Source organism: Schistocerca nitens, chromosome 3 (assembly GCF_023898315.1).
Source record: "Schistocerca nitens isolate TAMUIC-IGC-003100 chromosome 3, iqSchNite1.1, whole genome shotgun sequence".
NCBI lineage: Eukaryota > Metazoa > Arthropoda > Insecta > Orthoptera > Acrididae > Schistocerca > Schistocerca nitens.
The window spans coordinates 989,738,044-989,882,222 of NC_064616.1; the positions used below are offsets into that span (position 1 = coordinate 989,738,044).

At 41.0% G+C, this 144,179-nt stretch overlaps 1 pseudogene; it reads right to left on the reverse strand.

The window, feature by feature from the left end:
• Positions 1–131,119: 131,119 nt before the first annotated feature.
• On the reverse strand, positions 131,120–131,237 carry LOC126250181 (5S ribosomal RNA; annotated as a pseudogene).
• Between the last annotated feature and the right edge of the window lie 12,942 nt (positions 131,238–144,179).

Genomic DNA, 144,179 nt, shown 5'->3' on the forward strand with positions numbered 1-144,179 from the left:
TCCTCTAACGCAGATGCAAGTAAGTTTAGAGGTGAATGATTCTCTGTCTTCCTGAAAAGCATCAAATACAGTAGTCAACTGCTCGTTAAAGGAACTAGTTAAAAAAACGTGATAAACAGCGGTAAACACTGTATAGAGACCGCAATATTAACGGAGTATAATCAGTAACATCACTGTACTAATTATTCATGAAGTATTATTTGCTCACATGTTTGAACTACAAATGACATGACGAAATTTTTTGTGCTGGATCTGGACAGAAACCCAGTAGACGTAGCCACTACTTACTAAAATACCCTACGCACCTCCATGGGACTTGATCAAGGCAACGATCATCAATGCTGACTAGCCGTTAAGAGACGTGAAATGTAAAGGTTTTCACCAGTATTAGTTAACACATATGAACTTGAAACGATATGACGAATTTATTTCAACTACATCAAAACCTTTATCGCCCTGTTAACTAACCACGAAACACGTTTGATATACTCTCCTTCAAAAGTAACCAAGTATGCATGTGCTGAAATTTGGAATGCTATGATTTAAAATGTTGTGACGGGATTTTCTACCCAACACGTTATCGGATTGTTAACTAAGTAAATTCAGATGTTACAAATCGAATTTATTTACCAGCAGCGTGCTGTATCAATATGAGATGAGGGTACAATCTATTTTGCTTGCCCAGGAATCGAAATGCGCATACTGTCGCTGTTTCACATCCATAAATAGACGTGGAGTATCAACTGCTTGCTGACCAGTAGTGAGATGCTCGCATGTTTCACTAGAAATAACAGTACCGATCGTTATTGTTGACTATTCATGAGCAGATATTAAATGTGCAAATTATTTTTCGGTGGTAGGTCAGTGTGCACATGCTAGGGCGTAAAATGAAATTATGAATATGTTTGAACTGGACTATGATTGCCACCCAGATACGTTCCATTCGTAGAGATCCGAATTCGAATTCCAGTTGAGGACCAAAAATTGCAACGTCTCAAGTTCAAATCAAATATGAAAACTGTGAACGAAATAACCATTCTTAAACAAACTTTTTAGTGATAGTTTGCTGGCGACAGAGTTTGTGCCTTTGGCGGCTGCTGCCTTTGTTATGGAGCCATTTGAACAGGTTCTGGCGCTGTTGGTAGTGAAGGGATTCTGTGTTTAATGCGGATTCTGAACCACTGTGCGACCTAACATTCTGGACTTGGCGTTACCATAGGTGAATTAGGTCTTTTCGTGAATGCTAAAAATTGACCCAATGAGAGGAGATCGAACCTCTACTGGAAAACTATCGAACTACGATCAATCCAACAGACCATTGCCACACACGAATATCAGCGCCCTGATTGTGTTGATGTGTCCGACGAAGCGCCTAGAAGCTGTGAAAAAATCGGGCTCTCACGATTACCTGTTTAATTACCTGCAAGTTTCTAATGCAGGTACTATTCTAATCTCATGACTGCGTGATATAAGGACCATTCTAGTCTGCATACCTCTTGTTTGATACCAATATGAAATTTTTTCACTGACAACTAATGTTTTAGTTTGAGAAATACAATTCCAGCGTGTGAAGTTACCAGATAATTTGATGATTACTGCCATGGTTGCTGTTATTATCTTCATTAGGCTGGTACTAGGAATGTGACTGAAGTAAAGTTATATGCTCTTTGATCATTTTAAGAACCATCTGCCCAAATATTGTAGTTATGTAGTTCCTTCCACGTACAGGGAATACTTTTCGATTTAATGTCGGAAATCTCCAATTCTTCGTTGATCACATTAAAATTAAATTAATTGCTGAAACTTTATTTGAGAGCAGAAATCGTGATGCTTTTCTTTATTTATTTGCGCTTTACAACGATGCTTGTAAATTGCGAAATCTGGATGTAAAACACTATTCAAAATGCAGGGATGTTAATGTCTGCCGTTAAATGTTAGGTGTATGCTTTACAGATGACTTGGTCAGACTGTTGTGAATCATATAGGAGTTACATTGCTGCTGATTAATATCTCCTTGATTTTTGTTTGTCGTGTTTCATAAACTACAGAAAAGACCGTATGCAGTATGCAATATAGTAATAAGAGTTGATTACAACTTATCATGATAACGGTACCAAAAAGTCTACTTTCTTAAGGCAAAATACTCCAAATCATTACGAATTAGCAAGAGAAAGTTAAAAAATCATGGAGTGGCCTACTTAAGTCAATATTATTGACTAAAACAGAATAAAAGGGATTAACATGTCTGCAATTCTGTAAATGTTGTGTCTATACATCCACGGACTAGAGAATAGAGGTAGCGATATAATGGCAGAGAGGTTTTCATTCGATGTCTTTACTGATTGTTGATCTGCCTTCGAGATTCCATTTTGCAGAGGAGGAAAAGGTGTTGTGGCTCCCAGTATGTGAACCGACAGCAAGCAGAATTTGCAATTTTATGTCCGAACAATTTACCCTTACGCTAGCAGCCATCAGCACCGAACCTTGCCTACTTGTCACGTCAGTCGTAGAATCGTCAGCTAAACAGCGACGTAAATAGCGAAACCAGCTGCAGTTTCTGTTGAAACGAGCTTCCTGGAATCAAAATTATTCGTTTGATACCTACTATATCATCCTCTAAGGGAGAATAATTGAGGATATTTAATGAGAATGGTAAGATATTTGTGAGTAAATTTAGAAGGAAACTTTTGCACCAGTCCAGGAAGTAATTCGAAGGCCACGTTGCTGCCAAATGTATGCTGCAATGTTGCCAATTCTCCATTAGACTGGTGACGGGCAGAATACGCCTGCTAACGCGAAAAGTCTCTTCAACTGGTAACCATAGGACGAGCTCGCGCAACACAGACGTGGCAGGGCCGGCGTTGGCGCTAGCACCGGTGGCTACCACTTTGATGGGGACCTGAATTAACAAACGGAAAGGCCAATTACCTACCGATTGCAACTTGAACATCAGATATAAATATCGAGGGAATAATTTACGGGGCCCTCCTTTTAAGTAGCTGTCTTAGCAATTTTTGTTATTATTTCTTATAAGAACTGTAAACTAAAAGAAATTATTCTCCAGAAGCGATTAGGTTCTGTAGTATCACCTGACGCCGTAACAGAATGAGTAAATAATATTCAATTTGCTATTAAATATGTGAAAATAATTTTTATTGCGTAGGATTTCTTTGGCAGAACTGGTGACACATAATACAACAGATGAAACCATAACATGGCACTGTTTACAAAACGCGAACATCAACAAAGACATTTCTGTAAACTGCGAATTACACATTGTATCATCTACATGTCACAAGCCGCGTTAAGGTGTGTGACATAGGGCACTTTCTACATCACGATGAGTTCTCCAATTGTTTGCTCCATTCACGAATGTTTCGTGGGGAGCACAATTGCTGGTAAGCATCTATGTGCATTGTAATGTCTCAAATTGTATCTTCACGGTCTTGCTGCGAGATATAAGTAGGAAGAAGCAAATTGTTGTCCGACTATTCAAGGTACCTACGGTCTACGTATTAAACAGTTGACCAAACCACCGTGGAGGCTGCCTCTTTTGCAGCGTTTTCACATGGAATTGAAAGAGCAGTTCTCTGACGCTTTTATGATTACTAAATAATCCAGTAACTAAAGGATTACTTGGATCTTCTCTATTTTGGCTATTCTACCTGGTACGGATCTCAGAACGATGAGCAGTATTTAAGTATTGGTCAAACGATTGTAAGAAGTCAAGATTGTAAGAAGTCAAGGAACAGTGCATCTACCTGTGTCTACTGTTTTTTGGAATCTCGTGGGTGGGCGAACAGAGCGTTCTGAGTTGCACACGTTCCTTGTTTATGGATATCGTGTTGATTCTTATTGAGTAGATTTTGAAACTTCGAACTTGTTTAATGTTCGAGCGTAACATATTACGAAGTTCTACAACAAACCGACGTCAGAAATGTAGACCTATAGTTTTGTGCATCTTTCCGACGACCCTTCCTGAAAATGAGAATAATCTGTGCTTTTTTCCAATCATTAGGATGGCCCATCAGGACATTTACGCTAAAATGGTGTTAGGAAAGGAGCAAGTTCTTTCGCATACTTCGTGTGTAATCCAGTTGGTATACTTGCAGATGCAGTGCCCATTCTCCTGATGAGTGGTTTCTGTAGCTTTAGTATCCCGTGGTCACGTAGTTCTATATCTATTTTGTCGTTCATGCGACGACCTAAAGGAGGGACGATGTTTCGTTTACAGAAGTAACTAAAGTTCATATTTAGTATGCACTATACTCAGAAAAATGAAATACAACTTATCACGATAAAGGTACAAAAAAACGTCTGTCTGATTTATTCTAAGTACCCCAAGTCGTTACGGATTATCAACAGGTCATGTAAATTCGGCCGTGAAATGCTCTTTGTCTATGTTCAGTCCACAGTCATACAGCAGCGTCACAGAACTACCACAAACGTTTGGAATTTAGCAGTGTGTGCAGATACATAAAGTAATAAAGTACAAGTAAAGGATTAAATCCGAAATTTTTGATTTTTAATGATATGGCACGGAAAAATTCATTTTCTTTACCATTTGTTATCCATCTGCCTGTCTTTCTGTCTGCTAAGACATCTTGTTTTCAGGACATGTAAAGATATGAAGCAGAAATTTGTGCCACGTGCTAAGGTCTACGGTCCCGTGGCTGTGTGAATAAATTTATGCTCCTAAGTTACTTCTATCGAAAGATACAGCCTGGTGTGTCAAACATTCTGATACTCGCAGTTTAATCCATAAAAGCTACAGACGTATATTGGTCCGAATTATTGGGCCTGCGGGTTTAGCGGTATAGTGCGTGCCTCCGATTAGAAAAGTCTCAGGATCGAATCTCGTTTATACTATGGACTTTTCATTCTTCATTTTAACCTAATGTTCACCTCTCAATGATGTAACGATTTCCGGCCGCGGTGGTCTCGCGGTTCTAGGCGCGCAGTCCGGAACCGTGCGACTGCTACGGTCGCAGGTTCGAATCCTGCCTCGGGCATGGATGTGTGTGATGTCCTTAGGTTAGTTAGGTTTAAGTAGTTCTAAGTTCTAGGGGACTGATGACCACAGCAGTTGAGTCCCATAGTGCTCAGAGCCATTTGAACCATTTTTTGATGTTACGATTGTCGAGAAACATCGCGTGTTTCGGTTTACCCATTTAACTGCACTTCGCTTCTCATCGCTTGGATGACTTGGGTAGTTTAGGGACACACAAGTCACCGAAGTGGTCTCCAATACAAAAACTAGCACCTGGGCACTAAGCAAAAGGAATTACTGTTATCTAAGTACGTAATTGTGTTTGTACAGAACTCACATAGTGCGAGTCATACTCGCACTTTTCTGTATGGTGTTTTGCACTCAGTATTAAACAAAAATAATCTCTCTTTTATGCTTCCGTCGGTACTGAAGTCCTGCCTGCACAAATAACTCAAAGTAATATGCCTTCTCATTGACGTCAAACAAAATTAATTCTTTCACTTTGTTTGCCTCATCGGATTTGATGGCATTTGCCATGTGAAAAAAACAAATTGTTCCCATAGTCGTCTTGATCTTCTTGATCAATGATCACAAAATAATTTAAAATCAATAGTCCTTTGAATGACTGAAAAAGAGGGAAATAGACTAATTGAGTTATGTGTATATTGTGGTCTTCTTCTTTCAATTAAATGTCTTAGCTGGTGATGATCTGTCGTTTTCGATTTAGTTATATTACACCTTCATTTGAAAAATGTTTAAGGCAAACACATTTTCCTTTTGTTCATAGTAACGTAAATGCTCAATAAGAGTAATCGAACGGTGAACAAAACGTTCTTTTGTCATAAAATTTCCTCCCTAATAACACAATGGATTTAGTCTCCTCCTCTACAACAGCATTTAGCCGCCGGGGAACAGAGGCAACAAGTTTCCGGATGAATCTGTTATTCTGCGTCAGCTCTTCCCATGAATCATGAACTGCTTCGGACAGCGATGCCTTGGTTGTTGGTGTAGGTCTTCTACACCTAATAATTTTCTCCATCTCTGCCCATACGTGCTCTACAGGATTGAGGTCAGCACCTTTTGGAGCCCAGTCCCGGAGATCGATGTCTCCATTCATTTGAATCCATTGTCTTACACAATTTGCTGAATGGACTGGGGAACGGTCATGTTGGAATATTATACTGCCTCCCGAAAACCTCTGACGAATAGAAGGAACCATTATGTTCTCTAATATGTGGCAGTATTAATGACTTGCAAGCGGGCAGTCCAGTTCCCACAAAACGCCACAGCCATCTGCTGATATCCATCCCCAAACAGTGACGGAAGTTCGGCCACAACTTTGCCTCCGATTGACACAGTTTCTGTCAAATCTCGCTCCACATGGACGATATACATAGACAGAACTGAAACTTCCTGGCAGATTAAAACTGTGTGCCGGACCGAGACTCGAACTCGGGACCTTTGGCTTTCGAGGGCAATTGCTCTACCATCTGAGCTACCCAAGCACGACTCACGCCCCGCCCTCACAGCTTTACTTCTGCCAGTACCTCGTCTCCTATCATCCAAACTTTACAGAAGCCCAGTCGGTCCGGCTCACAGTTTTAATCTGCCAGGAAGTTTCATTTCAGCGCACACTCCGCTGCAAAGTGAAAATCTTATTCTAGAGGGACAGAACTACTTGGCGCAGTAGAAAACACCTTCTCGTCCGTAAATATAACTTGCTCCCAGTTTGAAAGTGACTTATTACTGTACTCCAGAGCGAAGTTTAACGTGGCAGCCCTACGTTGCTCTCCAACATTTCCATAACCGCGGATTTTCGTCCATACCTTCCCTTCTAGTTGAGACTTCGCCGTACTGTCGAACTGCTCACGCTTAGCTGAAGGATTTTCCTTATTTCCGTGCTGGTCCTGAATGGATCGTCATCACTGCGTTGGAGAGTACTATTGTCTTGATACTCCGTGGTAGTCCGTGGACGCCCATCCGCCCATCCGCCATCCTCTTTACCCAGAGATGAATCGTAGATCTGCTGTATCCTAGGACACGGGAAATGGAGCTGTTACAGTATCCATCTTCATAAAGCGCAAGAATGCGACCTTTATCGAATTCCTTGAGCTGAGACATCGCAGGTAAGAATCTAGTGACAAGGCAAGAGGAAACGAAGTGCCATACAAGCGGTACGGCACTTTCTTCGCCTCAGAAGTCACATTCATTCCCGTCTACATGCTACAAAAAGTATTTCATAAATAAGTTCCTCTTAAGTATTATTTTGAGTATCATGGCAATTATTTTGTCTCTAATCTTCGTTCATAGTAATAATGAAATCGTTTCCAGAGATTTAAAGCAACAATTAGATTCATGTAGTGATTTTCAGGTCATGGTGCTCTCGCTAAAGCCCGCCATACACGTCTGTAACAACACATTCGGCCAGTGGCGGGTTAGCGTAGTGGCTAAAGCGCTGGTTTTGAAAACTCTTGGAGTGAGGTACGAATCCTGTCATTACAATTATTTTTGAATCTGATGTAAACAACGAGTAAAAGTTTAGATGGGCAATGCTACTTTTATCGTTTACATTATTTGTAGTATTGTCTGTATTCGCCTTCGAATGCTTTGTGGAGGAAATCAAGAACATTTAATCTCCGTTAGCTGCCGTATTATAAATACGCCTCAGTTTCAAGATGAACGCAGCCTTCAGTATATAATATTTCTGTATTTCTAGCAGTACCATACCTACAGGTGCTAGACTCTGCTTCAGATAGATTTCTACAGCTATACGAACACAGTTTGTGATGCCTCTTATGATAAGTACTCACGCAGTGTTGTCAGACGAAGAGATATACCTGCCCCAGGCTTTGGGGACTTTGATTTAAAACTCTTCCTACCTCGACAATGAGCAATTCATTTTTTTGAAATCAGAGAACGTTGTTGCTTAAGACGTTTTAAGAGGAAACTAAAGTCCTTCACCTGCAACAACATTAAAATAGAGGGCTGTAGATCTATTACAGGCCGTATTTTGTCACATTTCGCTGTTAGGAAGGAAAAGAGCTGATCAATATGAAAACAAATCTCCCAGCAGGAATGGAGGAACGAAATAAAACCTCTCGTGTTGGGAGGTTATGTGATTTTATTTCAGTGATTACAGAATCAACTGAAAATTACAATGCAGGTGGCATCACGAGCAGACTGCTGGTGTATGATGCTGCACTACCTCAACCGGAATTGATGCAGAGCCTTATTCTTAAATTCTGCAATCGGTATGTATCCACTGCACATGAAATTACTGTTACGGTATAGTTACGGATCCTAGTTTGATAACTGCGTGGTGTGGGTTCGATTCTCACATAGGTCGTTCATTTTTAACACTCACTAGCGGATCTACTGCATCTCTGGTAACGCCAACTGAAGAATATTATGTCACGCCATAGTTCAGAATCCGCATAAACACCCTATCTCTTCGCCAGCAACAGGGTCAGAGACGGTTTCAATTGCGCCAAAAGAAAGGCGGTAGTCCCAGAAGACAGAAATTCTGTTCGGGTAAACATGCACTAAATTTTTTTTCATAAATGACCCAATGGGCATTACGTTCACAGGGCTGATATTTAATGTAAATTTGAGACGTAGAGAATTTTGATGATGGAGTGGAGTTCGAATTCGGTTCTCTATGAATGGAACATAACTGGATTGGAATCATGCTCCAGTGCAAATATATTAAAAATTCCCTTGTATAATTTTCATTTTTAATGTCCTCTTCATGAATTGTCAACAATAACGTTAGCTGCCATTATTTCTAGTCAAATATGTGAGCATCTTATTACTGGTGAGCCAGCAGTTAATAGTTTATATTGTTTATGGATGGATAAGGGCGACAGTGGGCGCTGGGTTCGTTTCCTGGGCAGAAAATGAGTGTACCGTTATTACATATTGATAAATCTCGCTGCTGGTGGATTCGATATTTAGTATTTGATTTTTCTTAGTTACCCATCGAATAACGTGCTGGGTACCAAACCCCGTCACAAAATTTTACATCACACCATTCCAGTTTTCAACACGTGCTCACGTGGTTACGTGTGAAGGAAAGTACATTAAACGTCTTTCGTGGTTAGTTAGCAGGGAGATAAGGATCATGATTTAGCACTAAAATATCGTCATTTAGTTTCAAGTTCAGATGTGCTAACTAACAGCTTACAAATCAATCGTTTGCCAAATACTTGAAAGCTACTCATCATTCTAAAAGCCAAACAAGGGCAACACCGTCAGTTACACGGTTATTTAGTAAGCACGAAAGCTTCAGAGCGATGCTTAATCACATTTAGTTGCAGACGGAGCTACAGAGGGGTCCCACATGTAGGTATGCACAACTACATGGAAGGAACTACATAACTACTATATTTGGGCAGATGGTTCTAAAAATGATCAAAGAGCATATAACTTTACTTCAGTCACATGCCTAGTACCAGCCTAATGAAGATTATAACAGCAACCATGGCAGTAATCATCAAATTATCTGGTAACTTCACACGCTGGAATTGTATTTCTCAAACTAAAACATTAGTTGTCAGTGAAAAAATTTCATATTGGCATCAAATTAGAGGTATGCAGACTAGAATGGTCCTTATATCACGCAGTCATGAGATTAGAATAGTACCTGCATTAGAAACTTGCAGGTAATTAAACAGGTAATCGTGAGAGCCCGATTTTTTCACAGCTTCTGGCGCTTCGTCGGACACATCAACACAATCAGGGCGCTGATATTCGTGTGTGGCAATGGTCTGTTGGATTGATCGTAGTTCGATAGTTTCCCAGTAGAGGTTCGATCTCCTCTCATTGGGTCAATTTTTAGCATTCACGAAAAGATCTAATTCACCTATGGTAACGCCAAGTCCAGAATGTTAGGTCGCACAGTGGTTCAGAATCCGCATTAAACACAGAATCCCTTCACTACCAACAGCGCCAGAACCTGTTTAAATGGCTCCATAACGAAGGCAGCAGCCGCCAAAGGCACAAACTCTGTCGCCAGCAAACTATCACTAAAAAGTTTGTTTAAGAATGGTTATTTCGTTCACAGTTTTCATATTTGATTTGAACTTGAGACGTTGCAATTTTTGGTCCTCAACTGGAATTCGAATTCGGATCTCTACGAATGGAACGTATCTGGGTGGCAATCATAGTCCAGTTCAAACATATTCATAAATTCATTTTACGCCCTAGCATGTGCACACTGACCTACCACCGAAAAATAATTTGCACATTTAATATCTGCTCATGAATAGTCAACAATAACGATCGGTACTGTTATTTCTAGTGAAACATGCGAGCATCTCACTACTGGTCAGCAAGCAGTTGATACTCAACGTCTATTTATGGATGTGAAACAGCGACAGTACGCGCATTTCGATTCCTGGGCAAGCAAAATAAATTGTACCCTCATCTCATATTGATACAGCTCGCTGCTGGTAAATAAATTCGATTTGTAACATCTCATTTTACTTAGTTAACAATCCGATAACGTGCTGGGTAGAAAATCCAGTCATAACATTTTAAATCATAGCATTTCAAATTTCAGCACATACATACTTGGTTACTTGTGAAGGAGAGTATATTAAACGTGTTTCGTGGTTAGTTGACAGGGCGATAATGGTTTTGAAGTAGTTGAAATAATTTCGTTATTTCGTTTCAAGTTCAGATGTGTTAACTAATACTGGTGAAAACCTTTACATTTCACGTCTCGTAACGGCTAGTCAGCATTGATGATCGTTGCCTTGATCAAGTCCAGGGCAGGTGCGAAAGTGTATTTTAGTTAGTGGAAGATTTCTGTCCAGATCCAGAACAAAAAATTTCGTCATGTCATTTACAGTTCAAACATGTGAGCAAATAATACTTCATGAATAATTAGTACCGTGACGTTACTGATTATATTCCATTAATATTGCGGTTTCTATAGAGCGTTTACCTCTGTTTATTGGGTTTCCTTTAACTAGTTCCCTTAACGACCAGTTTATGCCAGAACCTATCGTCACTGGGACATTTAGCAGGTGCGGAAAACCTTATACAGAGGACAAATACTTCAAACTGTCATAGACCTTTATTAGTCCAGACATTGTCTCAGAATATTTTGTTCATGCAAACATTTACTTTGTGTAAGGATTGCTACGTAGTTTATGTGCCATAGTTAGTTGTTTCAGATTGTAATGCGATTGTAACGCTTTTGAAAAGAATTGTAACCTGTCCAAGCGTTAGGGATTATCTCATCTCTAATTACGTGTTTTTTCTAGTTTTTGCAGTATCATGGTGTGATGTTACATCTCACTGATTGCCTTACAAAACAGTGTTAACTAGTGGTCTCTTGTGGTATCCATTTCGTATCTACATTTACATCTACATCCATACTCCGCATGCCACCTGACGGTGTGTGGCTGAGGGTACTTTGAGTACCTCTATCAGTTCTCCCTTCTATTCCAGTCTCGTATTGTTCGTGGAAAGAAAGATTGTCGGTACGCCTCTGTGTAGGCTCTAATCTCTCTGCTTTTATCCTCATGGTCTCTCCGCGAGATATATGTAGGAGGGAGCAATATACTGCTTAACTCCTCGGTGAAGGTATGTTCTCGAAACTTCAACAAAAGCCCATACCGAGCTACTGAGCGTCTCTCCTGCAGAGTCTTCCACTGGACTTTATCTATCATCTCCGTAACGCTTTCGCGATTACTGAATGATCCTGTAAGGAAACGCGATGCTCCTCGTTGGATCTTCTCTATCTCTTCTAACAACCCTATCTGGTACGGATCCCACACTGGTGAGCAATATTCAAGCAGTGGGCGAACAAGTGTACTGTAACCTACTTCCTTTGTTTTCGGATTGCATTTCCTTAGGATTCTTCCAGTGAATCTCAGTCTGGCATCCGCTTTACCGACGATCAACTTCATATGATCATTCAATTTTAAATCACTCCTAATACCTACTCATAGATAATTCACAGAATTAACTGCTTCCAGTTGCTGACCTGCTATTTTGTAGCTAAATGATAAGGGAACTATCTTTTATGTATTCGCAGCACATTACGCTTGTCTACACTGAGATTCAATTCCCATTCCCTGCACCATGCGTCAATTCGTTGCAGATCCTCCTGCATTTCCGTACAATTTTCCATTGTTACAACCTCTCGATATACCACAGCGTCATCAGCAAAAAGCCTCAGTGAACTTCCGATGTCATCCACAAGGTCATTTATGTATATTGTGAATAGCAACGGTTCTACGACACTCACCTGCGGCACACCTGAAATCACTCTTACTTCGGAAAACTTCTCTCCATTTAGAATGACATGTTGCGTTCTGTTATCTAGGAACTCTTCAATCCAATCACACAATTGGGCTGATAGACCATATGCTTTTACTATGTTCATTAAATGACTGTGGGGAACTCTATCGAACGCCTTGCGGATGTCAAGAAACACGGCATCTACATGGGAACCCGTGTCTATTGGCCTCTGAGTATCGTGGACGAATAGCGCGAGCTGTGTTTCACACGATCGTCTTTTTCGAAACCCATGCTGATTCCTACAGAGTATATTTCTAGTCTCCAGAAAAGTCAATATACTCGAACATAATACGTGTTCCAAAATTCTACAAGTGATCGACGTTAGAGATATAGGTCTATAGTTCTGCACATTTGTTCGACGTCCCTTCTTGAAAACGGGGATGACCTGTGCCCGCTGCAAGAAGGTGGGCAAGTTCCTTCGCGTACTCTGTGTAAAATCTAACTGGTATCCCATCAGGTCCAGCGGCCTTTCCTCTTTTGAGCGATTTTAATTGTTTCTCTATACCTCTGTCGTCTATTTCGATATCTACCATTTTATCATTTGTGCGACAATCTAGAGAGGGAACTACAGTGCAGTCTTCCTCAGTGAAACAGCGTTGGAATAAGTCATTTAGTATTTCGGCCTTTAGTCCGTCATCCTCTGTTTCAGTACCATTTTGGTCACAGAGCGCGTGGACATTTTGTTTTGATCCACCAACCGCTTTGACATATGACCAAAATTTCTTAGGATTTTCTGCCAAGCCATTATATAGAACTTTACTTTCGAATTCATTGAACGCCTCTCGCATAACGCTTCTCACACTACATTTCGCTTCGCGTAATTTTTGTTTGTCTGCAAGGCTTTGGCTATGTTTATGTTTGCTGTGAAGTTCTCTTTGCTTCGGTAGCAGTTTTCTAACTCGGTTATTGTACCACAGTGGCTCTTTTACATCTCTTACGATCTTGCTTGGCACATACTCATCTAATGCATATTGTACGATGGTTTTGAACTTTTTCCACTGTTCCTCAACACTATCTGTACTTGAGACCAAATTTTGTGTTGAACCGTCAAGGCGCTGCAGTCATGGACTGTGCGGCTGGTCCCGGCGGAGGTTCGAGACCTCTCTCGGGTGTGGATGTGTGTGTAAGCTTAGTGACTGATGACCTTAGCAAGCCGGCCGAAGTGGCAGTGCGGTTAAAGGCGCTGCAGTCTGGAACCGCAAGACCGCTACGGTCGCAGGTTCGAATCCTGCCTCGGGCGTGGATGTTTGTGATGTCCTTAGGTTAGTTAGGTTTAACTAGTTCTAAGTTCTAGGGGACTAATGACCTCAGCAGTTGAGTCCCATAGTGCTCAGAGCCATTTGAACCATTTTTTTGACCTTAGCAGTTGTTGTGTACATAGTTCCGCGTAGTCAGCGCGTACACAACTTTCCCACTAGAGCGCGCCCCGCTAAGCACAATAGCGCAGACGCAGCGTTCGTCCGTCTCCGCACTACGAGATGGCGCTGCCATAGACATGGACCAAATTCTGCTTCCGCCGATCCGCATATTAATATGTAACGCAGCCAATGAGATTGCTGCTAACGTAGAACCTTTTCTCCTAGCGGATCACACTCGCGCAGTGATACATGAACATGTGAGGTATTATAACGAGTGTACAGACCTCCGATTACCAGTCTGCATTTGTCTGCACCAGTCTGTACGAGTTCTACATTTGTCTGCACCTGTCTATAGTCAAGTTTCAGTCTGCCCCTAATAAGATTACCATATTCCTGTACATAGCCATGAAGATTAATGTATAGACACTTTTGTCAAGTATCAGAGATATGTGGGAGAATGAGATTAACGTACCAATACCAAAGGAACTTCAGATTGTCAATTGTAAATAGCATCCAGAACCAAGTTAACTAACTTTTATGCTTGTTATTATTTTAATAAATGTGTGTGAAAATTAATCAAGTTGCGTTTAAAGTTGGTCACCGTCAATCTGCTACTCTAACCGTGCAAGTGGCATTTCTATCATCTCACCGAACGGCAGAAAATAAACATGCCACGATAAGACCTCGAGACATATTGCTGACACTCGCCTACTTCGTTAGAGCGACAAGTCAAATAATCTGATGGTGTGTGTACTGAAGGTCTTACAGTACGCACACCACAGCAGTTAAGTCCCATAAGATTTCACACACATTTGAACATTTTTGAGCCATCAAGTACTCTGAAATTTGCTTTTTATCACTTTTGCTAAACAGAAAAATCTTCCTACCTTTTTTAATATTTCTATTTACGGCTGAAATCATCAATGCAGTAACCGCTTTATGATCGCTGATTCCCTGTTCTGCGTTAACTGTTTGAAATAGTTTGGGTCTGTTTGTCATCAGAAGGTCTAATATGTTATCGCCACGAGTCGGTTTGAAATAGTTTGGGTCTGTTTGTCAACAGAAGGTCTAATATGTTATCGCCACGAGTCGGTTCTCTGTTTAACTGCACATGGTAGTTTTCAGATAATGCACTTAAAAAAAATTCACTAGATACTTTGTCCCTGCCTTCCATTATAAACTTTGAGTCTCCCAGTCTGTATCCGGCAAATTAAAATCTCCACCCAGAACTATAACATGGTCGGGAAATCTACTCGAAATATTTTCCAAATTTCCCCATCAGGTGCTCTGCCACAACAGTTGCTGAGCCAGGGGGCTTATAGAGACATCCAGTTACCATGTTTGTGCCTGCTGTAACTGTGACTATCACCCAAATTATTTCACATTTCGTACCTACGTCAATTTCCTTCGATACTATTGCACTTTTTATCGCTATAAACACGCCTCCCCCTTCACTGTCCAGCCTGTCTGTGCGGTATACATTCCTATCTGAGTTTAGAATTTCATTACTGTTTACATCTGGTTTCAGCCAACTTTCCGTCCCTAGTACTATGTGGGCATTGTGACCGTTTATTAATGAGAGCAGTTCTGGGACCTTTCTATAGACGCTCCTGCAGTTTACTATTACCACATTAACATTGTCATTCCCTGTTGCATTTTGCCTACTGCTACCTTGTCGCTTCTCAGGGGGCGTCTTGTCGGGCCTAGGGACGGAATTCTCTAACCTAAGAAACCCACATGTGCACTCCACACGTACTCCACTACCCTTGTAGCCGCTTCCTGCGTGTTGTGCATGCCTGACCTATTCAGGGGGACCCTAAATTTCTCCACCCGATAGCGGAGGTCGAGAAATTTGCACCCAAGATCTCCGCAGAATCGTCTGAGCCTCTGGATTAAGCCTTCCACTCGACTCCAAACCAGAGGACCGCGATCGCGTCTGGGAACGATACTACAAATAGTTAGCTCAGATTCCACCCCGCGAGCTAGGCTTTCCGACTTCACCGACTCCGCCAACCGCCTGTATGAACTGAGGATGACCTCTGAACCCAGACGGCAGGAGTCATTGGTGCCGACATGACCAACAATTTTCAGTCGGGTGCACCCAGTGCTCTCTATCGCCGCCGGCAGCGCCTCCTCCACATCTCGGATGAGGACCCCGGAATGCAGACAGAGTGAACACTGGCCTTCTTCCCCGACCTTACCGCTATTTCCCTAAGGGGCTGCCGGCCGGTGTGGCCGAGCGGTTCTAGGCGCTTCAGTCTGGACCCGCGTGACCGCTACGATCGCAGGTTCGAATCCTGCCTCGGGCATGGATGTGTGTGATGTCCTTAGGTTAGTTAGGTTTAAGTAGTTCTGTTCTAGGGACTGATGGCCACAGATGTTAAGTCCCATGGTACTCAGAGCCATTTGAACCATTTGAACCTAAGGGGCTCCATCACCCGTCTAACGTTGGAGCTCCGAATCACTAATATACCCTTCCCCCCTTGTGCCTTCTCGGACCATGCTGAAGGAGCGGCCCCATGTCCATTCACAGGCAGAGCTGGCGATGCCACACGGCCAGCCTCCACATTGACCCTCCGCCTCGTGCGTCGCGAACGCCGCTGAACCCACCACTCTCCTTGGGGAGAGGGTGGCCCAACCGCGCCCGGTACCCGCGAAGATGTCTCGACAACAGGGACCGTGGGTGAAGCATGTAACACCTGGGGTGTACCATGCGACGGACCAGACTCCCCACTGCCGCTACACTCCGAGGCAGCAGCCTGAAGACGGCTGACTCTCAACTGTTCACGAACAGTAGCCAGCTCCTCCTGCGTCCTTACACAGCAGTCACACATCCTATCCAAACTAAGAAATAAATTTACTGTAGAGAGTTAATCAACTTTTAACTAGACTGCTAATTCACTAAAGGCCGATAGCTTACTATACTGTGGTTACTAGACACTTCTTTTTGAAACCAATTAAAATAAGCACTACCTGTCTCTGGACTGTATTCAAAACAAACCCTAGCACTAAGGCACCACACCTGATTAAAGGGACTCTCTCTGACTGTATTCAAAACAAACACGAAATCTACGGAACACTATTACTAGTAATCGAAAATTAAAGCTTCGTAAAAGCAAAAACAAACGGAAGAAGAAGTGACAAGTAAGGAAAATACTGTTAATACTTAAATTAACGTAGCTCGCACAGCAGATGTGAAGCAGACGGCAGTTACGACGACACTGTAGAGCCGACGACTGTACTGCAAAGCGATTAGAGGACCCACAAGACACCTACGTTATGTTGGTTACATGCAAATCAGGCGGATCACAATTCAGATCGTTCGGATACTTTTGCACATGGTAGTACCTCAGAACCGCTAGTGTAAATTTCATCTTTTCGTATACTCCATAAGCACTGTCGCAACAAGAAGTCATGAGTGAACTAGGAAGCTCTAAACGGGTGTACCTTTATCTGCCAGTTTATATAGGTTCCTTTTCATACATGACGACGTCCTTAATTTTTGGGTCTTCTTCATTATAGTAAGTGCTATAAAATGAATTTTCTGACTACATTTTCCTCTGCTTGTAGCACAGGACCTCCCACAAACTGCAGTTCCTTCTGGTTCTCCACTCTTTCAAAACTTGTCACAAATCCGAACTCCGATCGAATAAACCTAAAAAAATATGTAATTTATAAATTTATTTTTTAGTATCTCATATGTTACCTATTTTTTCACTTCATTTACCAGGTGTATCATCAATTCTTGATGCAGTAAACTTCATTACAACAGCAATTAATATACGATCAGAAAGTATAACTTTAGATCAGACACCCTTATTTGTTTGGTCTGTAGCTATTACAGCCCTTCTTCTCCTTCTTTCACTTCCAGTTTTATCAGGAGCTATTACCATATTATTAACAGACCGAAACCTAAATACATTATTCTTTGAACATTGATGGTCAAAACTGCGAACACGACAGAGACAATAGACTAATGTTCCGCAGTGAAACTATAAAGTATCCGGACACCCTACGTATCATGAGAGGGGTACCCAAAAACATATCTCTATAGAAGGAGGCAGGCATTATTGTGTTGTCTCTAGAGAAGCAGTGTAAGTAGGCTGTTTAGGTTTTTTTATTGGTAACGCCACCTCAGTATGAAAATCACTGGCTGTGCCGTGTGCAGTCTGTGGCTGCTTTGCATTGTTGTAATACTCGCCATTGTAGTGTTAGGCAGCTGGCTGCGAACAGCGCGTAGCGTTGCGCAGTTGGAGGTGAGCCGCCAGCAGTGGTGGATGTGGGGAGAGAGATGGCGAAGTTTTGTAATTTGTCATGAACTGCTATATATATGATGATATCAAGGTAAATACATTCTTTGTTCTCTATTAATATCTTTCATTTGCTAACTATCCCTATCAGTAGTTAGTGCCTTCCATAGTTTGAATCTTTTATTTAGCTGGCTGTATTGCAGTAGCTTGAGCAGCGAAGATTTTTGTGAGGTAAGTGATTTGTGAAAGGTATAGTTTAATGTTAGTCAGGGCCATTCTTTTGTAGGGAATTTTGAAAGTCAGATTGCGTTGCGCTAAAAGTATTGTGTGTCAGGTTAAGCACAGTCGTGTACTATTATTGAAAGGGGACGTTTCAGCAGTAACAGGTAAACAGGTCGGTTAGGCGATATCAGTAACATCGAGAGTTCCAAAGTGCTACCAGCAGTCAGTCATCATTGCCAATCTCCATTTTATATCCTCTCTACTTATGCCAACATCAATTATTTTACTGCTTAAATAGCGAAATTCATTAAAGAGTTTCCGTTTGAGTGAATTGCTGCAGCGTATATGCAGCCCAGCGTGACTGCGATGCGGGTATATGGGTATATAAGCACCGACATGTAGATAAGTGTGTAGATAATATTAATGTGACCTTCGAACGGAAACTTTATTTCGCCCCTTATACCATTTTTAATATCTCATTTCCTAATCTAATTCCGTTAGCGTCGCCTGATTTAACTTGACTACAATCCATTATTATTGCTTTGATTTTGTTAATGTTCAACTGATATATTCCTTTCAAAACCGTCCGTTCCGTTCGACTGCTGCTGCCAGTTCTTTGCTGTCTCTGACTGGATTACAGTGTCTCAGCTTCTCTGTATGGAAATTCTTGTCCTAACTGGAGCTGTTTATGCAAATAACCCAGAATAACACCGACTGCATTCTTCCTGATGGTCCCGATGGGGCACCCCATCCGCCACGTGTTACCCTTCCTGGAAATAGCGACGTCCTGCTATCAGCGTGCGACTCAGAAATGATAAATGTTCTCGCCGCTATGTAGAGGCCCCTACGTCCCAGCACAAAGGATGCCTTGCGAATGAATGGAGCATTCTGATCGACTCTTACTGAATTTACCCGCCAAATTACTGATGCTGCCAATGTGGAAGCACTGTCCGACTTTTTCTTCCTTTCTGCAGGTGAGACTTTCTGTGGTAAAACTGCTTTGCACAGATCGCCATATTGCACTGACAGTTAAACCCTGAAAAAGAGGCCTACAGGTCGTCAAATACCGAAACACACTTGCACAATTACACTGCTCTGCTACTGAGAATCGAAGCTTGAATATTAGTGCGTGAAAACAATTTCCAACCTGTTAATATATTACCACGTACCATGTTGATGTAGTAAATATACAATTCGTATCCTGTCCATACAAATCGCCCCTTTTGCATCATTCATATAGCTATCGACCGCCAGACACTCGTACATATACCGCGAAACAGACAGCATAAGCACATGTACCGTAGGTATATTCCTTATTGCACCAGATATTTCCCAAGAGGTCAGGCAGTCATCCACTGCACCCAACAGTCACAAGTCATCCGCTCTCGATGCATGACCAGAGCACCCTCAGCGGACCAAAGTCACACTCAGAACTGTTGTACAAAGGCTGGGTGAGTTCCCCTCCGCACAAAGACGTCACCGTTTCTGTTCCCGACCTGCTTGCTTGCTTGTTTTCTACACCAATCTCCAGACTCTGGGATTACAACAACACATGTATTTTCACATGTTTTGCCATATTATACCGTTCATGCGATACTTCTCAATACAAAGCATATAGCTATATGGCTTGCATAGCAGTATCGTTCATGAAACAAAATTCTGAAGATATAAACAGGAAATTATGTCTCTAGAAACTCGAAACTTTAGCGAGGTGGAGCGTGCTGTAAACCACTGAGTAACTAGTAATTCATCCCATCTGTGAAGTCCTTTATGTGAAAACTCGAATAAATAGAGGAAACTGATATTTCCACTCACGAATACCGATTTTGAAAATGTAACGGATTCCAAGTCATCCCTAAAATTTACAAAGTCAACTAAGGTGCTTCTCATGTCTAGAGAACCAGCAAATATCTTCCACCCGTGATTCACCTGCTAGATGCGCTCACCACAATCGATGTTCTCTCAACTAAATACAGATGGGCAATGTGAAGAAGCAGTCAGACAATTTATATGGGAGGGAATAATGATTCAGTGTAAACACATGTCCATATTGAATCTTCTCAAATTTGCACACGATCACGAAAGCTGTCCAACACATACTGAGTATTAGTGTGCTATTCGGCCGTCTAGTGGACGACACGGTTGAGTCAGCTACATTCTTGCATCCCAACAGGAGTCTCCATTCGGACAGCTCCTACTGCTGGCCAGAAATGTGAATCATTCCCGCCACAGGCCACCGCCAGTGCGCCATGCACACACAGATAGAATCATCCTAGGAAACTGGCCACATATATATTTTATCATTGTACTTACAATTAAATATTACGATCGTTGTGTAAGGTGTCAGGCAAATCCAACACCTTCCATGAAAACCCTGACATGATAAGCAAATCCAGTAGTATGTCACATAGCTCCGAATAAATCGTGACATTAAATTGACCAAAGTAATACAAGTAACGGGTGAGCAAATTGAATACCACAGACTAACACAAGAATGCCTAAACGCATGTCGTACCTTCCCACCGTGAGACAGACGCAATTCCGAGGGGAGAAACGAGAACAGAAGCCGAGAGCAGAACCGTGTTAAGCTGGAAGGCCCTACGATAAGGGACGGACGGACACCCACGTCGCCAGCTAACCGCTAGGTCCATACCACCCGCAAGTTTTAGCGTGAGACTTTTTCGCGTCTCTGTTACGTTGCAAACTTTAAAAACATTGCCCCACCACGAAAAGTATAACGTTTCTCATTGGATACACAGAATTTTTGTAGGCGGAGCTTAAGGTTAACATTGAGACCCTGATTGGACAGATGAAAACACAGCCAGATAGTTTTTTTTTAACCAACTTCGGTAAATTGTAGTAAGGAGAAGTTAGGGGAGAGTTCCTTCCGAGACGGCGAGGTGAGCGGAGCTGTGCTGTCCGCCGCCCCCTGACGAACAACGACAAGGTAATGAACGCACTCGATGCCGCATTTTTGAGCGCATAAGGCTTCACTCAGAACTGCAGAAGTCTCATCTGTTACATCCCCTTTTTTCGTAATACTAGTGTCGATCGTCAATTAAAGCTCATGGTGTTCACATTTACCACTTGAAGTAAAAATCTGAAACGTGACGATTTTTCTGTTATATAGTTATTGAGAAGCCACATCAGCCACTGTAATTTACGACAAGTTAGATAAGTAATTAAAGATAATTGAGGGTCACTGTAGACCATTTTGATAGTTGTGAAACTTAAATTAAACCTAGATTATAGATGTGATATGGCATAGGTCATCCTTCGATCCATTGTAGAACTTGGAAACCCATTCAGGGAATATTCGTTCACATTTTTGTTGAACGCAGTCGGTTTTTACCATCGTCTATTAAAACATTTCCTTTTATCAATAGTGCAATTTATAAACGATGCTTTGTGAGTAGAATAAAATTTCCAATTGTAAACTTAACTGCTTTTTCGACGTTATTTTACCAGCTAACTAAAAATAGGAAAGCCTTGAACCTCTTCCACTAAATTTAGTTAGTATTAAGATTCTTTTACAGGGAGTGCAGTGGAGCTGACGCTGAGATCATTAAGTATTTGGTTATATCATCGCTAGTGTCACTGAACTCTTCTGAATTCTACATATCATGTATGGTCTGACGTCTCCTTACCAGCAACAGTTCCCAGGTTCAAACTAGTCAATTCCCTAAAAAACACGTTCAGAGCGTCGTTGCGCGAAAGTGGTAGGGAGACACGATATAGAACAAACAGACGCCACGCAGAATGTTTAGAGTTGTCTCAATTGGATGACATTCAACAATGAGTGAAGTATCGGAAATACACCCTGCTGACGGCTGTGTCTCTGGAAATAGTAATATCTGTACCATTCTAATGACTTGACATACTTTCCCCTTTGCTATCACAGTATTCCACGTCAAATCCATACCTTTCTTATGACTGGACATAGTTATTGCCTTTGCACATGTTGGAACACACACAAACACACATACTTTATAAACCTGATGCTCAAGGCGAACCTATCACCTATCCCCTACTACTAAGTATAATACTCCGTCAATAACTGATTGCTGGCGACAGGAAATAATACTGACCGAAAATCAGCGATGGGTATACATGTCTCATAGGTTTTTCTTGCGGGTGGTACCACTGTGTCTCAGAAAGAGAGCCGTATTCATCTTACAGACGGCCATATGTTATAAAAACAGGATCCCAACGTGCATATTATTATCATAATCGGTCTTCGTTCTACAGGTGTGCACAAGTATCCATGTTAAAAGCTATATTGGCTTTATAAGTCGAGGTATGATATTACCTCTGAATGGAGTGGCTTTTCCAAACAAATATCGCGACAAGCAGTGCACTTACACATCGCCGACGATGCAACCTCGGGATAAAATCACCGAATTTGGAAAGTGATACAGCTAAGAAACCTTGTATGCAATCGGTATTTACAGCGCCCCCACGCCGTCGGTAGATGTTTCTCCAGTATTTGTAACGCATTCTCTCTCAATGCCATGTCAGAGGTTCTGCGATATATCCACTGGGTATAGGTGAAGATTGATTGAGAAGGATCACCAATGGTAGATGGTGTGCTGATTGAGGTTGTAAGAAATGTACACAGGTTTTTTCAGATCCCTAGTGTTATGTCATCCAGTAGAAATGCTGTCTTGGATTTGGAATCAAGCCTTTCCATCCAACCACATACCTGTGTTGGATCCTATGGAGAAGTCCTTTAGTGATTACAGCCACTAGTGAATCATATTTCTGGAACTCTCATATCTCGAAATGAGTCACCTTTCTCGAACCTATCTGCTACAGTAAAATTCCGACGTGGTTTTAGGTAGTCCCTATGCATTTTGCAACTACCCCTCAGACTCTGCACTACCATCCCTGTAGCTTTGCGCATGTGATCGTTCCAATTTAAGTCAGAACTGAGTAGAAGTCAGAGAAAGCTATATCTACCACTTTCTGCAACCCATGTAGAAACAAGCTAAGCTGACTTACTATGACGGATCTATGTTCAAATGGTTCAAATGGCTCTGAGCACTATGGGACTCAACTGCTGAGGTCATTAGTCCCCTAGAACTTAGAACCAGTTAAACCTAACTAACCTAAGGACATCACAAACATCCATGCCCGAGGCAGGATTCGAACCTGCGACCGTAGCGGTCTTGCGGTTCCAGACTGCAGCGCCTTTAACCGCACGACCACTTCGGCCGGCTGACGGATCTATGTATTGATCATTCAATGGAAATGTGAACATGTTGTCATAGCTCCACTAACTGTGCATGATGTGTAAGGTCAGCTCCAAATAAAGCCCTCTCCTGCTACACAAGGTAGTATAATACACACCATGGGGATTGGTAGAAGGATGAGGATTTTGCTACTGCATTGTGGTGCAGCACTCTGAAGCAGATTGGCGTCCCTCAGGACCCATTGGCGTCTATCACCCCAACATTCTATCATCGTTATTCTGTACCATCCAGCAGTGAAAAGTTACGATTATGAAAGCTCCACTAACTTCATCCGATAGAGAACTCTCCTCCCATATATCGAAAACAAATACTGTATGCATGCTGGCCCCGAGCACATGTGGCGATCCTATTAAATATACAGGTATTGATCCACTGCACAGACCACTTTAAAGTTTCATCACCTGTACTGCAGGAGAATGACCGTATCCCACAGACTATACTGTAAGTCGCAAGAGACGCTCCCTGTGACCCTGTGTCGTTGTTTGAAACATTGCTTTTTTGTTTCTACTGTAACATGCTTTGTGCACTGCCATACATTTTGTTTTTGTGCCACGACTTCAAGGTCTGTGTCAGATTCTAAACTGATATTAACACGTTCTAATCCAGTGCCTCTAGTAGAAAACCAGACATCGCACGGTGTAAAACATGTTGTTACTGCTGCTACCATAACACACCACACACACCGGATGATTTGAAATAAAAGACAGTTACATCACAAGGAAACTGGAAGAGTTTTGCGGTGTTGTGGACCGTTTCCAAACTGCTATCCAAAGGTGACTGACGACCTTTACACTGAAACTCATCTGTCCCAGTGATGGAATAGCTGATGGCTCTGCGTTCCACTTCGACTGATTTCTCATATTGTAGTCATATACACGATCACTGTTTTGGTGCTAGCCATCCCCAGAATATGTTGCCCCTCCACCAAAACTCTTTCCCCATCTGAAACAAACGATGTCAATCAATCATTATGTGATAACCAACAGCGTACCTTTGGACACATGGGATGGAAAAGACACCATTAATTTACAGGAATAATGAACTTCACAGTTGATAGTGTGAAGAATTTTATCAATATTACAGTAATTTCAACACTCACCAATGGTGCGACAGAATGTTTCCCAATTTCATCATCATCGCTAAACCACCCATTCTCTATTTTTAGAGTTCAATAGCGAATGTAGATAGATGACTGTTCAGTACTTCCATTCACTGTTGCGATTTTCAGGAAGGGCTACATGTGACGTATGGGGTGACTCGTTAGGACCAACAGGAATAATGCAGTCGGTGTTATTCTGGGCTATTTTCGTAAACAGCTCCTGTTAGGACAAGAATTTCCATACAGACAAGCTGAGACATCACGAGAGCTCCTACAAAAGCGACCGCTAACTATTTCTGCAGCACTTCACTATTTCTGGGAATTAGACTTGGATTTTATTTACGCCGACATGTGGCGTCAGTATAACATTGAAAACCTTTTAGCTGCGTCTGCGCAGGTGAACCGCTATGCAGACATCTCTCGCTTGATCCTGGAATTGCAGGTCACGTCAGTCACAGTAAACACGTGTGTGGCCAGAGGCATCTCGCATATCCTGTTAGGATCGACAGGAGCAATGCACACTGTGCTGTACTAGGAAGCATTGCAACAGATTCCTTTAGCGCGACCTGTGACATCAGTATAGCATTGAGAACCCTTCAGCTGCTTCTGCGAGCATGAGTCGCTAGGCAATTAGGTCTTCGCTGGACTGCAGGTACAGAGGCATCGCGCCAGCAACAGTAAACACGTGCAGAGGGTGACTTGGCTCTTACTTACATAGACATGTTACGTCTATATAACACTCGAAGAATTCTAACTGTATACCCGAAAATAGACGCGACTTTCTCCTACTGGCTGTATGCGGTAGTAGCCTGAAAGGAATAGCTCGCGGCCTTGCATTTGTCTGTCAGGCAGTGGCTTGCGGCTGCTTCAGCGCGTGCTTGTGTTGGAGCCTCTGACACATTGTGGTAGACGATAGTTCGAAAGCGTTTGTTACATGCAATGACTATTTGTGCAGTGCATTATTTTCGGCTGTTTAAGCCTTGTCAGCATGTTTGTGGAGCCTCTTACATGCATTATTTTTTGACAATTGCCACGTGGAGTGGCCCCGCAGTTTCAGGTGCCAGGTGATGGATTGCGTAGCCCTTCCCGCCAGTGGAACGATTCCTCCATCAGGCATGGATGTGTGTGTGTTGTTCTTAGTATAAGTTAGTTTAAATTAGTTTAAATAATGTGTAAGTCTAGGGACCGATGACCTCAGCAGTTTGGTACCTCAGGAATTCACACACATTTGAACATTTTGAGGCCGGCCGCTGTGGCCGTGCGGTTCTAGGCGCTTCAGTTTGGAACTGCGTGACCGCTACGGTCGCAGGTTCGAATCCTGCCTCGGGCATGGATGTGTGTGATGTCCTTAGGTTAGTTAGGTTTAAGTAGTTCTAAGTTCTAGGGGACTGATGACCACAGATGTTAAGCCCCATAGTGCTCAGAGCCATTTTGAACATTTTGACAATTTACGAATTCTTTACATGTATTTACATCAGTGTACTGCATTATTTCGGTAATTTACAAGTAGTTTGCACATCTGTAGGCTATGTACTGCGTTATTTCGACTGTTTGCAATTAGTAAGCGTGTCTGCAGAGCGTTTCACATGTATCATTTTGACAATTTTCGAGTTGTTTTCATGTCTGTAGACTGTGCAACGCATTATTTCTACAGTGAGCGTGTCTGCAGAGCGTTTTACATGCATTATTCCGATCTACTAGTAGTTTGCAGCTCTGTAAGGTGTGAAATACGTTAATCCGGTAATTTATGAGTTTTTTGCGTGTCTGTAAATCAGTGTACCGCATTATTTCGATAATTTACGAGTGGCTGGTAGCCCAAGTGAACTTTTTTCCACCAAAATTTGAACTTCCCGCCATTTTCTGGGGGAAGGGAGGGGGGAGGGGAGTGGAGGATATTAGGTTAGTGGTGGTTGCCCAATTGACCTATTTTCCCAGCAAAGTTTTAACTTCCTGGCATTATGTCACTATGACAAAATGTTCAAATGTGTGTGAAATCTTATGGGACTTAACTGCTAAGGTCATCAGTCCCTAAGCTTACACACTACTTAACCTAAATTATCCTAAGGACAAACACAAACACCCATGCCCGAGGGAGGACTCGAACCTCCGCCAGGACCGGCCGCACAGTCCACGATGTCATTGCGACATTGCCATATCTATTGCTACCATCTTGGATCCACCATCTTGAATAAATTTGGCAACAATGCAGAGTGTGGTCACATGAACTTTTGTCCCACTACTAATGGCTGCTCGAAACATCCAGCACTCCAGGTAGGAAGCCAGTGGCAGCAGTATTATATTATGGGGGCATTCACCTGGGTTTTCATAAGACCTGCGTAGTAATTGGAGGCACCATGACAGCTGTGGACTACGTGACCCTTATTAGGGACCACCTGTAACCACTTGTCCTTGATGTCTTCCTCAATAGGCATGGCATCTTCCAGCAGGATAACCGTCTGCGTCACAAGGCCAGAACCTTGATGAAATGATTTGAGGAACATGATATTGAGCTCACGTTCATGTGTTGGCTATCAGATTCCACTTATCTGTATCCGATGAAACCCATTTGGAACGCTATCATGCGCCAGCTCCACACCCACGTACCAACCACCCGTAATTTACCGGAAGTGTGTGACATGTGCTTAGGCATCTGGTACTACCAAACTCTGGGAACCTATCAAGTATTTGTCGAATTCATGACTCGCAGAATTACTGCTAAGTTACGTTCCAGAAATGGACCAGCATGCTTTTAGTAGGTAATCACAATGTTTTGGCTCATCAGTCTACAATGCATGCATGGAGGCTAGTAATTGCCACTATAAACAGTTCCTATTACCTTGAGATGCTGATATAGTAACTAAGTTCTTTATGTCAGTAAGGAACTAAGTATTCCCATCGGATCACTAGTATTCAGTTTAGGAAACTCTACCATTTGTAAAATTTCAACAGTAAAAGCTTGGGACAGTCCGCATTTCTTTCGAGTTCAGAGAACAAGTCTTTGTTTGGTCATTTTGCATGTTTTTTGGTCATTTGGAAATCCGTTGGCCTTTTGTCCAAGCTATACTTTATTTTATTTCGACAATATTGTTTTTCAAAGTCAATGTGTTGAAAAATTAGGGCCTTGCTTCAGATCAGACAGATATCCTGCAAAGTAAGAGGTAATATCTATCCACAAGAAAATTTACAAATTCTCGAAAGTACGCTACGTGGGCCCTTTCAAGCTGTTCAGATCTGAAGTGGATTTCAATCATCCCTAAACCCATATCCAGCAAATAATTCTAAAGAGATTGACAGAGCAATGGTAGGTAGACATCTTACTCGCTCTACAAATGAAGTACAATTAGTTAGTTAACGGAATACAATGTTTCACTAATTACTGAATATATTGAAATCAGTGAAAACGAACACGCATTCCAAAATAGGTCAAAGGACTCTGTTGCCCTGTAATTGCGTTCTACAACACAGATTCAAAATAAACGCAGAATAAAGCTCTACTTGTAGGTATTTAAACCATAAGGGTCAGTTATGGAAGTCTAACTTCGGTTTGATACTGTTACATATGATTAATTGAAAAAATACCCTACAGGACTAACATGCAAAAGCGTAATAAGTATAGTAATGTAATGTAGAAACACTCTGTTCCTTTGACCTACTAGTATTTACATATAAACAAACACTTCACAGGACGTTGGTGGAACATCCGATTTGGCATTCAGCTGACGCTCTGTGTGTATTCGTGCTGATAACTTTGGTGCTGTACCTACTTCGAACAGCATTGTTTAGTACCGAATTAATACATATTTCTTGTAAAACATGAGTGTGCAGGTGACAATTCTTGCAGCAATAAAAACAATAACGTTAGCTTATATTTCACGGGTAATACAATAATGTTAGCTTGTGTATCATCGGTAACAGCGCTGTGTGCTACGAAGTGGATAGTGCCCTCTCGCTTTCTTGTTGGATGCACAATTCTAGACACGTGACCTCTCATTCGAAACGACTCACCTTATGTGAGAGTCAGATAATTTTCACTCCCTTTTTTCCATTTAATTAAGTTTATTTTGTAAATCGAGAGCTTTTGAAAATCTACACCTGTAAAGATACAAGTGTTGGTGAAGAGGGAGAAAGGCCCCTTCTGGAAATTTAACGAAAAATGGAGAACGCATTTCTGCAGTATATATCATTTAATACCGTGTAATTCCACCCCTGGATTTGATAGCCTCATGGTTGTACTGGTACGTCACATCCATGTTAATCCACTACACGAGAATTTGATCGCGCAATACCACCAAATGCGGGGATGCCCAAGTTAGCGTTTTACCCGTTGTTCCAACACGTTCCACAGAATTTTTATGGGTTTTAAGTCACATGATTTCGCCGGCCATTCGAGATAAAACAGGGTGGGGGAGTTTTCAGAAAATGATTCACATATTCTTCCTGCTGGATTAACTTTGCTATTGTCTTCTTTATGTGCATGTGTGAGCAAGGGCCTCTTGCTCCGTGATCGGCTCTAGATGATCATTGCATGCTGTTCCCGTCGTAATGTTCTCTCCCTAACAGTTGGCCATGGACCCTCATTCACTGCCAAGTAGCAATCCCTGTCAGGTTTGGAAGTGATTTTGATTTACAAGCCGTGAAACGCGTCTCCGATCCCTCCGATCAAAATTCTGACGTCGTGTTTCGTGGCCAGGTGTGTTACACTACTGCCTGTGGGGACGTTGAGCAGTCCACCGTGAAACACCAACAAATGTAGCACCTTACATATCGTATAGCCACGGGCAAAGCCGAACATGATTGCCCCTTTTTCCCACTCTTTCACGTCCTTACATTTACCCATGTTTACAAATCGTATCCACTTGAAACCTAAATGTCTCACTGATTACTCCTGCCTTAGGCTCATGTAGAAGCAGTGCAGGATCAGTTTAGCACGTGACTCGATCGCTACATTATCTGTAAAGGCTTAACACCTCATCTGTGCGTGCACACTGGGGTGATTACTCATTTTCTGTAAGCTTATCTAGCAAGACGGAATAAACTATTAATAATTTAGAAATTTTTGTGAGTGTAGCCGAGTTGTCATTTTATGTTTACACGATTCTTCTACAGCATCCTAAGTTTCGTTTTCCATGTGTCAAGAGCAGATTTCGCCGCTCACTATTTGGACTCCATGTGAACGGGACACGCTGCGCTCTGCTGTAGGGATTGTTTCTTGGCTCTGCTATTCAGTAAAACACCCAAAAGAAATTCAAAACTGTTAAGTGGCTACTGTTCATTTAATGGCTCTGAGCACTATGGGACTCAAATTCTGAGGTCATCAGTCCCCTAGAACTTAGAACTACTTAAACCTAACTAACCTAACGACATCACACACCTCCATGCCCGAGGCAGGATTCGAACCCGCGACCGTAGCGGTCTCGCGGCTCCAGACTGTAGCGCCTAGAACCTCACGGCCACTCCGGCCGGCACTGCTCATTTAGCAAGTGCTGATAGTGGAATTGTATTTGCTCCTTAAGCATGAAGACAGTATTCTGCGACTGGTGTTTATTAATAGCCATAATTTGAAATTGTATTAGTTTTCTACCTTCGCTTGTTCTATATCCAACATCACATTTACTGTCATGAGAATGACATTTTTTTCTCACTATCAGACAGCATGCTTTTTGTTCTTCATTCCCCAGATGCACTGAATCCTTCCTTGCTTCTGCCACTTCCCCTTTTCCACTTCATCACTTTCACCAGTAATTTTGTCGGTATAGACTAGTATAGTAGCTGTTCCAGTACGCACATGGCCTACTGTTTTAGCCTTATATTCTTATATTTTTAATCTTTGAATTTAAGATTTATTTGTTCATACCTTCTTCATATCTTCACTTCTTGACAACTGCTAAGGAACAGAGATATCATTCAATAGGAATAATCACAGGCAGTGATGGACGGCATGAAATACAGTACATACGTAACAGAGGTGGAGTGATATATTTACAACGAAAAGAGGTACAGATTTCACCACATGATAAACAGGACAACATACATAAATAACTTTCATGTTTGAAATAGGTCAGATTCCCAACAGGTCGTTATCGGCCTCCCAGTAAGGAATATGCCCTCCTCGGACACTAATGCACATTTTGCAACTATTCTCATGCTCGCTACCAAACTGGTGAGGAGTTCTTAGGGGATATTGCCCCATTCCTCTCTCAAGGCGGTTTTCAGTTCTTGCACGTTTCGGAGAGTGGCTGTTAGGTGAGAAAAACGTCTACCAAGAGCATCCTGCCATCCTCTACAGGGCTTAGGTCCGGGGAGTAGGCAGGCCATTGCACACACTCACTATCTTCACTTTGCAGTGTGCCCGACACCTCAGCGATCTTGTATGGGTGGACATGGTCCATATACGAAACGTCGGGACGTACCGCAAACCTAAACAGCCGGACGTGATCCAGGATAATCTCCCTGCAATACTCCTGTACTTTAAGGGTTCCCTTACACATGAGCGCTGTTCGGCCATTGTGCCTAATACCGGCGCACACCATTACGCCTAGGCCATACCGACGACCTTCATGATCGTTTTTGTATGTGTAACGTGTTCCCCTCTCTCTCCACACCAATTGGTGACCAGAATCACTTGCCGCAGGGAAGCGAGATTCCTCGGAGAATATCATTATAGGCCTCTGCTGCTGATCCCAGCCAGCATGGCCCCTACACCTATTAACTCTTTCTCGGCGATGTCGTGGTTGAAGTGGGATGCACTTAACAGGATCCTGAGGGCACAAACCAGCCTGATTTAATCGCCACGAAATAGTTCTATCAGAAACAAGTGTACCGGTAGACTTGCAAGGTCTGCAACTATCTGCCTAGGAGTGATCTGTCTGTTCCTTTTCGCCACCAGGGCTACGTATCGACCCTGCTGCGGAGTGGTGATCCTTCTACGGACACCGGCATCCTTCCACATAGCATTTCCAGCTTCAGCATTCTCTTTTAGTTGTGAGATGACACTTTTGGACACACTCATTACTGTAGCCACAGTTGTGATACTTTCACCGCTTTCGAGCTGTCCAACAGCTTGTAAGCACTCAAATGTCGTTCTGCAGACATGATGCCGCACCGCACGGAATGTCGCACTAATCGGTTCCACAACAACCTTCGTCAAACGCCGTACTGCATGAACTGTAGTGTACATAAAGAGCGTTCGTGCTAGGGCTTCGTTGTAGTTAACACGTATCGCCCTGTGTATTTCCTTTAACAATCATTGGTCTGGTGTTTCATATCAATTGTCGGTTGCCCCCTAGCAACTGGAAGTTGATCTTTAGTAAATTTCAGTTGTTCCTCAGAAAATGTCAAGCAGAGTGCGTATTAAGCTTATCAGTACGCTTAATGCCAGTCTATCAGTTTGTATGTGATACAGACATCGTAAGCAATACGTGTATAGCTTTTCCGGTACAATACAGAAAGCGCTCCTTCCGGAACTTGGAGGTGCGCCGGCCACAGATCTAATCCGGCCGGTAGATTAACGATAACGGTCAGTGTGCTGGTCAGCCAGGATGTGGCTTTAGGCGGTTTCTCACATACTACTACAAGAATACCGGACTGGTACCCCATCCCTGCCTCAGTTACACGATTCGGAAAATGTTTAGAGAAGTTTCGCTCAATTTTCCTTGATTAGCACTACACGCAGACATTTGGGTTGCACATATTCCTAACTGGGAGGTAACAGGGCGGCGACAGGAAAGGCGTCCGGCCACCCCTTAAATTAACCATGCCAAACCCATTAATAACCATGCTAAATCTGCGCTGATGCGGGACAAAAGCATATGAAAAACGGAGAGTACAATACACTATCAGATCAAATGTGTCCAGACACTCAATGCAATGTGAAATTGACCATTGGATGTCACGAAAGGTATAACCGTAAATATAAAAGGAGGTAGGGAGTTCAGTCCAGAAGCACTGAGAGCAGAAAGCGTCAGTCAGAAGAACTCAGTGACATTTTGATTGATTTATTGATTTCTTCATTAATCCATGTAACAATTTACATTGTGTGGATTTCGTCAGCAAAATCATATACAATACAATATATCTACAATTTATACACACAAAATTAATATTTACACACATTTTTAAAGTGTCTTACATTAGTTTTATATCCTTATGTAATTTTCTTATAGTACTGAACAATTCTGGATTACATATTATAATTAATTCCTCATGTATTACAACGCAGGCTACTTTAATTAACTACATGTTTTAATTCAGATAGTCCATTACTGCATAATAACTTTTAATTAATAAAAAAAAATTTAGTTTTGTTTTGAACTGTCCAATTGTGTCAATATCTTTTATATTTTGGGGTGATTTATTATATAATTTAACTGCATTGTACAACAAGCTCTGCATAGTTTTAACTTTATTTTTCCTCTCCAGATGCAGATTGTATAGGTTTGTAGTTTCATAGCTGTGTACTAAAAAAATTTTTAACATAGTCAATATTTTCTTTTTTTACATACATAATACTTTGAAAAATGTATTCACAGGGGAAAGTTAGTATTTCCAGCTTTTGGAAATGTTCAAGGCAGTGAGGCCTACTGCCACTCTTGGTTATAATCGAATTCCTCTTTTCTGTAATTTGAGAACTATTTGAATATATTTACTGTTGACTCCCCAAAATATTATTCCATAGGTAATAACAGAGTGGATATAAGAAAAATATACAGATATGACACATGTAGTATCACACACAGCAGTCAGAATTCTAAGAGCATAGCATGCTGTAGCGATTCTGTTACTAAGTATTTTAATATGTTCTTCCCACTTTAACTGACTGTCAACATGCATACCAAGAAATTTTGTGTAGTCTACACATTCTATAGTGTCATCGTTTAACTTAAAGTTGTTATAGTGTGGTTTTTTGCAGACATAGAAGTTAACAGCATTTGTTTTTTTTAAATTTAGTATTAGCTTATTATTGGATGCCCACTCACGTACACTGTTTAGTGTTTGTTCAGCTTTTTTTTCAGTGCATCTGGTGATTTGTCACTGATTAGAACATTTGAGTCATCTGCAAATAATATTGTTTGTCCATGCTTGATGCTCTGTGGGAAGTCATTTACGTAAGTGAGGAATAGTATTGGGCCAAGGACACTATCCTGTGGGGCACCTATATTTACATAATTTGAGTCTGAAGTATGCTTTAAAATATAGTTTGAGCAACTTGAAATATGTGAGATTTCAGATATCTGCCTTCAGTTTTTTAGATATCGAACATGGACTAGTAATTGGATGTCACCTGAGGGTCATAGTATCAGTGACATTCATCCAGAGATTGAAGATCTTATGTCGGTGTTTGCTCACAAATAAATATGTTTCCACCTTGATCAAACTCAATTTTTTCTTCTTTTACATACACATGTTTCACTGATGTTACAGAATTATCAGTTTTCATGTTAAATAACACGGAAATTGTGTTTTTATCTGTAATTAACGCAGGAAACAGGGAAGAAATAACTCGAAGATGCTCGTTATCTGCGAAAACAAATCGGCGACCGCTCGTTTCGAAGACTCCAGACACCGGTAGGGGACTGGCGATCTGGATGCAACGCCAAGCCTTCGCTGTTAATAAGAAGAGAACTGCACCTTTCAACTCCGGTGGCCGAGAAGATTCCAACTGTGGGGTGGGTTGTAAAAAATACTCCCTAAGTAGTTAGCAACAGGGGACCCGAATTTGACGAGTCCCATCATTATGTAATGTCGTGTTAGCAAAAACGTTTAAAAAACGATCACATTTTTGGGTGGTTTCTGAACAGATACAGTACGGCCATACCGTTTTATCCACATTATCGTATGCATCTCTGATTGTGGAAAATACGTTGCGTCCTGATAGACACCGGATGGAAAACGTCCGCCGCCATGCCGCAGATCAGGAGGTGTTCGTCCGTGTCGTCCACAATGCACTTCCGGCAGAGGGTGTGTGTCGGCCAGGACGGTGGCAAGGAGTCTGTGTCGATTCGGGAATTTACCGATCACATGGATGTAACAAGGGGGCGCTCATTTCCGTGGTGAAGTGTGGTTGAAGAACTGCGCGCCCCATCACCAGCCACCTAACGTCTGGGTGATGTCCTTCGGCTGCGATGTAGGGGTGGGTCCGCATTAAGAGGCGACAAACATCCCACATAGTTTGAGCCCTAGTGCGAGAACATAACGGCATTCACGAAGAAAGAGCTTGATATGTGACAACGCTGGTGCACTGTGGATTTGGGCGACTGGCAGTTGACATGAACTAGGTGCAAGTTCATCGACCAGAAGTCCAGTGATACCGTTTAGGTTGAAATTTCACAACTACAAGATTGTATGTACATAAGGAGCCGTAGTGCGCACATAGACATTGACCAGAGATAGATCCCCTCTTCGCTTAGAGAGTGTGAGGATGTCATACTTGACCTTATACGTGTGACCAGTACTGACAAAATAACTGAAGGCTGCTTGGATCTGACATGCCATCACTGTAGAGAGAGGTAAACTTCGTGCAAAGAGTGTTACACACGATGCTATTTGAATGTTAATGAACTGCACCTTTTGCAACTCGTCCATTGCTCGCAACAACTGACCTCGAACGCCCGTCCTGATGTCCTGAAGGAGACGCCGAAAGCTGATCGCCGCAGTGCGACGGATGTCTCGAGCAACAGGTATTCCTAGACAGCGTAAAGTCTCCGGCACCCTGAACGAAGCCACACTTTCACCTGTATTCCAGTGCTTATTGTGCAGGATTTGGCGTCTTTCGTATCGCTGCCCACTCCTCTCCCGTATTGCTTCACCCCCCATGTTGCCTCTTGAACATTCTCGCTGGTGCATACTATGAAGACGTACGTCGTCTGTATAGGAATGACACGTGAATGGGTGGCCCTACAGGTTAGTCACTGATAAAGGACGATGCAGGCTGCAGAGAAGTAATTCTAGTGCTATGGTGTACATGATGACTGAAAGGGGACAACCCTGACTGAACGGGTGATCGATATTGGTTTCTTCCTCCGTCCATTGACCAACACACTTTACGAAGCATCACGTAATAGGCGTTTGATTATGAGAACGAAGGCAAGTGGACAAATCATCCGTTCCACCACCTTCGTGAGGAAGGTATGACTCACACGATCGAATGACGACGAAAATTGTGGCTCCCTGGAGTCTACAGACAGTTCCATAGGCGATAAGGTCACTGTAATTATGTAGCGGAGATTGTATGTTAGTATCTCCATCCAGAGATATCTCTGCGAGGGACAGGACTTGGATAGGACTCGTGTGAGACGCATTGCGAGTAGGCGAGTAAAAATCTTAAAATCTGGGATGAGTAAAGTAATTGGCCAATTTCTCAAGCTGCATGCCTCCACATGGTTTGGGCATCGGAATAATTAGACCTTCCAGATAGTCGGGGGTGGATGCGTCCTAAGGGTGCGGGCTTTTGAATGTAAATGTGACCCTCAACTAAGTACCCTCAGACTCAGAGTTAAAATATTAAAAGTTTTGGCTGGTTTCGTTGTCTAGGGGCTGGGATACGTAGTTGCCACATTACAAGCCAAATACTGCTGAGTCAAAAGTATACAAAATGAATATACACATGAATAGAATGGTCGAAGGTACCTATCACTCGGCAGTTGCAAATAATGAATGTAACATACAAATTTATTAATGAAAGATTGAAATTAATTAAAAATTGCAGTTACCATATTTACGACGTTAAATGATGAGTACGATAGCAGAAGTACCTTTAAGAATACCATTTATTACTGTAAAACACTTATTGGTGTCGATGGTCCAGCAATTAAATAAAATATAAGTTTAATAACAGGGAAACAATAGATTCCTACTTCACGTAATTAGTTATGAACAACAACATAGCTCCCGAGATATTCACTTCTAAACGAATTCTACGTCTTCCCTGAGGAAATCTCACAAGTGCATAAGTCGGCACAACAAAATATTTCTATCTCCTGCGACCACATGCAAACTGCTCAACACTCTCCGAGTCTTTCCCGCGACCGTCCGTCGCGCCGTGCTGTTCAGCACTCCCCCGTGTCGTGTGCGACCCGATGCTGCTCCCCTACTTCCATACAGTGTCTCCATTAACTTCGGTAGTCGCCTACCATAGTAACGAGGGCTGTGATTGGCTAGAGCGCTCCCGCCATGTCTCCAAGACAACGCACACTCACAAACATATTGAAACACACAGGAAACACTGAATTTACATTTTAAAAACTATTCCTAAGGCTGGACCATAGACACGCTTCAACACACATTATTAAATACATAAACAAATTAAATAAACAAAAATTTGACCAGTTTGTTCATGAATAGTATATATCGGATATAAACAAAGACATAGACAAATAAATATATATTTATAAGCATGCTGCTACCGATTTTTTCGCGTAACTGTGGAGTACTTATAGCATGACGTGATCTGTGGTAATTGGCCACTTTGACCTCCAATAACTCATGTACTATTCAAGTTACATGTCTGTAATTCATTCCAATTTACGTTTAGACTAATAGATTTGTAAAGACACGTCGATCGACAAAATCGTATGAATCGTTTAGATTTTGGAAATTCGTTGCTGTGTGCTGCTTGTATAATTTACAGTCAGATACTAAACTTCAAACTGATAAAGATATTGAAAATCTGATTACACCATGAGAATTGTCGTTCAAATAATGGTAATGTACATGTTTCCTTTTGAGGTATCATTATTCGTCTGGCTACTATTATTTTCTACATGAACTGTGAAATCTCTGCCATGACTGTTTCACAATGTCCGCCATCTTTGGCACTCCCGGCATACAAATATCCTTCATCGACACAAAACCCATTCCTTGACAGAGCGTCAGCATGGAATTCCCAGCCACGCGGGGGGCCTGGACCACGTGCTGGGGCTACCCCTCTTGCTCTGGCTAATGTTCGACACTACGCAGTTGCTGACGAGCCTCGGCTTGCCGAGCGACCTGTGCGGCCACGCCAACTTCGAACTTAGAATATTTTCAGGGCGCTACAACTCGCCCTTTACCTCACAAGGGACAGTAGCTCCTGGTTCATTTGTCTTCATTGCAGCAGCATGAAATCTTTAAAGGTGGCATACAGTTCTAACGGCAGTCTGTCTGGCTCTAGCTATTGGTTAAGAGCCCCCTTGGCGAGCGCATTAGTAATGTCTTCAGTGGAGATGTTTATTAAAAGAGAGTCCATCCTCTGTCCATCAAGGATACAATGAATAATCTGTGGTATGTCAGTAAGTGCCGCAGTGTTGGTCTTGCTCACACTAGTAATGATGATAGCGAGCTTCATAGGCTGTTGTGATGTCCCCCTGTGATACGAGCCGTCGGTCGTCAGGTAAATGTAAAGAACGAATCAGCACTTCTTGATGGTATCTGAGATCTGCGACGACATGTTGCATCAAGAAAACTATGTCTTCCAGTCGGCGTGTCAGTGCCATACTGACCAGTACATGGCGTAAGAATGGCTTTGCAAATTGTACCCACCACAGAAGTATGAACGAGTATTGTGTGATGTATTTTTCAGAGGATTCTCATGTGTTTGTGACCATTCGTCGCCATCTACTTCCTGTAAATAGGCAACGTTAAGTTTCCACTGACCTCAACTGCTACATGTTGTTAGACGTTGGATGCTGATCTGGGAAGACCGAATGCCAGCTTTCTGCATTTAGGACGTCCAAAGAGAGAGGGAAGTCAAATACATGCGATCCAGTCGCCTGGAAGAGGGGCTCGTGACGATTGCCGACAATCGCCATGCACCACATCGCAGGTGTATACAAGACTGTGTCATTGTACTCTGTAATGTGGCTATGGACAGATGGTGAAATTAGGATACTGGTCCATCATCGCAAGAACGTAGTGGAAATCTCCACCGACAATGATGTGCTCATATTATACTGGGAAAAGGGCGTGATTGTTTCGGAACTGTGAGCACTCTCATCGTTGCTCCATGATGGATGGATCTTAGAGATTCACTTGTCTCATCACGTGTACCGCTAGTGATAGCCCTTGCGCTGACTGCAAGTAAGTGACGTCTTCAACAGCAATGACATCACGCACGATAAGCGATGCTCTACTACTCCATCGGCGGCTGGGGTGACATATCCAGTACAATCATAAAAATCAGGGCAAGTATCCATCCATATCTCTTGTAATAAGGCAATGTCAACTTCCGCTGCTCATAATGTCTCACTTAAATACTGAAGCTTAACATAGGAGCCAACCACATTTAAAGAGACCGTGAAAAATCCGTTCGCCTGCATCGACAGCGCGTTGCTGTCGCACTCGTATCGACGAGAGTGAATGAGCAGTCAGATCCGATCCATGCTGATGCAGGAAGAGTCACTGTCGTCAGGGTGTCCACGCTGGTGGCGCGAGAAACATCGCTGTCGAGGTCTTCAGCACATTACTGTGTTCCAGAGTCACTCTGGTGGGTGTGTAACAGATTCATCCTGGTGAACTCTGTTTATGGGGATGTGCTTCCGAGACATACGATGGAATGGAGTCGCGACATTCAGGAACAAAGGCGGCTGCAGCAAAACCATAACATCGAGAACCATATCACCTTCATGTCTGTCGATACCTTTATCTGGCACTGGAATACGTTATAATGATCTTTGATATGCACACTCTCATTGGTCAATGATTGTGTAAAGTTTGGCTGAAATAAAGGAGCTTGAAGAATTTATATGTAGTTGGAGTTCTACCGGCAAAGTATCTTCTAAAAATCAACTTCTTTATCAGCTTATTTCAGGCTCAAATTCATTATTTTCTTTACATTATTCCATTTTAAAATTGGATAACAAATGTGAACAACTGATGAATGTGATTTTGATCAACAAAATTAAAAACAAGGATGGAGAAAATTATATCTAAAGTAAAGTATATTCCCACATTAAAGTAAATGGAACTTACTTCAGTGCCATTTGTTGACAGAAGTTAGAGTCTAGTTAGTCCACACTAGCAAACATGGATGTCTATACTGTTCTGAAAGTACAGCTTCAAACATATAAAATGCCACAAACCCAATTTTTTGTTATAAAATGCAAAAAACCACATTTTTTCTTCAAATATGTTCGTGCAGAAACTACAGTAGGCCATATCAAAATAACATAATAAACAAAAAAGTCGATTTTCATGATTCAGCACTTTTTGACTTTAGATTAAGCGACGATTTCTCAGCCAAATATTAGCCCATTTTAAAAATTCAAAATGCAACATAACCTACATTAAAGGAGCTATCCAGAAAGAATATAATGAATAAAATCAGAAATCATTTAATAAGTAAGAGAGTAAAATTTTCAGTTTTTATTTTTTCTATCTTTCTTAAAATGTTTCAGAAATGTGTATAAGCATCAAGTTAACACTTTCATAATTTTTTTTAGTTTTTCATTCATTTATAGTGAAACAAATATGAATAATCGAAAATTTTCAGTAAGTAATCTACATTGTGCATCATATTTAAGATTATTTTTACCATACATAATCACATAAGCAAGTGTATCATTTGAAATTGTATCATTAAAAGTTGCACAAAGATTCATAGTAGTTTTCTGTGTAGTTACAACATTTTTTCTACATGTCATGTTGATCACATAAATTGGGTAATTACTTACAAAACTAAATGGATTAATATCAATATCTGATTTTAGTAAATTAATTATTTTAAAATCTAGAAATGCGTCATATAGTTTAAGAAAATTATTTGCTGGATTAATATTCCACATTTCGTGAGGAAAAACTTCATTTCTACCTTTTTTTAAATAAATATTCAGTAGTTTAACATGATCAAATAATGACGAATCAACTGACTGATAATTTGTATGGTTTGTTTGAAATGTAACAAATATGAAGTATGGCATATCAAATTCCGTAGAGTTATAGTAATTTGTGGTACGTAGTTCAAAACTGTTTTTACCGGATAATCCAGCAACTACTTCTGTTTGAAGTTCATAAAAAGAAATAGATATTTTTGGATTTTTAGGAATGTTTTCAGATTGTTTAATTTCATAATTTGATTAATATTTAACAACAGGAACACGAATTTCCATAGATTCTATAACTATTTTACCTTCTTTTGGAAGTGTATCTTTTATTTTAACACCAGCATCATTTGTATCAGACCAAATTTGAATTACATCTCCAGAAGACGAACTACATGTAAAAATTATTTTTCTTTATAATCTGTAAAAAATCCACCAAGCATTGACACTGGATAAAGTACTTCATTTCTTTTACTATTTATTTTTCCTGTATTAAGAATATGTGCTTCTAAACCTATTTTATCAGTTACAGATAAAGTTAGATGTACTAAAACTGATGAAGAAATAAAAGGATGCTCAATTCTAGATCAAATATTATATCCTTTCTTTATCGTTATATAATCTAACAGTTTTGCTACATAATTATCAATTAATTTTTTATTTGATTTTCCATCATAACTTGGATACTCTGTACCATCATTTCCAATAATACTAAACTTCATGTATAATTTGCATGCTTTGGATGACGCCATTCATCACCAATATTTATTTTAATTTCTGTATCTTTCTTAGGAACATTTAAATTAATTGTAGTTTTCTCATTCACAGGGTATGAGTAAAACTGATAACTTTCAATTTTATTCACGATTGTTTTAGCAATTTTTTATTTATTAAGGAACAATTTTATTAAGATATTTCTAAACCAAATGTTACAGTAGCACAATTAAAGTCAATTAAATAATCATTTTCATCAGTTATAGTAACTTATAAAACTTGAATTGTATCAAAAATAGGAACGTTTACAGGATATTTTGGGTCATAAATTGTTGGTCCACGAAACTCTGCATTATGTTTAGTTTCCTTATGAGAATCATCATTATGTTTTACATACATTCCATCAGCAAGATTAAAATTTATATTTATTAATTCAGAAGGACTTATTTTAGGAACATTTTTAGTTATAGCTTTTCCATTACCTTCAACAACTTAATTACTAAAACCAAGTAAATATCCAATACTATCTTTTATATCCATATATAATTTTACATCACTTCCTTTTTAAATTTCATCTGCTTTAATATGTATATTAGGCTTTTTCAATGAATAAATGTTTTTAAATTTATAAAACTATATTGACCTACAGGAATTTCTATCGTTTCTCCATCACAATAAGGTTTATTATTTTGTGTTGTAATATTTGGAGTTAAAAAAGTTGAATAAAACCAACTAATGAGATGTTAGTATAAATGTCATGTATTGGAACAGTTAATCCTTTTTTGAGAACTGATGACTTATCACTAAGTTGAAATAATCTACTTATTTACATCTAAAATAATTATTAAATAAATGAACAAAACAGATTGGGAACCAAAAGTAAGAATTCCAAAAAATAAGTCTAAACGCAAACATGGTAAATTTTTACCAAATTCTATTAGATGTGCAATAATTGGACAAAGTGATTGTGGTAAAACAACATTAATGATTGATAATTATATTTTAGCTCCATGATGGTTAAATTTGAACAAAGTTAAACATTTATATATATTAATTACATAAGTTTAGAACAAATAAATTATCAAGAATTTATAAAATAATGTAATAAATTGAAGACAAAATTAATTAAAACATTGTTAGTTTTATTGAAAATAATGAATAAATTATTCCATTTAATGAATGTTAAGAAAATTCAGTTGTTGTACTTGACGATTTATTCCATAAAATCAAGACATTTTAAGAGAATATTTTACTAGAGGAAGACATAAAGGAATAGATTGTTTTTATTTAGCTCAAACTTATTCAAAAATACCAAAACAGTTAGTCAGAGTCAACTTAAATTTCTTAAATATTTTTAGACAACATGATACAAATTAAAATCATTTTTACCATGAGTTTGTTGGTGGAGATTTAAAGTTCGTTAATTTTAAAAAATTGTAGTAAATGTTAAAATGATGAGTTTGGATTTTTCACAACAGATATGTCTAGAAAATCAAACAAAGGTAAGTTTAGAACTAAAATACAACTTTTTTTAAAAACATAAACATAAAAGTTAAACATTAAACATAAACATAAATGTAAATGTAAACATAAATGTTAACTATACTCATAAACTCAAAACATAACAAATGTTTTTTCCTCCTTAATAAATGTTTGCAAAGTATGATGAAGCAGTAGTTAAATGTCCATCACCACAAACACGATAAAAACTTGAAGAAATGCTGAAAAATGTAGAAGAAAAGGAGAAATTAAAAAAAAAGATTTTACCTCAAATGACATATATTGGTCCAACAATAACAAAGTATATTCCTTTATAAATGATAAAGTTTTAGGATTACGGTTTCAAAATGGCAAACACTATATAGGAGACTCTGAAGTTAAATTTAACAATGACAACATCTTAATCAATGGAAAAAATTATAAAGTAACTAATGACTTAATGATACTCTTGGTTCAAATGGTTCAAATTGCTCTGAGCACTATGCGACTTAACTTCTGAGGTTATCAGTCGCCTAGAACTTAGAACTAATTAAACCAAACTAACCTAAGCACATCACACACATCCATGCCCAAGGCAGGATTCGAACCTGCGACCGTAGTGGTCGCTCGGCTCCAGAATGTAGCGCCTAGAACTGCACGGCCATTCCAAATGATACTCTTGGTTGACAGTTATGATGAAAATGAATATGAAGAAGATGCATTAAACCACTATGAAAACATCTTAATTTGGACAAATGCTATATATCAAATTAATGGTCCAGTTCTAACAAACCCAAATCAAGTAAAAGTGAGAAATATACATTAATCAAACCAATATGGGAGAAAATTAAAAATCGAATCCTAGGAAAATGGATCAACAGTTAGTTAAAAAATCAATTGAATATGTTTGGATGAATGATGTTAAACAGTTAATTGATAGATTAGCAATAATTCATGGTGAAGAAATAGTAGGAAATAGAAATTATCATAATGAAAAAGTAAGTATGTAACAAATAAATTTAGAAATTTGATAATTGATAATCCAAAAGAAATTCCATATTTAATTAGTTTTTAAATCATCTTCCACATACATTTTAGAAAACTGATAAATATGGAAATGGATTAGTAAATACTTTAATTAACAAATTACCATTTGAAATGCATCTTCCAGGTTATAATTATTGTCTTCCAGGTAGAGGAGATCAAGCTATAAATCCATTAGATAAAGCTTGTAAAATACATGATATTGCTTAAAGTGATAATAAAGATTTAGAAAAGAATAGCTGATAAAGAACTTCAATTAGCTGCAAAAGAAAGAATGTATGCAAATGAAGCTTCATTTGGCTGCAGCAAGAGCTGTTAGAGGAATAATGGATGGAAAACGAAAATTAGGAATGGGAATTGATGTTGATGAAAATGGTTGGGGATTATAAATATCATTAAACTATATAAAAAAATCTTTATTAAAATCTTAACTATATAAATGAATAACTTTACAATTGATTATACTTTTCTACCTAGTCGCAGAAAAAAACCAATCAATTAAATTAAAGTTAGATAATGAAAAATTAAATAGAATTGAAGCATTTTAGCAGATGTTCAGAGAAGGAAAATGAAAAGCAGGTTGGTGGAAATTTATTTGTTACATTAGGTATTCCTGTTGTTAAAAAATTATTGAATATCTAACAAAAAAGAAAGAAGTTAAAGGACTAACACAACATGAATGAGGATTTCTTATATTATTATTATATGCTAAACCCTATTTAGCAATTATTGGTTCACTAGCTGGTGGATAAGCAGCAATTGCATAAACAGTTATAAATGAGAAGAAAGCTGATAAAGAATTAGAAGAACAAATAAGACATAATCTAGAAATGGAGAAAAAGGCAGCAACTGGAATAAGGAAAACAAAAAAAATCAAAAGTAAATGATAAATATCCAATGCATTAAGTAATTTTGATATGGAAGAACTTACTAAACAATTGAAAATTAAAAACTTTCGTGGTGTGTATATGATTGATGATTTAGAATTGAAGGTGGTATAGTAAATTTAGATACATCTAATAATCCTGGTACTTTTGGATTTGTTATAATAAAAATAAAAAAGTTGTTTTTGTTTCTTTCGTGGTAATATACCAAAACAATTAGTTAATTATTTAGGAAAAGTTTAATTATATAACAATACAGTAAGAATAATAAATTTTAATGAAATAATATGTGGCCTTTATGTTTATTTGTTTTAAAACTGCTTTGTGAAAATTATAATTTGAACGATATTTTAGATTTAATTAATGGACATTTTTGGAAATAAGATACATTTATTTAAACAAAATGGACTAGTAGTTAGTACATCTACATTCGATCTAGAAAACATTGAAAATTTGATTAAAAATATGATCCAAAGATAATTAATGCAATTAAAAAATTTCCAAAAGAATTTAATGCTATTTTTAAAGTAACTAAATATTATGTTGGGTTTAAAGGTAGAAGACTTTCTAATGTAAATGATCCAATTGATGCAAAAGGTGTAGTTAAGAAACAATACTTAGAAAAAGAATATGTTACAAAACCACAATACACAAGCATTTTAACTCAATTTAATTACTATGTTACCAAAAAAGGAAGAGAAAAAACTTTTCCAGAATATTTTTCAAAAACAGATTTAATACAATACTTAGAACAGTTACGTTACCGTAAAGAAAAATTATATGATAAACAAATAATTTAATTTTTCTTTTTCAACAGCTGATAATCTACAAATGTTCAATTTTGAAGATATTTTCATACTTCAAAGGATTATTGTTGTTGCTAAACACACAAACGGATAGAAAAACTTTAATGATTTTGATATATCAGTAGGTGCTGGTAGTGGGACATATTAACAAATAAATAATATTAATCAATCAAGTCCAGTACACACATCAAGCGTTTTTTTGTACAATTAAAAGATTCTGTTAAAAGTTTTCCAGTTGATGTAAAGTTAATTATATTTGGTGAAATAATTTAAAATTTAATTAATTTTTAATCTTCATGAAATATTACTTCACATGAGTATCTCACTTATCGTTCAAAGTGTAAATAGTTTACTGATACACAGTCCACATAGACTGACAACTAAAAATGGAAGACAAGAATTAAAGGCCTTTGTACAATATGTAAAAGTGAAAAGATTAAATTTGTTTAAAAAATTTTGTAAATGGTGAAGGTCCAAATAAAAATCAAATTCGTGAAAATATAATTAATGAACTACATAAACCAATTAGAAAGAATTTTAAAAGAAGAAATGTTTTCTTTTAGTATAGATTATTTATGGCAAGCTGATCTAGTAGAAATGGATTTTAGTAAATTAAAAGGAATTTAAAAAATAAATAATGGTTATAAATCATTATTAACAGTTAGTGACGTTATCTCAAAATTTGCTTGGGCTGTTCCTATTAAAGATATTACAAGTAGGATTGTATTTGACGCTTTTAAAAAAATTTTATAGATAGAAAGCCAAATAATTTACAAACAGGTAATGGTAAAGAATTCTATAACAAAGCATTTAAAGAATTAATGAAGATACATAACACTAAACATTATTCAACTTTTTCAGAATTAAAAACATCTGTTGTTGAACAAATAGAACACTTAAAGAAAAGATGTGGAAGAAATTTGCTTTACAAGGAAATTACAAATGGATCGACCTAGTGAGTGATCTAATTGATGAATATAATAATACAAAAATTTTACAATAACAATGAAACCAATAGAACTAAATGAAAAATTTAAAAATTATTAATATTGTATCTAATGAGCAGGCTAAATTTAAACAAGGAGATAAAGTTAGAATTAGTAAACTTAAAAAGTCTTTTTGAAAAATTGTACACGACTAAATGGTCAACAGAAATATTTGAAATTGATGGTGTTATTTATTCTAATCCAATTACATATAAATTGAAAGATATAAAAGGAAATTTTTATGAACAAGAACTACAGAAATTAAAATATTCAGATGTATACTTACTTGAAAAATTTTTAAAAAAGAAAGATAACAAGGTTTATGTTAAATAGTTAGGATTTGATAATTCACACTATAGTAGGGTAAATAAAGATAAAGAGATTTTTAGTAGTTCAGTTTGATGAAGACCAATTATATCATTAATCAATTGTTCTTGTGTATAGTTATTCAAAATATTGAAATAGTTCAGATAACCACAAACCTAAAATTTTCTTTCATTCGTTGATACGGATTTATTGAATTACGATTACAATTCATCTTAACATTTTTCACAATTATGGATTTTTTTTTCGATTTTATATTGTTGTTTCTGTAATTTTTTCTTTGTGTTCTAATGACATATTAGTTGTATTCACTATCATCATAAAATTAATTTAAATGAATGAATGTTGATCTTAATTTTACATTAATTGTTTTAGGAACTACATGTGGTTATAAACTATTTATTTCTACATTTATTTTACCTATTATTTCTCAAGCAGTATTAGCTGATTCTCTCAAATTTTGAATACGATCATCTTTCATTTTAGTTCTATCATCTCTTATTTGAATTATTTCTGTGTTTAATTTATTCAATTCTTGGAGTTGTTGTATACAATAATCTTTGATTTTTATTCGATCTTTGTAAAAAGTTTTGATTTTCTATTCTCCATGTCTTCTAATTGATGGTAAGACTTCAGGAATAAACCATCTTTTAAATTGTTTAGCTTCTTCTTTTCTGATTTTAAAATTAAAGAATCTAATCCAGATTCATTGATAAAAATTGTTTGTTTATCAATTCTTGATGTGGGCTCACAAAACGCGATGCTCAAAATATTAGCAAAATTTGCTTTATCTTTAGGATCAACATGTACAATTATTGCATCATTTGTGTTTTTGTATTCTAAAATCTGAGAAACATCTTTAACTTTTAAACATGGATTATTTTCTTCATCTATAATCATGAAAACTTGCTTATGTTGTAAGTAAGCTTATTGTTGATGATATCTCTAATTGGTTCCATCTAAGAGAAATATTCTTAATAGTTTTGCAAAAAATAAGTAGTAGCTGAAATTTGTAGTTTTCACTTAAGATTAAATTAAATTAGTAGAGGACAATGGGCTATTTTTAGGAAATATGGTGCGAAATTTGGATTTAATGTGTTTCAGTGAGCGATGCTCCAGCCTCATAGCAGATGGCGGACGAAGGATGGCCGGAGCGTAATGCAGGTGACACAGTTTTTCAACAACTGTCAGTATGTGAGTACATGTGCGGCAGCCATCAACAACCAGAACACAGCATTAGCAGAATTATGCAGACGCCGGCCACCTGTGGCGTGGTTGTGTTAGCCAACTGATCGAGAACATTCTAATAAACATGGCGCCCCGTAACTGGCGGATCCAGCAATGGTCTGCATTATTTAAGGGCTTCAGAGGTGGGCGTCAGCATTGGTTCGACCGATTGGGTGTTCGGTCGCTGTTACGTCATCGTCATCAGTGACGCTGTCCCCAAGGACCAGCTGGTGCAGGACGTTGCCCGCTGCTGCACCGGCGACTCCTGGCGTCGTCAGGAGCCGCAGCGTATGCAGGAGGTGAGCTAGGCTAGGACTCGTGCTGCTAACCTCCTACCACCTGCGCAGCCGCTGACCAAGCACAGCATCGCATTCCCCGGGCTGCACGCATCTGCACGTCTCCACCATGACACGAGCGGTGGGGGTGAGCTACCGGAAAATGTATTGGAAGAACCAACACTAAAGAGGAAGATTGCTAAAACAGCCACCTTCTTCTACCCAGCCATACCCTACAACCCAGACTATGTCACAAGCTCCGGTCATCCTATTACAAGTGGTGTCAGTCGGGCAATCTGCGTATCACACACTCCTGTTACAATTGGTGACAGTAGTGGTCTTCTCCCTGGATTTGGAGGAAATTGTGGCTGGTAATCGACGTGGATATGTAGCACCTGAGAAGGTCAACAAGGGATCGACAACTCCTGCAACATGACAAGTAAGTGCCAATTTTTCGTTTTGAGGTTTTCTGAACCTGTATCATAGTCTGTCTTTCCTTCCTCTTCTTCTTTCTGGGCTTACTTTAGCCTTGATTTGATAGCTGGTTGTGATAGAGCAGTCTCTGGCATCCGAGGTGGCTATTCAGCAGCTACTTCAGCGAGTGTCAGATTTAGAGATAGAGCTTGCTCAGTCTAAAGAAACGATCAAGGAATGGTTTCCTGTTAATGCAGTAATTCTTTACTCTGCGTCTTTTGTCACCCCTTTCTTGGGAAAAGCTGGAGAGGATGTTATGACTTTTTTTTAAAACCTTAACACGGCCGCCAAATTGGGAAATTGGGGTGCAGAAACACTTTTGCATGTGGCTAAGTTGAAAGTAACTGGGGATGCCAGAGTGTATGTTATATGCCATGAAGAATTAGGGGATGCTCGGACATTTGAAGTATTCAAAAAAGGGTTGCTGGAAAGGTATCGGAGGAAAAATACGTCTAGATATTACCGGGAACAATTGAATAGAATCTATCAAAGAAATGGGGAATCAGTAGAAGCTTTTGTAGATCGAATTCGAAAATTTCATATTAACACCTATGAGCTAACAGATTCCGATAGGGTTAATGAAGCCATTCTGCAGGAAGCTGAGCAGAGGGCACTAGACTTATTTTTGTGGGGAATACAACCCGAAACCTCCCGCAAGTTTAGGATGGAATTCCCTAAGACTCTCAATGAGGCAGTTGGAATCGCTGTGGCGTTAGAGGAAGTTGCAGCAGTAACAAAGATGCGGGACAGGAAAGCAGTGTTTAATGCAGAAATAAAATGTTTCAGATATTGTCGGATGGGACACATTAGACGCGATTGGAAGGAAGTGCAGTGCAGGAAATGCAGACGTTGGGGTCATCGGGAGCGTAATTGCAATGGGTCCTGTCATAAACATGATAGGAAACCGCAAGGTGGGCCTCACCCCCTAAGTTAAACGAGGAATGGGGTGATGTGTCCACTGTTCAACACCCCTGGTAAGGATTAATGCTAGTGCAGAATCAGTGGCAGACTTTTTCTGGCTGGCTTTGTGAGGGGCAGACAGTGCAAATTTTTATTGGATACTGGGTCTCAGGTAACTGTGGCGAGTAGAAATGTACTCGTTAAAGTAGAATTAAAATCACCACACTGGGCGTTAAGTGGCGTGGGTGGGGGACAGGTGAAGTCACTCGGATCAGCGGTGTTAAACTTCCAAGTGGAAATGAGGAACTTCCAGATGAAGGTAGAAGTTACACCTGCAGGCTAATGGTCAGACCGAGAGAGTTCATCATACAATAGCCAATATGTTAAGTTATTATGTAAATTCGCAACACAACAATTGGGATACCCTATTAGAGTTTGTAACCATGGTGTATAACTCAAAAGTGCATGAAAGTACAGGATTGTCTCCGTATGAAGTACTGTTCGGTCGGAAGATGCTATCTCCATTTGAATTGCTGAAGACCCCATGCAGGAACCAATATTTCGGCTGTTAAGGATTTATCCACAAAGTTGAAAACAAGCTGGCGGAAGGTGAAAAAAATGAACAAGAGAACCAAGTTAATTGTGGAATGGTTCAGACATGCTATTATGCTCTTAGGCCATGCATGAAAAGGAAGAGCTGATGTGAGTTGTTTTTCTTTTGTTTCTCAGGAGGCATGACGTTCTGGTAAGTCCAGCAGTTCTCAGCATAGTTATTCTGTTTTGCTGTTGCAACTTAGCTGAAGCCTTGAAGGTACGTCCTATATCAGGTGGTGTTTTGTTCTCGCCAGAAGCGGATGTAATTATGTCCGGACATCAATGGACCTTAAGGGTGGATTGTAATATTGGGCGGTTGAAGACGAAATCTGTAAATCAAAGGATACATTTAATGAACTTCATTCCATGGTGGCTAATCAGTCAAGGTTTAATGCACACAGGGGGAATACCAGCTACTATGATCAGCTTTTGCACGCTTACAAGCTCAGTTGCGTCCACAGGAAAAGAGGATGGTTAGACGCAGGTGGCCGTATCCTATAAACTATTTTTGCGACCGCTGACGCGGAAGATATTAAAAGTATTAATGAAACGCTACGGCAGGTACAGGATAATGTGAATAGCAACTAGTGAATGCTAGATCTTCACACAACCCAGTTAGAGAGTTTGGAGAAGATGTAGTTAATAATACGCGCCAATTGCGAGCTTTGGCCGCGACCTTGGTGTCCCACATTAAGGCCACAGCCGGCACAACCCATAACGACTTGGTTATGATCAAGTACTGGTTGGATAACATCGATTCTTAGCTGATAATAGCTAAGCTGCTCCGTTTTCTTGCTGATAGTATTACAGAAGCACACATAGAAGCCTTGGAGCTACAGGAGACCTTGTTGCACGAAATGCACGGGCACCTAACCCTGGTACTGTTACCTTCGGAACAACTTCGGGAAGGATTACCGAAAGTTCAATTGGAATTGCCCACATCCCTGGAGCTACTGACGACATTGACAGACGAACACTTATCTCTGCACTACAAAATGGCCACAGTTACCAGTACACAGATGGGTACCCTGCTGAGAATTCATATCATAGTACAATTTACATGGAACGATTGTAAATTTGAATGTTATGCCTTGCATACATATCCAGTGAAGTGGGAAATTTAGGAGAAATTCGTACAATTAACTGTATGGGAAATACTGTTAGAGGCATGTAACAGACAAGCTCATGCATTCCTCACTGCACAAGACTTGCTGCGATGTCGAACAGGTCCAGTTACCAGCTGCCCCTCGAAATTGTTACACACTGTTCCGAAATCTTGTGAGTATTCTCTATTCCGCTCTCAAGAACCTGCTGTGGAGAGCCCTAAGAAAATTATAGCAGGCACAGTACAGTTCTTTCGGCAACTGGGTCCACATTGGATATTTTCAGTAATGGAAAACACAGTCGTTATTTGCGTTTGTTAGGAGCAGGGTAAGCAAGGGAGTATGCAAAGAATAGAATTGGAGGGTCAGCGACTGTTAATTAACGGCACACAGTGTTACATTTCAGGGCCAACATTCCGAGAACCAGTCGTAACTACTGGAGCTGCAACCTTTAACGTAACACACACATTGATCTGTGTACCCGACCAACTGGTGCAATTCGTCACGAAAGACAATCTCAATCTTTGAATAGCACATTAGACCCGACTTTGCTCACCTGTTTGGACCCGATGCTAGCAGCTCAAAATGGACATATAACTATGGAACATCTGTTTCAACGAGTGCATGAGTACCGTAATGAGCATAAGCAATGCTTACTAGTTATTGGATCATCAACCACTGCCACCTGTATTTTTATCTTTGTCGTAGGATTAGCGTGCTATCAGCTCAAGAGGAAGGTAGCCCAAATCCCACCCCTTCCAACCATTAACCTAAGGGTCCAGACAAAATCACTGAACAGTTGTGAGGCACTTCAGCAGAACACTGAGTAATGTTTATGAACAAACTTTAGACTGAGGCAAGAAGTGAATGAACACAATGTAAATACTGAATCAATCGCATTTTGTGGTGTTTGTGAAGTGAACTGTAGTTGTTTTGACTTTTTGGTTGAATTCAAGGACGAATTCTTTTCGTACAAGGGAGGAACTGTAGAGGACAAGGGGTTATTTTTAGGAAATATGGTGCGAAATTGTGATTTAGTGTGTTTAAGTGCTCAATGCGCCAGCCTCACGGCAGATGGCGGACGAAGGCTGGCCAGCGCATTATGCAGGTGACACAGTTTTGCAACGAGCGTCGGTCTGTGTGTACGTGCACAGCAGCCATCAACAGCCAGAACGTAGCATTAGCAGAATTATGCAAGTGCGGGCCACGTGCGGCGCGGTGCGTTAGCCAACTCATGTAGAACATTCTAAAAACCACGGCGCCGCATAATCGGCGGATTCAGCAGCAGTCACCGGAGGGCATTGCCCGCTGCTGCACCGTCGACCCCCGGCGTCGTCATGAGCCACAGTGTCTGCAGGAGGCGAGCTAGGCCAGGCCTCATGCCGCTAACCTTCTACCGCCTGCGCAGCCACTCACCAAGCATGGTGTCATGTTCCCCGGGCTGTGTACATCAGAACGCCTCCAACATGACACGAGCGGTGGGGCTGAGCTACAGGAAAATGTATTGGAAGAAGCAACAATAAACAGGAAGATTGTTAAAAACAGCCACTATCTTCTACCCAGCCATGCCCTATAGCCCCAACCATGTCACCTACTCTGGTCATCCAATAACAAATTGTAAATGTAAAAAAAACTATGTATTATATTATTATAATTCCATTTAAATGAAGGTACTTCTGTTATTACTGTTTGTGAAAATAATAATACCTGCACCAGGCTTAGAACTGCAAAAGATAAAGATAGTTTCATTTTTATTTGATTTTGGTTACTTAGATATTTCACCAAAAAGTGAAGTAACTCAAGTTAGTGGTGAATTATTAAGAAAATCGTTAATGTTATTTCAAGTAACACACAATCTTTAGGTTACTGGTGAATTAGGTGGAGAAACTTTACATTTTATGAACAAACCTAGATGTGGTGTAGAAGATTCATTTGATAGTTATAGGACTAGTATGTATAAATGGAATAAAAAGAATATAAAATGGGATTATAAAGGAGCAAATAAAAGAATAATGGAATTAACAAATCCAGCTTTTAGTTTATGGCACAAATATAGTGGTATTCAATTTATTCATAATATCAATGATCCTGATATTTTAATTACAGTTAAAAGACGATTACAATTATATAAATTTAATGGTCAACGTTGTCCAAAGGAGTTAGATGGAAATGGAAATGTGTTAGGTCATACTTTCATCCAAATAGGAATAATGATGCATTAGAAATACATATTGATAAAGATGAAAACAAGTACTTGGAAATTGATATATATATATATATATATATATATATATATATATATATATATATATATACCAAAGTATGTAACAAATCTATTAGAAGCTTTAGTACATGAAATTGATCATGCATTCGGTTTAGAAAATTCAGGTGATTTTGAATCAGTAATGTATCCTTATTAAAATGGTTCACATTTAGAATTATCTCAAGCTGATATTGATGCTAGTCAAAGTTTATATTAACACAAAATAATACGGCCAACAACAACAATAACTACTACTACTACTACTACTACTATATCACCAACACCAATTGAACAAATTGAATCATTACACAGCTCTACAAAATAAAATTTTTTTTTCGTTGCCAGGGAAGTTTGAACGAAAATGGGATATTGTTATGATACTCATTCCGAGTATATTTGTACTTTTTCCAAATTGGCTCTGGTTTTTGAGATATAGGTTATTTGTGGAAATGAGAGTTTCATGTGGATAATATCGACTGCAGGGTCCATATATGGTGTAATGTATTTGCTACCTGTTTTTTAATTAGTGATATTGTACTATCTTTATTAAACAATTGTGCTCAGGGAGTGCATCTGTGTGGTTGAGGATTACATCATGCAAACATCACACTGTCAGCATGTGTTCAGTCCTGTTGTGCGGTGCGTGTGTTGAAGATATTGAGGGTTGTGCAGATTTGAATTCGGCGGTACTCGACATTCATTTGTTGGCCGAGGTAATCCCCGCAACAGCCGATAGGTAGCGTTCAGTGTAAACAAGAAAAATGGCGATGGTCGAAAGTCACACACATGTGTAGTGCAGCTTCAAGGAGATAGAACCTTTTCATCGTGACGTAGCAAATAAGAGGTGAGTATTCATTTCACACAAAACAATTAATGATGTTTGTTGGATGTGATTGACATGCAAATACAAGAAAGTTCTGCATAATATGTAGTATTTGTGCAATTTTGTTTGTAGGAAAACATGAGTTCTTCACGCCGTCTTTGCGTGAACCATCCAGATGAGTTCTGCTACATTTGTGGTGAATACGTTCTTCAAAAGAACAGGAAGAATATCACTCCTTTTGTGAAGGAAGCGTATCTGGCATATTTCGGAATTAAACTTGGAAATCAAGACAAGGCGTGGGCACCCCATAAAGTTTGTAAATGCTGTGTGGAGTGCTTACGGCAGTGGACAAAACGAAAAAGGAAAAGCTTAAACTTCAGAGTGCCTATGGTACGGCGAGAGCAGAAGAACCATACAGATGATTGCTATTTTTGCATTGTTAATATGAAAGGTTTTAATAGGTTCAAAAAACGAAAGTGGGAATATCCCGATTTGGAGTCAGCAGGAAGACTGGTGGTGCACAGCAACGATGTTCCTGTACCAACCTTCACAACATTACCCACGCTAACATCATCAGATGACGATGTGCACGGCGAGGAATGTACAAGTAGTTGTTCGGAATACGAAGGACGTGAGACACAACCCCAGCAGTTCGACCAGAAGTAGCTCAGTGACTTGATACGAGAACTCAATCTTTCAAAGCAAGCATCAGAACTCTTAGCATCCAGGCTTAAGGAAAAGAACTGTCTTCATCCAAGTGTTAAAATAACAGCTTACCGGACGATAGATGAAAACCTTCTTCCATACTTCAACCAAGAAGAGGTTATAGTGTATTGCAGCAATATACCTGTACTTTTACTTGAATTGGGGCTGCCGGAATATAGACCAGAGGACTGGCGTCTCTTCATAGACAGTTCCACTAGAAGTTTAAAATGTGTTCTCCTACACAATGGCAATCGTTACGCATCTATTCCAATTGCCCACTCAACAAAACTTTGTGAAGCATATGCTAACATCAAGATGGTTCTGCAGAAAATTCAGTATATGCAGCACCAGTGGTTGATTTGTGTTGATTTGAAAATGGTGAACTTCTTGCTTGGACAACAAAGTGGATACACAAAGCACCCATGTTTTATCTGCATGTGGGATAGTAGGGCAAAGCACGAACATTGGAAGCAGAAAACATGGCCTCCAAGGGAACATATGGCTGTTGGTGAAGCAAACATCATTAATGAACCTCTGGTTAGTAAGGACAAGATTGTTCTTCCACCATTACATATTAAGTTAGGACTAATGAAGCAATTCACCAAAGCTTTAGACAGAAATGGTAATTGCTTCACATACATCTGCAATACGTTCCCTGGACTCAGTAGTGAAAAACTTAAGGCAGGAATATTTTATGGTCCTCAAATTCGCAGGCTCATCAACGATACCAATTTTACAAGTGTCATGACTGTCACTGAAGCATCGGCCTGGAACAGTTTTGTCGCTGTTGTAAAATGTTTTTTGGGCAGTCATAAAGCTAGCAATTATGAGGAACTGGTCAAAAACATGCTCACTAACTTTCAAAACATGAGCATAAAATTGCACTTCCTTCACAGCCACTTGGATCGATTTCCTCGTAATCTAGGTGATTTCAGTGAGGAACAAGGAGAGCGGTTCCATCAAGATATGAAAGGAATAGAGGAAAGATATAAAGGAAGATGGGACAGGCATATGATGGCAGATTATTGCTGGAATCTGCAACGTGACTGTTCTGAAGAGACCTATAAAAGGAAAGCGTGCAGAAGGCGGTTCGTCATGGACGGAAAATGATATACTTATAGAGAAACTTTTCAATTATGTTTTATACGTGGACAAATGCCTATCAGGTTTTCATAGAAGCTATTTATAAAGATTATTTTCTTTTTTCATTGTAGTTTGTAGCGCTCTAGTTCAGTATTAGCAATTTTTTCTAATTGTTTGAATAAATCATGCATTATCTCAAAAACTAGAGCCAAACTGCATAAATGGTTGCTATATTCGTCCTCAGCACCACTAACCCATCCTAAAGCCACTCAAATATCCTTGGCAAGAAAATGAGTGTTGACCAGTGTTATATTACACTTAAGAAATTTGATCCCCTACTATTTGCAAATGGAAATTTGTATATTTTTCATAATTATTGGGTTTTGATAAATAAAAATAAACTACAATTATTAACTAAATAGGTAACATTTTTACAAAATAATTTGCAAAAAGTACATGGAATATATCAAAGACAAAGTGGTGAAATTGTTATATTTGTAGACAATATGTTTTATATTATGTATTATGTACACACATTACAAATAATTTCAGGATATCCAAAGTCAATAACAACTATAGGACTACGTAAAAAAATTTTATTCAATAGTAAACACTTATTCAGGTAGAACATTTTTATTCTTTAAGTTATATTTCTATATTGAATTAGATGAATGTCCTTTTGCATATAAATCACGGGGAAATATAACTAGAGAATGTCCAGGATTACCACCAAAAACTAATTTTGCATTTAGATACACAAACAGTTTGCATTATTTTTTTCAAGGATGATGCATTCTACGAATATGGTGAATTAACAAAAAAAGTAGTTAGAGCTGGTACAACTGATTTATCTTTGTTTTGTATTGATTGGCATAAAACACGTGAATTAATTTCGAAAGTAATAAATATATTGAAAGATACAGTAAAAAATTAGAGAATTCAACTTCTTAATAAATCTCATAAAAATTAGTTTGTTATAAATGGAGAACCAAAATTAAACGCAAACTAAACTAAAAGAAACTTACGTACTAATTGAGGTATGTGAGAAAGATATTGATTGTCCTATTTGTTTAAGTGATGAAAATAATAATCAATTTGTTAAAACAAGTTGCAATCATATTTCTCATAAAGAATGTATTGACGAATGGTTAAAGGAAAAAGAAAATTGTTGACTTTCTAGAAGTATTATTAAAAATAAAGTACCACAAAAATTTGAAGTAATTGATGTTAATGCTTTAGATGAAGCAGGATATTATGGTGATTATGATAATTATTAATTTTCTTTTTTACAATTGTAATAAATTTTTATTATAGGAATGGAGCAAGTTCAATAAGATTGTTCTGTGAAAACTAAATTCTGTAAATATTGTAATACAAACAAATCAACTGATAATTTCACTTTACAAAAGAATACAAAAGATGGTTATAGACCTATATGTGGGCAATGTTTAAACAAATATCATGTACAAAATAACAATAAAAATGGAATTCCTCGTGTACGTGGAAAAACTGTTGCTAAATATTATTTAAAGGAACATGTACGACGAAATCCAAGAGAGGAACATATGAGAATGGAAAATGAATATACAGTGAATTATGAAGAAGTTATAACTGAAGAACAAAAGAAATGTAAAATTTGCCAGGAGATTAAAGATTGAAATTGTTTTTATATAAATCCATCACATAAAGATAAACATAACAATAAATGTAAGAAATGTACCTTAGAATATACTAAGAATAAGAGAGCTTTAACTTTAAATAATAAGCCTTTATGATTAATTATCTATCCATCTATAAAATAATTATCACTTTATTAATAAGAATATTTTATACAAATCTAAAGATTTTTTTTGTAATAAAAAAGAAGAGCAAACTAATCAACTGTTAAACTAAATAGTAAACTAATTGTTTTAAAACTATTTGTTTAAAACTAAAAAATAAACTAATTGATTGTTAAACTAAATAGTAAACTAATTGATTGTTAAATTAAATAATAGTAAACTAATCCTCTTTTCGATTTATTACTTATTAAGTAATAATACCTTTCGATCTATTAAATAATTATCATTTTATTCAAAAAATATCTTTCACATATCTAATATTTTTTATTAAATAGAAGAGCAAAATGGAAAGTAACATTGCTGCTCAACTACAAAAATTAACAGTTGCTAGACTTTGTGAATTTTGTAGAATAAATAATTTATGAGGATATTAAAGTTTAGTAAAACTGATTTTATTATATTTATTATTAGTAATCATTCAATTATTATTAGTAATCATCCAAAATTGTTAGAAATAATACACCTTTAGCAAGTGAAAATAATAAATCAGAAAATAATACAAATATTGTTAAAAATACTTAGTTGAAAAAGCATTTGCAGACAGATTACAAACTATACATTTAGAAAATAATATTGACATACTCGATCCTAAACATTTCTTAAATGCAGTAAAACAAAATTTTTTAAATTGTTTTTGACTATTAGAAAGTACATCATGGTGTAAACACAAATTTTAATTTATATTGAGAATATAAACTACAAACATATGAAATAAATGTAAAAGTTCAAGAATTTGGACAACAAAACCAGACTATACTATTTTAAAAGAAAAATATTTTATTAAAAATTAAAATACGGTACAAGATATATATTAGAAAATATCTAATTTTCAAGCACAAGGATCAGGATGGACATAAAGTAGAATTATTGGTTTACAGCTTGCAGTTAATAAATATGTTCCATTAAGAGGTTCATTTTACATTGAATTACCAGTTAAACTAAAAAATAAGAACACATGTGTTAATGTTAAAGATAATGATCAAAAGTGTTTTCTGTGGGCTATAAAAGTTGCCTTGTTTCCTGTAGATGATCATTCTGATAGAATAACTAAAAATATAAAAATGTAGGTCTTGACCATCTTAAAAAACTTGAAAATAATGAATTTCCCGTACTAGTTGATCATATTCCAAAAATAGAAAATATAACATTGTATCAATTAATGTTTGTTCATTTGATGATGAAGATGAAAATTATGAAGTGTGTCCATCAAAAATTACAAAATTTAAAAAAGAAAAACATTTAAATCTACTTCATTTTAAGAAAGAAGGTATTTCATATTATTGTTTCGTAAAAAGTTTATCTAGACTTGCATAAGTCTAATGACTAAACATACTGAGGTAAAATTTATTTGTGATTTATGTTTTCTACATTTTAGTGGTAAAGATTAATTAGATAATCATATAACAACCTGTTTAACTAATAAACGATTAAAAGTTGAAATGCCAGGTGCAGGAGAATCTGATTATTTTACAAATTATCAATTTACAGAAATAGTTCCATTTGTTAGTTATGCTGATTTTGAAAGTTTACTTTTAAAAATGGATAATTGTAAACCAAATCCAGAAACAAAATATGCAATGAAATATCAAAATCATGATCCAAGTTGATTTTGTTATTATATTAAATATATATATATACGGTAATATGTTGTTCATAGAAGACCAATTTGTCATAAAAAATTATAGAGTGTATAAAACAAGAAGTTGAAAAAATTGGAAGAATATATTCTGAAACTGGAGAAATAAAACCGCTCACAAATGAAGAAAATAAAATTCATAATAATTCTAAATATTGTATATTATAAAAATGTCATTGTACACAAATTAATAAAAAAGTTCGTCATCATGTTCATTTAACTGGAAAATATATTGCTCCATTATGCAATACTTGTAATTTAAAACTAAAACATCCTGATTTTGTGCCTAATTATTTATATAATTTATCTGGTTATGATTCACATCTCTTTGTAAGAGAACTTGCAAGAAATTGAATCAATACCAAATAATGAAAATAAATATATTAGTTTTGGTAAACATGCAAAATTCTAAAAATGATATTTGTTGACAAATTTAGATTTATGACTTCTTCACTGGAAAAACTTTCATCAAATTTAAAGAAAAATCAATTAAAATATATTAAAAAGTATTTTTCTCCAAAATTTTTTAACCTAGTAATTATAAAAGGTGATTATCCATATGATTACATGGATTGAAGATACACAATTACCAACAAAAGATGAATTTTATAATGAATTAAATGATTCTGACGTAAGTGATGAAGATTATGAACATGCAAAAATAGTTTAAGAAAAATTCAATATTAAAAATCTTGGTGAATATCATGATTTACATCTTAAAACTTTAGTATTATTGTTATGTGATGTGTTTGAAAATCTTAGAAAAACGTGTATACAAACATATAATCTAGTTCCTTCTAGGTATTTTACAGCACCTGGTTTATCTTGGGATGCAATGTTAAAAATTGCTGATCAAAAACTTGAATTATTATATGATTATGATATGCTTCTAATGGTTGAAAAATGTATAAGAGGCGGTATTTCACAATGTTCTCAAAGGTATGTAAAAGCAAATATTTGAAAGATTTTAATAATGAAGAATTACCAAATTATTAAAGTATCTAGATGCAAATAATTTATATGATTATGCTATGAACCAATATTTACCATATGGTGGATTTCAGATATGAAGAACCAAATAATTTTAATAGTACAAAAGGAAATGAAATTTCGTACAATACACAAGATGGATATATATTTGATGTACATCTACAATATACATAAGAATTTCATGATTTACATAAATATTTACCATTAGCCCCTGTTCGAAAGTTGTTCCAGGAACAAATGAATGTAACTTAATAACTACTTTAGATAAAATGTGTAATTATGTTATACATTATAGAAATCTTAAACAATGTCTATCTCTAGGAATGCATCTTCCTAAAATAGATAAAGTTTTAAAATTTAAACAATCTAATTGGTTAAAGAAGGATATAGATCTAAACACACAGTTAAGAACTAAAGCTACAAATGAATTTGAAAAAGATTTTTATAAATTAATGAATAATTTTGTATGTGGAAAAACAATGGAAAATATGCGAAATAGACGAAATATGAAATGAGTTTCAAATACTAAAATATGTGATAAACTTGTAGCTATACCAATCTTTAAACATAGAACTATATTGAATGAAAATCTTGTTGCTATCCATATGAACAAAACTAAAATAATATTTAATAAACCTAATTATATTGGATTAAGTATACTTGATATATCTAAAGAAATAATGTATGATTTTCACTATAGTATTATGAAACCAAAATATGGAGAAAATATTGAATTTTGTTATGAACATAAAGATAGTTATACTTACAATACTAAAACTGAAGATATCTATGAAAATATGAAATCAATGATTGATTACTTTGATATAAGTGATTATCCAACAGATAATATATATGGTATTCCACAAGTAAACAAGAAAGTTGTTGGTAAGATGAAATATGAATGTAATGGAAAAGTGATGGAAGAAATTTGTGGTTTAAGAGCAAAGATGTGTGTTTATAAATTTGGCAATAAAATAGAGAAAAAATCTAAAGGAATTAAATAATGTGTTGTTAAAAACAAAATAAGTTTAGAAGACTATAAAGACTGTTTGTTTAACAATATAGAACAATATAGGAAATTTAATTTAATTAAAAGTGTAACACACGAAATATATACAATTCAAGTAAAAAAAAGCACTAAGTCCTCTTGATAATAAAAGATATGTTTTAGAAAATGGAATGGATACATTAACATATGTTCATTACTCATTATTTGAAAAACTAATAAATAATTATTATTTAAGAATCTAATAAAACTTTTTCTATATTAATGGAGACTCTAATCAAAACTGTCAATGATGTTAGTTAAAAAATAACTGAACTAGAGAGAAATGTTTTATATAGTATTACTGACACTGAATATTTAAATACTAGATATAGAGAAAAAATTTGTATGGAGCTTAATGATAATTTTATAGTTATTTTACCAAATAGATATTACAAATTAATTGATCATTGGGAACTTGAAATAATTAGAAAAGGGCAAATGAAATTGAAATATAAAGGAATGAAGAAAGTTAAAAATAGAAATAATGAATTTCTTGATATAGAGTTCACAATGTAAAATTTAATTTTTTAACTAATACATTTACTTATGTTCACAATGTAAAATTTTAAAAATAGTTTACCTTTGTTAACTAAGTCATTTTATTTATTTTATGACGTTCACCTGTGGGAAATGTATATAAAATAAATGATTTTCTAATATAGCTGTTATTATATAATTTTTTATAGCATATTATTATTAGGTAAAAGGAAAAGTAGGATTTTTCTGTATGTTATGGATCATTAGATCAATCTTCTGGAAAATAAAGAATGTGAGTGTTAACTAGTAATTTTTTATTTTTTATAAGATTGGTCTATTGGCCTAGAAGATACAAAAACATCCTACTTAGGTAGAACGGGACATGATTCTTTAGCACAATGTGAACTTGCCACACGATGTTCAGAAACGGGTATGTAGTGAACAGTGCCCAGTTCCCTACTGCATTCCCATGCACTGTTCCATAATGGTGCAATGCCAGTATCACGTGCCCTCTCGGCATTTCGAATGGAAGTTCGAAGATATTGACCATGTGTAATCCCAGGAAGGTTGTTTCGCTCCAGAAGTTCTCAGGGTAGCAAAGGTAGTCCTACATGCAGTCCCGACCTCTACCCATGCGATTTCCATACTTTTGTGACACTGAAGAAAGAATTCGTTGCGTTTGTTTGCTTCGGATGAAGAGGTGCACACCTTGATACAGTTGTGTTTCCACAGGCAACCACAAACATTTTTCTATCAAGGCACTGTCTTGTCTCACAGTGGGATAAATGTGTTAACAGTTACAGTGATTGCTTTTGAACAACAAATGGTTTACTTACTTTTTTTCTACCTTTAGTTTTCATCTGAATTCCTCTTACATATACGAAAGACAAAAATTTCAAGCATCCAATGTTAAATGGGAAAAAGCATAAATGCTTTGTAGTGAAGTATTGAATGTTTTAATCTCGGAAGATATGAGTATATTTTCATTAGACTGCCCCTTACATATTCGTCACTGGTCACATATCCTTAAAAAGAACAAGCCCCATGCAGATGGAAGCAGTCTCTGCTGTGTGGAGTGTCTGTTCAGTCTTAAGTTGTGTGATAATGGCGTAGAAAGCCACCTCACAACGAAAAATGAAATTAATTAATTATTTTGGAACACTAATATTATGTATCTCAATTTTTAACAAGGTGTGTTGCTGCAAGTGCTGACAGAAATTACCATAGATGTTTTCTTACATTATTGTTGAAGACGAACAAGAACACATAACGATTAATCACATGATACGGTTTAAGGATTTCTCCATTGCATAGACAACGCCGGACTTATTACCCTGTATAAAATTCAATTACAAATGCTGTAACACTAGGCAGTGAGCATGCGCAGTGGCCTGTAACTGCTGTGCCGGTGCTGACAATAACCGCCCAACGGCTGCTAAAAGCCCAGCCAAGTGGTTGGGTGTCTGCGCGAGCAGCTCCAGATCGTCGTCTTTTCGTAGACGATTGCCTGTGGTCTAGTGCCGCCGGCAGATTTCGCCGCAGCACCGGAAATTTCATTATCTAATTGCGTCCGTTCTAGACTGGAAACTCGATTTCATTGTTCCGGACAAGTCCATTTAACGGCCGTTACTTGGCGGCTGCGGCGGCTGGAGGTCAGCTAGGCCACTGCCGCTGCCGCTGCCACGGGAACGTCCGGCCACTTCGTTCCCTGCCAAGCCACGCCGACCGTCCCAGCTATTTCCTCTGATCTAGGACGTCAGTAGCTGAAACAGTTATATTATGTTTGCGCCTCCGCTACAATTAATTTGTTTTTCATGAATGTACAGGACATGTTTCAAGTTTCGCGACCGTTTTCTACTATCTCCTACATAAGAAGCGAAAGATGCTTTATAAATCATCACTGCACTTTTATCATCACACATTTGTTTTCTGGAGAACAGTGGTTCCCAAAGTAGGGCCAACTATCCCCTGGGGATTGAAATAAAATTTTCTGAGGGGTAAAAACAAAAGACTTCAATTGTATTTCACATATGGAACTATTTCGTAAGACTGTAATATTGATTACGCAAGTTGACAATAATTAGATTTCTTTCTTCAATTACTGGTATTATAGCGTGAGAACATGGTGGGGGTTGCAGCTTGTGAAACTGCAGTATGAACATCTTTCTCATATAGTCTACTCACAACAGACATATTTTGTTGTTTGTACCATGCATCTATGACAATAAAATTGATACATATATATATATATATATATATATATATATATATATATATATATCAAATGCTTAAATATCTCTTGAAAATGACTTCTTAGAGTTACAAGTGGTTCCTTAAATAGACCAGCAACTGCTTCATTCTTTACTTCGCTAGAATAAAGGAACTAGTTGACAATAAACAGGAACTGTGTAACAGCTAGTAAGCTGTTGCAGGATCTATATATTATTATTATTATCACTGGCAGTAGTCATATACAAAGCGCCGGCCGCTGGTGGCCGAGCGGTTCTGGCGCTACAGTCTGGAACCGCGCGACCGCTACGGTCGCAGGTTCGAATCCTGCCTCGGGCATGGATGTGTGTGTTGTCCTTAGGTTAGCTGGGTTTAAGTAGTTCTAAGTTCTAGGGGACTTATGACCTCAGCAGTTGAGTCCCATAGTGCTCAGAGCCATTTGAACCATATACAAAGCGTTGGCAGCCTAAGCTTCCAATTTCCGCCATTTCTGAAGTAAGGAGTCCTGCAGTGAGGTGATCTACAAACAATACGCATAGTGCACACATTTTAAGCTGATTGGTTTTAAATGGGGGTGGAGGGTGTGGGTGGAGAGAGTGTCGCTAAGGAGAGGAGTGATGCATGTTTTGTAACAATTGCTACACTGAATGTGGAAGGTTAATTTTCTTTTCTGGGAAGGAGTTTTAGTTAGCACTTGCGATGCACTGAGAAATGCTTCATCATTCTATAAAAATATGTCGTTAAAACTAAGCAGTAGGTACCGATTACCTCATTGACTCTTTAGCTCGGTATTTAACAAAACACCTACAAAAATATTGTCTATATTTCATGATTTTTAAAGTAACAGTATTAAAAGAAAATTGTGTTTCATTATAAAGTTTATATTCGTCCTATCATTGATGACTTGACCGTTGCTGCGGGGAGGGGTTTTCTAGCAACTGTCTGATTTCATTCAGGGGTTAGTTGTCTGAGAAAGGTTGAAAACCACTGCTATAGAGGAAGGTTCGTCTTTGACAGATGTTTGTAACAGCCTATTAGACATAATGGTTATTATAAAGTAGATTTACAGTTTTCTTTAGGTACTACTTTCAGGAAGCATGGCTAATATACATCGGTAGATCAATATCCTTTGCATGTAGGAAGTAAAGCTGATCATAATCTATGGTACAGTTACGTTCTCCATGTCAACTAACAGTACATAACGAAGTGCTTCTAGTTACCTGTGTCTGACACATACAAATCTGAAAAGCACTGACGGCGATGTTGTACATTGTTCAGCATCATTTCTCTGTTTATGTAACTGGATGTACGGCAAGTCATAAAGTATGATAGTGGATTCTACATACTCATCTGTAGCAGGTGAAGTTAGTAGCTATTGGGGTCAATACAGTTTTAGAACAGCGTATAAGCAAACAGAATGCCTCCATAGATGAGAAGCCAAAGTACATGTCTGCCATGCTGAGGACACAGGTTTGATTCCCCGCACTACCAAGGATTTTTGCTTGGTCTGAAGACTTGTACGCGGTGCGCTCAGCCTCTTCATGCCAACTGAGGAGCTACTTGACCAAATAGTGGCAGCTCCAAGACCTGTAAAGTGTGCGAAACGTCCTGGAGTGCAATGTGCTGACCATATGCCCCTTTCATACCTGTGCCGTAAGGCAGCGCATGAGGCGGCGGCCGGTACACATGTATTGTGCTTTCATAGCCTGGTGAGGAGTTCGTTGTATACAATCACATAGCACAAAAAATTAGTCGTCCCCTAAAAACATCAGATTAATACCATATAAGAGGTCTCTAGTCCTGGTAACGGGCTCAATTAGGAGAGTAATGTAGAACTTGCAGACTTTTACACTACCACCTTAGCCGTTTGCACTAACGCCGCTGTTCAATACCTGGTGCTCTGTGTGGTATTCACCAGGTTCGTACAACTTTGAATATCGATTTCTCGCAAATGTTAGAGAAGCGCATCGTATTGGACACGGATTCGTTGCATCTGTGTTTATAAGTGCTACAGGTGTGTGAAAGTTGAGCAAAATCAGAACCTGTTGGTGTATACTTCTCTTGCAAGTCACTTGGGACAGAATGTGTAGCTGCCTCAAAAGATAAAAAACATAACCAAACACAGACTGCAGATGATACATGGGAGTTGCTGTCAACCTGTATATTACCGACAAAGTTGACGCCGCAATTAAGTCGCAGTTTTGAAGACGGGGATTTAGATTCCCGTTAAAACATCGAGATTAAGTTTGTCCTTGCTGTCCCTAATCACTAGTTATGCTTTTCATAACTTTTGCTGTCCTATCAGATTAATCGAACTTCTTTCATTTTAATTTTTACTCTGCATGGTGAGCATTAGAGATGACTTGAGCGAAAGGTAGCGTAAATCATATTGTAGAATCTATAGTCTCAACTGAATTTCTTATGTCCTTATCTTCAGCTTTGTCGCGTCCTGGAGAAAACAATTGCCGGCTACTGAGGATCTGCGTGGATCCGCCAGCAGGTGCTTAAAGCTCGAACACGGAGGACGACAAGGAACTACTAATGGGTCTTGCAACTTAAAGAACTCCGCAGAGTGCAAGCAAGGGGTGAAAGTAAAATCAGTGGAGAAGGTGACTTATCACAGAAAGACCATCAGAGACACCCTACTAAATTGCATCTATCACCTCCTTCTACCTCATCATACGAAGCGACAAACAGACTGATCTGTAGTAGTCTCAGATTTGTACCACTGCTTGGGTAGCTGCAACGCCCAGTATAAGTACCCTCTAGAGTTTCGCGACTGCTGCGTCACATCTAGAAGTGCTCATACTTGCTTTTCCTGGATAACATTCCACTGCACTCTTCGATCCATATAAGTTGTCCTCCGACCGCAAGTCCTACTTGTACCTCGTGATTTCCCCTCACTCTGTATGTACGCGCTCAGTGGCTGCTGGAATCGAGCAAGAATCACACCGGTGGCTTAAGACTAAAATCTGACCGTACTCTGGATGCATGCGCGGTCTCCAGAGCCGTCTGCCCTGCCGGCGCCATTGAATATGTTACGATGACGACGATCGAGTCGTAGCCAATGTTGACTGGTGACCAGTGCTAAATAGAACCATCTAAATCACGGCAGGTTTGTCAATAACTTCGATAAGGTGCTGGCTGTATGGTCTGGATCTGCAACGACTAGAATAATTAGAATTCGTTGGTAGAAAATAACATATGTTGTACTTAACTGGTTGTACAGGATTCTTTTTGGTTACATACATATAAGTATAAACAGATAGCTATTGAGGCCTCACTTAGGCCATTCGCTATTAAGCGCCTTGTTAGAGGTAGCTTCCTATCAGCTGAAGGGTATGCTACTTTACTACTTGACGTCCCGAGCAAGAGTGGACGAGAGCTCGCTAGAAACTTGATACAAGCCGCGGAGCGGCGCTAGCGGCACTGGTCGTGACTCGCGGGTCCAACTTTATACTCTCCAATCAGATGTCCTCGGTTCGAAACCCATCACTTCCAAACTAATTTAGTTTTTCAACTTCGGATTACCTTACTGAAATCGTAAACAAAGATCAGTACCCAGCAATTAGTAACCCGGCAGCAGTGCAGCTATGAAACTTTCTGAAATCGTATCTGATAATTATAGATTTTTCGTGAAAGATGAGACATTCAGGACAGGAGCAGATGAACGTGCTGGTTTTTCAGACGATGCGGCATGAGGAAGTCCTGACAGAGCCGATAGGAGGTAGCGACTAAAGCTGTCTGCTAAACTAGCAGTCTATGCAATGGGCGGAATGAGAAAACGTGAAGTAACCTGGCCAACAGAAGGGCACCAGGTAGCCTTAAGAGTTACTCTGAATGGGAAATTCGTGTGCGCTTCGCCGTTACTGTAAGCCTGTGTGGTGAGGTGGCGAAATAACGTGGACTGGAGTCAGAAAAATCATTTCATTACCAAAAATTACATAAAATCCAAACCAATACAGTTACAAAATGGTGAAGGACACTAAATAGAAGATAAAAATCAGGCCAGGAGCGTGACTAAACGCCCTCTTGGTACACAGAACAGTACTTAAGATATACAGGTGAAGTTAATGAGTTCTAAATGCGATAAGTGATTTCAAAGAACCATGTGTCTACAGTAATCGATTGAACATCACTATCGAAATACAGTGCCAGAATTTTCATTAATTTAATACATTTAGAACATTTAGAATTATGAGCCGTTAAGTTAATTCCAAGAATTGACATACTTACTTTAAAGCAAAATAAACTAAAAATATTTGAATGTAGCGGCAGTAAGAAACAGTAGACTATCATAGTTATCTGCAGTCACGTAGATTTAATAAGTAATGGCAAGTAAGATTAAGTTCACTATCTCACTGCTTCAAACGTAAATAATGAGGACACTAAAGACCCAAGCAAATGTCTAATAGCAGCAGAACAAATCTGCTGAAATTCTAATCTAAATTCATGTGCAGTTGTGTGGCAGGAATAAACTAAGTGTAAACTCGAGAGTTTTGCAACGACAGATCGTTTTCATTATGGCGACGCCCACGTTGGAAGTGGACAGTTTGCTTTGAGACTTGACAGAGAAAGAACCTACAGTTTACGGTTCAAAGGCACTGAAACTTTTCTGGATACAATATCGTGTAATTGTAAAGTTTTCCGCGGGAATTCTGAAAAATATTTAATAGGTAGCTTCCTGGACCCTAAATCTAACCAGAATTGCATTTAGTCTTACGTATTTTTCGATAACTAGCTTTGTAAACTGTAACTCTGAGCTGAAACGTGTCTGGCGAACATGCAAATTTTTTCCACATACAACTGTGAATTGCCTTACTTAGCAGAACCGAACATAAGTGGTGAGTACTGTCGTTGTCGTTTTCTCGATATATATCGAAAGTAGAAATGCAATGAGGATCGAAGATGAAAAACGACCTTGAAAGTGGTCACTGACTCCATCACATAGCCCTCCCCCACATCTTGACATCACCAACACCATGACTCCCTCATCTTTATCATCATCATCATCATCATGTGACACACCGTGCTTCCTTTCTATGGTGTCATCATACCCTTCCCCCCTCTCCTCCCTCTCACATCCTCCCCACCCTTCCCCTGTCCTCCCATTAGTGTCTAGTATTTTACTCAACATGAAAGTGAAATAGACAATTACATCGTAGCATTATTGTGGCTATCAACATGAAACAGCCAGACATAGTGCAGCCACAGATCACCCATCCTGGCCATGATCAGAAGTATTCGAACGACCTGAATTTTGTGCCATCTTAAAAAGCATTTCACAAAAAATTTGCATTTAGTGTGTGACTTGCAGTGTGTCTACACATAAAATATGGGAGTTTCCAATTGAAACTCAAATTAAACATTTTCCACGTCTACATTGCTCTGTGATGCTTTTCAGTTGCCGTAATTGCTAGGGGATGGAGATGTTGTAATATTGCAGTATCAGTAGCTGGTAGTGTGTATTTCCAAAGGGTGATTGCCATTACCCTAAACACATGGTTGGGACAATCGCTGGACAATGATGGTCACTTTACAGCGCAGGACAGTGATGGTCAATTTACAGGTCAGCAAAGAGATTGCAAAGTATGTTTCAACAAATAATAATAATAATAATGAGCGTATGGCATTGGTGGCCGGGAGACCCCTCGCGGGGCGGTTCGGCCGCCGCTCCACAAGTTCTTTAACGCCACTACGGCGAGTTGCGAGTGAATGAGGATGAAATGATGATGAAAGACACACAACAGACAGTCATCTCGAGACAGAGAAAATCCCTGACCCCGCCGGGAACCGTACCCGGGACCCCGTGCGCGGGAAGCGAGATCGCTACCTCAAGACCACGAGCCGCGGACTTTCAACAAATGATGTACCAATTTTCCCACATGAAAGCAAAATTTGTAACAATTTTCCCAATGAACATATAGTGTCTAAAAATTCTAGAGAACCATGAAACTATAATCCTACTGATAAATGTGGTAGACTTTCTCGAAAGTTCATTTTTATGCTATAATGCGTCAAGTAGGGCTGAAACAAATGTAATAAAAAGCAATTATAGCTTGCCAGTAATATCGATTACTTTTTTCTGTTACAGAACATGTTGCTGTCCCACCTAAAATAGTGCCTGGTGAGGCGAAGCATTACCGATAAACTTGGAGAAACGTCAGGTGATGACAGTTCGTGCCTGAACCATCAGTAACCTAACCTGAGGTCAAAATGCCAACACCCTTCTTGGGGATTTTGATACGTGTTTTAACCGTGGAGATGTCAGTCTAACACATGACATGTGTGTGTGCGCACGCACGCTGACGAATTTTATATACTGTAAATGTACCTTTTAGCAGGGTACAACATCCAGATAATTTGAATATTTTTGAGTACCGCCAAAATGGCTACTCTAGGGCTACGTTGTGGTTGGCTGTTTTAGTTTAATAGCCATGGGAATACCTTACTGGAATTGACTGTTTCATTTCAATCGCAGATAAAATACTCGGCAGTGATTGGAGGAGAGGCGCGGGGAACGCTAGAGAAAGGGGCATGATGATGATGATGATTATGATGACATAGGTAAGGGAAGCGCAGCTTGTGACGTTATGGGTGGGGGGAAAGTACGGACATGTGATGCTTTCGTGATCGGTGACCATGATCAAGAACATTTTAGATGCTGGTTCCTCATTGCATTCTTCTTAACGAAGTATAAATCAACATTTTTGATTCTTAATGTTAAGCAGTAGGTATTAGATCATTTTTATTTACACCACTGACGATAATACTGCCTAGAAATGATAACATTATTGAAAGTTAACAGAATAGTTTACAGGGTTATGCGTCAGCTGAGTGACCAGCTTCTAGACACCAACGAACTTTGACTCAGCCACGCACATAAGAAACCTTTCGACTTGCTCGAACCCTTATAGAACGTTTGTAGGTAGGTTCGTTGCATAGAGGATCTTAATAATGTGGCAAGAGTTGTTTAACAAAGGAAAGATTACCTGTTACTTGCAAATTACATTAGAAGAAGTGTTTATTAGGCAATCAGTACTATCATAGAAAGTATAGCTTGTTTCAATATAACACAGCAGATCTAACGAAGGAGTGCACCACTTAAGTGCCTTTAAGATCGCCAAATTCTTCAGAGCTACTTTTAAAGTGAGAGCTATTATTTACCCATGAAGAGAGAGAAGCGTAGCAGCACCGTCTGTTCCTCCGACCTGGTTCCTCAGTCGCATCATCAACGGAGCGTGTTTCCTGAATGGAAATAGTTTCAGGATGTTCCATTCTATAAGGAGAATCAGTAAACTGAAGTATGTAACTATCGACCTTTCTCACTGACGTCAGTACCTTGCAGAATTAGGGAACATACAAGCTGAGGCAGATAAAATAAGCCACCAGAAATATATCCAGAACGAATAAACATATCGAGTACAGTTTTCATCACGTTGTTGTGGGAAAAATGGTGAATTTTCTGACGTTCGCAAGTAATTTTATCGTTTGTGGTCCCGAATTACGACACCAACATTGTTATTTTTTCAAATGACAACATATATATTTTTTTCTGCGGCCTTTCAAAGAAGGTTCTAAGAGAACTTCAACGACATAATATGTTTGGGATTCAATTAAACTGTAGCAGCATAACAGTGCCGCAAAACCATTGTCCCGCCGTCAGGAGAAGAGGTTCCACAAACGTCTGTCCTATTATATCCAGATGTAAGCAAACTCATCACTCAGGGAAGGTTCTTGTCTTTATATGTCCGCTTGAAGGCCATCAGTCTGTTCTGCTGTTGTAGAAATCGGATAATGTCTTCGCACAGATAGTGAGACAATCACAATCTGAAGGACAGTCGCAAGTTTACGGCTAGTGTCGTCAGAGTATTAGAGCAGCGGCTCGCTTGTATGCTGAAGAGTCACTACTTGCTCTAATTGTCAGCTGAAAGTCCATACTGTTCAAATAATTGTATAAAAACAACGCTCTTGGTCTGTCAACGTTTAGTGCGTGTTTTTTAAGACCCGCGTCACTGGTCCCTGTTTTATTGACAGTAATTTAAACACACTCAAGTAGCTCGAGGTTCTAAGGTATGCAGCTTCCGCAGTTATCTTGATACATCCCAGAGGACATAAGACAATTTGTGTGGTGCCAACAGGACGTATGTCCCACTCACTCCGCGCCGCTTCTAATCGCAGACAGAACATTTGGATAACATTGTAACAGTCATTCAAAAATCACAAAACGGTCTAGACACTCACTAAAGCCGGCCGCGGTGGTCTCGCGGTTCTAGGCGCGCATTCCGGAACCGTGAGGCTGCTACAGTCGCAGGTTCGAATCCTGCCTCGGGCATGGATGTGTGTGATATCCTTAGGTTAGTTAGGTTTAAGTAGTTCTAAGTTCTAGGGGACTAATGACCTGAGAAGTTGAGTCCCATAGTGCTCAGAGCCATTTGAACCATTTGAACACTCACTAAATTTAACACTTCTCTACTTTTATCTGCTTCCCCCATGAACCATGGACCTTGCCGTTGGTGGGAAGGCTTGCGTGCCTCAGCGATACAGATGGCCGTACCGTAGGTGCAACCACAACGGAGGGGTATCTGTTGAGAGGCCAGACAAACATGTGGTTCCTGAAGAGGGGCAGCAGCCTTTTCAGTAGTTGCAGGGGCAACAGTCTGGATGATTGACTGATCTGGCCTTGTAACATTAACCAAAACGGCCTTGCTGTGCTGGTACTGCGAACGGCTGAAAGCAAGGGGAAACTACAGCCGTAATTTTTCCCGAGGACATGCAGCTTTACTGTATGATTAAATGATGATGGCGTCCTCTTGGGTAAAATATTCCGGAGGTAAAATAGTCCCCCATTCGGATCTCCGGGCGGGGACTACTCAAGAGGACGTCGTTATCAGGAGAAAGAAAACTGGCATTCTACGGATCGGAGCGTGGAATGTCAGATCCCTTAATCGGGCAGGTAGGTTAGAAAATTTAAAAAGGGAAATGGATAGGTTAAAGTTAGATATAGTGGGAATTAGTGAAGTTCGGTGGCAGGAGGAACAAGACTTTTGGTCAGGTGATTACAGGGTTATAAATACAAAATCAAATAGGGGTAATGCAGGAGTAGGTTTAATAATGAATAAAAAAGTAGGAGTGCGGGTTAGCTACTACAAACAGCATAGTGAACGCATTATTGTGGCCAAGATAGACACAAAGCCCATGCCTACTACAGTAGTACAAGTTTATATGCCAACTAGCTCTGCAGATGATGAAGAAATTGATGAAATGTATGACGAGATAAAAGAAATTATTCAGGTAGTGAAGGGAGACGAAAATTTAATAGTCATGGGTGACTGGAATTCGTCTGTAGGAAAAGGGAGAGAAGGAAACATAGTAGGTGAATATGGATTGGGGGGAAGAAATGAAAGAGGAAGCCGCCTTGTAGAATTTTGCACAGAGCATAACTTAATCATAGCTAACACTTGGTTCAAGAATCATAAAAGAAGGTTGTATACCTGGAAGAATCCTGGAGGTACTAATAGGTATCAGATAGATTATATAATGGTAAGACAGAGATTTAGGAACCAGGTTTTAAATTGTAAGACATTTCCAGGGGCAGATGTGGATTCTGACCACAATCTATTGGTTATGAACTACAGATTGAAACTGAAGAAACTGCAAAAAGATGGGAATTTAAGGAGATGGGACCTGGATAAACTGAAAGAACCAGAGGTTGTAGAGAGTTTCAGGGAGAGCAGAAGGGAACAATTGACAGGAATGGGGGAAAGAAATACAGTAGAAGAAGAATGGGTAGCTCTGAGGGATGAAGTAGTGAAGGCAGCAGAGGATCAAGTAGGTAAAAAGACGAGGGCTAATAGAAATCCTTGGGTAACAGAAGTAATATTGAATTTAATTGATGAAAGGCGAAAATATAAAAATGCAGTAAATGAAGCAGGCAAAAGGGAATACAAAAGTCTCAAAAATGAGATCGACAGGAAGTGCAAAATGGCTAAGCAGGGATGGCTAGAGGACAAATGTAAGGATGTAGAGGCTTGTCTCACTAGGGGTAAGATAGATACTGCCTACAGGAAAATTAAAGAGACCTTTGGAGAGAAGAGAACCACTTGTATGAATATCAAGAGCTCAGATGGCAACCCAGTTCTAAGCAAAGAAGGGAAGGCAGAAAGGTGGAAGGAGTATATAGAGGGTTTATACAAGGGCGATGTACTTGAGGACAGTATTATGGAAATGGAAGAGGATGTAGATGAAGATGAAATAGGAGATAAGATACTGCGTGAAGAGTTTGACAGAGCACTGAAAGACCTGAGTCGAAACAAGGCCCCGGGAGTAGACAACATTCCATTAGAACTACTGATGGCCTTGGCAGAGCCAGTCATGACAAAACTCTACCATCTGGTGAGCAAGATGTATGAAACAGGCGAAATACCCACAGACTTCAAGAAGAATATAATAATTCCAATACCAAAGAAAGCAGGTGTTGACAGATGTGAAAATTACCGAACTATCAGTTTAATAAGTCACAGCTGCAAAATACTAACACGAATTCTTTACAGACGAATGGAAAAACTGGTAGAAGCGGACCTCGGGGAAGATCAGTTTGGATTCCGTAGAAATGTTGGAACACGTGAGGCAATACTAACCGTACGACTTATCTTAGAAGAAAGATTAAGAAAAGGCAAACCTACGTTTCTAGCATTTGTAGACTTAGAGAAAGCTTTTGACAACGTTAACTGGAATACTCTCTTTCAAATTCTGAAGGTGGCAGGGGTAAAATACAGGGAGCGAAAGGCTATTTACAATTTGTACAGAAACCAGATGGCAGTTATAAGAGTCGAGGGGCATGAAAGGGAAGCAGTGGTTGGGAAAGGAGTGAGACAGGGTTGTAGCCTCTCCCCGATGTTATTCAATCTGTATATTGAGCAATCAGTAAAGGAAACAAAAGAAAAATTCGGAGTAGGTATTAAAATTCATGGAGAAGAAATAAAAACTTTGAGGTTCGCCGATGACATTGTAATTCTGTCAGAGACAGCAAAGGACTTGGAAGAGCAGTTGAACGGAATGGACAGTGTCTTGAAAGGAGGATATAAGATGAACACCAACAAAAACAAAACGAGGATAATGGAATGTAGTCAAATTAAACCGGGTGATGCTGAGGGGATTAGATTAGGAAATGAAAGACTTAAAGTAGTAAAGGAGTTTTGCTATTTAGGGGGTAAAATAACTGATGATGGTCGAAGTAGAGAGGATATAAAATGTAGACTGGCAATGGCAAGGAAAGCGTTTCTGAAGAAGAGAAATTTGTTAACATCGAGTATAGATTTAAGTGTCAGGAAGTCGTTTCTGAAAGTATTTGTATGGAGTGTAGCCATGTATGGAAGTGAAACATGGACGATAACCAGTTTGGACAAGAAGAGAATAGAAGCTTTCGAAATGTGGTGCTACAGAAGAATGCTGAAGATAAGGTGGGTAGATCACGTAACTAATGAGGAGGTATTGAATAGGATTGGGGAGAAGAGAAGTTTGTGGCACAACTTGACTAGAAGAAGGGATCGGTTGGTAGGACATGTTTTGAGGCATCAAATGGTTCAAATGGCTCTGAGCACTATGGGACTCAACTGCCGAGGTCATTAGTCCCCTAGAACTTAGAACTAGTTAAACCTAACTAACCTAAGGACATCACAAACATCCATGCCCGAGGCAGGATTCGAACCTGCGACCGCAGCGGTCTTGCGGTTCCAGACTGCAGCGTTTGAGGCATCAAGGGATCACAAATTTAGCATTGGAGGGCAGCGTGGAGGGTAAAAATCGTAGAGGGAGACCAAGAGATCAATACACTAAGCAGATTCAGAAGGATGTAGGTTGCAGTAGGTACTGGGAGATGAAGAAGCTTGCACAGGATAGAGTAGCATGGAGAGCTGCATCAAACCAGTCTCAGGACTGAAGACCACAACAACAACAACAACTTTTATCTGAGGCGAACATTAAAACAAATTGTCTATTATGAATCACCGACGACGCCCTAAGCCTCCAAATGGCTGTGTTATCGTTAAATCCAGATGAAATTCAACGTACAGTTGTTCCTCCAGAATCACTTTATAGCGTGTAGCAATGCTCGAGGTCGACATTTTCAGCACTTGTTACGTTATCCGTGACTTTGTTCGTGATTCACCTGTTCATCAAAGCAAAGAGCAACAGAAGAGGCTCTTATCTCCCGAACGTAGCTCTCAGCTACTTTCGTCGTAATAATTAGGAGGTCATACTACACTCCTGGAAATTGAAATAAGAACACCGTGAATTCATTGTCCCAGGAAGGGGAAACTTTATTGACACATTCCTGGGGTCAGATACATCACATGATCACACTGACAGAACCACAGGCACATAGACACAGGCAACAGAGCATGCACAATGTCGGCACTAGTACAGTGTATATCCACCTTTCGCAGCAATGCAGGCTGCTATTCTCCCATGGAGACGATCGTAGAGATGCTGGATGTAGTCCTGTGGAACGGCTTGCCATGCCATTTCCACCTGGCGCCTCAGTTGGACCAGCGTTCGTGCTGGACGTGCAGACCGCGTGAGACGACGCTTCATCCAGTCCCAAACATGCTCAATGGGGGACAGATCCGGAGATCTTGCTGGCCAGGGTAGTTGACTTACACCTTCTAGAGCACGTTGGGTGGCACGGGATACATGCGGACGTGCATTGTCCTGTTGGAACAGCAAGTTCCCTTGCCGGTCTAGGAATGGTAGAACGATGGGTTCGATGACGGTTTGGATGTACCGTGCACTATTCAGTGTCCCCTCGACGATCACCAGTGGTGTACGGCCAGTGTAGGAGATCGCTCCCCACACCATGATGCCGGGTGTTGGCCCTGTGTGCCTCGGTCGTATGCAGTCCTGATTGTGGCGCTCACCTGCACGGCGCCAAACACGCATACGACCATCATTGGCACCAAGGCAGAAGCGACTCTCATCGCTGAAGACGACACGTCTCCATTCGTCCCTCCATTCACGCCTGTCGCGACACCACTGGAGGCGGGCTGCACGATGTTGGGGCGTGAGCGGAAGACGGCCTAACGGTGTGCGGGACCGTAGCCCAGCTTCATGGAGACGGTTGCGAATGATCCTCGCCGATACCCCAGGAGCAACAGTGTCCCTAATTTGCTGGGAAGTGGCGGTGCGGTCCCCTACGGCACTGCGTAGGATCCTACGGTCTTGGCGTGCATCCGTGCGTCGCTGCGGTCCGGTCCCAGGTCGACGGGCACGTGCACCTTCCGCCGACCACTGGCGACAACATCGATGTACTGTGGAGACCTCACGCCCCACGTGTTGAGCAATTCGGCGGTACGTCCACCCGGCCTCCCGCATGCCCACTATACGCCCTCGCTCAAAGTCCGTCAACTGCACATACGGTTCACGTCCACGCTGTCGCGGCATGCTACCTGTGTTAAAGACTGCGATGGAGCTCCGTATGCCACGGAAAACTGGCTGACACTGACGGCGGCGGTGCACAAATGCTGCGCAGCTAGCGCCATTCGACGGCCAACACCGCGGTTCCTGGTGTGTCCGCTGAGCCGTGCGTGTGATCATTGCTTGTACAGCCCTCTCGCAGTGTCCGGAGCAAGTATGGTGGGTCTGACACACCGGTGTCAATGTGTTCTTTTTTCCATTTCCAGGAGTGTATGTAATGCATACAGTTTAAATATACAGTTTTTATTCACTTTCCTGTGTACCTTCTGCTACACTTCTGTATACTGATGAGGCTCTCTGTAATATAAACGTCTCTTATTACAGCCTAAAGTCGATTGTTTTATAACTATCTGTTTCGTTTAAGTTCTAAACGTCTTAATTAATGGGAAATAAATAACGAAAACTATTTCTTCATATGTAGGCAAGGCTTGAACTAATTATGAAGTGACGTTATTTCTGCTTTATTATGCTTACATAATTACTAGACAAAAGTCAATACGTCAAATGAGGAGCTGAAACTGACATCGATGTACAGTCGTGGACAAAACGAGCGAGACCCCTCGCCTTTTCGTTATGCTGATCCGCACAGCTATGAAGTCTGCTACACAGCATAACAGGCAAGACGACGAAGTGCTACCAACATACTATGCGCAGTCGTGAAATTGAAAAGCTATCCGAACTTTGTCAGACTGTTTTAAATCATGTGTAAGACTATATTAACTCTGATTAGTATGTTAAACACAACACGTAAATATAAATGAAAGAAGAAACGCTAATTAGTATGAACTGTACTAATAAAAATGAATTCCAGTTTATCGGGGTAACATAACTGTTTTAGTAAGACAAAGTAGCCCACATCGTTACGAATTAGCAAAATATTACGCGCATTCGGCCACGAAACGGTCTGTGTCATCGTTCAGACCAGTCACACTGGATTACCGTTGCTGAACTACCATGAAAGTGTTCAAATTTAGCAGTGCGTGAACATTCATAACAAAATTCTGTTAATGGTGAGAAGGGTTTCAGCGGGTGCTGTGGCAGAGCGGTTCTAGGCGCTTCAGTCACGAAAAGCGCGGCTGCTTCAGTCACAGGTTTGAATCCTACCTCGGGCATGGATGTGTTCCACTTTTACCGATTTAGGTGACGAAACAGGGGAAAATAGCTACGACAGTTACTGAAGATGAGAGCCGCATAAATAATTCCCCCTACTCTTTATTCTAAATGTTCTAGTTGCAGTCGATACATCAGCATCTTAATCGTAGCTACGCTTTCGATCCAAATCACTTTTACAGGAATGCAAATAAAATCCTTTTGCCTATACACGTGGTAACTCGGATCCAAGTATTAATGTCACCGCGTTTTAGAAGTGAGAGTATTCCCATTGATAGCTAGCTTAAGAAATACTTCGGCTAATGAACGTTTTCTGGCTGTGGTGAGTCTAATGGAGAATTCGAAACATTGTAGAATATGTTTGGCAGCTATGTCGCCGTTTATTTCCTGGGGTGGTGCAGAATTATGCTACTAAATTTACTCACTAATAACAATATTTTGTTATTTCGATAAACTTCCCGAATGATCGTCACATAAAGGTGACATAAAGGTAGAAAATTCATTTTTTTGAGTCCAGAAAGCTCTATGCAACAGATACTGCAGATCATTTTGCCATTTTCATTGCGAAATTGCCGGCTTATTCATATATGGGGTAATAATACAGGGCTGTTTGCCTGGGTTGTCTGCTAGTGTAGCGAAAGGTATTTGCTACTGCAAGGGAGGTCTGGTTTGTTTTCGATTCTAATCTAGATGGAGGCAGATAGACTATCAGTAAAACTATTTTAAGAAATTCTCGCGCCCCCAATGCGTTTTATTGGTACCTTTATTCTGAACCAGCGCCTCGTGGATGTAAATATCAAACTCTTGTAGAATTTCATACATGTTACTGCCTACTTTTTCCGCTTCTGTCGATAACTGAATTGACTTAAGTGTCGCAACGAATGATTTTAACAGAATTACATTATGAATCTTCACGCTTTGCTAAATATGCACACTTTCATGGTAGTTCAGCAACGGTAATCCAGGGTGAGTGATCTGAACGATGACACAGACCGTTTCGTGGCCGAATGCGCGTAATATTTTGCTAATTCGTAACGATGTGGGCAATTTTGTCTTACCAAAACAGTTATGTTATCTCGATAAGCGGGAATTCATTTTTATTAGTACAGTTCATACTAATTAGCGTTTCTTCTTTCATTTATATTTACGTGTTGTGTTTAACACACTAATCAGCGTTAATACAGTCTTACACATGATTTAAAACAGTCTGACCAAGTTTGGATAGTTTTTCAATTTCATGCCTGTGCATAGTATGTTGGTAGCACTTTGTCACCTTGCCTGTTATGCTGTGTAGCAGACTTCAAAGCTGTGTGGATCAGCATAACGAAAAGTCGAGGGGTCTTGCTCGTTTTGCCCACAACTGTACAAGGCTAAAAAAACATTACTGCCTGCTAAATGGTTATTGTCTAGAATTATGATACAAACTACACTCTGTATTCGAAAACATCTCGTAAAAATAACTGAGTGCAATGTAGGAGAAGTTTAATTACTACTGGTGTCCTTATTTTTGCAGAGCGAACGTTTGTTGTACACTCGACAGCAAAAAAAGTGGGTCACGCCTGAATTTCAACCTGTAGGCTGCACTTGAATGTATGCAACCAACATAGCATATCTGTGTTGCACATCGCCGCAACACTCCACAGTACAGTCGTTGTAAGATACACAACGGGTACTGCTAGAGACTACTAGAGAACACCGGTCTTTGTGACAGTATGTCCAGATGTAAAGTAACACCACGAAAGTACAGAAGCGATCAGACAGTCCTTAACGTTTGTAAACTAATTACAATAAGTGATATTTCAAACGTTATGGGACAACTAATTTTGTCACATAAATCGTTTAGTAATCCATAGGCATAATTAAATATTTGAGACAGTATAAGGATTTATAAAGTTGTATGGCAGTTGGAAACATGTTCTTTGCTGTCTAAAAGGTTTACCCAACACACGCTGAACGTCGTTCAACGTTCAACGGGGTGTGGTTTCGCATCAACTTAATGTACTACTAAGCAGTTAAAGGAAAACGTGGTTAACGGCGGCAAGAGCTCTACGGAAATCCCAACATTAACAGCGAATCACAAGTAATATCATTGTTCACATTACTCATCAACAGTTACTTGTACACAAAGTTGTACTTTAAATGACATGACCAACATCTTCGTTCTGGATCCGGATGTAAACCCAGAATGTAAAGCCATTGTTAACCAAGCAAAGCTTTGTTCCTTATCGAGACCCGATCACTAGGCATAAAGAGACGTCAAATATTGACGTTTGCACCATTATCAGTTATCAATTCTCAACCTGAACGTAAATGACGATAATGTTTGTACGAAACCAGGAACCCTAACATGACAATTACCTTCTTGGTAATTAACCTCGAAAGACGCTGTATATTGTTGCATTGTCAAGGCACAAAGGACGCACATGTTTAAAATTGAAATGCTATCATGTAATGCTGGTGACAAGGATGCGAACCCAGCATCTAATCGGATGGTTGAATAAGTACGTAAAATCAGAATGTAGATATCACAGCTTGTCACCAGCAGTAAGGTTGCAACCTTAAATGACGACTGAAGTTGTATTGCCTGACCGGGACTCGAACCCGGCGCCTACCGCCGTCGTTGTCTAACCAGGAACAGACGAGAAATTTCCAATGTTGGACACCATTACATCTACATCTACATTTATACTCCACAAGCCACCCAACGGTGTGTGGCGGAGGGCACTTTACGTGCCACTGTCATTACCTCCCTTTCCTGTTCCAGTCGCGTATGGTTCGCGGGAAGAACGACTGTCTGAAAGCCTCCATGCGCGCTCTAATCTCTCAAATTTTACATTCGTGATCTCCTCGGGAGGTATAAGTAGGGGGAAGCAATATATTCGATACCTCATCCAGAAACGCACCCTCTCGAAACCTGGCGAGCAAGCTACACCGCGATGCAGAGCGCCTCTCTTGCAGAGTCTGCCACTTGAGTTTATTAAACATCTCCGTAATGCTATCACGGTTATCAAATAACCCTGTGACGAAACGCGCCGCTCTTCTTTGGATCTTCTCTATCTCCTCCGTCAACCCGATCTGGTACGGATCCCACACATATGAGCAATACTCAAGTATAGGTCGAACGAGTGTTTTGTAAGCCACCTCCTTTGTTGATGGACTACATTTTCTAAGGACTCTCCCAATGAATCTCAACCTGGTACCCGCCTTACCAACAATTAATTTTATATGATCATTCCACTTCAAATCGTTCCGCATGCATACTCCCAGATATTTTACAGAAGTAACTGCTACCGATGAGAGCATTGTCTCTTGAAACGCGTTGTTAAAATATGTATAAGAATCGCGGTTGAATGCTAGCAGTGATAATCAGTATAACGACAACTGCTACCTCGACTCCATAATGGATTATATAAAATCGTTAGTGTCAGGCGAGACATTGAGGTTAGTGTATAAATACAAAAATTTAAGACGTAAGTTATTAAAAACTGCCGCAAACATAAACTTTAATAAAGAATGTGTTAAGAATCATGTTATCCCGAATTATGTGAAGTTGAAACTTTGTGATATTTGGTCTTTTTAGTCCGTTTAATTCATGACATAGATTTTACAACCTGATGATGAGAGCATTGTCTCTTGAAACGCGTTGTTAAAATATGTATAAGAATCGCGGTTGAATGCTAGCAGTGATAATCAGCTTTCTGTACCTATAACGATTTCAGCTTCGATGCTTTCTATCAGCGCTTGAAGTTCCGGTACTTTACCAACGCAGCTTCGACAGTTGACAATTACAATACCGATTGCTGCTTGGTCCCCGCATGTCCTGACTTTGCCCCGCACCCGCTGAGGCTGTTGCCCTTTCTGTACTTGCCCAAGGCCATCTAACCTAAAAAACCGCCCAGCCCACGCCACACAACCCCTGCTACCCGTGTAGCCGCTTGTTGCGTGTAGTGGACTCCTGACGTATCCAGCGGAACCCGAAACCCCACCACCCTATGGCGCAAGTCGAGGAATCTGCAGCCCACATGGTCGCAGAACCGTCTCAGCCTCTGATTCAGACCCTCCACTCGGCTCTGTACCAAAGGTCCGCAGTCAGTCCTGTCGACGATGCTGCAGATGGTGAGCTCTGCTTTCATCCCGCTAGCGAGACTGGCAGTCTTCACCACATCAGATAGCCGCCGGAAGCCAGAGAGGATTTCCTCTGATCCATAGCGACACACATCATTGGTGCCGACATGAGCGACCACCTGCAGATGGGTGCACCCTGTACCCTTCATGGCATCCGGAAGGACCCTTTCCACATCTGGAATGACTCCCCCCGGTATGCACACGGAGTGCATATTGGTTTTCTTCCCCTCTCTTGCCGCCATTTCCCTAACGGGCCCCATTACGCGCCTGACGTTGGAGCTCCCAACTACCAGTAAGCCCACCCTCTGCGACCGCCCGGATCTTGCAGACTGAGGGGCAACCTCTGGAACAGGACAAGCAGCCATGTCAGGCCGAAGGTCAGTATCAGCCTGAGACAGAACCTGAAACCGGTTCGTCAGACAAACTGGAGAGGCCTTCCGTTCAGCCCTCCGGAATGTCTTTCGCCCCCTGCCACACCTTGAGACTACCTCCCACTCTACCACAGGTGAGGGATCAGCCTCAATGCGGGCAGTATCCCGGGCAACCACAGTCTTAGTCCGATCGGGGGATGCGTGGGACGAGCTGGCCGTCCCCGACAAACCCCCATCCGGACCCCCACAGTGATGCCCATTGGCAACAGCCTCAAGCTGTGTGACCGAAGCCAACACTGCCTGAAGCTGGGAGCGAAGGGATGCCAACTCAGCCTGCATCCGAACACAGCAGTTGCAGTCCCTATCCATGATAAAAATTGTTGTGCAAAGAACGTCTGAACTAATCTACAGAGAGTGCAAACAAATCGACAAAATTTAAACGGTTATTAAAATACAAGATTGCCTAGTACATGCAGGAATGCTGCTACTTGCACACTGCTGACACACTGCTCGGCGGCGGAAGGACACTACGCGATTTTACACTATTCAGGTACTAAAACGCGATGCTACAACTCTCAAATACTATAATACGCCCGAAATTTATGAATTAAACAATGCAAGTACCAAAAACACGCAAAGAAATTAAGAATTAAACTATGTAACAAATGAGTGAGCTAGGAGTATACGAGTTGCTGCTGCAGCTGCTTATCCAACGGCGGCAGGGAGCACACTGACTGACCAACCGACACCGGCCGTTCAAAACAAAAACAGAAGACAAACGACTACGCGAATTTACAGTATTCAGGTACTAAAACGCGATGCTACAACTCTCAAATACTATAATACGCCCGAAATTTATGAATTAAACAATGCAAGTACCAAAAACACGCAAAGAAATTAAGAATTAAACTATGTAACAAATGAGTGAGCTAGGAGTATACGACTTGCTGCTGCAGCTGCTTATCCAACGGCGGCAGGGAGCACACTGCACATTAGTGAGATATGCGCACGTTTAACTAGAAATAAGGCGACGAAAACGTCTATGCTGACTGAGAGTCGAACGCCACACACATGGTTATGAAGACAGGTTAATAATCAAATTGTTATTCGGTAGTAGCTAGGAGTAGCATGTTTAGTTGCAAACCTTAAGGCCTTTCTCATCCCTAGTAACGTGTTGCCTAATATCTGCCCTATCATGGTGTTAATTTTCAAGTGGATTGGCTGCCGTAAAGAGCAATGTTTTCTAGTAGTCGTGTATCAAAAAAATGGTTCAAATGGCTCTGAGCACTATGGGACTTAACATCTTAGGTCATCAGTCCCCTAGAACTTAGAACTAGTGAAACCTAATTAATCTAAGGACATCACACACATCCATGCCCGAGGCAGGATTCGAACCTGCGACCGTAGCAGTCGCGCGGTTCCGGACTGCGCGCCTAGAACCACGAGACCACCGCGGCCGGCACTCGTTTATCATTGAGATATAAATGAAGTGCCTCAGCAGAAAGTAATTCCCGTCGTGCTGCAGGTATTGTTTCAGAGACACTAGGTACATGTTATAAGTGCACAAAACGTGCATTATATACTATATATGTACTATTATTTGGAGAAGCTGCCGCCAAACCTGTTTACTTTCACATTCCGCTTAGTTGTCGTGGTTGAATACACATTTTCTTAAGGCTACCTCTAATGCAGAGCGCTTACAAGAAAAAATAGTTTCCCGCGTCATGCTATTGCTAGCTAGGTAAAATATTTTTTCGTAGCTATGTGTAAAATGAATGTATTTTTGAACGTATTGTTCGTCAAATATTTGAATGGATCGTCAACTGTAGGTGAGCCTGCACATGTTACAGCATAATAGCTGTAGCTGCGTTAGTTTATACCACGGACCTGAGTAGGTTAGGTGTAACTTTTTACCCTTCAACGGGTGATCGTGGCCTTGCGGCCCGGGTCTATTCTAGCCGCGGCTCGCTAGCCTCGGCTAGGCTGGCCGAGGCGAGACGGAAGTGAGCGAGCTGGCGGAGGCGTTGGTCGACCAACAGCCTGGGACAGCCAGCACGGCTGCGCCGCATGCCTCTGCCTCTGCCGCTCCGTTTGACGTAAATATGATTACCTCCTTTCCTGGCGTCAGTATAAGAGCGGCAAGCAGAAATACATATCAGGCTGTCTGCCGTAATGGCTCACTGGGAGAGGTCTATTCGAGACAGAGCCGTCGCTCTCATTGAAGCAGGAGGATGTTCCATCAGAGAAGCTGGCCTATCACATACCACTGCAACGAGATGGTGGAGGATTTGCCTTGAAAGAGGAACCACCAACAGGGCTCCTGGCTCAGGCAGGAAGAGAGTGAGCTCACAGCAGGAAGACAGGGACCTAGTGTCTAGGAGCAGAGAAAATCCCTTTCTGAACGCGAAGCAGTTGCGGCGGGAGACCAACATCCCCAGCTCCATTGACACGATTCGCCGATGGCTGAGGGACGCTGGACTGCATGCAGCACGGTCCGCCGTGAAACAAGAGCTCAGCGAAGACAACGTTTTATACCGGCTAGCATCTGCGGAGCTCCATCTGAGGGCGTCGTGGGCAACGTCATTTTCACTGATGAGAAGGTGTTTTCCACCAGTAAAGACAGTCCACGAATCGTTTACAGGCCGCAAGGGACTCGCCTTCGGCGCGAATATGTAACCACTCTCTCTGACACTATCGCCGCAAGTGCCCTTCTATTCCATTCCCCCAAAAGTTTATAAACAAATCTAGCGGTTTCCATTGACGCTACATTTTCTCTTTTGATTGCTGCTGTCTTTACTATCTATCATTCCTCTCAACACCTATGAAACCGTATTCTTTGATCTCCCCTTCCCTATAACCAATTCTTCGTTCTGAAAACAGTCCTTCCTTATCGCTCGGTTCTAAGATAAAACGAACTGTGGCACACATCTGAGTAAGCAATACTTTGCAAGCATTTCACGCTTATATTTTGCACTTCTGCACTTCTATCCATTCCCAGATCCCGCCCTCCTTCCTGTTACCCGTCCCTTAGACATCTGCATCTACATCTAAATGAATACTCTGCAATTCATAATTAAGTGCTTCACGCGGGGTTCTGCGGTCTTGTGGATTAATCTCGTATTGATGTGTAAAAGGTATAGTTTTTTGACACACACAAGTTACTCTCCTGCACCCCAAGTTACACCAAGTGCTGAACACCAGTAAGCTCCGTAGTTCAATATCCGCATAAAGATAACATCCCTTCGCTGCCGATTGGGGCAGAGTGGCATTCGTTTGAGCTGTGACAGATGGACAAACCCCGGAAGGCGGAGACTCTGTCATCAGCAAGCCGTCTTAAACTAGAAAACGTATTTCATTTAATGAACCAATGGCCATGTAAGTTCACAAGGCTCTTACGTTATTTGAAACTGAGAGGTTGAAAATTGTGGTGCTGGACTGGGATTCGAATTCGATTTCACTGTGTTCCCCAAGATTGCAAACTCTTCTAGGCCTCCTCGAAAGGCACCTATCTGGTTTCGAATCCTGATCAGCACAAAATATTCATTATTTCATTTCAAGCTCTAGCATGTGCTCTCCGAACTACTAGTAAAAAATAGTTGCATTTTAAACGTCTCTTCGTGCGTTGTAAGCTGTAACGTGTTCATTTCAACTCACAGCCACATGATGACCTTTCTATCACAACATTACAAGATCAAACGTTTCGTTACATCTTTTCAGGTTCAGACATTCTTCTCCATCCCACTGTCGGAAGCGGATTTGGGTGTGACGTTGTGTTCGTAGTGATCACCAACGACGATATGTTGTGGATGCAACTTATAGCCAGCAGAGTATTTTCCGTCACATCATTGAAAGTACAAACATGTCACTCATAGCTATTATTGGAAAAGAATTTGATAGTTGGCTCTGAGCACTATGGGACTTAACATCTGTGGTCATCAGTCCCCTAGAACTTAGAACTACTTAAACCTAACTAACCTAAGGACATCACACACATCCATGCCCGAGGCAGGATTCGAACCTGCGACCGTAGCAGTCGCGCGGTTCCGAACTGAGCGCCTAGAACCGCTAGACCACCGCGGCCGGCATTTGATAGTTAAAGTGTCTTCATGACCACGTGTGTGAGGTCTGAATTTCATTCAACTCAGAACTTTTCGTCGCCTGATGTCTAGCCAAACATGCGCACATCTCACTACTGGTGACCCAACAATAGCTATTTATCGTCTGTTCCTGGCTAGAAAACGACGCCGCTAGATGCTGGGTTCGAATCCCAGCCAGGCAAAAAATAGTTCTATCGTCATTTAAGGTTCCAACATCTCGCTATTGGTGAAAAAATTTGACACTTAACTTCTGATTTTACGTACTTCGTTAACAATCCGATTAGGTGCTGGGTTCGCATCCCTGTCACAAGCATTACATGATGGCATTTCAATTTTAAACATGAGCGTACCTTGTTCCTTGTGAATGACACCATATTAAGCGTCGTTGGGGGTAGTTCCCAGGAAGGTAACAGTTATGACAGGATTCCCAGTTCAGTACAAACATTTTCGTCATTATTTTCAGGATCTGAATTGATAACTGATACTGGTGCAAACTCCTATACTTCATGTCCCTTTATGCCTAGCGATCGGGTCTCAATAAGGCACAAACAAAGCTTAGCTTAGTTAGCAATGGCTATAGGTTCTGGGTTTGAATCTAGGTCCAGAACGACGACGTTGGTCATGTCATTTAAAGTTCAAATTTGTGTACACGTAGCTGTTGATGTGTTGCGAGAACAATGATATTACTGGTGATTCGCTGTTAATGTTGCCGTTGCCGTTAAACGTGTTTTTTTATTGGTTCGTCCAATATCCAGTTTCCAGAGGCATCGCCGTTGAGCGACGTTCAGCACGTGGATGGAAAACCTTTTCGAGAGCGAAAAACTTTTTTCCAATTGCCGTACAGCTTTGTAACTCCATATATTGTCTCAAGTATTTAATTTTGACTAAGCATTACAGTAGGATATATGTAAGATAATCTGTTTTCTCAGAACTTTTGGAACGTCACTTGTTGTAATTAAGGTTCAAATGGCTCTGAGCACTATGGGACTCAACTGCTGAGGTCATTAGTCCCCTAGAACTTAGAACTAGGTAAACCTAACTAACCTAAGGACATCACAAACATCCATGCCCGAGGCAGGATTCGAACCTGCGACCGTAGCGGTCTTGCGGTTCCAGACTGCAGCGCCTTTAACCGCACGGCCACTTCGGTCGGCTGTAATTAAGGTTAGTTTATGAGTGTTATAGGGTGTCTCATCGCTAAGAACGTGTTTTCTAATATGTTTTGTATGACGATATTAGTTTTTGGTCTCTAGTAGTCTCTTGCGGTATCCATTGTGTGTAGTCAAACGACTGTACCCCACGGAGTTTGGGGGTTTAGAGGATCTGCAACACAGGTATGTTATGTTGGTTTTATTCGGCAGTGCTGTCAAGTGTACAGTCTTAGACATAAAAACTGACCGCCGGCCGGCCGCCACAGAGACTAAGTCCGAGTCGTTCACTTAAGATGGCCAATAAAACTGACCGCCCCTGACAACTCTAAGTCTGGCCATATGCACAACCTGGAAACACTGTAAAATGCGGTAGTGTTAGGAGGAAGTGTTGTCTACTTCCTTGATATTGTTGGCTTGGCTGAGCCTGTGGTCTAGTGGTAATCGTGGTGCATCCTGAACTTATAGTTGGCTGTTCGCGTCCAACTGTAATTTTTTTTACCACATCTCGGCCCTCGTCTTACGTTATGAGTCTGATTGAACATCGAAGATAATTCGCTTCACATTCTACCCACCAGCAATAACAAGTACTTCCAGAAACAATTAAACAGGACAGCTCGTGGCTGCGTCGGGATCAGAACAGCTTACGCTCGAGCGTTTCCTCGCGTTGCAGCGGCTACCGGCCACCGGCCAGACGCCACCCGCCGCCTGAAATCCTCATGTGAACGCAGCGCGACGCTGTCAGTGTATGTATCAACTGTCATTTTCGAATCTGATGTACTAGTTATCATCTTACAGTTAAGCATTGGATTTTGCATACTTGAAAATCATGAACTGCGGTTAAGCATTGTAAAATTGGGTCACAAGTGGAAAAAGGTGAAACATCTGCAACACAGTATTTACTTTTGGTATAACAGAGGGGTGAATGCAGAGGAGGCAACTAGAAAGATTTGACCTGTGAGTGGAGCGAGTCCTTTTGGGAAAAATACGCCAGAAAAAGATATTATTGTTTCAACAGAGATCGTTCTGGCATGAGTGGTTTTCCACATTAAGGAAGTCTCGATTACAGATATGTGATGGATTATCATTTAACCATCATGCGACATTTGCATTCAACAGGCAAAGTTCAGAAGTCTGGTGTAGGAGTACTGCATGGTCTAATTCGAAACAACAAAAATCAACGGAGTGACTATTATTGAACGTCATCAGGTCGCTCATTGAGCATTCCTATGCAGCACTGTTACTGGTGACGTGCTATGATGCCTTTATCGTTAACTTCCTAAGAGGAAATGAAAGGCTGATATCCATCAAAAGACGAAAACTCGAGCAAAGAGTAGTGTGAAGATAATATTTTACATCTGATATCTCCAAAAGTGTGTTTTCGGCTACGAATTCTGCCTCAAGGGGTGTGTGCATCACAGCTGGAATTTGTTGCCAACAACTGAGCACCTTTCGGTCGCAGTGTAAGAAATTCGAACAACAAAACTACATCACCTGTGCTACTGCATGATAACGCACTCTGTTGATTTGAGAAACAAAACTATCCAGGAGATTGATAGGAAAGCCGTCTCTCAAGCACGTGTATTGATAGGGAAGTCCTCTCTTAAGCACTTGTCACTCTCGTCATACTCTCGTAAAATTTTATCTTTCCAGCTCTTGATCGATCAACCGTCAAGGTAATTCATTTCTAGAAGAAAATACTCTTCAAACTACACTTTGGTTCAAATGGTTCAAATGGCTCTGAGCACTATGGGATTTAACTTCTGAGGTCATCAGTCCCCTAGAACTTACAACTACTTAACTAACCTAAGGACATCACAAACATTCATGCCCGAGGCAGAATTCGAACCTGCGACCGTAGCAGTCGCACGGTTCCGAACTGCGCGCCTAGAACCGCGAGACCACCGCGGCCGGCTCCTGTATCATTCGCAAGTATTATGACAATATGGTAGTTCATAGATAAAATTACGTATTAACAACAACGAAAAATATGTCGGCAAAAAAAGTGGCATTATGAATTTGGCAGTACCGCAAGGTTTTCGCTCTGACACTAAGGGTTACTAAAAGTAGACAGACGGATTTTGCTCAAGCGTTGTCTTACGATTCCTTTATTGAGTTTGTATCTGCCTGCTTGTAGCTCTGCTACAAAGGAATTAAAAATCTGGCTTTTAGCGAATCTCCAAAGGCGAACAAAGGCAGTGTGCAGCTGAGAGACAAGCGCGTTACCTAGAAGCTAGTGAAAAGGTTTGGTGTCTTTAACGTACTTATTGGCTGAGTAGCCACGATGGCAGATAAATCGCAACATAAGAGACGAGAGTAGTAGTTTTTCCCGTGTGGAACGACTTTAGTTGACTCAAAAGCGTTAACTGATATCCTTATGTCACATCTCAAGAGAAAATCACTCACAGTATTCAACTGAAATGACATGATAATATAAAGTGAATGTAGCAGGATAGTTCTGTGCCATCAAGTACTTCCAGAAACAATTCCGCAGGACAGCTCGTGGCTGCGTCGCGATCAGAACAGCTTACGCTCGAGCGTTTCCTCGCGTTGCAGCGGTCACAGAGTTGCCAAATACAGTATATTCTGCGCTGTTGCCAAGTTTCAGTTATACTGCCAGGAAGGAAACCAGCTGATGTGTTCTGTGAGTGACCTAGGAAGTGACTATAGTTGTGGGTGGCAAGGGCCGCAAGATCCTCATTATATGTCAATGAGTCTTATTCGCACTTCTGTAACTAGGTTGTTTAGGGGCTAGAGTGCAATTACTTGTAATACATCGATGCACTGAAAGCGAACTAAATGTCATAAATTAATAACTGCGACAATTATTTGTGTTTGACTGTCTTAATAGGACCAAAACCTTGAAAGCTTATTCACCAGACACAATTCACAAATTTGCTGCTTCTCCAGTGGTTGAGTTGGAAATGTATCTTTGCTGTACAACATTGTTATTGAGACCACTGTTACTGGCACATCGCAAGAAGACAGGCATGGTCTGGCTTATTGTTGTCAGCTTTTCTGACGGATATTCTGCGTTTGCCCGAAACGTGAAGACTTAAGGTGAATTCGAACTTTCCATATGCCGAAAATTTGATCTTTCTATTCTTCCAGCTGTAACATTCAAAAACAGTTACAATAAGCGGCAGAAAAGTGTCAGTGAGCCTACAATTAATAATATAGTCATAATTAGTGGAATCTGACAAATTCCATCTGTAATCTGATAATTGTGAAAACTACTTTTTTCATCTGCACAGCACCGCAGTATGAACTCAAGGGTTTCGTAGGATTCCTATACTTCATATCGATGTGATCGTTTTCAATGACAGTAGGGGAGGAGCAAAACCATCTGACTTGAAACATACTTTTCCAGCGGAATTTGAATCTTTTGCTACAGTTGCAGTAGCACGTCCAGTAAGGTGTCAAGAATGTGAGCAATCACTCATACTGTAGTATTGCAGTTTCCGACAAAGTAAACGATGAGAGAGACTGTCGCTGTCACTTATTAAACAGGAATTGTTCAGAAAATTACTACTATGTCTAGTGAAATGAGTAGGTTTATGCAGCTCCAGTCCGGGACTGTCACTGAGTTGCCAAACATTTCCCGAGTAACTCTTAAGATAAAAAAATGTGTGTTTGTGTGTGTGTGTGTGTATTTGTCTGTAATTTCGGACATTTCCGAAAGAACAGACACTACGAATCGAACGGCCTTGTTAATCAATGAAATATCGAAGGACAGATGTCCATACTGTCATGGGCGTTGAAATAGAACACTGCCGTCAGATGAAAATTTGCGCTTGACCAGGTTCTAACCCGGATTCGTAGTGTCTTTTCTTTCGGACATGTCCGAAAGAACAGAAAACACACATATATCCATATACAGGGTGTTTCAGGTGGAGTGGTAGATATTTTAGCAGGTGGTAGTACAGACGAATTACATTAAAAAATTCCATACAAATGCGTCCACTTTTTATTGAGTGCAGAGATACAGCTGTTAGTACGTAACCCTAACAGACTCAAAGCAAATGCAAATGAGGACGTTCAAAGTTGATTTTAAAAATTCCCCCACCAACTTCAATGCACATTTGACTTCTCTTGATAACACCACGTGTAGCTCTTCTGAGGTCGTCTTTGCGTTCTTTTATGAGGGCTGCACTACTCATAATCCGAACGATCAAATCGGCTCTTGGGTTTACTTTTTCTTTGTAGACTTCGCCTTTAACGATCCCCGCAGGCAAAAATCCAAAGAGATAAGGTCCGGGGACCTTGAAGGCCAAGAAAAGTGCCCATATCTACTAATCCATCTTCTGGGAAATGTTAGGTTTGGATAATGTGCCACCTGACGACTACAATGTGCAAGAGCCCCGTCATGCTGGAGGAACATACGCACTCTTGTACCCAAATGAACCTCTTCCAATAACCCTGGAAGCTCATTTTCAAGGAAGTGTAGACAACTGGGTCCTATAAGGACCAACATACGAAACGAAAATGCATTGAACCCAGCTATATGTACGCAATGAAAATTGGACACAAGTTATATGGCATTTTTCCTGGAATTTGTCTATACTACCACCTCCTACAATATTTACTATTCTTCCTGAAACTTCCTGTATAATTATTCGGGTCCCGACGAATGGTCGAAAGTTCGTATCACTCGGCAATAGCGAATTTTGAACGTAACAAAGACGTTTAAAAATGATGGATTGCAATTAAATAAAATCTGCAGATACTACCTTAACGACATTAAATGATGAGTACGATAGCAGAAGTACTTTTGATAATGCGGTATATTTCTGCAAAACACTTATTGGTGTCGTTGTCCAGCAATTAAATAAAATATAAGTTGAATAACAAGGAAACAGTAGATTCCTACTGCAAGTAATTTTATATTTACTTCCAAACGCATACTACGTCTTCACTGTAGAAACCCCGTAAATCTCACAAGTTCACAAGTCGGCACTCTGAAGTATTTCTATCTCTCGCAACCACACGCAAACCGTTCCACACTCTCCAAGTCTACCTCGCGACCGTGCGTCCGTCGCGCCGTCCTGTCCCGGACTCCCCGTGTCCTGTGCGACCGTCCCTCGCGCCGCACTGTTCAGAACTCCCCCGCCATTCACTTCGGTAGTCGCCTCCCTTAGTAACGAGCGCTGTCATTGGTGATAGCGCTTCCGTCATGTCTCCAAGCCAACGCGCACTCACAAACAATTTGAGACACATTCGAAATACTGGATTTATACTTAAATAACTTGAAATTAAATAATTATTCCTACGTTTGGACCATAAATACGCTCCAACACACATTATTAAATACGTAAACAAATTACATACACATATATCAAAGGGATAGAACAGAAGGTAGGCCAGTAGCTCAAATGGCTCTGAGCACTATGGGACTCAACTGCTGAGGTCATAAGTCCCCTAGAACTTAGAACTACTTAAACCTAACTAACCTAAGGACATCACACACATCCATGCCCGAGGAAGGATTCGAACCTGCGACCGTAGCAGTCGCGCGGCTCCGGACAGGCCAGTAGCCTAATGTCTCTGTGCATTCTAAAACACAGTAAATATTTAACCAGTTTCTTCACGAATAGTATATATCGGATATAAACAAAGACATAGATGAATAAATGTGTTTATAAGTATGCTGCTACCGTTTTTTCGTGTAAGTGTGGAGTACTTATGGCCTGACTCAATCAATAGTAATCGGCCACTTTGACCTCCAATAACTCATGTACTATTCAAGTTACATGCCTGTAATTTATGCCAATTAAGGTTTACACTAATGGTTTTCTAAAGACACACCGATCGACAAAATCGGATGAACCGTTTAAATTTTGGAAATTCGTTGCTGGGTGTTAGTTGTATAATTTATCGTCAGATAAGGATACTGAAAATCTGATTACACCATTAGAATCGTCGTGCCAATAATAGTAATGTATATGTTTCTTTTTGAAGTATCATGATTCATGTGACTACTATTAATTTCTATATGAACAGTGAAATGTCTGCCACCTTAGACACCTCCTTCTTGGACACAAAGCACCGTCCTCGTGACAGCGTCAACATGGAGTCCCTGGGCCACCTCCCATGCTCAGCCAACGTTCGGCACCACGAGCCAGCTGCCAGGCTCCGGCCTGCCCAACGGCCCGTGCGTCCACGCCAGCTCCGAACTCAGAATATTTTCAGGGCTCCACAACTCGCCCGTTACATCACAACGTTAACCTACAGACGTGTAATGTTACTTTTTATTTTGTTCTAAAAGGAAATTATTCAGACTTCGAGAATTCCTTCTTTTACACACTATCAATTACTTTGTGCCTTTGACGAGATTGATCGTTACCAGTTTTATAGCACATAACTTCTGTGTAAATGATACATAACGAACGAAGTTTAAAATACATATTACGTTTTTGCCGTATTTTTTTTTTTAATTTGTATAAACCTTAGACGCATTTAGAATCAATGGAATATCTCTGCCACGCGTGAAGATAGTCCGCAGCTCGTGGTCGTGCGGTAGCTTTCTCGCTTCCCATGCCCGGGTTCCCGGGTTCGATTCCCGGCGAGGTCAGGGATTTTCTCTGCCTCGTGATGACTGGGTGTTCTGTGCTGTCCTTAGGTTAGTTAGGTTTAAGTAGTTCTAAGTGCTAGGGGACTGATGACCATAGATGTTAAGTCCCATACTGCTCAGAGCCATTTGAACCATTTTTTCGTGAAGATAAACTACCTCACTAGGATTACATTTAAATGTATGGATTAATTCAAAGGGAACTGCAGCATTCGATCCGTGAATACTCGACGGAAAAACGGTTTGCACAAGGGTAAATTTTTCTTATTCCTGGTGCAGAAAGCTGTGCACTATTTTGCACGTTCCATTCTCAGTAGGTTTACAGCAGATATGAAAAATTGGGATGACTGACCCAAAGTTTTCTAATCGAAGTGAAAAGGGCTCCTTGTGGCACATTCCCAGTATTCGTCAAAGTTTTCTGTAGTAGTTCAAAACTTCCGCTCTAACGTTCTATTTATTTATATACCAACTGAGTACCCAGATTTACTGGGATATTTATTTATTCCAATTTTCTATCAGTGAATCTCCTCCTTCCTCGTCTCTCTGACCAAAGCCTCCATCACCTATCGCCGTCCACCTCGTCCATCTCCCCTATTCCTCTATATCCTCTACTTGTCCACCTGCCCTCCCCCCCCCCCCCCCACCCCTGCCGGTCCCTGACCGTCTGCTCTTGACCCTCTCTCTGTTCATTTACATCAACACCTACATCATAATCCTCAATAGCGTATGGCGGAGGGTACTTCTGTTACCACTATCTGCTGTGCCACTCGAAAATGGCATGTGGGAAGAATGACTGTCGGTAAGGCTCCGTATTGGCTCGAATTTCTCGAATTTTCTCATCGCGGTCAGTACGCGAGATGTAGATGGAAGGAAGCAATATATCGTCCAACTCTTCCCGTAAAGTTCATCACCGCCTCCCCTCTCTTTCTGTCCATTGACCTCTTTCCTTCTTTCCATGTCCTCTATCTCCTTCTAATTTCATCTCCCCCTCCTCTCTCACTCTGTCAATCTCCTTCTCCCTCCTCTCTCTGTCCATTTCCTTCTAACCCTCTATGAGTTCATCTCCACCTCACCCCTGTCTCTGCCCATGTTTTTCTTCCCCTGTCTCTGTTATTCTCCTCCTCTTTCCTTTTCCTGTCAATCTCCTCCTCTCCCCTCTCTCTGTCCACATCCCTCCCCCTTCTCTCTTTCCATCACGTCCTACCTCTATCTGCGACCATCTCCTCCTTCCCCCTCACTGTTTGTCCATGTCACTCATTCCCCATCTCTTTCTACGTTATCACGCTCACTCCGATAGGAAGCTTGTGGTTCTTACCCCAACAGAATCTTTCCAGATTATAACTAATGTGTGTACCAAATTTTGTTGAAATCTTTCCAGGGGTTTAGGAGGAGTTTCCACCCGTAGCATTGCGCACATATATCTCACATATATTTGACATATTTTACACTCTTCTTATACGTGTTTAACCTGTCTCTCTAGTGGATTTGCAACTGCAGTTTCATTTTGACACAACTCTTAGTTAATGACATATTTTCTGAAGTATGTGCTGAACAGTAATATAAATTTTGGAAAACACATCTACATCTACATTTACATCTACATCCATACTCCGTAAGCCACCAGACGGTTTGTGGCGGAGGTTACCTTGAGTACCTCTATCGGTTCTCCCTTCTATTCCAGTCTCGTATTGTTTGTAGAAAGAAAAATTGTCGGTATGAATCTGTGTGGGCTCTAATCTCTCTGAATTTATCCTCATGGTCTCTTCGCGAGATATACGTAGGAAGGAGCAATATACTGCTTGACTCTTCGGTAAAGGTATGTTCTCGAAACTTCAACAAAAGCCCATACCGAGCTACTGAGCGTCTCTCTTGCAGAGTCATCCACTGGTGTTTATCTATCATCTCCGTAACGCTTTCGCGATTACTAAATGATCCTGTAACGAAGCGCGCTACTCTCCTTTGAATCTGCTCTATCTCTTCTACCAAACCTATCTGGTACGGATCCCATAGCGGTGAGCAGTATTCAAAAAGTGGGCGAACAAGCGTACTGTAACCTACATCCTTTGTTTTCGGACTGCATTCCCTTGGGGTTCTTCCAATGAATCTCAGTCTGGCATCTGCTTTACTGACGATTAATTTTATGTGATCATTCCATTTTAAAACACTCCTAATGCCTACTCCCAGATAATTTATAGAATTAACTACTTCCAGCTGCTGACCTGCAACATTGTAGCTAAATGATAAGGGATCTTTCTTTCTATGTGTTCGTAGCACATTACACTTGTCTACATTGAGATTCAATTGCCATTATCTGCACCATGCGTCAATTCGTTGGAGATCCTCCTGCATTTCAGTACAATTTTCCATTCTTACAACCTCTCTATATGCTACAGCATCATCCACAAAAAGCCTCAGTGAACCTCCAATGTTATCCACAAGGTCATTTATATACACTACTGGCCCTTAAAATTGCTACACCAAGATGAAATGCAGATGATAATCGGGTATTCATTGGACAAATATATTATACTACAACTCACATGTGATTACATTTTCACGCAATTTGGGTGCATAGATCCTGAGAGATCAGTACCCAGAACAACCACCTCTGGCCGTAATAACAGCCTTGATACGCCTGGGCATTGAGTCAAACAGAGCTTGGATGGCGTGTACAGGAACACCTCCCCACGCAGCTTCAACACGATACCTCGGTTCATAAAGAGTCGTGACTGGCGTATTGTGATGAGCCAGTTGCTCGGCCACCATTGACCAGACGTTTTCAGTTGGTGAGAGATCTGGAGAATGTGCTGGCCAGGGCAGCAGTCGAACATTTTCTGTACCCAGAAAGGCCTGTACAGGACCTGCAACATGCGGTCGTACATTATGCTGCTGAAATGTAGGGTTTCGCAGGGACCGAATGAAGGGTAGAGCCACGGGTCGTAACACATCTGAAATGTAACGTCCACTGTTCAAAGCGCCGTCAATGCGAACAAGAGGTGACCGAGAAATGTAACCAATGGCTACCCATACCATCATGGCGTGTGGTACGCCAGTATGGCGATGACGAATACACGCTTTCAATGTGCGTTCACCGCGATGTCGCCAAACACGGATGCGACCATCATGATGCTGCAAACAGAACCTAGATTCATCCGAAAGAATAACATTTTACCATTCGTGCACCCAGGTTCGTCGTTGAGTACAGCATCGCAGGCGCTCCTGTCTGTGATGCAGCATCAAGGGTAACCGCATCCATGGTCTCCGAGCTGATAGTCCATGCTGCTGCAAACGTCGTCGAACTGTTCGTGCAGATGGTTATTGTCTTGCAAACGTCCCCATCTGTTCACTCAGGGACCGAGACGTGACTGCACGATCCGTTACAGCCATGCGGATAAGATGCCTATCATCTCGACTGCTAGTGATACGAGGCCGTTGGGATCCAGCACGGCGTTCCGTATTACCCTCCTGAAACCAGCGATTCCATATTATGCTAACAGTCATAGTATCTCGACCAACGCGAGCAGCAGTGCAGCGACACGATAAACCGCAATCGCGATAGGCTACAATCCGGCCTTTATCAAAGTCGGAAACGTGATGGTATACATTTCTCCTCCTTACACGAGCCATCACAACAATGTTTCACCAGGCAACGCCGGTCAACTGCTGTTTGTGTATGAGAAACGGGTTGGAAACTTTCCTCATCTCAGTACGTTGTAGGTGTCGCCACCGGCGCCAACCTTATGTGAATGCTCTGCAAAGCTAATCATTTGGATATCACAGCATCTTCTTCCTGTCGGTTAAATTTCGCGTCTATAGCACGTCACCTTCGTGGTGTAGCAATTTTAATGGCCAGTGGCGTATACTGTGAATAGCAACGGTCTTAATACACTCCCCTGGGGCACACCTGAAATCACTCTTACTTCGGATGACTTCTCTCCATTGAGAATAACATGCTGCTTTCAGTTATCTAGGAACTTTTCAATCCAATCACACAATTGGTCTGATAGTCCATATGCTCTAACTGCGTTCATTAAACGACTGTGGGGAACTGTATGAAACGCCTTGCGGAAGCCAAGAAACACGGCATCTACCTGGGAACCCGTGCCTATGGCCCTCGGAGTCTCGTGGACGAATATCGCCAGCTGGATTTCACACTATCGTCTTTTTCGAAACCCATGCTGATTCCTACAGAGTAGATTTCTAGTCTCCAGAAAAGTCATTACACTCGAACATAATACGTGTTCCAAAATTCTACAACTGATCGACGTTAGAGATATAGGTCTATAGGTCTGCTCATTTGTTAGACGTCCCGTCTTGAAAACGGGGATGACCTGTGCCCTTTTCCAATCCTTTGGAACGCTACGCTCTTCCAGAGACCTACGGTACACCACTGCAAGAAGAGGGGCAAGTTCCTTCGCGTACTCTGTATGGAATCGAACTGGTATCCCATCAGGTCCAGCGGCCTCTCCTCTTTTGAGCGATTTTAATTGTTTTTCTATACGTCTGTCATCTATTTCGATATCTACCATTTTGTCATCTGTACGACAATTTAGAGAAAGAACTACAGTCCACTGTTGATATGTGAAGCAGCTTTGGGAATAGACATTTAGTATTTCGGTCTTTAGTCTGTCATTCTCTGTTTCAGTACCATTTTGGTCACAGAGTGACTTGACATTTTGTTTCGATCCACCTACCGCTTTGACATAAGACCAAAATTTCTTAGGATTTTCTGCCAAGTCAGAACATAGAACTTTACTTTCGAATTCGTTGAACGCCTCTCGCATAGCCCTCCTCACACTAAATTTTGCTTCGTGTAATTTTTTTTGTCTGCAGGGCTTTGCTATGTTCATGTTTGCTGGGAAGTTCCCTTTTCTTCCGTAGCAGTTTTCTAACTCGGTTGTTGTACCACGGTGGCTCTTTTCCATCTCTTACTATCTTGCTTGGCACATACTCATCTAACGAATATTGTACGATGGTTTTGAACTTTGTCCACTGATCCTCAACACTATCTGTCTTGAGATAAAACTTTTGTGTTGAGCAGTCATGTACCCTGAGATCTGCTTTTTGTCACTTTTCCTAAACAGAAAAATCTTCCTACCTTTATTTAATATTTCTATTTACGCCTGAAATCACCGATGCTGTAACCGCTATATGATTGCTGGTTGCCTGTTCTGCGTTAACTGTTTCAAACAGCTAACAATTTGTAGTATCGTTCCCAGAACCGATCGCGGTCCTCTGGTTTGGAGCCGAGTGGAAGGCTTAAACAAGAGGGTCAAACGATTCTGCGGAGATCTGGGGTGCAAATTTCTCGACCTCCGCTATCGGGTGGAGAAATGTATGGTCCCCCTGAATAGGTCATGCGTGCACTACACGCCGGAAGCGGCTACAAGTGTAGCGGAGTACGTGTGGAGTGCACATGTGGGTTTTTTAGGTTAGAGAATTCCCTCCCTAGGCCCAACAAGACGCCTCCTGAGACGCGGCAAGGTAGGAGTAGGCAAAATGCAACAGGGAATAACAAAATTAATGTGCTAATAGTAAACTGCAGGAGCGTCTATAGAAAGGTCACAGAACTTGCTCTCATTAATAAACGGTCACAACGTCCATATAGTACTAGCGACAGAAAGTTGGCTGAAACCAGACGTAAAAATCCTAATCTCAGATTGGAATGTATACCGCAGAGACAGGCTGGACAATGAAGGGGGAGGTGTGTTTATAGCGATAAGAAGTGCAATAGTATAGAAGGAAATTGACGGAGATCCGAAATGTGAAATAATTTTGGTGAAGGTCACGGTTAAAGCAGGCTCAAGCATGGTAATTGGATGTCGCTACAGGCCCCCTGGCTCAGCAGCTGTTGTGGCTGAGCACCTGAAGGATAATTTGGATAATACACTCCTGGAAATTGAAACAAGAACACCGTGAATTCATTGTCCCAGGAAGGGGAAACTTTATTGACACATTCCTGGGGTCAGATACATCACATGATCACACTGACAGAACCACAGGCACATAGACACAGGCAACAGAGCATGCACAATGTCGGCACTAGTACAGTGTATATCCACCTTTCGCAGCAATGCAGGCTGCTATTCTCCCATGGAGACGATCGTAGAGATGCTGGATGGAGTCCTGTGGAACGGCTTGCCATGCCATTTCCACCTGGCGCCTCAGTTGGACCAGCGTTCGTGCTGGACGTGCAGACTGTGTGAGACGACGCTTCATCCAGTCCCAAACATGCTCAATGGGGGACAGATCCGGAGATCTTGCTGGCCAGGGTAGTTGACTTACACCTTCTAGAGCACGTTGGGTGGCACGCGATACATGCAGACGTGCATTGTCCTGTTGGAACAGCAAGTTCCCTTGCCGGTCTAGGAATGGTAGAACGATGGGTTCGATGACGGTTTGGATGTACCGTGCACTATTCAGTGTCCCCTCGACGATCACCAGTGGTGTACGGCCAGTGTAGGACATCGCTCCCCACACCATGATGCCGGGTGTCGGCCCTGTGTGCCTCGGTCGTATGCAGTCCTGATTGTGGCGCTCACCTGCACGGCGCCAAATACGCATACGACCATCATTGGCACCAAGGCAGAAGCGACTCTCATCGCTGAAGACGACACGTCTCCATTCGTCCCTCCATTCACGCCTGTCGCGACACCACTGGAGGCGGGCTGCACGATGCTGGGGCGTGAGCGGAAGACGGCCTAACGGTGTGCGGGACCGTAGCCCAGCTTCATGGAGACGGTTGCGAATGGTCCTCGCCGATACCCCAGGAGCAACAGTGTCCCTAATTTGCTGGGAAGTGGCGGTGCGGTCCCCTACGGCACTGCGTAGGATCCTACGGTCTTGGCGTGCATCCGTGCGTCGCTGCGGTCCGGTCCCAGGTCGACGGGCACGTGCACCTTCCGCCGACCACTGGCGACAACATCGATGTACTGTGGAGACCTCACGCCCCACGTGTTGAGCAATTCGGCGGTACGTCTACCCGGCCTCCCGCATGCTCACTATACGCCCTCGCTCAAAGTCCGTCAACTGCACATACGGTTCACGTCCACGCTGTCGCGGCATGCTACCAGTGTTAAAGACTGCGATGGAGCTCCGTATGCCACGGCAAACTGGCTGACACTGACGGCGGCGGTGCACAAATGCTGCACAGCTAGCGTCATTCGACGGCCAACACCGCGGTTCCTGGTGTGTCCGCTGTGCCGTGCGTGTGATCATTGCTTGTACAGCCCTCTCGCAGTGTCCGGAGCAAGTATGGTGGGTCTGACACACCGGTGTCAATGTGTTCTTTTTTCCATTTCCAGGAGTGTATTTCGAGTAGATTTCCCCATCATGTTATAGTTCTGGGTGGAGATTTTAATTTGCCGGATATAGACTGGGAGACTCAAACGTTCATAACGGGTGGCAAGGACTAATAATCCAGGAAATTTTTTTAAGTGCTTTATCTGAAAACTACCTTGAGCAGTTAAACAGAGAACCGACTCGTGGCGATAAATATTACACCGTCTGGTGACAAACAGACCCGAAATATTTGATACAGTTAACGCAGATCAGGGAATCAGCGATCATAAAGCGGTTACTGCATCGATGATTTTAGCCGTAAATAGGAACATTAAAAAAGGTAGGAACATTTTTCTGTTTAGCAAAAGTGACAAAAGGCAGATTACAGAGTACCTGACGGCTCAACACAAACGTTTTGTCTCAAGTACAGATAGTGTTGAGGATCAGTGGACAAAGTTCAAAACCATCGTACAATATGCGTTAGATGAGTATGTGCCAAGAAAGATCGTAAGAGATGGAAAAGAGCCACCGTGGTACAATAACCGAGTTAGGAAACTGCTGCGGAAGTAAAGGGAGCTTCACAGCAAACATAAACATAGCCAAAGCCTTGCAGACAAACAAAAATTACGCGAAGCGAAATATAGTGTGAGGAGGGTTATGCGAGAGGCGTTCAACGAATTCGATGACAAAATGGTAGATATCGAAATAGACGACAGAGGGATAGAAAATTAAAATCTCTCAAAAGAGGAAAGGCCGCTGGACCTGATGGGATACCAGTTAGATTTTACACAGAGTACGCGAAGGAACTTGCCCACCTTCTTGCAGCGGTGTACCGTAGGTCTCTAGAAGAGCATACCGTCCCAAAGGATTGGAAAAGGGCACAGGTCATCCCCGTTTTCAAGAAGGGACGTCGAACAAATGTGCAGAACTATATACCTATATCTCTAACGTCGATCAGTTGTAGAATTTTGGAACACGTATTACGTTCGAGAATAATGACTTTTCTGGAGACTAGAAACCTACTATGTAGGAATCAGCATGGGTTTCGAAAAAGACGGTCGTGTGAAACCCAGCTCGCGCTATTCGTCCACGAGATTCAGAGAGCCATAGGCACGGTTCACAGGTAGATGCCGTGTTTCTTGACTTCCGCAAGGCGTACGATACAGTTCCCCACAGTCGTTTAACGAACAAAGTAAGAGCATATGGACTATCAGACGAATTGTGTGATTGAATTGAAGAGTTACTAGATAACAGAGCGCAGCATGTCATTCTCAATGGAGAGAAGTCTTCCGAAGTAAGAGTGATTTTAGGTGTGCCGGAGGGGAGTGTCATAGGACCGTGGCTATTCACAATATACATAAATGACCTTGTGGATGACATCGGAAGTTCAGTGAGGCTTTTTGCATATGATGCTGTGGTGTATCGAGAGGTTGTAACAATGGAAAATTGTACTGAAATGCAAGAGGATCTGCAGCGAATTGACGCATGGTGCAGGGAATGGCAATTGAATCTCAATGTAGACAAACGTAATGTGCTGCGAATACATAGAGAGATAGTTCCCTTATCATTTAGCTACAAAATAGCAGGTCAGGAACTGGAGGCAGTTAATTCCATAAATTATCTGGGAGTATGCATTAGGAGTGATTTAAAATGGAATGATCATATAAAGTTGATCGTCGGTAAAGCAGATGCCAGACTGATATTCATTGGAAGAATCCTAAGGAAATGCAATCAGAAAACAAAGGAAGTAGGTTACAGTACGCTTTTTCGCCCACTGCTTGAATACTGCTCAACAGTGTAGTATCCGTACCAGATAGGGTTGATAGAAGAGATAGAGAAGATCCAACGGAGACCAGCGCACTTCGTTACAGGATAATTTAGTAATCGCGAAAGCGTTACGGAGATGATAGATAAACTCTAGGGGAAGACTCTGAAGGAGAGACCCTCAGTAGCTCGGTATGGGCTTTTGTTAAAGTTTCGAGAACATACCTTCACCGAGGAGTCAAGCAGTATGTTGCTCCTTCGTAAGTATATCTCTCGAAGAGACCAAGAAGATAAAATCAGAGAGATTAGAGGCCACACAGAAGCATACCGACAGTCCTTCTTTCCACGAACAATACGAGACTGGAATAGAAGGGAGAACCGATAGAGGTACTCAGGGTACACTCCGCCACACACCGTCAGGTGGATTGCGGAGTATGGATGTAGATGTAGATGTACACTCCTGGAAATTGAAATAAGAAGACCGTGAATTCATTGTCCCAGGAAGGGGAAACTTTATTGACACATTCCTGGGGTCAGATACATCACATGATCACACTGACAGAACCACAGGCACATAGACACAGGCAACAGAGCATGCACAATATCGGCACTAGTACGGTGTATATCCACCTTTCGCAGCAATGCAGGCTGCTATTCTCCCATGGAGACGATCGTAGAGATACTGGATGTAGTCCTGTGGAACGGCTTGCCATGCCATTTCCACCTGGCGCCTCAGTTGGACCAGCGTTCGTGCTGGACGTGCAGACCGCGTGAGACGACGCTTCATCCAGTCCCAAACATGCTCAATGGGGGACAGATCCGGAGATCTTGCTGGCCAGGGTAGTTGACTTACACCTTCTAGAGCACGTTGGGTGGTACGCGATACATGCGGACGTGCATTGTCCTGTTGGAACAGCAAGTTCCCTTGCCGGTCTAGGAATGGTAGAACGATGGGTTCGATGACGGTTTGGATGTACCGTGCACTATTCAGTGTCCCCTCGACGATCACCAGTGGTGTACGGCCAGTGTAGGACATCGCTCCCCACACCATGATGCCGGGTGTTGGCCCTGTGTGCCTCGGTCGTATGCAGTCCTGATTGTGGCGCTCACCTGCACGGCGCCAAACACGCATACGACCATCATTGGCACCAAGGCAGAAGCGACTCTCATCGCTGAAGACGACACGTCTCCATTCGTCCCTCCATTCACGCCTGTCGCGACACCACTGGAGGCGGGCTGCACGATGTTGGGGCGTGAGCGGAAGACGGCCTAACGGTGTGCGGGACCGTAGCCCAGCTTCATGGAGACGGTTGCGAATGGTCCTCGCCGATACCCCAGGAGCAACAGTGTCCCTAATTTGCTGGGAAGTGGCGGTGCGGTCCCCTACGGCACTGCGTAGGATCCTACGGTCTTGGCGTGCATCCGTGCGTCGCTGCGGTCCGGTCCCAGGTCGACGGGCACGTGCACCTTCCGCCGACCACTGGCGACAACATCGATATACTGTGGAGACCTCACGCCCCACGTGTTGAGCAATTTGGCGGTACGTCCACCCGGCCTCCCGCATGCCCACTATACGCCCTCGCTCAAAGTCCGTCAGCTGCACATACGGTTCCTGTCCACGCTGTCGCGGCATGCTACCAGTGTTAAAGACTGCGATGGAGCTCCGTATGCCACGGCAAACTGGCTGACACTGACGGCGGCGGTGCACAAATGCTGCGCAGCTAGCGCCATTCGACGGCCAACACCGCGGTTCCTGGTGTGTCCGCTGTGCCGTGCGTGTGATCATTGCTTGTACAGCCCTCTCGCAGTGTCCGGAGCAAGTATGGTGGGTCTGACACACCGGTGTCAATGTGTTCTTTTTTCCATTTCCAGGAGTGTAGTTCGGGTCTGTTTGTCACCAGAAGGTCTAACATGTTATCACCACGAGTCTGTTCTCTGTTTAACTCCTCAAGGTAGTTTTCAGATAAAGCACTTAAAAAAGTTTCCCTGGGTGCTTTGTCCCTGCCACCCGTTATAAAGGTTTGAGTCTCCCAGTCTATATCTGGTAAATTAAAATTTCCACCCAAAACTATAACATGGTCGGCAAATTTACTCGAAATGTTTTCCAAATTTTTCTTCAGGTGTTCTGCCACAACAGCTGCTGAGCCAGGGGGCCTATAGAGACATCCAATTACCATGTTTGAGCCTTACTTAACCGTGACCTTCACCCAAATTATTTGACATTTCTCGTCTCTGTCAATTTCGTTCGATACTATTGCACTTATTGTTTTTATAAACCGCCTCCCCCTTCACTGTCCAGCCTGTCTCTGCGGTATACATTCCAATCTGAGTTTAGAATTTCATTACTGTGTACATCTGGTTTCAGCCAACTTTCCGTCCCTAGTACTATATGGGCATTGTGACCGTTTATTAATGAGAGCAGTTATGAGACCTTTCTATAGACGCTCGTGCAGTTTACTATTACCACATTAACATTGTCATTCCCTGTTTCGTTTTGCCTACTGCTACCTTGTCGCGTCGCAGGAGGCATCTTGTTGGGTCTAGGGAGGGAATTCTATAACCTAAAAAACCCACATGTACACTCCACACGTACTCCGCTACCCTTGTAGGCGCTTCCTGCGTGTAGTGCTCGCCTTACCTATTCAGGGGGACCCTACATTTCTCCACCCGATAGCGGAGGTAGAGAAATTTTGCACCCCAGCTCTCCGCAGGATCATCTGAGCCTCTGGTCTGAGCCTTGGCTCCAAACAAGAGGACCGCTATCAGTTCTGGGAACGACACTACAAATAGTTAGCGCAGATTCCACCCCAGGAGCGAGACTTTCCACCCTCACCAACTCCGCCAACCGCCTGTATGAACTGAGGATGACCTCTGAACCCAGACGGCTGGAGTCATTGGTGCCGACATGAGCAACAATTTGCAGTCGGATGCACCAAGTGCTCTCTATCGCTGCCGGCAGGGCCTCCTCCACATCTCGGATGAGACCCCCTGGCAAGCAGACAGAGTGAACACTGGACTTCTTCCATGATCTTTTCGCTATTTCGCTAAGGGGCTCCATCACCCGCCTAACATTGGAGCTCCCAACCATTAATAAACCCCTCCCCCTGTGTGCCTGCTCGGTCCTTGCTGAAGGAGCGGCCGCATGACCACTCACAGGCAGAGCGAGCGATGCCACACGGCCAGCCGCCACATTGACCCTCCGCCTCGTGCGACGCGAACGCCGTCACTCCTCTTCGGCCCAACCGCGCCCGGTACCCGCGAAGATGTCTCGACAGCAGGGACCGTGGGTGAAGCATGTAACACCTGGGGTGTACCATGCGACGCACCAGACTCCCCACTGCCGCTACACTCCGAGGCAGCAGCCTGAAGATGGCTGACCGTGGCCATCAGCACATTCAGCTGTTCGCGAACAGTGCGTACATACGCAGCAGTCACACATCCTATCCATCCTAAGAAATCAACCATTTACTCCATAGAGTTAAGTAATCAACTTTCAACTAGACTGATAATTCACTAAAGGCGGCTGATAGCTGACTAAACTGTGGTTACTAGACACTTCTTATTGGAAACAATGAAAATAAGCACTAACTGTCTCTGGACTGTATTCAGAGCAAACACGAAATCTTTTCGAAACAAAATCCGGAATTCACAATTGAAACCAAACCAAAAGTTCCACCAGATGACACTATATTAGTTCAAGTTTTACTTAATGTAATGAAAGAAAGAAATTTACAGATACCTAAAGAACCTCCTGATATAAATATAGTAGAACATGAACTTTTGAGAAGCTGTAAAGATGTAGATCTCAACCAACCCAAATAGCCACATAATATACAACAGGAATCACTAGGTAATATTTCCTGGAAAGACATTATGGTTGAGCAGGATCTGCTATGGGAAGAAGAGGAGGAAAAGGAACACAGAATTATTAAACAAACTATAATACCTGTACATGTTTATAACACTGAGCTGCAAGTGCTTTTAGACACACGATCCCAATCAGTGTCATATCAGAATCATTCTTTGATCATATTTCATGTAAATCAGGGCTATTAATAATGTCTGTGAGTGGAGTAAAAATTATGGGAGCTACTGGTAGGTCCAGCAAGCCCATTCAAAATCAAGTATTGATGGACTTTCAAGTAGGCAGTCAGAAATTTGAAAATGAATTTTTAGTGGTCACTGAACTAAGTGCTGAAATGATTCTAGGTATTGATTGGCTATGCAAGGAAAAAGTAATTTTAGATTGTTGTAGTGTAACTGTTAAGATTAATAGGGAAACCGAAACAATAGAAACTCAATTTGAAGGTGACAACCAGGTCCATGATGTTAATGTAGAACCCATATTGTTAAAAATAGAATCTGGGAATGATGGTTTATTCCAACTATATGAAATATACCATGTGAAAGAATTATTGCAGGATGATCAAAAAATTGACAGTTTTAGGGAGACTGTTGATGTTATCCAAGAGATCTCATGTGAACAGAAAGAGGATTTATTTAATATCTTGAATAACAATAAGAAAGTGTTCTCTGATGAACCAGGTGTCATAAATAACTTTGAATTCCGTATGGATGTCCTGGAACATGAACCATTCTTTGTCAGACCATATCCAGTACCTATAGCTAAGAAAGAAGCAGTACAAGCTGAAATTGATAAAATGTTGGAATTGGGGGGGGGGGGGGTAATAGAGAGAAGTAATAGTGAATACAATAGTCCACTTATTATAGTCAATAAGAAGGATGGAGGCGTAGGAGTAGTCATTGATACACAGACACTGAATAAAATTGTCAGGAGAGAAGTAGACAGACCTGAAAATTTAGATGATTTATTAGAAAAGTTCCATAATGTAAAATATCTAACCAGTTTAGACCTTACTGCCAGATATTGGCAAATCCCATTACACAAAGATTCTAGGAAATATACAGCTTTTTTGTTAGCAGGAAAATGTTACGAATACAAAGTTGTACAATTTGGTTTAAATACCTCTGTTTCTGTTTTCATTAGGGCTTTGGATTCTGTTTTATTAAAAGAACTTTGTGCCAGGTTGACTGTATATGTAAATGACGTATTGATTGCTACTGATCACTGGGAAGAGCATTGTGATCTGTTAAACAAAACCCTCATTGCTCTTCAAGCAGGGGACACGACTTTAAAGTTAAAAAAGTGTGAATTTGTGAGACAAGAAATTAAGTTTTTAGGACACATAATAACCACATCTGGGATTGGAAAGGACCCAGAAAAGCTTAACGCTATTGAAATGTACCCTCCTCCAAAGAATAGGAAGCAATTAAAAGCGTTTTTGGGTCTTTGTGGGTTTTACCGCAAATTTTCAAAGGGGCAAGCTTTTAACAGCCCACATGTGAACAGCTTGTTGAAGAAAAATAGTGTATATATTTGGACATCTGAATGTCAGAAAGATTTTGAAAATTTGAAAACTGAGTTAGTAAGGGAAAACATTTTACATCATCCGGTTTCAAATGAGCCATTCCACATGATTACAGACAGTAGCGCTTATGGTATTGGTGTTGAAATATTTCAGGAAAACACAGAATCTGGGGAAACAGAACATAGGAGCATTGATTTTGCTAGTAGGACTTTAACTAAATATGAGAAAAACTATAATATTTCAGAGAAAGAGGCTTAATCAATCATTTGGGGATTAAAGAAATTTAGGATTTATTTATGGGGACATAGAACTATAATTCATACAGACCACAAGGCATTAACCTTTTTGCAAACTGTCGACTGTTTACCGGCAGGTTGAGTCAATGGTCCCTGTACTTAACAACAGTTTGATTATGAGATATTGTATATTAAAGGTAGTGACAATTAGGTGGCTGATGCTTTATCACGATTGCTTGAGGGTATGAACAACTTATTGAGGGAATGTAATAAAGATGGCAAATTTCATATAAGATATATTAAGGAGGTTCCTGGTAGGAAAAGAATCGAGCAAATTTGTAAAAGCATGAGGTTCCACCAGAATGAAGATGAAATATGGAATTCAGCGAAAGTTAATTTTAGTAAGCCTAACGTCCCACAAATCAATAGATTTTACAAGATATTTAATGGAGTTTTATACAGGAGAAAGAATACCAGTACTGAAGAATGAAAGGTGTGTTGGCCTAGGCAATTTGAGACTGAAGTGATTCGTTATTTTCATCTTGCCTTAGGGCATTGTGGACCCAAAAAGTGTATTGAAAAGTTAACTGATGTGGTCATGATTAATGTAGGTGCTACTAAGAAAATTACTGATAGAATAAGATCTTGTGATGTATGTCAGAGGGCAAAAGTAACAAATAGAGTAAATCGAGGTTTCATGCAGAATACAGTACCAGAGGCCACATTAGAATTACTGTCAGTGGATTTGTATGGTCCTTTACCTAAAACCTCAGGGAATTGCTCTTACATTGTCGTAGTGTTGGAAGTGTTTTCCAAATTTATTAAATTATATCCAATCAGGAAAGCCACTGCTAAAGGAGTCCTTAGCAAGATGACTCAGTATTTGAACACCATTGGTAAACCTTATGCAGTCTTGTCTGATAATGGACCACAATTTATTTCAAAAATCCGGAAAGAAGGCATGAAGCAACATGATATTGAAGTTAAATATATTTTGGCCTACCACCCGGCTAGTAACCCTGTCGAAAAGATATATACGTGAGTTAGGAAGGTTAGGTAGAACCTACTATCACCATAACCATAAGGCCTGGGGCAGATTTGTAAGTGACTTTGAAACGACCATGAACAACTTATGCTGCGAAACCACTGGTTTCACCCCCTGAAGAAATTCTGTTGGACCGTTAAGTAGAAGTATTATTGAAGAGATCTTACAATTCCCACCTATTGTAGGAATTAACCTGCTTGAGAAAAAAGAGTTAGTTAAGAAGAGAATGAAAGAGAAAGCGGCCGCTAGATGTAAAAGGCATGATAATAACCTCAAAACAACTAAATTTAAGCTTGTAGATTATGTTTTAGTGAAGACCCATGAAAAATCTAGCGAAATTAATAATTAAATTTCTAAATTCAAATACATTTACAATGGGCCTTTTGAAGTGCAAAGAACTCCACATGCAAATGCTTATTTTCTTGTGTACCCTAGGTCAAGGAAGCCTTTAGGAGTTAGAAATGTAGGTGACTTGAAGTTGTATGTCCACGGAAACGAGTACTAGGTACCTCAGTCGTTGCCAGCACTACTTCCGTTTCTTTTCATGTTGTCAACCTTCCTCTTCATCATTCAGAACTTTTACTATCTTCTTTCCTTCTTCTCTATCAAAGTAAACTAAAAATTTGGAAATAATGTAAGATACTGTGTATTGTCTGTGGACAAGCAAATGAATAATTAAATTGGGTACACTAGAAAATGACCAAGAATAATGTAAGTATAGTGGATATTGTAAAGAGAGAATGTAACAGAAAAGCATTTTGAAAAAATATGGATGAGAAAAGGTAAGAATACTGAAAACAAGGAAAATGAATGCTGTAGTATGACTAAATGTAAGAATATTTTTTGAAAATAGGAATAAATACGGTATTGAGAAACTGTATGTGTGTTCAAAATGGAGGAGAGAAACCTGACTAATGTGTGTAAAGTAGATGTGAAATGTATGTGTCTAGTGCCACAAAGGGTTGGCAGAAAGCACTTGAAATAGGATTTAAAGTTATTGTGCTGATCTTTACATATTTGATAATCTAAATGTGTAATTAAACTGAATATTGACTTTAAAAGAAATATTACTAGTAATAAAATGGGGAGAAAAACCATAGAGGATGGGGCAGTGCGTCAACTTAAAAAGGTGTTCTTTAGTGTTCTTAATCTAAATTGTGTTTTTGTGCCTAAATGTTTACATATAAAGACTGCTAAACCAATAATGGGCAGACTGAGTAACATGGACTGCTTATACTGAGGCAAGCAGTGAAGTAAGTTAGGTTTTCTGACCAATGTGTTATAGACTAACTATTCTTACTGAAGTCAGTGAAAAGTTATTATCAAATATATATGGAATCTTGTTCAAATAGTTATAGTTGTTTTGAGATTAGGTTTTCTTGTGTAACTTAAAAATGTGGACTGTCTTGCTTTAAAACACATCAGTGATGATTAAAGATAGGTTCTGAATATGTTAGTGTGTTTATGTAAAAAAAAAAAAAATCTTGAAAGCTACTTTCGTATTTAAAGAATCAGCTGGAAAATGTTCTCATAGCTGTTTTGTGTAATTATTGGTACATATGTGGATGCAAACTGAATCTTTTTCAACATGTCAGGCTCGCAACGGCCTGATTGGTTCCTTTTAGTGTTAATTTACTCCAAAACGGCGCAACGTATCGAATTTTTCTCTTAACAGTGATTTCTCAGCACACCCTACTCTGCAGTACCCGTACAAGCTTTTCAGACTGTTTCTGACCACCCTGTATAATGCTCCTGTCGCGACGCTGAACTAACTCGGAAGCATTCCTTTCACCTGGACACCCGTAATGGTTATGCTTGAAGCTTCAGTGTATCATTAACTTTCTTCCTATGTTTGGTAACTGTTCCAGTGCATTTCACGAGTAAAAACGGTGAAAATATTATCGAATAGTTACGTTTTTGATTCACTCGGCACATTTGTGAAGGTGATGCCTAATGCTGGGTTCACAATTGCGTTGCTGCTGACGGAAACAACGTAGCGAAATATTACTTTTTGAAGTGAATTAATATTAGAATACAAAGTCACCTATTGACTACACCCAGAGTTACGACAAGCTCAATAGAAATTTAAATCGGGAATATTTATTGAACACGTAAACCACCAGCGTATGAAACGCAAATTTTCGAGATATCTTAGTACTATCAAGAACAATATAAACCATCACTTAGGCCGGGAATCATCCAATGCGAATTGCTCAAATGCCAATGAGAGTATCACTTTCTTCATGAAACATTAACGGCATAATTACAAAAGTAACTTTGGGACCAAACCTTCACATTTTCGAAATGCATGGAGAACACGACATTACCTTCCAGAGCACGCAACCAAGAAGCAGAAATAGAACCAGAATTCTCTCTCTCTCTCTCTCTCTGGATCACATAAAAGGAGTTAAAATTGGCCAATCAACGGCCATAGTACCCCATCTTGTCATTCATTACATTTAGTTCTCAAGACAAGCTATTATTCAGTGTCATACAGGCTACCATCTTATAATGGCCATTGAGAGATGCGAAGATTGCATTTTCATCACCGAGCGAGGTGGCGCAGTGGCTAGCATACCCGTGTCCGGCCATCCTGATTTACGTTTCCTGTGATTTCCCTAAGTCGCTTCAGGCACGGCCGACTACCTTCCCCATCGTTCCCTAATTCGATGTTTGGTCACCTTCTCCAAATCAACCAGCCAATCAACATTTTCATCCATCGAGATCTCATTTCACCTGTGTGTTATTAACAGCAGTCCAACGGTTGGTATCTCCGACTCAGACATACATTAGCCGTTGCCGTCGTGTTTCAGTACGTCGTCTGTTTGCAGGGGAGAGAAGCCCGTCGCCGATCGACGGGGAAAACGAGCTTTTTTCTCCAGGAATAGACAAAAAGCTGATTAGCCCCTGTGGACACACTTCCGCGGTACCGTACTGTGGTCTCTAGAAGCAAGCATATTTTTTCACCGAAACACTTCTCATTCCAGCACAGCACGAGATAACTCGCGACACTGACGGTGGGAAAACTGTATCGCCACCCTACGCATGTGTTGTACTTTTCTAGTATCTGCAGGTGCTCTGAAGACATCACTAAAGTAAAGCCGGTCGCAAACAGCTAGAATGTTTCAATAAAGAACTTGTGCAGTATGAAATGTCCCCAAAACTAAAATACACCGTTTTTGCTTCCCGTCAACAGTGAAGCTTAGGAGAGAGATGTATCTGCACACAATTTACACCATCGCATGTTGTTCAGAATAGGGTATGGCACACAGCATCTGTTAATGAATTGAGCAGTCTTTATCGAAGTTATATAATTACAGTAAGACTCGCTAGACAGCAGAAAAGATTCTGTACGTTGCCTCAAAACAATCCTCAGGTGCTTTGCACTTACGTCTAAACAGTACACGACAGTCTTTGTTGACATAAAGGTAGCGTACTACTCCGTAGACTATGAAGTGGTATTAAACATCCTTTACGGATGCAGTGATGGGCCGACATTGCAAGGAATGACTGGAGTAACACGCACACGCAGCACAAGGTGAAGATCCTAGGTTGTCTCTCGTATTCCTTTGACATCAATAACCGAGTGCGCCAAGTTTACGATCTATCTTCGTTTCTTTTGAGCTCCATTTTCGTAAAGGTCGATTCTGTGGAAAAAAAAAACTAACAGCAGATTGGGAACCAAATTTGAACTGACAGTGGTAAGCTTTTAAGCATTTTCCGATTGCTTCATCATAATATCAAAAGATAGAAACCTCTCAGGTAAAAATCAATACGCTAAAAGAAATCGCCGAACGAAATGGCTTTAATTAGCTTTCAAGAAAACAAAAGTAGAGATCAAAATCAATTGTAACCCACCAAAACTGCGTATAAAATACAGAGGCATTGTGACATTATAGCTCCTTTCCGATTTTCCGACTGCGTCCATAACAGACTGTGGCATGTAGTGACAAGTAGGTGGAAGGAGCAGACTTAAGCTGGTCAAAAAAAGGAGTGAGCCTTGCGAAGGCAGAGGGCAATGCCACACAGAGAGAGAGACGGAACCCAGCTGCCCTCTGACAGGAAATGTGCGCCTGGAGACCACCGAAGGGGCTGGCGCTACTGCCTGCGCTTTTTTGCTGCGCGGTAAGGGACGGCGAAGGGTGAATTGGAATTTCTCTGCTGGCCGTAGGCAACTTCCCAGACGACATTGGAGCACGTCCGTGCTGCGAAATCGAACGAGAGTCTGCTCGTAATCTGCAGGAGTGGAACTTTTGACAACTATTCACCATTTTTGATAATGTAATAAGTCAGCGTCATCAGCTTCCGCTTCAGTGGCTATCGTTAACAAACTCGAGCTGCTCAACGTAGAACAGTTTATTAAGTCACAATGCAAATTTTTTATTTTTACTTAAGACTATTTGCTCGGTTCCATTATCTGAGCCTTCATCACTGCGATGTGACCCATGCCCTCTGCCATCAGCGCCCTCTCCAGCCCCACGTTAACTCGCCTAACAGCCGTATTTATTTTTTATTTTTATTTATTTATTGTTCCGTGGGACCAAATTAAGGAGAAGTCTCCATGGTCATGGAACGAGTCAACACATGAAATTATAACACGATAGTAGAAACAGATAAAATGAAATATAAGAAACATATTCAGGCGACAAGTCGTAAGTTTAAATAAAGAAAATCAACAACGTAACACTGGAATTTGCTTAATTTTTCAGCTCTTCCAGGAGCTCCTCTACAGAATAGAAGGAGTGAGCCATGAGGAAACTCTTCACTTTAGACTTAAAAGCGTTTGGGCTTCTGCTAAGATTTTTGAGTTCTTGTGGTAGCTTATTGAAAATGGATGCAGCAGAATAGTGCACTCCTTTCTGCACAAGAGTCAAGGAAGTGCATTCCACATGCAGATTTGATTTTTGCCTAGTATTAACTGAGTGAAAGCTGCTAACTCTTGGGAATAAGCTAATATTGCTAACAACAAACGACATTAAAGAAAATATATACTTTGAGGGCAATGTCAGAATTCCCAGACTATTGAATAGGGGTCGACAAGAGGTTCTCGAACTTACACCACAAATAGCTCGAACAGCCCGTTTTTGAGCCAAAAATACCCTTTTTGAATCAGAAGAATTACCCCAAAAAATGATACCATATGACATAAGTGTATGAAAATATGCGAAGTAGACTACTTTTCGTGTTGAACTGTCACTTATTTCAGATACTGTTCTAATGGTCAATAAAGCAGCATTTAGTTTCTGAACAAGATCCTCAACATGGGCTTTCCGCAACAGCTTACTATCTATCCGAACGCCTAGGAATTTGAACTGTTCCGTCTCGCTTATAATATGCCCATTCTGTCTGATCAAAATATCCGTTCTTGTTGAATTGTGAGTTAGAAACTGTAAAAACTGAGTCTTACTGTGATTTAGCATCAAATTATTTTCCACAAGCCATGAAGTTATTTCATGAACTACATTATTTGATAATGTTTCAATATCACACACAAGATCCTTCACTACCAAGCTGGTGTCATCAGCAAACAAATATTTTTGAATCACCTGTAATATTAGAAGGCATATAATTTATATAAATAAGAAGCAGCAGTGGCCCCAGCACCGACCCGTGGGGAATGCCCCACTTCACAGTGCCCCATTGGGACTGAACGTCGCTACCACTCTCAATATCTCGGAGAATTACCTTCCGCTTTCTGTTCTTAAAGTAAGAGGCGAACCAATTGTAAGATACTCCCCTTAATCCATAATGGTCCAACTTCTGCAGTAATATTGTGTGGTCAACACAGTCAAAAGCCTTCGTTAAATGAAAGAAAACACCTAGCGTTCGCAACCTTTTATTTAATCCGTCCAAAACCTCACAGAGAAAAGAAAATATAGCATTTTCAGTTGTTAAACCATTTCTAAAACCAAACTGTACATTTGACATCAAATTATGTGAATTTAAATGCTCCAGTAACCTTGTATATACAACCTTCTCGATAACTTTAGCAAACACCGATGTCATAGAAATAGGTCTATAATTGTCAACATTATCCCTGTCTCCCTTTTTATAAAGTGGCTTCACTACCGAGTACTTTAATCGGTCAGGAAACCGACCACTCCTAAAGGAAAAGTTACAGATATGGCTAAGTACTGGGCTAACATACATAGAACAATACTTCACTATTCCGCTAGATACCCTGTCATATCCATGAGAGTTCTTGGTCTTTAGTGATTAAATTATTAACTCAATCTCCCTCTTGTCAGTATCACGGAGGAGCATTTCAGGTAACAGTCTCGGAACACTTTTTTCTACGAGCGCTATATGATCCCTTTTGGGACTAGGTTTCTATTTAGTTCACCTGCTGTATTCAGAAAGTGATTATGAAATACTGTACATATATGCGACTTATCAGTAACACGGACATTCCCACTACGCACTGATTCTATATCCTCGACCTGTCTCTGCAGACCAGCCACTTCCTTTATGACTGACCATATGGTTTTAATTTTATCCTGAGACTTAGCTATTCTATCTTCATACCACATACTTTTTGCCTTCCTAATAACTTTTTTAAGCACCTTACAATAGTGTTTGTAATGGGCTGCTGCATTTAGATTTTGACTGTTTCTAACGTTTTGATATAATTGCCACTTTGTTCTACAAGATATTCTTATCCCTCTAGTCAGCCACCCAGGCTGCCTGTTTGTGCTAGTACCCTGTTTTGAACGTTCTAACGGAAAGCAACTTTCAAAGAGCATTACGGTGAGGTTGATCATGATGCTGAAACCGTTGCACGAAATGCACATTAGTGCCACCAGTTTGAGTAGCTATCTTTACCAGGTCACCACCTACATCATATTCCCCGCCCTATCGAGACTGTTCCCTGCTCCACCCACTGTCACTACCTGATCCTCCTTCGTAAAATTCCTACATGAGTAGCATCGAGTTACATTTTACTGAGTGCACTATCCGAAAATTACCTCGAGCAATTAAACAGAGAACCGACTCGTGGAGATAACATCTTGGACCTACTGATAACAAACAGACCCGAACTTTTCGACTCTGTAAGTGCAGAACAGGGAATCAGTGATCATAAGGCCGTTGCAGCATCCCTGAATATGGAAGTTAATAGGAATATAAAAAAAGGGAGGAAGGTTTATCTGTTTAGCAAGACTAATAGAAGACAAATTTCAGACTACCTAACAGATCAAAACGAAAATTTCTGTTCCGACACTGACAATGTTGAGTGTTTATGGAAAAAGTTTAAGGCAATTGTAAAATGCGTTTTAGACAGGTACCTGCCGAGTAAAACTGTGAGGGACGGGAAAAACCCACCGTGGTTCAACAACAAAGTTAGGAAACTGCTGCGAAAGCAAAGAGAGCTTCACTCCAAGTTTAAACGCAGCCAAAACCTCTCAGACAAACAGAATCTAAACGATTTCGAAGTTAGCGTAAGGAGGGCTATGCGTGAAGCGTTCAGTGAATTCGAAAGTAAAATTCTATGTACCGACTTGACAGAAAATCCTAGGAAGTTCTGGTCTTACGTTAAATCAGTAAGTGGCTCGAAACAGCATATCCAGACACTCCGGGATGATGATGGCATTGAAACAGAGGATGACACGCGTAAAGCTGAAATACTAAACACCTTTTTCCAAAGCTGTTTCACAGAGGAAGACCGCACTGCAGTTCCTTCTCTAAATCCTCGCACAAATGAAAAAATGGCTGACATCGAAATAAGTGACCAAGGAATAGAAAAGCAACTGGAATCACTCAACAGAGGAAAGTCCACTGGACCTGACGGGATACCAATTCGTTTCTACACAGAGTACGCGAAAGAACTTGCCCCCCTTCTGACAGCCGTGTACCGCAAGTCTCTAGAGGAACGGAAGGTTCCTAATGTTTGGAAAAGAGCACAGGGAGTCCCAGTCTTCAAGAAGGGTCGTCGAACAGATGCACAAAACTATAGACCTATATCTCTGACGTCGATCTGTTGTAGAATTTTAGACAATGTTTTTTGCTCGAGTATCATATCGTTTTTGGAAACCCAGAATCTACTCTGTCGGAATCAACATGGATTCCGGAAACAGCGATCGTGTGAGACCCAACTCACTTTATTTGTTCATGAGACCCAGAAAAGATTAGATACAGGCTCCCAGGTAGATGCTATTTTCCTTGACTTCCGGAAGGCGTTCGATACAATTCCGCACTGTTGCCTGATAAACAAAGTAAGAGCCTACGGAATATCAGACTAGCTGTGTGGCTGGAATGAAGAGTTTTTAGCAAACAGAACACAGCATGTTGTTATCAATGGAGACACGTCTACAGACGTTAAAGTAACGTCTGGCGTGCCACAGGGGAGTGTTATGGGACCATTGCTTTTCACAATATATATATAAATGACCTAGTAGATAGTGTCGGAAGTTCCATGCGGCTTTTCGCGGATGATGCTGCAGTATACAGAGAAGTTGCAGCATTAGAAAATTGTAGCGAAATGCAGGAAGACCTGCAGCGGATAGGTACTTGGTGCAGGGAGTGGCAACTGAGCATTAACATAGACAAATGTAATGTATTGCGAATACATAGAAAGAAGGATCCTTTATTGTATGATTATATGATAGCGGAACAAACACTGGTAGCAGTAACTTCTGTAAAATATCTGGGAGTATGCGTGCGGAACGATTTGAAGTGGAATGATCATATAAAATTAATTGTTGGTAAGGCGGGTACCATGTTGAGATTCATTGGAAGAGTCCTTAGAAAATGTAGTCCATCAACAAAGGAGGTGGCTTACAAAACACTCGTTCTACCTATACTTGAGTATTGCTCAACAGTGTGGGATCCGTACAGGTCGGGTTGACGGAGGAGATAGAGAAGATACAAAGAAGAGCGGCGCGTTTCGTCACAGGGTTATTTGGGAAGAGTGATAGCGTTACGGAGATGTTTAGCAAACTCAAGTGGCAGACTCTGCAAGAGAGGCGCTCTGCATAGCGGTGTAGCTTGCTCGCCAGGTTTCGAGAGGGTGCGTTTCTGGATGAGGTGTCGAATATATTGCTTCCCCCTACTTATACCTCCCGAGGAGGTCACGAATGTAAAATTAGGGAGATTCGAGCGCGCACGGAGGCTTTCAGACAGTCGTTCTTCCGCGAACCATGCGCGACTGGAACAGAAAAGGGAGGTAATGACAGCGGCACGTAAAGTGCCCTCCGCCACACATCGTTGGGTGGCTTGCGGAGTATAAATGTAGATGTAGATGTAGACTCCCCTATGCTGTCAGTCACCTGAGCCAACCCTGCACCAGACTTCACAATGCTGGTGTCCTGGTACTCACTCCCCAACATTTCCTGCAACTGCTGGCCCACACCTCTACCGTGAGAAGTACCTAGCAGCAGAACCTATTTTTTTTTTTGCTGGACTTTGCGACTAACCTAGGCCTCCTAATTATTGAGGACTGCTGCATGTTCCCTATATCTACAGCTACACGAGTCTCCTCTCCACCCAACTTTGACAGCTGGACAGCTGGTCAAGTAAAACTGTCTGAATCACTACCGTAAGTATTCGTGTTCCGAAATCGCCCCTACACTGCTATCAAATGCTAAATATACGTTATTGAAGATCTCTTATAGTAGGTTTAGACACTTATTTTGATAACTTGAGAACGCAGTGGTAAGTGTCCGTCCCCTGATACTTTCGTCATTGCACTTCCAGTGTGATGTAGCATGACATCTCACTATGTGGCGCAACCTTACCATTACTGGAAAAATATGTATTTGGACGCGGATTAACATCCTTCACCTTGGTGCTACCGAAATAGTTTGGACAAGGTTTCGCCTTGAGCCATGAGGTGAGGATAAGGAAGTCAACAGTGGTAACCACCGTCATTTCTGTATCAGTCGAATTAGCCTCATGTAACTTCCAAATTGAGAGTGCTGAACTGGAAACATGCATCACTTCCGGTCTCCACATAAGATCCAATTATCACCCTACAATTTTATCAGAAACTAGAGGAACTCACCATAGGTCACACTCTGACATAGTCAAAACTTCACTTGGTGAAATAAGGGTGAAAATAAAGGGAAACCTATGAAACTTTCATTCTGAAAGGGACACCTATTTTGCCTATTTTGTCTTAGGTGCATATATATATATATATATATATATATATATATATATATATATATATATATATATATATATATATATATATACTCCTGGAAATGGAAAAAAGAACACATTGACACCGGTGTGTCAGACCCACCATACTTGCTCCGAACACTGCGAGAGGGCTGTACAAGCAATGATCACACGCACGGCACAGCGGACACACCAGGAACCGCGGTGTTGGCCGTCGAATGGCGCTAGCTGCGCAGCATTTGTGCACCGCCGCCGTCGGTGTCAGCCAGTTTGCCGTGGCATACGGAGCTCCATCGCAGTCTTTAACACTGGTAGCATGCCGCGACAGCGTGGACGTGAACCGTATGTGCAGTTGACGGACTTTGAGCGAGGGCGTATAGTGGGCATGCGGGAGGCCGGGTGGACGTACCGCCGAATTGCTCAACACGTGGGGCGTGAGGTCTCCACAGTACATCGATGTTGTCGCCAGTGGTCGGCGGAAGGTGCACGTGCCCGTCGACCTGGGACCGGACCGCAGCGACGCACGGATGCACGCCAAGACCGTAGGATCCTACGCAGTGCCGTAGGGGACCGCACCGCCACTTCCCAGCAAATTAGGGACACTGTTGCTCCTGGGGTATCGGCGAGGACCATTCGCAACCGTCTCCATGAAGCTGGGCTACGGTCCCGCACACCGTTAGGCCGTCTTCCACTCACGCCCCAACATCGTGCAGCCCGCCTCCAGTGGTGTCGCGACAGGCGTGAATGGAGGGACGAATGGAGACGTGTCGTCTTCAGCGATGAGAGTCGCTTCTGCCTTGGTGCCAATGATGGTCGTATGCGTGTTTGGCGCCGTGCAGGTGAGCGCCACAATCAGGACTGCTTACGACCGAGGCACACAGGGCCAACACCCGGCATCATGGTGTGGGGAGCGATCTCCTACACTGGCCGTACACCACTGGTGATCGTCGAGGGGACACTGAATAGTGCACGGTACATCCAAACCGTCATCGAACCCATCGTTCTACCATTCCTAGACCGGCAAGGGAACTTGCTGTTCCAACAGGACAATGCACGTCCGCATGTATCCAGTGCCACCCAACGTGCTCTAGAAGGTGTAAGTCAACTACCCTGGCCAGCAAGATCTCCGGATCTGTCCCCCATTGAGCATGTTTGGGACTGGATGAAGCGTCGTCTCACGAGGTCTGCACGTCCAGCACGAACGCTGGTCCAACTGAGGGGCCAGGTGGAAATGGCATGGCAAGCCGTTCCACAGGACTACATCCAGCATCTCTACGATCGTCTCCATGGGAGAATAGCAGCCTGCATTGCTGCGAAAGGTGGATATACACTGTACTAGTGCCGACATTGTGCATGCTCTGTTGCCTGTGTCTATGTGCCTGTGGTCCTGTCAGTGTGATCATGTGATGTATCTGACCCCAGGAATGTGTCAATAAAGTTTCCCCTTCCTGGGACAATGAATTCACGGTGTTCTTATTTCAATTTCCAGGAGTATATATATATATATATATATATATATATATATATATATATATATATATATATATATATATATATACTGAATTATGATGAATTAAATTTATGAAAGGACTTGAATTGAAATCGTTAACTTGTTGAATTTTCTTGACTGCTTCTTTGTTGTTTTTGTGGTCTTCAGTCCTGAGACTGGTTTGATGCAGCTCTCCATGCTACTCTATCCTGTGCAAGCTTCTTCATCCCCCAGTACCTACTGCAACCTACATCCTTCTGAATATGCTTAGTGTATTCTTCTCTTGGTCTCCCCCTACGATTTTTATCCTCCACGCTGCCCTCCAATACTAAATTGGTGACCCCTTGATGCCTCAGAACATGTCCTACCAACCGATCCCTTCTTCTGGTCAAGTTGTGCCACAAACTCCTCTTCTCTCCAATCCTATTCATTACCTCCTCATTAGTTACGTGATCTACCCATCTAATCTTCAGCATTCTTCTGTAGCACCACATTTCGAAAGCTTCTATTCTCTTCTTGTCCAAACTATTTACCGTCCATGTTTCACTTCCATACATGGCTACACTCCATACAAATACTTTCAGAAATGACTTCCTGACACTTAAATCTATACTCGATGTTAACAAATTTCTCTTCTTCAGAAACGCTTTCCTTGCCATTGCCAGTCTACATTTTATATCCTCTCTACTTCGACCATCATCAGTTATTTTGCTCCCCAAATAGCAAAACTCCTTTACTACTTTAAGTGTCTCATTTCCTAATCTAATACCCTCAACATCACCCGACTTAATTCGACTACATTCCATTATCCTCGTTTTGCTTTTGTTGATGTTCATCTTATATCCTCCCTTCAAGACACCATCCATTCCGTTCAACTGCTCTTCCAAGTCCTTTGCTGTCTCTGACAGAATTACAATGTCATCGGCGAACCTCAAAGTTTTTATTTCTTCTCCATGGATTTTAATACCTATTCCGAATTTTTCTTTTGTTTCCTTTACTGCTTGCTCAATATACAGATTGAATAACATCGGGGAGAGGCTACAACCCTATCTTACTCCCTTCCCAACCACTGCTTCCCTTTCATGTCCCTCGACTCTTATAACTGCCATCTGGTTTCTGTACAAATTGTAAACAGCCTTTCGCTCCCTGTATTTTACCCCTGTCACCTTTAGAATTTGAAAGAGAGTATTCCAGTCAACATTGTCAAATGCTTTCTCTAAGTCTACAAATGCTAGAAACGTAGGTTTGCCTTTCCTTAATCTTTCTTCGAAGATAAGTCGTAAGGTCAGTATTGCCTCACGTGTTCCAGTATTTCTACGGAATCCAAACTGATCTTCTACGAGGTCGGCTTCTACTAGTTTTTGCAATTGTCTGTAAAGAGTTCGTGTTAGTATTTTGCAGCTGTGGCTTATTAAACTGATTGTTCGGTAATTCTCACATCTGTCAACACCTACTTTCTTTGGGATTGGAATTATTATATTCTTCTTGAAGTCTGAGGGTATTTCGCCTGTTTCATACATCTTGCTCACCAAATGGTAGAGTTTTGTCAGGACTGGCTCTCCCAAGGCCGCCAGTTGTTGCAATGGAATGTTGTCTACTCCGGGGGTCTTGTTGCGACTCAGGTCTTTCAGTGCTCTGTCAAACTCTTCACGCAGTATCGTATCTCCCATTTCATCTTCATCTACATCCTCTTCCATTTCCATAATATTGTCCTCAAGTACATCACCCTTGTATAGACCCTCTATATACTCCTTCCACCTTTCTGCTTTCCCTTCTTTGCTTAGAACTGGGTTTCCATCTGAGCTCTTGATGTTCATACAAGTGGTTCTCTTATCTCCAAAGGTCTCTTTAATTTTCCTATAGGCAGTATCTATCTTACCCCTAGTAAGATAAGCCTCTACAGCCTTACATTTGTCCTCTAGCCATCCCTGCTTAGCCATTTTGCACTTCCTGTCGATCTCATTTTTGAGACGTTTGTATTCCTTTTTGCCTGCTTCATTTACTGCATTTTTATATTTTCTGCTTTCATCAATTAAATTCAATATTTCTTCTGTTACCCAAGGATTTCTACTAGCCCTCGTCTTTTTACCTACTTGATCCTCTGCTGCCTTCACTACTTCATCCCTCAAAGCTACCCATTCTTCTTCTACTGTATTTCTTTCCCCCATTCCTGTCAATTGTTCCCTTATGCTCTCCCTGAAACTCTGTACAACCTCTGATTCTTTCAGTTTATCCAGGTCCCATCTCCTTAAATTCCCACTTTTTTGCAGTTTCTTCAGTTTTAATCTACAGGTCATAACCAATAGATTGTGGTCAGAGTCCACATCTGCCCCTGGAAATGTCTTACAATTTAAAACCTGGTTCCTAAATCTCTGTCTTACCATTATATAATCTATCTGATACCTTTTAGTATCTCCAGGGTTCTTCCATGTATACAACCTTCTATCATGATTCTTAAACCAAGTGTTAGCTATGATTAAGTTGTGCTCTGTGCAAAATTCTACCAGGCGGCTTCCTCTTTCATTTCTTAGCCCCAATCCATATTCACCTACTACGTTTCCTTCTCTCCCTTTTCCTACACTCGAATTCCAGTCACCCATGACTATTAAATTTTCGTCTCCCTTAACTATCTGAATAATTTCTTTTATTTCATCATACATTTCTTCAATTTCTTCGTCATCTGCAGAGCTAGTTGGCATATAAATTTGTACTACTGTAGTAGGTGTGGGCTTCGTATCTATCTTGGCCACAATAATGCGTTCACTAAGCTGTTTGTAGTAGCTTACCCGCGTTCCTATTTACGTATTCATTATTAAACCTACTCCTGCATTACCCCTATTTGACTTTGTGTTTATAACCCTGTAGTCACCTGACCAGAAGTCTTGTTCCTCCTGCCACCGAACTTCACTAATTCCTACTATATCTAACTTTAACCTATCCATTTCCCTTTTCAAATTTTCTAACCTACCCGCCCGATTAAGGGACCTGACATTCCACGCTCCGATCCGTAGAACGCCAGTTTTCTTTCTCCTGATAACGACATCCTCTTGAGTAGTCCCCGCCCGGAGATCCGAATGGGGGACTATTTTACCTCCGGAATATTTTACCCAAGAGGACGCCATCATCATTTAATCATACAGTAAAGCTGCATGTTCTCGGGAAAAATTACGGCCGTAGTTTCCCCTTGCTTTCAGCCGTTCGCAGTACCAGCACAGCAAGGCCGTTTTGGTTATTGTTACAAGGCCAGATCAGTCAATCATCCAGACTGTTGCCCTTGCAACTACTGAAAAGGCTGCTGCCCCTGCTTATGAGTCCATTTATCGGTCATTTCGACAAATCTTTGTCATGACTGTTACGTTGTCTCTTCATTTGTGTTGTTATGTGTTAGAGGGTGTGCCAAGGAAAGTATAGACACGGAAATCTGTTTTCAAGTATATAATATTAAAATTAAGCGTGAGCTACCCCAGTGCTAGACAGATGAAGGAACACACAGACTGTCTAACATGGAGAGGACGCCTACTCGTCATCGCCGAATCCGTCCAAGTTTATGATACATGTAGGGCGTGGTGAGACAAGAAAGTGCCCCAAGTGGAACCCCCAGATGGCCAAGCTTTTAGGAAATGAAAGGAACTTTGTTACGGATCTATCAGCATGTGCACCTTATCAGTAGTCCCTGTAAGAACGTGCTTAGGAGGCGTTGTGTGGCTCATCGGTAAGAGATCGGATACGCACTATAATGGTCGCAGGTCCGACCTCACCCAGTGGTAAATATTTTTGTGCTCCTTGGCTATGCGTACACTACTGACATCATAATTAACCGCAAAAATGTCAAAACTACGTTTACCTCATCGAGAAAGGAGAAGAAATCACTTCCCGAGAAGTTTGCATAAAACTACATTCCATTATACTCGTACATTACCAGCTATCCTCGCGCGTATTCAGCGACATGCTGCGTTAAGCATGGTTCGCTGCTGGACTGTGCGGTGAAAAAAGCTGTTTCCAGAATGTCAATCAAGTTTGTTTTTCTATGGAGATATTAAAAAAAACATATCATTGCAAAAAGACGGCGTTTATAACGTGTGGAGGATGCAGTCAGAATTATTGCTTCCCCTGTTTCTTGATGAATGTCACCCCGGTACATGTAACTGATGAATTGGAAAGCAATGGAAGTATCGATTTACATACACGACATTCCCGTGTACGCGTTAACTACAATCGCTTTTTAAATGTTTGCAGTCCCACATTTCATCCCGTGCCTATATTTCTTGTGCTTATATAAAGTAATAAAATAATCTATATGACGTTGCGGTTAATTGTGATATCAGTAGTGTACGCATTGCTAAGGAGCACGAACATATCTGTTGCCCAGCGGAGTCGAACCAGCGAACCTTCCAATACATATCCGTTCTTTTACTGCTGAGCCAAACACCGCTTCCTAAAAACGCTGTCACAGGGACAACTGATAAGGGCATAAGATGATAGATCCGTATCAAAATCACTTTTATTTCGTAAACGCTTTGCCATATGAAGTTCTCACTTGGTGCAAATTCATGTCTCACCACGCCCTACATGTACTATGAATCTGGACGAATTCGACGATGACACGTAGGCGTCCTCTTCTTGTAAGTGAATTCTCTCTGTCGCTAGTCTAATGGAGAATTGGGAACATTGTAAAATACTGATTTACTTCCTGTAGCCGTTGACAAATATGCTGAATTATCTTCACTTAACGGATGGCATAGAGGCAGCAAATTTAAATTTTCTAGTCCAGAAAGCTCGTTACAACAGATACTGCGCCGTACTTCACCATCTGTCTTGCGAATTTTTTTGTCTTAGCCATCACTGGGATAACAAGGGAGATATCTCAGCTGCAGGTGTATGCTACCTCAACGGTGGAGTATTCGCCCTTCAATGAGAAAACGGCGTTAGTTTTCGTTTCTAATCTTGCTGGAAAACAAGATTTTTACGTCTTCTATGAAAGAGCCACTAGCTGGCAGATCGAAAATCAGCAAAGAAATCTTAAGACAACTTCTCCCAATAAGTTTTGTCGCTACCTTAGTAGTAGGACAAGGGTGACATCATGCCACTCTGCATTGTTGCCAGGTGTATCCAAGATGGCAGCAAAGACGTCATTCAAGATGGCGTTGTGTAGATTTGGCAACAGTGCATGACATCATTCAAGATGGTGGATATTTGCGGGAAGATAGGTCAATTGGGCTACCTCCACTAACCTAACCATCCAGAAAAAATGGTGGGAAGCTCAAATTCCAACAGGATAATGCGTCACTCTTAAGAAAATCGCTGGAAGATAAGTCACTTGAGGTTTCACTGCTAATCTAAGAAAATCGCGGGAAGAAAGTCAATTGGGTTACCCCCACTAACCTAAGTCATCCGACCGCCTCTTCCTCCAATGAACTCGCGCCAAGTTTGAATTTAGGCAGTAAACAAAGCTCACTTGGGGTTTCGCAACTAACCTAAGAAAATTGTTGCCAACGAAGCTCCCCTCCACCAGACCGCCACCTCGTCCTAGGGATTGGTGGTGCACTCGGCCGATGGATAGAGGAAGGAATGTACTTTACTTATTTTGGAGCAAATTATTTAGGGATGGAGCATATTTATCACAGAACACACGCTCTGACATGTTCCACAGCATAGAGACCTGCATACTACTCCTACTTAACTCGTGTATAACACTCTACACACACACACACACACACATACACACACACACACACACACACACACACACACACGCTTGCTAATTGTAAACAGTAAAAAATAACCCATTGCACAGCCTACAGACATGCAAACCACTCGTAAATAATGCAATACATTTACGTTCATAGAACCAAACAACTCGTAAATTGTCTAAATAATAATAACAATAACAATAATAATTCTTCTAAAAGACTCTGCTTGCTACTCGTCAACTGTCTAAATCATACACCAGTTTTTATTTAAACAATCAGAGGCAGCATCACCACCACCAGCGTGTTCGCCACTGAGTCCAGAGACCAATTGACTAACTACATTTCGTCGCCGTCAGATGACGCTGTAGTGATGTCATGTGATGATGCAAGTACCGTGTATCCGCCACGAGTTCCGGAGCACAAATAGTTTAGTTCATATCACCATCACCAGAGAGTGCCACCTTCACGTCAGATCAAGACGCATGTACCGTTATTCAAGATGGCGGCATACATTGTGCCCACCACATGGTGTTGACCTAATTCCTATCAGCTCCGCGACGTCGGGTGATGACTCAAGATCGCCAGTTTTCTCTCTTGCACCGCTGATGTCACAGCCTGTGTCTTATATTCGCGCCGGCCGTGGTCTTCTGTAAATATTCTAACTAAACTACGACGTGAGTACTGTTATTCAATCCGCATGGTCTAGGACGCATCTAGAGCACGCTTGCATTACGTGAGCCGAGAACATCGCTCGCCCCACATGTATGTTAAGCGCTGAGAGCGGGAGATATGCGCCAATACCTTCTCTCGCACGCTCATAGCTACTTACTGCTGCAAGTCTATCTAACAAAGTTCCCAAGTCAACTCACTATGTAGAAAAAATAAGAACCAAGTCGAACTCTCCGAAATTCTACAGTGTTCCTCAAATACTTAAAAATGGTTCAAATGGCTCTGAGCAGTATGGGACTTAACTTCTGAGGTCATCAGTCCCCTAGAACTTAGGACTACTTAAACCGAAATAACGTAAGAACATCACACACATCCATGCCCGAGGCAGGATTCGGACCTGCGACCGCAGCGGTCGCGCGGTTCCAGGCTGTAGTGCCGGCGCAAATATTTACCATTCCCTTATTGATCCTCCCATAGACAAAGTTCATTTCCTAAAATAAACTCTTTACCAATAAATAGACTACAGTTTCATCTTTTGTGCCGTACAACATGCCTAAATACTTTTAAAAAATCCTTTATTTTATCATCTCAACACTTTCTAAATCTAACAAACACACTATTTTAATCCCAGCAACCGAGAATAACATCAATATTGCATTCACATTCGAAAAGATCACTTTGAGCGACCTCCAATATATCCCTGATCTAGAATATATCTAATTTAATTCTCCTCACATGAGTTGGTAATTATTTCAGATTCAAAGGCTGAATTCAATATCATGCAGTGTGTATTCCAAATAGCATCTTCACTCACAGTATGAATTATTTGGCTCTGATTTGATAAACTATCATAGGCTCAACTCTCCTCGAGGTGGTGGAAGTGTGGTAACCTTTAATCGGCCGCGGTCCGTTAGTATACGTCGGACCAGCGTGTCGTCCCTATCAGTGATTGCAGTCCGAGCGCCGCCACACGGCAGGTCTAGTCTAGAGAAGCTCCCTAGCACTCGCCCAGTTGTACAGCCGACTTTCCTACCAATGGTTCACTGTCTACATACGATCTCATTTGCCGAGACGACCGTTTAGCATGGCCTTCAGCTACGTCATTTGCTACGACCTAGAAGGCGCCATATTCAGTTACTATTCTGAACAGATAATATTGTGAATCATGTACCGTCAAGAGCGACGTTCATCATTAATGGATTGAAGTTAAGTATCTAACTAATTACGTCCGCTTTCTGAATTCTAATTCCTTGTCATGTTCCAGACCTCACGTCAGTATGGTTCTTCCCTCCTCACGCCAGCCTGCTTGAGTTAAACACGTGCCTTTTCGGCCTCCTCTAGTAACACGGTGTTGGCCCTTCAGCCAACACAACAGGAAGCATCTGACTAGTTCAGCTTTCAGTCACCAGAGGTGCTAGTAAGCTCAGCCACCACCCCTAAAATCCTCAACACCCATTGGTTCATACTGAGATCACATGATACTACGTCATCACATCTATATAAGGAACCTCTCCCCAACAGACTTTCTCACTCGCCCGTTACTCGTTCATGCGATTGTTCGTGTTTGTGGAATTTATTTTTCTAATCCTGTGAACATGAAGCGAGCTAACAACAACATCTCAGAGTCCACCGGGAAGAGACTTAGCGTCTAGCATATGGGATTACCAAGTGAGTAAATAATACCTATTTTGAGTGTGAATTTTCATGTTTATGTCACATTCCCATTATTATATCTCCTTGTTATAGTGCAACTCGTAGACTCCATCCTCTAGTGTGAGGAGCAGGCTGGACTGAGCAGCAGGCTCTTGAGGTCCAGCCTCCTGTGCTCGATGCACAGTCGGAATTGCCTAGTGAGTATAATTTTCATTCTAATTTGTACTTCTTTTTCTGTTATGTTAGTCTTACAAATTTTTTATCTTATTTCGTACTTCTTATCGTTTTCTCTAACAAATAGATTTATATATATCTTGTTTGTTCCAGGCGAGGATCGAGGAGGGAGAGATCTCCTCGATCCTCACCTGGTTGTGACGACATCTTTTGACGGCGCGGTCGAATCGCCTGTTGAATTATTTACGTCCTGGAGCCAGAGCCAAAAATGTAATTACTCACTATCCACATATATATATATATATATATATATATATATATATATATATATATATATATAACACTCCGTCAGCAGGCAACAAGTGGCCCAACGGGACCATCCGACCGCCGTGTCATCCGCACATGAGGATGCGGACAGGAGGGGCGTGTGGTTAGCACACCGCTCTCCCGGTCGTTACGATGGTTTTCTTTGACCGGAGCCGCTACTATTCGGTCGAGTAGCTCCTCAATTGGCATCACGAGGCTAAGTGCACCCCGAAAAATGGCAACAGCACATGGCGGCCCGGATGGTCACCCATCCAAGTGCCGGCCACGCCCGACAGCGCTTAACTTCGGTGATCTGACGGGAACCGGTGTATCCATTACGGCAAGGCCGTTGCTATATATATATATATATATATATATATATATATATATATATATATATATATATATATATATATATATATATATATATATATATATATATATATATATATATATATAGGTGACTCACCATATATATATGGTGAGTCACCTAACGTTACCGCTGGATATATTTCGTAAACCACATCAAATACTGACGAATCGATTCCACAGACCGAACGTGAGGAGAGGGGCTAGTGTAATTGGTTAATGCAAACCATAAAATAATGCACGGAAGTATGTTTTTTAACACAAACCTACGTTTTTTTAAATGAAACACCGTTAGTTTTGTTAACACATCTGAACATATAAACAAATATGTAATCAGTGCCGTTTGTTGCATTGTAAAATGTTAATTACATCCGGAGATATTGTAACCTAAAGTTGACGCTTGAGTACCACTCCTCCGCTGTTCGATCGTGTGTATCGGAGAGCACCGAGTTACGTAGGGATCCAAAGAGAACGGTGATGAACCTTAGGTACAGAAGAGACTGGAACAGCACATTACGTCCACATGTTAACACTTTTTATTGGTCTTTTTCATTGACGCACTTGTACATTACCATGAGGGGTGAGGTACACGTTCGACGGGCGTTTCATAGGACGTGGGGGACGCATAAATTAGACAGCCCGTTCTCCTGATCCTACACCTCTGGACTTCTTTCTGTGGGGTACGTTAAAGGAGAATGTGTACCGTGATGTGCCTAGAACCCCAGAGGATATGAAACAACGTATTGTGGCAGTCTGCGGCGACATTACACCAGATGTACTGCGGCGTGTACGACATTCATTACGCGAGAGATTGCAATTGTCTGCAGCAAATGATGGCCACCACATTGAACAACTATTGGCCTGAAATGTCGGGACACACTCTATTCCACTCCGTAATTGAAAACGGAAACCACGTGTGTACGTGTACCTCGCCCCTCATGGTAATGTACATGTGCGTCAGTGAAAAAGACCAATAAAAAGGTGTTAGCATGTGGATGTAATGTGCTGTTCCAGTCTCTTCCGTACCTAAGGTCCATCACCGTTCCCTTTGAATCCCTACGTAATTCGGTGCCCTCCGATACACACGATCGAACACCGGAGGAGTGGTACTCAAGCGTCAACTTTAGGTTACAATATCTCCGGATGTAATTAACATTTTACAATGCAACAAACGGCACTGATTACGTATTTGTTTATATGTTCAGATGTGCTAACAAAACAAACGTTGTTCCATTGAAAAAAAACGTAGGTTCGTGTTAAAAAACATACTTCCGTGCATTTTTTTATGGTTTGTATTAACCAATTACACTAGCCCCTCTCCTCACGTTCGGTCTGTGGAATCGATTCGTCAGTATTTGATGTGGTTTACGAAATATATCCAGCGGTAATGTTAGGTGACTCACCCTATATATATATATATATATATATATATATATATATATATATATATATATATATGAAACTATGTGCTGGATAGTTAGAATTCATTTTCCTTCACCTCGCAAGCAGCGGTAGAAAATGTACTTATTTATTTTACCTCTACTTCTTCAGCCGTCGCGTCTCAACATGGTGGCGTCGCGCATGTACCGGCAGCGGCTATACCCCGATCGAAACCGCATCCGCAAAGACAGGTATTGCCAGTCAGGGCACTGTTAGTTGCCACATCTTATGCACCGTGACCGACCCCGCCCCCGGCTGCTCTCTCTGCGGACGGTCGCCACGCCATCGCCCAAGCACCTGCAGGCCGTTCGCAGGCATCTCCGCCTGCGCCGTTGTGCGAGGTACAGGGTGTAACAACTAGATGTAGTAGTACTATTAGTGATGATCCTTTCTCTAATGGTAGTTCTTCCCGCCCCCCCCCCTAAAGACATCAGGTCAGTGACACCATACTACAGTTGCACTACTTGGCGATTGGTGACGCCTTTGAGGAGTGAATCTCCTTCACCAGGATCGAAAACACTGCAGGGAGGTACCGCGATCGTGTTGGATTTCTAAGCATATGCCTTCCTGTCATGAAAACAGAGCTCCTCAAGGTAGTCAATAATCCGCAGTATCCAGCCATTAAATGCGGTGCAGTGCTCTGCATTGAAATATCGCCCCCCAATGAGGAGTAGTAGTTGGCTCTGAGAACTATGGGACGTAACATCTTAGGTCATCAGTCGCCTAGAACCTAGAACTACTTAAACCTAACTAACCTAAGGACATCACACACATCCATGCCCGAGGCAGGATTCGAAACTGCGACCGTAGCAGTCCCGCGGTTCCGGACTGCAGCGCCTAGAACCGCACGGCCACCGCGGCCGGCTCCCAATGTTGAGCCTGGCGTTGTGGAGACGAGTATTCATTATCCTTGGGAGGGTATGGCGTGATAACGCGGAGCATATCAATCACAGAGTGGTTTCGTAAATCCACCTTGAGTGCTATATTGGGCCGGTTTTCCGAGATGGAAGTGAACGGCTCAGCTAAAGCGCTCAGCAGAATTCTACACCTGGACATCCATATATGTCTACGTTCCGGTAAGTGGAGGGTCTAGATATATCAATCTCCCTGAGGATATTAAGAAGAAGCGATCATGCATTAATGTCGAAAATAGAAACGATCAAGCTTGTTTTGCATGGTCAATCCTGGCTTGTGACAGAAAGTACAATTACAAAGATCATCCTCATCGTCCGACAAGTTACAAAGTCGGTGATATTAAGACATGTTATAACCTTGATGGTCTAGAGTTCCCCGTCAAGATCCAGGACATACCTAAATTTGAGGCGCAGAATACCATCATGTCGGTTCACGTTTATGGCCTGGAGAAGAAGAAAAGCAAGTCAGATGAGCAAGACAAGCATATCGTCTTCGGCCCCCTCCATTTCTCAAAATTTGCCGGTGAGCATGAGCTGCATGTAAACATGCTGCTCTTCACTGAAGGTGATAATTATCACTATGTTTGGATCAAGGACATGTCCCACCTCCTTTGTTCCCAGTTAAGTGACAAACGGTGTAAAAAGCATATTTGTTTAAGGTGCCTCAATTATTTCTCCTCAGAAGAGTTATTAGCTACAGATCTAGTAGACTGTGCACCCAAGGATCCGGCACATGTTATTATGCCTACTGAGGAAAACAAATTCATAAAGTTTAACAGTGCTCACCACCAGGAGCGATGCAAGTTCGTAGTGAACACCGACTTTGAGTGCCTCTTCGCTCTGGTGACCCGTTGTGAAGACGACCCTATATCCTCACACACCGCCTTTACAGAGAAACACGTGGCATATGCGGCAGCATACCAAATTGTATCGTCATATGATTCCAGCCTTCACCGATACAAATCTTATGTCAGGGATAATCCCTCGGTTTGGTTGGTCTCTGAGCTTGAAAAATTTTCACAGGAGGTTGATAAGATGTACAGCGGCAACGTTCCCATGACCAAATCGAAGGAGAATGAAGATTTGTATAATAACGCCACTGATTGTCATATTTGTGGGCTGGTTGTAGACAGGAAAGCGGAAACTCCTCGTAGGGACCACTGTTATTTTCTACATCTACATCTACATCCATACTCCGCAAGCCACCACACGGTGTGTGGCGGAGGGTACCTTGAGTACCTCTATCGGTTCCCTCTTCTATTCCAGTCTCGTATTGTTCGTGGAAAGAAGGATTGTCGGTATGCTTCTTTGTGGGCTCTAATCTCTCTGATTTTATCCTCATGGTCTCTTCACCAGATATACGGTGAAGGTATGTTTTCGAAACTTTAACAAAAGCCCGTACCGACCTACTGAGCGTCTCTCCTACAGAGTCTTCCACTGGAGTTTACCTATCATATCCGTAACGCTTTCGCGATTACTGATGGATCCAGTAACGAAGCACGCTGCTCTCCTGTTGATCTTATCTATCTCTTCTATCAACCCTATCTGGTACGGATACCACACTGCTGCCTTCGAACCTACTACCTTTGGTTTCGGATTGCATTTCCTTAGAATTCTTCCAATGAATCTCAGTCTGGCTTCTACTTTACCGACGATCAACTACATATGATCATTTCAGTTTAAAACACTCCTAATGCGTACTCCCAGATAATTTATGGAATTAACTGCTTCCAGGTGCTGACCTGCTATATTGTAGCTGAATGAGAAGGGATCTTTCTTTCTATGTATTCACAGCACATTACACTTGTCTACATTGAGATTCAATTGCCATTCCCTGCACCATGCGTCAATTCGCTGAAGATCCTCCTGCATTTCAGTAAATTTTTCCATTGTTACAACCTCCCGATATACCACAGCATCATCAGCCATAAGCCTCAGTGAACTTCCGATGTCATTCACAAGGTCATTTATGTATATTGTGATTAGCAAAGGTCCTACGACACTCCCCTGCGGCACACCTGAAATCACTCTTACTTCGGAAGACTTCTCTTCATTGAGAATGACATGCTGCGTTCTGTTGTCTAGGAACTCTTCAATCCAGTCACACAATTGGTCTGATAGTCCATATGCTCTTACTTTGTTCATTAAACGACTGTGAAGAACTGTATCGAACGCCTTGCGGAAGTCAAGAAACACGGCATCTATCTGGGAACCCGTGTCTCTGGCCCTCTGAGTCTCGTGGACGAATAGCTCGAGCTGGGTTTCACATGATCGTCTTTTTCGAAACCCATGCTGATTCCTACAGAGTAGATTTCTAGTCTCCAGAAAAGTCATTATACTCGAACATAATACGTGTTCCAAAATTCTACAACTGATCGACGTTAGAGATATAGGTCTATAGGTCTGCTCATTTGTTCGACGTCCCGTCTTGAAAACGGGGATGACCTGTGCCCTTTTCCAATCCTTTGGAACGTTACGCTCTTCTAGAGACCTACGGTACAACTGATCGACGTTAGAGATATAGGTCTATAGTTCTGCACATCTGTTCGACGTCCCTTCTTGAAAACGTGGATGACCTGTGCCCTTTTCCAATCCTTTGGAACGCTACGCTTTTCTAGAGACCTACGGTACACCGCTGCAAGAAGGGGGGGCAAGTTCCTTCGAGTACTCTGTGTAAAATCGAACTGGTATCCCATCAGGTCCAGCTGCCTTTCCTCTTTTGAGCGATTTTAATTGTTCCTCGATCCCTCTTTCGTCTATTTCGATATCCACCATTTTGTCATCTGTGTGACAATCTAGAGAAGGAACTACAGTGCAGTTTTCCTCTGTGAAACAGCTTTGGAGAAAGACATTTAGTATTTCGGCCTTTAGTCTGTCATCCTCAGTTTCAGTACCTTTTTGGTCACAGAGTGTCTGGACATTTTGTTTTGATCCACCTACCGCTTTGACATAAGACCAAAATTTCTTACGATTTTCGGCCAAGTCAGTACATAGAAACATTATTTTTAAGGGGAAATTCCGTGGCGTAGCTCACAACACATGCAATTTGAAGTACCAGTTACCTAGACACTACCCGTTTTTTCCGCAATTAAGGTGGTTATGGCGCTCACTTTCTAGTTGAGCACTTGGCCGATTTCGGTTGGAAGAGACATCAAGTCAGTGTTCTACCTGAGAGCGTTGAGAGGTATATTTCATTCTCCAAACGAATGACGCCAAGAATTACACCCTGCTTCCTTGATATGCTACGTTTTATGCAGGCACCACTACAGAAACTTGTTGAGACTCTACCTCTGGGGCATATGCATATAACTCGAGCTGCATTTCCTGACCAGGAAAAGTTTCAACTTGCGACTAGGAAGGGGGTTTTCCCCTATGAGTATGTGGATAGTATGGCCAAACTCAATCACATATTCTCTGAATCCTGCCTTTTATTAAATGGCGCCAGGGTTGTCTTGGGGCACCTCGGTTGTCTTGGGACGCAATGCAAAAAAAAAAAAAAAAAAAAAAAAAAACGAAGCGCAGCGTGGAATTATTGACTGATCCTGACATGCTTCTTTTCTTTTAGCGAGGGATCCATGGGGGACTTTGCCAGTGTGTCCATAGGCACGCGAAAGCAAATGACCCGTGGATGGGTAAGAGGTTCTGCGCATCCCTTGATTGAAGTTATGTAATGTACATCGACTCAAATAACTTATACAGGTATGCCATGCAGCAATCACTACCGATTGGTGAGTTTCGATGGCTGTCTTAAGAGGAATGTAAGGGATTAGGTGGAAAAATCGTAGGGGGGTATGGCAGCTGATTCTGATGTAGGGTATGTGGTAGAGGCAGAATTCACATACCCTATTAGTTTGCATGATGCGCATACCGATTTGCCACTGTGTCCAGAGCAACTAGTTCCACGAGGAGGTTCCACACCAAAAATGATGACAACACTGGGGGATAAGCGGAGGTACATTATTCATTATCGTAACCTCCAGCCTTGCCTCAGCTTGGGTATGGAGCTGGTTAAAATCACCCAGGCTATCTCCTTCAAGCAGTCCCTCTGGTTGAAGGAGTATATTGATCTCAATATGACAAAGAGAGCTTCCACAACGTGTGACTTTGAGAAAGTTTTTTATAATTTAATGAATAACTCAACTTTTGGTAAAACTGTGGAGAATTTGAGGGGGCGATGTGAAATTCTTATTAGAACCGAACGGGAGGGGCTTTATGACGTAAGAAAATGCATTGCCAGACCAAATTTGAAGTGGGTCACCATATTCAATAAGAACTTTGTTGCTGTAGAGATGGCGAAGACTGCAGTAGAGTTTACTAAGCCTATCTATGTTGGGATGTGCATACTACAGCTATCCAAAATCCATATGTACCACCTTCATTGTGAGTTCGCGAAAATTCATTTCGCAGATGCTAAATTACTTTATATCGATACTGATAGTTTCATCTATTGGGTGAAGAACTGTGATCCATATGAAGTAATTAGGTGCCGTGGTAATGAATTCAACAGATCTTCTTATGCGGCCGATAATCCTTACAGTATTGTTCCACAGAACAAGAAGGTTATCGGTCTCATGAAGGACGAGTCGAATGCATGGCCGATTGTGGAGTTTGTAGGTCTTTGGTCAAAAATCTATGCATATCGCACACTGGAAGGTGCCACCCAGAGGCGGGCAAGGGTGTGTGTCGCATGGCATCGAGAGCTCTATCTATCGCAGACTATTTGCAATGCCTGCATGGAGGTGTTCGTGGTGCTGCACCGCAGCCACCGCAAACCAGTATTCGATTGATAGCACACGAGGTGTACACTGTGCTACAGTCTAAAATCGGTCTGTCGCCTCATGACGATAAAAGGATAATTTTTGATAATGGGATTGAAACTAGCCCGTACTTACACTACTCACTTGTAGCGAGAGAAGGGGTTGGAGACTCTGATGGAGAGAGAGAGAGTGAGTGAGAGAGAGAGAGAGAGAGAGAGAGAGAGACAGAGATAGAGTGTCTGCAAAGTAGTAGTATGACCCTTTTATTGTAGTGTAAATAATGGATGAGAGTGTTGTGTGGTGTGTATCAGTTTTCGTGCATCCATGTATGTCTGAGTGTGCGAATGAGTGTTGGAGCTTGTGTTAAGTGCATATCTGTGGAAAGATATATATATATATATATATATATATATATATATATATATATATATATATATATATATATATATATATATATATATATTCATTATTATGTCAAAGAAAATGATAACAAAAAATTTAAAACCTGAAAAAAATTATTTAGAAAAAAAGTCTGTGTACGTAAATATTTTTCACCAGTATTAGTACATAATATATGAACATAACATAAGCTTTCCAACTTGACTTGGACCTTCTATATGAAGAAAAAATCAACTTTTCGCAATTTATATGTGCTTCAGTGTGAGTGGTTATAGAGATTAGATTTTACTTTGTAAGTTTCACCTGCCACTAGCCATCCAGCCAGAACTATATATATATATATATATATATATATATATATATATATATATATATATATATATCCACTTGCTTGTTGTAGTGGAAAATGTGTAGAGCCGTCGACTTCAATGAAGTATGTTCACTTGCTTGTTGTAGTGGAAGATGTTTAGAGCCACTTACTTGAGAGAAATATATGTTAGCTTGGTTGTTCTAGTCGAAAATATTTTACAGCCATCGACTTCGACGAAATATGTTCACTTGCTTGTTGTAGTGGAAAATGTTTAGAGCCACTTACTTGAGAGAAATATATGTTCGCTTGGTTCTTCTAGTGGAAAATGTTTTAGAGTCATCCACTTGAAGTAAATGCGCTAGCCTTTAGTTAAAAGTGTTTTCTTTTTTTCTGGTGGAACTTCACTTGCGATAGTATTTACCTTGTAAGATAGTGTAATTAGGTTGTAGTATCTTTGCATTAGTTGTAAAATTATATATAATTTATGTGAGTAGACGGCTCACATTTCTGAATAATGTAAAATCTGAGAAAACGTTTCTGCAAACAGCTGAAGGTTGATACTTCTCGTCAAAAACCAATCATTTATCTGTAAACCGATAAAATGTGAAAAACTGAATCATGTTACTGTAAACTGATGTTTCTTAAACACTGTTAAAAAAAATCTCAATTCAATCATAAATTCACTTATTTTATTGTAAAAAATGTCGAATGTTGTTGTTATTTCACCCCTCAATCATCATCATTCTTTTTATTTAAAAAAAAACATGATAAATGTATTTTTGTGTGTCTACAAAACGTGGATACATCCACATTGCAATGCGCAGACTTATAAGGTTTGCTGCTTTAAAAAAACATGAATTTTGAATAACAAGTGCTGGACTTGGCCCGGCGGTCGCGAACACACAGCACGGCTGAACACTCTCTTTCAGCCCCCGCGCCAGCTGTCACTTTAGACGGCAACCACGAGGCTGACATCTGATGCATCGCTACCGAAGTCGGTGCATTGCACGCAGGTGAGGTGAAAGCTGGTCTATTACTGACTCAGGTAACTTTATTCAGCACGTCAAAGGCCAAGGTATGTGTCTCAGACAGTTGCAGTCGAATTCCCTTCATATACAACACCCACCAAGAAATTTACACTCTACAGACGTTGGGTGTCTTAGAAAGAAAGAAAGAAACACAGTCAATGTTATAATTACGGTTATTTATTTGTAATGAAATATAAAAGTAATTTTACATTGTCATATGCAGATAGAAAAGCACTTTTTTGGTAAATGTTCTTGAGTCGATGGATAAATGGACGTCCGTACCATTCAAGGTCTTGAATAGAAGCAAATTTAAATATTCGACACATCCATGAGATTTTATCCTTTCCCTTCACATAAACGATGGTATCCATGTGATCGAATAATTTAAGTGCAGTCACCATAACTTTATAGGGTATGCCAAGATCATCACTGTGAATTCCATGACAAAAATTAGTTAACCACTTTGCACTGTTCCGTTTTTTACCGCAATTCACTTGCTCGAACGGTCCTGGTGATCCAATACTTGCAGAGAAAGTTTGAATTATTCCTGTGTCTTGTTTGTAGGCTATAAAAGCAACATCAATAAATACGAACTGCCTACACTCTCTGTCATAGAATCCCTGATTGTCTACAATGATCTTCATGCCATCGTCAAATGATCAATGCACAGGGCAGTACCTATTTATTTATACAGCTCTCTGCACAACACCTGTGAGCGGACAGAAGTTGATTACACAGTCATGTAGAATTAAAGTGTACACAGCAGTGTGTTCTGGGAAATTTGTGGATGATTCATATTCAGTTCGCACGTCTATAGGTCAAGACTTAATTATCTCATTCTGTTTAGAGCAATCTATTACAATGATCGTTGAAAGCTCTTTGAACTTACGCGGACTTAGTAGACACCCGCCTCCCTCTCCTTCAGCAATTTCATAGTAAGAAGGACGAAACCTTGCACACGTGTCATACACCAGGCTGTATACATTTTGATTCCATTGCAGATGTACACTGTCATATGGGTAGAATTCTGAATTCAGGTAGACTTCAGCATTAGCTAACTGGCAGTAATCGAACACAGTGGAATCATTTGCTGTATTTGCTCTTCTATCATTCTGAAACGCAAGTGTGATGAATCTGGGTGTCTCTAGATGACTTGAGGTCTTAATAGCCCATGTTTGCCTGCTCGCAGTCAGTAACACTGGGTACTCGAAGATCTCCCAAGAGCGGAATGTCAGTGAGAGAAATGTACCTGAATTCAGCACTTTTAAAAGCTTCAAACGCTCCTCGTCGGATAAACTGATGCGAGGCATTTTCCTTATTATCTTGTTGATCGTGATCATATTCTCTCCTTAAGCTCCTTGAATGTATGAGTTATTGTCCATCGCAATCTGCACCAGAATGAGTTCCTGTTTAGCGTTCATAATAATCTGTCTCATATCCTGAAAGTAGCCCATAAGCATTTTTAGAGGTAGGCATGCAGTAAATCGCTTGTACTCTTGAGCTGCTCTATCAGCCAGCTCGTCTGAAAACCATCCTGCATTTTCTAAAGTATGCAGATCTGCTGGTGATGCTGAGACGTATGTTTTAAGGGTCGATGTTATGCCAACACTGTGTGTACGATCGATTTCAGAGCCGTTCAGTTCATAGCGAATCTCTTGGAAGAGGAATGCCAATGCGTTGCGTGTCAGCTTGGATCCCACTGTATCGCTGCCTTCAGTTTTCTTGAATGACCCCTAGATATACATGAAACTCTTGCACTGAAGCATGAGTGCGTCTTTATGCTGTATGACAGTTCTGATTTCATCATTCTTGTTAAACGTGGTTGAGGCGTAAGGTTTAGGAGAGAATTATTCCTGACGTATGATTGTTTCATCGTACTCTACTGGACTAGTTATATTGAGTGATGACGTCGTTGTGAGGTTTGAGTTCAACTGATTTAAGAAACTTGTAGTTTGCAGGTGCTACCACATTGCTGTTTGGCCGCTTTCACTTCATCGTCGTCATTGAAGCGCTGCCCGCCAAGATGGTGTTTCAGGTACCGGAAAAGGTGAAAATCGCTAGGAGCAAGGTCGGGGCTGTATGGTGCATGGTCCCGCGCTGTTATATACCGAACGGTCATCTTGTCTTAGATGTAATCGTACAATGATTTCCTCACCGCGAAAGTCAACAAGTTGATTATTCTGATCCATAATACACAGCTCCAAATAGTCCTATGTCTGAACTGTCACTGGAATTTATATTGCATTGGCTGGGGTCTCAGCAATCTTATACCCTCACCCGACAAGGTCAAAGCCACATGCAGACAGAATGCAAACGTAAAACTTATTACATTAGTCATACGTAAATTTGGTATAAAACAGTAAAAAGCTAACAGTCAGCCTCCCTTCAACAACTGACAAATCGATTCTGTTGTCCTATCCGACAGCTCCCCACATCATGATTCCAGGACCTGGAGATGCGTAGTTTTCGAGAATCGCTGTTTGCTGCGACTTTTACCAAGTCGTCTACTTACACTCGACGTTGATTTGATCGCCAGAAAGAGAAGTGAGACACAATGGTGAGCAACACAGAATATCAGTCAGTGTAAGCGCTGCGCCCTACCGAAACAAAGGTTCGGTAGTTTTGGCACGTTACATAAGATGCGAGAGACCCTCACCGCCGACTAGGCGAGGCCCTAGCGTAGGTGGTTTGCCAGTGCCTTCCTCTGACCGTAATGGGGATGAATGATAATGATGATGAAGACGACACAACAGCCCCCAGTCATCTCGAGGCAGGGAAAATCCCTGACCCCGGCGGGAATCGAACCCAGGACCCAGTGCGCGGGAAGCGAGAACGCTACCGCAAGACCACGAGTTGCGGAAAAATGACATAGTAAATGGTAGCATTACCGGTAGCAATGGTAGAATTGATAGTGAAAGAAGAATAAATGGATGTGAAAGAGAAAATGAGAGCCGACGAGTTCTCTATGTTTGTTTGTTTGATTGTTTGTATTGCACATAATTAGAACCGCACATCATTCATTGTAATATATAATCAAATCAATTATCTTAATGCAATTTCATTTCACATACATAAACATGAAAGTATACATATAATTAATTTTGTTATTTTGTACTCAATAGAACATTCTTCTTTATGATCAACGGCAAGCGTTTCCCGTTGATATTGATAAATGTGAAAGTTACTTATGTAAAACAGAAACATATTTTATATAGGTTCTAAGAAGTCTTGAAGCAATGTTTGCTATATTTATGTTTTGCGTTTTCTATTAATTGTATCCTTTTTTGAGAAAATTGTGTTTTCTAGCGCTATATTAGAAATCTGTACTGTTTTATTTATTTTTACTTCAACATCCCTCTCTTTCACGTTCTCGTAAATCAACTATTTTAGAATAAAACCTGAATTAAACATTAAGAATTTCAGTTTTGTTGTAAATACTGTTTATTCATAACAGTAAGATAGCTATGTAGAACAAAATTGTTCCGTAGGTTACCGGCTCTTTACATAGTCTAACGCAGTTTCTAGACGGTTTTTCCACTTCCGGTTTTTAGGGAAACCTAGTAAGTTACTGATCACACGCAAAGAAAGCGATCGTTATGATGTCATGTCCGAAAGGTACGCTATAAACCCAACTTACAGGTAACGCGGGTAGGACCTTAACTGACCATAGCTACTAGATAAGCTATCGAGGTTTACATTACTTAAGGTAATTTACGGTAATCTTACAACTGTAGTGAGTGTCCCTGTTGTTTCTATCTCTGATGTCTGTGATGTGGTGTCAGTGGTGAACGGCGCACGACAATTCGTTATGTCAACCCAGCTTCCAGTAATTCATTCGCGACGTTTCGTGTCATACACTGCCTGTAACGTATGCCAGATTTCAGCCGATGTTATCCGTCTTTTCGTCAGAGTCAGTCGAACACTTATACAATGTCCTGGTGATTTAATTCTTCTGGAAGGACTCTTGTTGCCATATTGTTGCGTTGAGCCAGTTGCTTCACCACATTTTACAGGCATTTCACTACAGCCAGATGTCTGTGTGGGCTGTCAGTATGATGCTCTCACCTCCGTAATGCCAA